Below are 131,367 nucleotides of genomic sequence, written 5' to 3'. Positions count from 1 at the left end.
TTTTATTAGTTCTTTTGCTAATTCAAATTTAGTGAAATCTCAAAAGACTGAATATTTCTCTCTCTTATAATAATAATAATGATGATAATAAAATAAGTATTATTATAGGCCTTCTTATACAAAGGCTGCAGTTTATAACGTGATGTGTCTTTCTGCTTCCTGCATCACGTGACACGGACGTGTTTACTATCATGACTCGCGCTCACCTGTACACTTTTGACTGCCGTTACTAGCATTAGAGGATCGACTCTAAAGCTGGGTAAGAGTTTAGAAAACAAATATTTGTTTTAAAGCAACATTAATGCATTATTTGAACGGCATAAATTAAACTGGGTCCTAAATGTTTAACTAACAATGTCAATCATAACACGAGGATGTGTGCTGCACACTCCCAAAAACTCCCATGACAAAATCACCATAGTAGCAGTTCTGACTCTCATACCCTTTGCAAGATAAAAATAAAATAAAAAACTTTGTGTTCTGCTTTCCCAATTTAATTTACGATATATCCCACTAATAATTCTGGAATTCTAATAAAACACTGGAATCTCTCATTTTATTTCTCCTCAAATCCTCACATCTTTTTCCAGGTTTGTTTATACACGGATTCTTTAAAATGTAGGATAATTGTCTCCCCTTTCCACTTCTAATCCCTTATCAGTGTCTACTGGAATGTTTGTAGCTAAAGCATGTAAATACAATATTTATTGTCTGTCAATAAACATTTTTGATTAAGGCAACATAGACTACAGACATGTTTTACTATAGTGACATTTAACAATTTGCTGCGGAAATAATCAAGCTTTTAGTGTTATCCATGATCTGTTGTAGTTGTTAATGCTTTTACACTTTAAAAAAAAGAGTGAGTAGAATAATGCCATTTTGTTTTGGTAATGCTTATGGCATTCAGGTTCAACAGAGCTCCCATTCGTTCATAACATTTTGGGCAGTATAGGAAAAAGGTGGGTACGCATCTATGGATATCTATAGGCCTATCTGCAATTGACTTCAGCAGAGGATTTTACTAAACTAACACAAGACAAAGCCACAAAGGCATTAGCTAACATGACATTAAAAGTTACCATAGTTTAAAGACACAAACTTAACCCACACATTCTCACCTGTGAAACGTTAGTCAATTTAAATCTTAGCAGTTTTTTTTTTTTTTTTTTTTTTTTTTGCAACCAGAGGCTGCTTTATCATATGACATCTTGGAAAACTGATTTGCTGAAATTGAATTCAGAAATTGATTTTTTTGACTGTTCCAAGATGGCGGACACATCAACTTGTCTGGGGAGGTGGAATATGGAGGAACTTAAAACTCTTGACAACTTTTTTTCTTCATATGCTAATGAATTTCTGATAGATTATTATTATTTTTTTTAATTAAATAAATAAAATTAACATCAAAATGTAATTTCTCCTGTCAGTCTCCCATCAGTGCTAAATTCTCTGGATACAGGGACAAAACAGTTTCATCAGGATTGAGCATCACTCATCAGGTAAGTTCACCTAATTTTTGATTCTTTACTGTGGTCAGAAATACACTGGCCAGAACTTGAGCAAATGCATCCATGACATCCATTGATTTTCTCCATATTCTTTGTCCCATTGTCACCCATGGTATAAATGTATACAGAGCTTTAGGATCTTGCATTAGCTTGAGATCTGTATTTGATTATGGTTGTGTAATGTATGGAGTTACTTCAATAGCCAGCTATCAGTAAAGCTGTTCCACATGGTCTAATCGATGATCATGTTACTGGAAGTTTAAAACTACAGTTAAAATTTAATCCAATGAGTTCGACTCCTTGAAACATGCACACACTCACACACAATCATGTTTTCAGCTTTTTAATCTCAAGGTTCACTCAACTGTGAGAGTATACCGAGTCTTGTCAACATGATTTTTGCACACACTTGTACCTCCATCGCCGATCTCTGAAAAAAGTAAAACGACACAAGAATCACATTAGAGAGCAGCAAACAGTCTGACATTACTCATTTTAAAAAACATCTCTTATTAATTAGAAGTAACATTATGAGTTAAGATGATATATTCATAAAATTAAACAATTGCCAACAATACCTACTCATGAACATTATGATGGTAGCTTCCAGCGCCCACCAGAACTTGACTGTCAGGACCATACCAATGGAACACAGAACCTGCAAAGACAATTTTAATGTCAGTCTCAGGTAATAGTAAGGTTCGGCTCACTTATGCAAGTTTATTTTAAACAGCCACTTTTATAACCATGTGAAATTTACTTAAAGTTTTTATTTGAATACATCTGAATTATATCAATAAATAATACATTTAAAAATAATTTTAATTGTGTGAATTGTAACTCAAACGACATTTAGAAATCTAGTCCTGTACCTGCAGCTGTACGGCTGTACGCACTACCTTGAGAGGGCACTAATTAATGCCGTTTTTATTTTTTAGATTAATTTTTAAATTGATTATTAAAATCTATCTCCGTACACTCATGACATATTAAGAGTGAGAGAGAATGAAAATAAATAAAGGTGTGCGCTTGTGTGTTGTAAAGTCAGATGTGTTTTTGTGCGTCCATGGGTGGGCGTGCGGGATATGGGTGAAAATAAATCTGATTGGCTAGTTTAGTTACGTCGTTTTTTTCCACACATGAAAAATAATGTTACAGATAGTTTATGTTTAAAAACGAGCTCAAAATGAGTAAAAACTCTCTAAAACAGCTAAATTCGACTGAAACATTTGAAAAAAAAAAAAAAAAAAAAAAAAAGCTTAAAACTATTGAGTAGATATGGAGAAATGAAGCCTATTAAATCTTTGAAGGTTTTCTCTAAATGTTTCGGGAAAGGTTAACATCAAGAGTGTCGAAAACAGCACCATCTTGTGGCAGGTAAAACGTACGGCACCCATAAACTTGAGTGCGCAATTCCGTTGTTTTATTCATTAAGCACAAACAAAAGCCTGACAACGCTAAATGTGTTCATTTCAATAATCATATTAAAGTTTGGCAATAGATGAAATGGATCAACAAAAACAATAATTAGGCCTCTAATACTACTACTACTACTAATGCATACTGAGTTGTCATACTGAGGCAAGTAAATTGTGCTATTATTTTATTGTAAATACTGTTTATATGATGGAACATATGATGATGTAGTATAAATTTAAAATGTTTAGTAAATAGAATTGAATTTCCATATGGTCTGGGTTCAAACATTCTGACACGCAAAGTGAAGTTTCACTTGACTGGAAAAAATACAAGGATTGTTTCTCTGAAAACAATACGCACATTTCGGGACAAAGCTGCTCAGAGACAACGTAAAAAACAAAACAAAACAAAAAAAAAAAAAAATCAAGAAGCATTAAGCACATCAGAGTGCAGTTACATGCATCAGATTGAAAGAGACAGTCGATCTCTCGATTTTTACAGCATTAGATCGTTCCACCCAGGTGAAAGTTTCATAAAAGGCAATCAATGTATGCTGACATTATAACGTTGCCTCGCCACGGCCAAACCATTCGAGATATCAAAATTCTGCTCGCAATTTTCAAGCCTTCGTTTGTATGTAGGCCTATTAGGCCTAGGCTAAAATACATTTACAATACTTACTAAAATATAATTAATATTATTTTATTGTTTTGTATTAGTTGTTTGAAGAGTAAAAAAAAAAAATGGTCGGTCTTAACGCAAATTTACAACCGGCAAGTCGGTCGGACTTAAAGCAAAAATAAAAATAAAAATTTGAGTCGGTCCTAAATTGACAGGGTCGGTCGGGTTAAGGCAAACAAGAATATTTTTAAGGATGGCCTTATTGGCAGTCAAAATTTCCAAATGCCTACTTATTGATAGGTGGTGACTTTAATGTCGTCTTAAATGAATCCCTTGATAGGTGGCCTCCTGGTCGCCCTACAAATTCAAACACCGCTTTGAAAGCATTTATGAATAGGTTTGAGCTTATCGATGTGTGGAGGGAAAAAAACATAAATGACAGAGTATACACTTGGAGCAATAAAAATTCTTCTAGGCTTTCACGAATTGACTTTTGGTTAGTCTCTAGGAATCTCAACAAAGATGCTATTTGTGTTGATATCTCTGCGACACCGTTGACTGATCATAAGGCTGTTTGCATTAAAATTTTGCTTTCTCCTGAAGCCAGATATAACAGAGGCTCGTCTTATTGGAAGATGAATAGCTCATTACTTAAACATAATGAGATCAAGTCAGAGCTGGAAAGACTTATTGGTCTTTATTGGAATAAAGCTAAACAAGAAAACGTATTTAGAACCAATTGGGAATTGCTAAAATTTGAAATAGGGAAATTTTTAAGAAAATTTAGTTCTAATTTGGCCAAATCAAAACGTGTAGAAGAAATGAAGGTTGTTAGTGAAATCTCATCTCTTACCAAAATTTTACCTGAAAATTTGACTGATAGTCAGAAAGCGTATTTAGTTGACTTACAAATTAAGTTAGATGATTTGTATAAATTAAGAGCGGATGGTGCTTTCATTAGGTCAAGGCAAAGGTGGCTAGAGTATGGAGAACAGATGTCGTCTTATTTTTTTAAACTTGAGAAAAATAGGGCGAAATACAATTCTATTTCTCAATTAAATATTGGTAGTTCTGTTTCAGAAAATCCTAAAGAAATTTCCCAATTTTGCTATAACTTTTATTCAAATTTGTATAAATTTAAATTTAATCAAGCTAATTTAGATTCTTTTTGTAGGCATCTTGGTTATGTCAATGCTATAAATCTAGATGAAAAAAAAAATTGTGATTTGCCTATTACTGTTGATGAGGTTAAGGAAGCAATTTCTCAATTAAAAAATAACAAGTCGCCTGGTAATGATGGAATAACGGCCGAATTTTATAAGTTTTACTCTGAACTTCTATCCCCTTTTCTTCTTGAAGTCTATACAGAAATCTAAAATTGCTCTGAGCTTACAGCTAGTATGAAGCAGGGTGTCATATGTTTAGTACCTAAACCTAAAAAGGATACTCTTTTTTTTTTTTTTTTTTTTTTTTTTTAGATAATTGGAGACCAATCAGCCTTCTTAATAATGATTATAAGCTATTTGCCCTAATTTTCTCAAGGCGTTTTAAGTTGATTTTGAGCTCCATTATTGATGAGAATCAGTCAGGTTTTATGAAAAAACGCCATATTTTTAATAATATTAGACTTGTCTTTGACCTCATTGATTACTCAGATTTTATTGAGGATGACAGTTTGATTCTTTTTTTAGACTTCTTCAAAGCCTTTGATACTATTGAGCATCCATTTATCTTTTTTTGTCTAGAGCGTTTTGGTTTTGGGCCCTATTTTTGTAACGCTATGAAAACTCTGTATACTGGGGGAAATAGCTCTGTGAAATTAGCACATGGTACAACACAAAGATTTTTTCTAGAAAGAGGGATTCGGCAAGGCTGTCCAGTCTCTGTGTATCTCTTTCTGATTGTTGCACAGGTCTTCTGTCATTTTATTAAAGATAGTCAGCTAGAAGGAATTCATATTGCTGGTAGAAGCATTTTAATTAGTCAACTTGTGGATGACAGCCTTATTTTAAAAAAAATTCTAGCCAGGTTCATCAGGCAATTAAAAATATTCAGTTTTCAAATGCTTCAGGTTTGTTTTTGAATATTAAAAAATGTGAAATATTAGCCTTGAAAAACTCCTCCATTGTATCTGTGGATGGTATCCCTGTTAAAGAAACTGTTAATTATTTAGGCGTAGTAGTCTCAAAAAATGAAAAAGATAGAGTTTCTCTGAATTATGATCCTGCCTGTAAAAAGATTAAAAGCAAATTTAATCTATGGTTGTTAAGAGACCTCTCCCTTAGAGGAAGAGTTCTTTTGTCGAAGGCAGAAGGAATTTCTAGACTAACCTATATTGCTTCATCTATACATTTAGACAATAAAACTATCAAAACTATTGATCATATTTTATTTAATTTTCTATGGAAGAATCGTGTACATTATATTCGCAAATCTGTTGTTATGAATTTTCTAGATTTCTCTACGTTAAATAATACCCTCAAAATTAATTGGTTAAAATTTTGTCTAAAACAACCTTCTTTATGGAATTTTATTCCAAATTTTATTTTTGACCATCTTGGGGGTCTTTCTTTTTTACTAATGTGTGATTACAAGATTGACAAGTTGCCTGTGAAACTATCTGCCTTTCATGCGCAAGCTTTGTTGGCTTGGAAATTGATCTACAAGCACAACTTCTCTCCACAACGTTACTTTGTTTGGAATAATCGTTGTATTTTGTATAAGCACAAAAGTGTTTTTTTAAAAAGTTGGTTTGATAAGGGTATTATTTTAGTTCGTCAGTTGTTTAACACTCAGGGATATCTTATGACATATGACGAGTTTCTTGTGCATTTCAATTTTCCTGTGACTCCCAAAGAATACTCCCTTGTATTCTCTGCAATCAGTTCTGGTATCATTTCTTTATGTAGAGATGTGTTGTCACCGGTTGATATGCCCGTAATTGACCCAACTGATACAGTATGTGGTTTCACAGTCCAAAAGCAAAAACAAATCTATTCGTTCTCTATTTCTAATGGAGGCTGTTACTAAGTCTTGTTCTACTGTTTATTGGACTAAATTTGTTCAGGACATTGATTGGGAAAGTGTTTGGTTATTACCTCATAAGTTTTTTATTACAAACAAGGTAAAAGAAATTTCTTTTAAGATAATACACAAATTCTACCCAAACATTTCCTTAGTAAGTTTAAGAAAGATATTGATGTTAACTGTTCATTTTGCTCTTTGCATTTAGAAACGGTGCCCCACATTTTTTGGAATTGTAGTCATGTGAAAAAACTTTGGTATGATGTATCTCTGTTTATTAAGAAAAAGGTACTCTTTACTTTTGTTTTGCATTTTGAAAGTGTAGTTTTTGGATTTATAAAGTATGATAGCAGGGTGAATAAGGAAGCTTTTGTAATTAATCTGTTAATTTTATTAGTCAAATTTCACATTCATAAGTGCAAGTTTTCTAACAAAAAGCCCCTTTTCTCAGTAGTTCTTAAAGAATTTGAAAAGTACTTGTCCACTATTCAGAATAGTAATAATGGAAAAGCTATAAAGACTGTTTATCTGTGTAATATCTTCAAACTTTTTGAATGATATAAAGGTCTTTTTTTTTTTTTTCTTGTTTTTTTTTTCTTTCCTTCCTGTATTGTGTTCTCTTTGCTACCCTGGCTCTAAAATATATGTTGTTGTATTTTGTTGTTTAAAGCAATAAAAAAAAAAAATCTCATACCACAAGAAAACAACAAATGGTGCTAATATACATACACGATGTGGTGTAATACTACTAAAAATATATAATTACAACCTTTATCTCCATATCAAAATTCCAGATGGCCAGACAATGATTCATCTTTTATAAATCATTAAAATATTAATATCTGTGACGCTGTGAGCACGGAGACTGTTGTGTAGACTGTAAGTATTTAAAATGTTTAACTTTTTTAAATGATTGATGTTTAATATGAATGAATAGCGCTCATAAACGGCCGTCCATGGCATTCTCAAGTGAAACGAGTCGAGGCTTGGACCCGGAAACGGCGTTCTTTACGTCACGACTTAACAAGCGGATAGCAGACACACGGTTGGAGGGGAGTGGTTTAAGCGTTTTCAACCCAAGCTGTCAAACTGACGTCATCAGGGAAGGAACGCCATACCAGACCGGAAGTAACTTTTCAGATTTTGATTAAAGATTACCACGACAAACTATTTTTTTTCTGTGTAACTTGCACGGATTAATTGTTCACCACTATGCACTAACAAAGTAAACAGGGTCAATTTTGATTTCATGCTGACACACTTTTTTATACTGTACAAAACATATTTTCTATCGCCCTACACCAACCTTACACCTAAACCTACCCATCACAGGAAACTGCACATTTTTACTTCCTCAAAAAAATAAACAAACAAACAAACAAACAAACAAAAAAACGATATGATTTATAAGCCTTTTGAAAAGTGGGGACATGGGGTAATGTCCTCATAAGTCACCCTCTCCTTGTAATATCTATGTCATACCCATGTCATTATACAAATTTGTGTCCTGATTTGTCACAAAAACACACAGACACACACCCATATGCACAGAAATTCATGTACATTTTTCTATTCAAACTTTCACTGATTATTATGCTGATACTATCATTTACTTTAAATATGCACAGTAGTAAATAAGAATGCAGAATAGTGCTATCAGAGTTGTGGACACCACTGCAAGTTTTTGTACCCACAGTCCTTTTCGGAAAAAAAAAAAGTAATGCTGTATTCATTGGTATGGTTCAAACACTAATAATTTTATGAATCGGAAATAATTTTCATTTATTCAGAACATGTGATACTCCATTTTATTGATAATTGCAGAAAAATGACTGATTTTACTTCAAGACACTTGTATACATTTACAGTGTTAGACATATCAACATTTTAATTATAAATTTGTAGATCCATAAAGACACTATCTTTCCATCTTGTGTTTATTTCAAATTTGAATTTTAGTGTATTTGCATTTGGAGGAATTTGTGAGTGTCTCAGCATTGCACTTTGATACAGTACATGTACTTCCAGCGCCGGTCTCTGAAAAACATTTAACAATGCTTCCTTTTAGTATTGGAAAATGCATGTTGACAAATCATCTTTTCACTGAAAACCTTATTGAGTCTATATTCAAATTAATCAAATATTCAAGAGAGGAAAAAACTGAAAATCTTGTTCTTCCTGGAAATATTATAAATCTGCTGCTTCTTTGAAACCATTCATCTTTATTGTGCAGCTGTCTAAAATACTTAATTCTGATTGGTCATTGGTCAATCATGGTGTTCTGCACTATATAATGACCACAGTCATTGGCCATGCCCATGTATTTATTTGGTAAACTGCCTCATAATATGCAGCTAGCCGGTCATTAATGTAAAATAAACTCTTTCAGGTATGCCTAGTTAAGGTTTATTCATTGATAATCACTATCGTCCCTCACTTACATAACATTAGACAATATTCGACATGTAGTATTATTTTGAGGATCTGTACTTACTCGTGTTTATTTTCATGGTAGCTTTCAGCACCCACCAGGTAGTTCTGGTTTGGTACGTTCCAGTGGAAATACTCATCAAACCAGTTCACATAAGTAGTCCAGTCACAGTTAGCAGTACAGTGGCCGTTACTTCTACAGCAGTAAAACTGCCACCTGTGTGGAAAAAAATGACATCAGTTTAGGTGAACTCGCGGAAAACATCAAAACCAGTCCAAAACCAGAGCTCACCGTCTGTCCTCATGCTTGTTGTTGTGGTTGCTGCTTATTCCTGCCATGATGTGGTGTGGTGGACACACAAAGGTGAATGGTTGGTCAAAATCATTGGCGTAAGGTGACAAGAAACAGTCTGAACCTGAATCAAAGGTGTCTTTACAACCAAACTCCCACAGCCTGTCCTCGTGATGATTATGATGTTCACTTTGGTTTCATTAGACAGGGAAACAGTGAGGGACAAATGAATTATAACTTGATTGTTCTGATTATAAATACATACTTAAGTATTGTATTTCATTATGAGAATATTACTTAAGTAATATTGAAATCTCATTCATTTCTAAACTTTCAGTTAAATTTTTTGCCTACTTTTCTGGGTTACAAGCTAGAAAAATTGTACATACATTATCTTTTATGGCATATAACATCCATGATTTTAGTGTAAACTGTGTTTGGCCAGAACTATATTCATTGATCTGTATTTTTTTGGACCATGGTGGCCCATGATATTTTGACTTTTAAATTAGTATCTATACCTTTTCCGAAGTACTGTCTGCTTTCTACTCACCTCTTTATGTAGGATATTGACTGTCCTGGAGGGCACTTAAAATCTAGAGGCTGATCATAGGCATTTTCCCAGCGTAACTCTGTAGAGTTTGATTCAAACTGAATATTTCACAACAAGCATATCTATTGATTTATAAAAAAACTGAACAAATTTTCTTAAAGTTTCTCACCTTGTCCATTGGCCAAAAGACCGATCAGCAGTAGAAATAAAGCAGCTCTCCTCATGGTTGTCAGGGTTATGTCTTGCTTTTTCTGTGTCTGTTTAATACAATTAGTTGGTTTTTACCATGTTTTCTGTTTCCTTGTTCCTGCTCTTGGTTTGTCTACTTGGTTACTGATTGATTACCTGATGTCGATTTCTTAAAATAGTTTGGTCGATTTAAGCTCTATGTTGTGTTCAGGTCAGTTTTCCATCATTGTTATGTTTTGCGTGGTTGATTCTGTTCCAGTTTTCTGTCTCTTATGGCTTATACAGTATGATTTGAGATGGTAAACCCTCATCTGGCTCATGTTTCCACCGCCCTTACAGTACCTGAAAGTAGCAATCAACGTCATTTTCCCGTGAAGAAGAAAGCGACACAAAAAACAACAAATGGAGCACATACAATAATTCTTGTTCTTGCTTCTCAGCATGTGGGTGTTTGTTTACTGCGGGCCAATATTGGGTTGCAATGGTATTGTTTCAACTGTATATTTAAAAAATTTAACCTCTTTTGTTGCCATTCCTCTTGTAGCAGGCACAAGTGATAATTCTCTGTCAACCAATCAATGTTCTGCTGCTAGGTACCCCAATGGAAGGGTCCCAAAAAAGTGGTACGGTACGGTTCGGCATTTTGGTACCATTCTTCTCCAACTTCTTACAATTGAAACAGAAATAATTGTGTACCATACTGTACCATACTGCTCAGTGGAAACAAGCCATTTGTTCATTGTTTAACACTGCTGCACTTAGATCCATTTCTCTCCATGTTTACTTTCAACCCACCTGTGACATAAACGTGGATATAGCGGCAGTCAGAATGCTCTTGCATGGGAACTAGAGGCACACACACAGCCTCTGGGGAGCTTTGGGTATGTGGAGTGGGAACTCCTCCACAATGGTTCCCCATTCACAATCTGCGAGAGCAAGAAGGAAAGCAGAGTGCCATCCCCAGCCACCAGCCCAGCGACAGCAAAGCCTGTGCCACGTCCCTCCGGCTCCTCCTCGGTTAGTCGTCCCTCTGCCTGCGCTACAGACTTCCGGGCCTTCAGCTGCACTTTGTAACGCCACCCCTTTGGGTGCAGTGGGCTCTTCCTTTCTTCCAGCTCCACCTTGGAATTCAGTCGCTCTGCCTTCATCTCAGTCCTACAGCACCCTGGCTCCACCTCAGATGCTCGTCCCTGTGGCTCCGCCCTGCCCTTCAGGAACTTCATCGTCGACTGGTACCTACAGTCCCTTGACTCCACCTGGTCTCCACTCCAGCCAGCTTTGTTTCATCCTGGCTTTCCCCTGGTCTCACCTGCCATCACTCTGCCATAGCTCCTCCTTCGACTCCACTGTGGGCCTGCTTCCTGGCCGTTCTGCTGGGGGCTCCACCCTGGCACCTCCTGCCTTCATCTCCGCCCTGGCCCTGCCTGACCTATGTTCCTGCTCTGCATCCCCTCCCGCCCTCCTCTTTGTACTGCTTATGTTTTAAGGCATGAAGACATGCTTTTTTTGGGTGTGTGTGTTTAGGCGGGGCGGGGGGTTGGTGGGTAGTAATGTCAGGGTTATGTCTTGTTTTATCTGGGTTTTTTTTTTTAACAATGAGTTGGTTTTATGTTTCCTTGTCCCTGCTCTTGGTTTGTTTCATTAGTTATTGATTGATTAGCTGACACCTGTTGTTGATTTCTTTGAATAGTTTGATCTATTTAAGCTCTGTGTTGCATTCAGTTCAGTTGTCTGTTATTGTTACATTGTGAGTGGTTGACCCACTCACTCTTAGAAAAACCCACCCAAATAGCATTGCCAAAATGAGATTGGTAATAGATTGACAGGTCTCCCTCACTGAACCAATTAGGGTCTGGTTAAGGGAAAAATATTGTTGATATTTTTGATTTATTCAGAACAGCTGATACTCCATTTTATTGATAATTGCAAAAAATGACTGATTTTACTTCAAGACACATGTATAGAGTTACAGTATTAGAACATTTTTATTCATAAATTTGTAGGTCCATAAAGACCTATTTTTCCATCTTGTGTTTATCAGATTTGAATTTTAGTGTATTTGCATTTGGAGGAATTGTGAGTGTCTCAGCATTGCACTTTCCCAATTTTTGGGTTACTTTTCAGATGATTTTATAGTCGTATATAACATTTACAATTAAAGCATTTACAATTTTACATTTTGTCAGGGTTTTATATTTTTAATTGAAAGTGTTGAATTAAAATTTGTGTAACTCACTTTATTTGCATTAGCATATGTATGAAATAGCTGTTTTTTTTATCTAAATAAGCTATGTATGCAGTTATGAAGTCATAGCATGCTAATTTGTACAAGATATATTCAAAACATTACATTTTTTTGCAATTTTTATTAGTTCTTTTGCTAATTCAAATTAAGTGAAATCTCAAAAGACTGAATATTTCTCTCTCTAATGATAATAATGATAATAAAATGAGTATTATTATAGGCCTTCTTAGTATTACACCATACAAAGGCTGCAGTTTATAACGTGATGCGTCTTCCTGCTTCCTGCATCACGTGACATGGACATGTTTACTATCATGACTCGCGCTCACCTGTACACTTTTGACTGCCGTTACTAGCATTAGAGGATCGACTCTAAAGCTGGGTAAGAGTTTAGAAAACAAATATTTGTTTTAGAGCGACATTAATACATTATTTGAATGGCATAAATTTAACTGGGCTCTAAATGTTTAACTAACAATGTCAACTGCACACTCCCAAAAACTCCCATGACAAAATCTTTTTCCTTTTTCTTTTTTTATATGAGTTAGCATAGTGGCAGTTCTGACTTTCTTACCCTTTGCAAGATAAAAATAATATAAAATAAAAAACACTTTTCGGTCTGCTTTCCCAATTTAATTTAGGCTACGATATATCCAACGATTACTTCTGGAATTCGAATAAAATCTGGAATCTGCAAATCCTCACGTCTTTTTCCAGGTTTGTTTATACACGGATGCTTTAAAATGTAGGATAATTGTCTCCCCTTTCCACTTCTAATCCCTTATCAGTGTTTACTGGAATGTTTGTAGCTAAAGCATGTAAATACAATATTTATTGTCTGTCACTGTTTCAGAAATGAACATTTTTGATTAAGGGAACATATAATCGGCTACAGACATGTTTTACTACACTGATATTTAACAATTTGCTGTTGAAATAATCAAGCTTTTAGTGTTATCCATGATCTGTTGTAGTTGTTAATGCTTTTACACTTTAAAAAAACAAAGAGTGAGTAGAATAATGCCATATCATTGTACCTGGTTTTTTGTTTTGTTTTTTGTTTTGGTAATGCTTATGGCGTTCAGGATTAACAAAGCTCCCATTCGTGCAAAATTTCAGATGATTTTACTAAACTAACACAAGACAAAGCCACAAAGGCGTTAGCTAACATGACATTAAAAGTTACCATAGTTTAAAAACCTGTAACAATGACTTAATACATATAACACAAACTTAACCCACACATTCTCCTGTGAAAGGTTGGTCAGTTTAAATCTTAGCAGTTTTTTACAACCAGAGGCTGCTTTATCATATGACATTTTGGAAAACTAAATTTCTGAATTCGGAACCCCCTTCTAGCATACTATTCTATGCAGTTCCGAATTCAGCAATTGATTTTTTCCCTCTTGACTGTTCCAAGATGGCGGACACGTCAACTTGTCTGGGGAAGTCGAATGTGGAGGAACTTAAAACTCTTGGCAACTTTTTTTCTCCATATGCTAATGAATTTCTGATAAGTTCACTCATCAGGTAAGTTCACCTAATTTTTGATTCTTTACTGTGGTCAGAAATACACTGGCCAGAACTTGAGCAAATGCATCCATGACATCCATGGATTTTCTCCATATTCTTTGTCCCATTGTCACCCATGGTATAAATGTATACAGAGCTTTAGGATCTTGCGTTAGCTTGAGATCTGTATTTGATTATGGTTGTGTAATGTATGGAGTTACTTCAATAGCCAGCTATCAGTAAAGCTGTTCCACATGGTCTAATCGATGATCATGTTACTGGAAGTTTAAAACTACAGTTAAAATTTAATCCAATGAGTTCGACCCCTTGAAACATGCACACACACACACACACACACACAAAATCATGTTTTCAGCTTTTTAATCTCAAGGTGCACTGAACTTTGAGAGTATACTGAATCTTGTCAACATGATTTTTGCACACAGTACTTGTACCTCCATCGCCGATCTCTGAAAAAAGTAAAACCACACAAGAATCACATTAGAGAGCAGCAAACAGTCTGACATGACTGATTTTAAAAAGCATCTCTTATTAATTAGAAGTAACATTATGAGTTAAGATGATATATTCATAAAATGAAACAATTGCCAACAATACTCACTCATAATAATCATTATGGTAGCTTCCAGCACCCACCAGAACTTGATGGTAAGGAACATACCAGTGGAAGGTCTCATCAAAGTCGTTCACGTATGAAGTCCACTGACAGTTTGAGCTGACCTCACACTTACTTTTACAGCAGTAAAACTGCCACCTGTGTGACAGCATGGTATTTGACATCAGCCTAGATGAACTCAAGTGAATGAAAGTTTAAACATGACAGTCAGTCAAACATGAGTTCTCACCGTCTGTCCTCATAGTAGTTTTGGTGGTAGCTGTGCATTCCAGAAATCACATAGTTTGCTGGACACTCGAATGTGAATTCTTTGTCAAAGTTATTGACGTAATGTGATAAGAAACATTCTGTGCTGATGGATGTGTCTTTACAGCCCAAATCCCACTGACGATCCTCATAATAATTGTGGTGCACGCTGTGTATATTGGGCAAGTTAGAAATAGAGTAAAACCATTTTTTATGTGTAATATATATATATATATATATAAAGATAATAATAACCCAATAAACCTATTTATGCTGTACTCACCTCTTTATGGATGATATAGACTGGCCTGGACGGCAATGATAACTTAAAGGCTCATCATATACATTAAGCCAGCCTGTGTGAAGTTGGAGCAACTTTTATTATATTTCAAATATTAAAGCTGCAGTCCGTGATTTTTGGCCCTCTAGCCGTTAATAAACAGAACTACATGCATCTTGCAGAAGAACGTTGTAATCGGAGCTGTGTTTCTCCGTGTAAGTCTATGGCTAGTCAGGCAATTACTATGTTACTCTCCAGTCCGAATATAAACTCTTATTATAAGTGTACCATAATGATTCAGGGTGAGAAAAAAACACAGTTTGGAAAATGGACTCATGTTGTACATTCTCATTATATATTTTTTGTACATTTTGAACATAAAATAAGTTACGGACAGCAGCTTTAAAATAACACAAATGCTGCTGATTTAGCAGCCCACAATCTCTAAACAATCATAAATGTGACGAAAAGGATTGGTATAACATTATGAATTACATTGCTAACACATAAAGTCACCCACCTTGTCCACTGGCCAGCAGTCCCGCCAGTAGCAGAAACAGAGCAACTCTTCTCATGGTGTTCAAGGATGCAAACCGCACGTTTACCTAATAGATGTTGTTGGACAAACAGTTTTAGATCAAAATCTCAATAATAGGTAGAATATTTGTAGTCTCAGTCATCAGTTTAGAAACAGGCACCTCAACCGCTGTGATGTATTGCAGCAGCAGAAGGAGATCTCGGTAGAATGACCAAGCAGACACAGATCAAGTGTGGTACAAAGTCAGGAAGAAGGGTCATATTTATAAACATAGGTCAAACAACAATCTCCAGGGTGGCTTTAGCATCCAATCATATGACTTAAGAATCAAACCTTACCATGTATGGCATTTCAAAAAATATAATAACAAATAAGAAATGTATGTGCGTAAATGTGTGTGTGTCTTCAACTTCTGGTTACGTGTGAGAGTGTCAGTGTGTTCTAGGACTACTACTTGATTTGTCGAGGTAGGTACATGATGTGCATAATAGAAAAATCCCAAGACACAAAGAAAGTCAAAAAGTGAAGCCCAAGAAATAAGAAATTATTTAACACAGTGGAGTGCTCGTTCTGTGGAGTGTTGCCAGGTTGGGTCGATGGGTCCTAGAAAAACCCACCCAAATATTCACTGCCAAAATAGTCAACCAAGGTTGATAAGGACTATTTTTATCTCTTTAAAACAGAATAACAAAATAAAATAATAAAAATCAATACATTTCCTAAGGAGAACAATACAACTGAAAATTGGACCAAAACATGGCAAATACAGAAGTAGCAAATATGACTAAAATATCCAAACAACTGTCAAAATGGCAGTCAATGAAATAATAAATTAAAAGAAGGCTTTAACAGATTGACAGGTCTCCCTCACCTGGCCATGATTTAACTAAACCAATTAGGGTCTGGTTAAGGAACAAAAATGTGTTGATGTCTGCACTACACGTTTACTCGACGTGCACACACATATGCACAGAAATTCATGTACATTTTTTCTATTCAAAGTTTCACTGATTATTATGCTGATACTATCATTTACTTTAAATATACACAGTAGTAAATAAGAATGCAGAATAGTGCTATCAGAGTTGTGGACCCAACTGCAAGTTTTTATACCCACAGTCCTTTTCAGAAAAAAAAAGTAGTCATGCTGTATTCATTGGTATGGTTCAAACACTAATAATTTTATGAATCGGAAATAATTTTCATTTATTCAGAACATCTGATACTCCATTTTATTGATAATTACAGAACAATGACTGATTTTACTTCAAGACACTTATATACATTTACAGTGTTAGACCTATCAACATTTTAATTCATAAATTTGTAGGTCCATAAAGACTCTATCTTTCCATCTTGTGTTTGAATTTTAGTGTATTTGCATTTGTGAGTGTCTCAGCATTGCACTTTAGTACAGTACATGTTCTTCCAGCGCCGGTCTCTGAAAAACATTTAACAATACATCCTGTTATGAGCCCAAAATGGGTCATATTTGTTGGTTGTTAGTTTTTTTCTTTTGTTGTTTTGCAGAATGGTGTCAGGGTGAGTGACGCCATTATTACTGAGGACTTAAATCTGTGTTGGAGCTGATGCCGGCAAATGTAAGCAGTTCCCTTCAGTGTGATGGCGCTCGCTCTCCCAACATTTTTAACGGGTGTCCCCAAATAAACTCCTGCAAATTAAGGTTGAGGTTCAGTATATGCTAGATCATGACATTGCACGGCCATCATTTTCTTGTTGGGCATCTCCCTGTCTGCTTGTAAATAAGTCTGATGGAACTTATTGGTTTTGCACCGACTATCGGAAAATAAAGTGACTAAACCAGACTCATTTCCACTTCCTCATATTGAGGTTTGTTGTGATCGAGTTGGGTCAGCGAAATTTGTGTAAATTCGATCTGCTTAAGGGCTATTGGCAGGATCCGCTGACCGAAAGAGCTCAAGAAATTTCTGCCTTATTTACATCTGAAGGGTTATTCTCTTATAACATTATGAGTTTTGGCCCCAGAAATGCGCCCACAACCTTTCAGCGACTTATGAATAGGGTTGTTTCTGGGTTGGAGGGAGTTGCAGTTTATTTAGATGATGTGGTGGTTTTTAGTGATTCATGGGAGCAGCACTTGAGTTGTATTGCAGACCTCTTTTCTCGTTTTAAAGAGGCTGGTCTTACAGTGAATCTGGCTAAATGTGAGTTGGATCAGGCCACCGTGACTTACTTAGGTAAGGTTGTTGGACAAGGCTGTGTGCGGTCAGTTTGGGCCAAGGTTGATGCCATTGACCAATTTCCTTCTCCTACTCCCAGGTGAAAAAAAAGACCACTTTTATAATGTACTTAGAGTGCTCTATTTTCACGCACTAATTTCGTATTTAATATACTAAAAATTCTTCTTTAGATCATCTTAAGAACATCTAAGTGTACTCAACTGTGCTTTTTTGAGACACCATGAAATATGAACTAAAATGTGCTTTTAATATACTATCTCTGTATTAAAGAAGATTTTTTTAGTATATTAAGTACAAAATTAGTGTGCGAAAATATAGCACTTTAAGTACATTATTGAAATGTACTTTTTTTTCACCTGGGACCCCAAGAGACAGAAGCTCAAGGGTGACAAGAATGACTGTCAGATTCTATTGAGCAAGACACAACAGAAGAGAGTGACAGTCAAAGTAGTGAGTCATCAGATAACAATCTTAGAGAAGTAGGGTTACATAATAAGAGGGCAGGAAAGCTTGAGCTCAGGAGGGTGTTACATCAGATAAAGAAAGATTAACCTGTAGTAAACATCAAAGGAGTAAAATACAAAAATCCAACCAGCAGAGAGAGAGGTTGATCATTAGAATGGAAGTGGGATCGAAAAATAACTGAAGGACACAGTCTAACGAATGGCCAAATGAAGTCAGCTAGTAGATCCCCATCAGTAAAAAGCATAGCTAAGGCAGAAGGATGGTCAAAGTCTGGAAAACAGGCTATATTCCAGGAAGGTTATTCCTATATGAGGAAGGCAGTTGGAGAAATGGATAAAATGTTAAGGCACTTAATAATAGAGAGTCACAGCGGGCATTACAGGATTCAGAATCCGAGGATAACTTAGACAGTGAGTCATATACAGATAGAAGAGACAATTGGGAGGAGGAGCCCAGAGTACAGGATAGGAGAGTCAGGATTAGAGCATCCACACCAATTCTAGTGCACAGAACAAATCCTAAATATCTCAAATTTAATTCCTCAAAAGAGCCAAATGAATAACAAGTAGACTACCAGGCAAAATTATTAGAATTAAATTTAACAGAAGTTGTTAAACAATTGGTAGGAAAAATAAAACAGGGTGGAGGCCATACCAGTTATGCAAACCGCATTATGAAAGCAGCGGAAGCTGCAAGACTTGATAAACACTTGTACTGGCCATGCAATTACAGCTGAGGCCTTAGAAAAGTCCAGACAACTCATAGGTACAGAGGATAAGTTTGATCAATTGAAAAAGGATTTGATAGAAGCCCAAAAAGATGGTGTGCCAATTTTGAGTATGTGGATTTTGATAGAAGCCGGCATCTCTCATGAAGATAAAATCAGATTGTTACGAGAATTTAATTACTTGTGCCAGTTTTTTTACATGACTTTTGAATGACAATGTTGGATCCAAGGTAAACCCAATGTACTTTCCCAATTCTGGAACAAGATCAAGTTTTACTCCGTTTATTAAGACATTTGATCAGTTTAGTTCAGGATTACATTTTGAGAAGTACATACAGACCGTTTTTGTGGTGTTTAACAAGAGGCATGAATCCTTGAGCCAGCTGTGCACAGACGACAAGGCAACTGTGAGATCGTCAGCCGTTTGCTGAAAGTTTTTGGCTTGAATGTAGATGACTGTGTCATCTGCATACATCTGTAAGAAGACATTTGGACAAGCGTTTGGTAGTTTATTAATAAAGAGGGAGAATAAAACCGGCCCAAGGATAGACCCCTGGGGGACACCAACATCACAGTCTAAGCACAAAGTTTTTACACCGTAGTAGTAACAGATGGTTACAGTGTGAAAATTTGTGCTAAAGCTCTGAAAGAAACTAATGTAAAAACAATAGTTAAAGCAGTTCCAGAATTAATGTCAGCTTGGGGAAGGCCTGAAAAAGTGAGAGTCGACAACAGAACTTATTTTGTCGGAGATGAATTAGGAAATTGGCTGGCAGAGAAACACATCGGATTACAGAAAGCGTTAAGATATATGCCACAAAGCAACAGGATAGCGGAAAGATCCATTGGTAAAATTAAGGAATGGATGAGAACAAATTGTAACAATACACTTTGGGACACTCAAATAGTAACATATTACCTTAACCTCACAAATATAAAAAGAGGAACAAAGAATGATAGACCGATCGAGCAACAACATGTGTGCAAGGTAGGAGACACTGTGTGGATAAAACTTAAGAATAAAGACAAGAACAAACCATTTAAAGTTTTAATCGTGAAAAAAGATAAAATAGTAAAAAATAATTGACCAGCACGCAGTAGAATTACAGAATATTGGAATTTGGTCTAAAAGGTCTTTGGTCAAAGGTGACTAAAACATTAAGAAAGCAAGACTTGCAAGATACAGAGGAACTGAAGCTAAAAAACATGATATCAATCAACAGTCAGTGAGGAGTGATAAGAGCGCAGACATGACTAAGCAGAACGAATTACATATTGACAAACACACAGCATGAAAAAATATGAAAAATAGGCAGTGCTGTCAGTTTAAAGTGTAACAGCTGTATATAGTCCAAAATATCCACATATTATGCAGTTTCCTCCAACAAACAGCCTATGGAAAAATTTAAGAGACCACTTAACATTGATTTCTGAACTTGGAGTGGTCTCTTAATTTTTTCCATAGCTGTATATGGTGGGACGGTCCATCTAAAGATAAACCTAGGTGTAAAAAGGATCTTAAGGGAAAGTCCTTAGAGGAACCAAAAATTAAGTGCAGTCAGTATAAGGAGCATCCGGGAGCAATAAAGGGAGCACTATGTGTTATATGCGAGGAATGCAGAATTAAGTATCCCAAACTAGAGGTAATAATGACTCAAAGAACAGGAAATCCGATGGATAACTGTGAGTGTGTATGGACAGGCTTGAAATGGATAAAATGCAAGGAATACAGAAGTGATATGGAAAAGGGAGAATTACTGGTGATAGGAAGACATAGGGTGTGGGCATGGCAAAAAGCTTGTGGTTTAGTAAGCAGTATTTGGAATGCAACAAGTGTGGGCCTAGATAATGACAATTATCTAAGACAGCTAAGCAACAGCAGTATTGATTATTAACAAGAGGTAAAAACAGATAACAAAGAATATCAAATCAACACAAGTAAGCATAACAACCTAAGAGACAGGAATTAAAAATAAACTAATTACAAACCTTCCAAATCCTGGGGGAATGTCATAAATATTTTTACAAAAAATAAATATACAATGTATGACACCCCTACAAATCTAAAAGACCCTTTTCCATGGATAAAATGGCATAGTAAGACAACCAGAACAGCAAAAGTGATTATCAGGCCTGGAATGTATTCTGGCCAAAACAAAACCTTACCAAATAAGTGTGAGCATGACAAAATACTGGGAGAAATACTCAGAGCAAAAGATACACAAATGTACAGGAGAAAGGTATAATTGGGAATTGCATAGTATATAGTGGAAAAAGGCCTTAGATGGTTATTTTCATTTATAAAAGATCAAAATTGCAAAACCATGACTAGATATGTGTTACAACAGAGACACCGGAAGCAGAGATAAAAGCAGTTGGGTTGTTTATTGAGACAATCAGCAGAGCAAACAGGTAAGTGACTGGTGAATATGAGGGTCTTGGAGGTGAAAGAGAGGTAATACTGTCCTTATTCTTTGTATTGCAGGTGATGGTGGAAGGAGACACTGGAGATGGGTGACTGGAACACTCACACACACAAGCAGGTAGGGACACGAGGAGTACTGGAGACAATGGAGACGATGGAGATGATGTAGACAGGTAAGTATCGTTTTGAGAGTCCTTGAGGTAGGTGAACAACGAGGTGTATCACGAACTAGACCGGACAATGTGTGTGTGTGAGTGTGGGGTTCTTATAGTGAGGCTGATGACTGTGGTGATGAGCTGCAGGTGGCGGTGATTAGAATTCCGGTGATTGAGTGCGCGGGTAAGGGAGTGAGGTGGAACCTGACGTGTCTGTGACAGTACCCCCCCTCCCACGGCCCGCTCCTGAGGGCCGAGGACCCCGACGTCGTGGTGGTCGTCCTCGAGGTCGTGGGGCAGGTCTGTCCGGGTGGTTGGTGTGGAAAGTCTGTAACAGAGTAGGATCAAGGATATCATTCTTAGGGACCCATGAGCGTTCTTCGGGACCGTAGCCTTCCCAATCCACCAGATATTCTAACAGACCACCACGGCGCCGGGAGTCCAGGATCTCTCGAACCTCGTAGGCAGTTCCATCGTCCAGGATGAGTGGAAGGGGGGGCTCGACGGCTGCCACGTCAGGTTCTGTGGAAGGAAGAACAGAAGGGTGGTGAGGTTTTAGGAGTGACACATGGAAGGTTGGATGAATTCTTTTATATTGTGCAGGAAGTTGTAACCGGTAGGTGACGGGGTTGATCTGTCGGAGGATGGTGAATGGGCCAATGAAGCAGGGACTCAGCTTCTTGCAGGGCAGGCGCATCCTGATGTCTCTGGTGGACAGCCAGACCTTCTGCCCCGGTTGGTAGTTAGGAGCGTGGGAGCGCCGAAGGTCGGCTGTCGGCTCTCTGCAGTTGGTGATGAGCTGAGTCCCATACCCTCTCGCTCTCCCGGAACCAGTAGTCGACCGCTGGCACGTTGGAGGGTTCCCCGTCCCAGGGGAACAGTGGGGGCTGGAAGCCGAGCACGCATTGAAAAGGTGTTAATCCTGTTGTAGTTTGACGGAGGGAGTTCTGGGCGTACTCGGCCCAGCCCAGGTACTGGTTCCAGGAGTCCTGGTGGCCATGACAGAAGGTACGCAGGAAGCGCCCAATCTCCTGGATCTTCCGTTCCGTCTGCCCGTTCGACTGAGGATGGTATCCAGACGATAGGCTGACGGTCACACCCAGGAGGGAGAAGAACGCCTTCCAGACTCGAGAGATGAATTGGGGTCCTCTATCAGAGACTATGTCTTCGGGGATTCCATAATGACGGAAGACATGGTTGAACATTAATTCTGCTGTGGCCATGGCAGTGGGTAGACCTTCCAGGGGGATCAGACGGCAGGCTTTGGAGAAACGGTCTACGACTACTAGAATACAGGTGTGACCATCAGATTCTGGGAGGTCGGTAATGAAGTCTACTCCCAGGTGTGACCAGGGTCTCTCAGGAACGGGCAGAGGATTGAGCTTGCCGGTTGGAAGATGGCGTGGGCTCTTGGAGATGGCGCACTCCCTGCAGCCCTGCACGTACCTTCTGACGTCGCTGGCCATGTTTGGCCACCAGAAGCGCTGTTTGAGTAGCGAGAGGGTCTCATTGACCCCCGGGTGACCAGTGCCAAGTGAAGAGTGTACGGAGTGCAGGAGTGGAGTGCGTCGTGTCCTGGTGATGTAACGCAAGCCTGGGGGACAACCCGGCGGAGTGCGTGAGGAGGCATTGGTGGAGGGTAAGGTCTCTTCCGACCATTCGATGGGGCTCATGAAGAGAGACTCGGGCAGGATAGTTTCAGGGTCATCGTTCTTCTCCTCGGGAGCGTGGAGACGTGAGAGAGCATCGGCCTTGAGGTTCTTTGATCCAGGGCGGTATGAGATGGTGAAATTAAATCTTGAGCCCGAGGTGTCGACAGAGGGCGCCGGAGATGAAGTTTCCTGCTGACCCTGAATCGAGGAGCGCCACCACTGGAACGGAAGCATTAGCAGCAGTAAGGTTTACGATAGTAGTGAGTGGTTTCATCTTTTGGATTGAAGGAATGATAGCACTCACCACAGGTCGAGGAGGACGGGTTGGGCATGTGGAGATGACATGCCCAGGGGATCCACAGTACAAGCAAAGATTCAGGGTCAGCCTTCTCCGCCTTTCTGCTGGAGACAAACGTGAGTTATCCACTTGCATGGGTTCGGTGGCTGGTTCTGGAGAGCTGACGGGTTCGGACCGACGGAGGAGGGTGGTGGTCAGTGGTTGGCCCTGGTGCTCAAGGAGACACGACTGCATACGAGAACCCACACGGATGGCGAGTTGGATGAATTGTTCGAGTCCCATGGAGTCCTCGTATGCAGCGAGATGCAACCGCACATTAGGCTCCAAACCTTGTCGAAAGGTGGTGATGAGGGCTTGTTCATTCCAGCCGCTGGTTGCGGCGAGCGTTCTGAACTGCAAGGCATAATCGTTAACAGTCTGGTTTCCTTGTTTTAAATTGTACAGTTTCTCACCAGTAGAAGAGTCAGCCAAAGGTCTTCCGAAGACTTCTCTGAAGTGGGAGACGAACGCTGGATAGGATTTAACGACTGAGCCTTTTTGAGTCCAGAGGGAATCCGCCCATTGAAGGGCCTTACCTTGCAGTTGGGAGATTATGAACGCTATCTTCGCCGTTTCGGTGGGATAGAGGTGCGGCTGCATCTCCAGGACCAACTCGCACTGAAGAAGGAATCCGCTGCAATCCTCCGCCGATCCTGAGTAGGGCGCTGGTTTGGCCATGGGACTGGCGGTGTAAACAGGTGAAGCAGCGGTGACAGTGGATGCGGAAGTGGCAGCGGTGAGGGGTCCTGGCGACGGTGACTGTAGTTGAGGGGTGAGTGCTCGTCGCAAAGCGTCCACGAGCTCTTGAAATGGGTCATGGTAGCTCATGCTGATGTATGGCTGTTAGGGTCCGGTCTTCTGTTACAACAGAGACACCGGAAGCAGAGATAAAAGCAGTTGGGTTGTTTGTTGAGACAATCAGCAGAGCAAACAGGTAAGTGACTGGTGAATATGAGGGTCTTGGAGGTGAAAGAGAGGTAATACTGTCCTTATTCTTTGTATTGCAGGTGATGGTGGAAGGAGACGCTGGAGATGGGTGACTGGAACACTCACACACACAAGCAGGTAGGGACACGAGGAGTACTGGAGACAATGGAGACGATGGAGATGATGTAGACAGGTAAGTATCGTTTTGAGAGTCCTTGAGGTAGGTGAACAACGAGGTGTATCACGAACGAGACCGGACAATGTGTGTGTGTGAGTGTGGGGTTCTTATAGTGAGGCTGATGACTGTGGTGATGAGCTGCAGGTGGCGGTGATTAGAATTCCGGTGATTGAGTGCGCGGGTAAGGGAGTGAGGTGGAACCTGACGTGTCTGTGACAATATGAAGGACAATTCATCAAAGGTCAAGGAGAATATCAAGTAACTCCTTGTCTATGTAATGAAACAAGTCAAAAATGGATTTGTGGAGATGATTATAGAGCCAGAGCAGGATTAACCTGGGATAAGGAAAAGGAAAGTAAACATTGGTTATCATTCTGGAGAAATACTGGTGGATTTACATGGCAAGGAATAAAATCACAAATTATGGAGAAAAATCCAGAATTATGGAAACAAATTTGAACAGAAAATGGTACAGAAACAGATCAGATGGTCTTGCAATTTAGATGGGAAATTCTTGGAAATATTGACGATAATGTTAATGAGGGACCTTTGGTTAAAACATCTGGAGGAAAAGACAGTCATTATGGTATGATGATACAATATGAAAATAGATGGTTGTATGAGTATTACCCGAAGCCTATAGTAAGGGTACGACATCCTAATATAACGGGAAGAATATTCTGGGTGATACCCACAGATATCCCAGAATATCATAATAGTAAAAATATTATGAAAGCTGAATACAGATTATCCTATGACCTGAATGGAGACTTAGATGACCAAACAGCAATGTACGCCCCCAGGAGTTTATAAAGAGTATTACATTATGAGGCAGATAGAGATCCCAGAGTTTATAAAGTTATGAATGTTGCATGGTCTACACAAAAATTGATTATAATATAAGAAAGAATTACCTTAATCAAGGGATTAATAGATTGTTAGCTAAAAGAATTACAACAACCTTACCAATATTTATGGGGAATATGTGGGATTTTAACAACCAAGAGGCAGGCAGATATATACCTTTAGCTCCATGGTACTGGCTTGTTGCCAGACGGCAATTTGCTGAAAAGAATGCAGGATTTAGACAATGGACTACTGAAGACTGGAAAGATTTAGGAGAAAGAATTATGCGAGGATGGATCTTAGATAGAAAAGCCTTAGAAAAAACAACAACTACAGTGATAGATGCAGGGCAAGGAGTGTGGATAACAGTAATGAGAGTGGTTAAATGGATTGTTGTTAATTGGTATGTACTAATTTTGGTAGGAATAATAATAGGAATGTTAATTGTAGGAGAATTAACAGTCGTTAATGGATTGCTTAAAAATTTTCATAAAGAGGTGTTTTGTTGCACATGTTGCAATATTCTAACCTGCAATAACCAGATCGATTACCAAGCAAAATTGCAAGAGTCTTTGCTGAAAAGAGGAAGTAGAAAACTGAATATAAAGATGCAAAGAGACATAGTTGGTACTAACCTTTTGAAGAGACTTTAAAGAATTCATCTTAAGCAGTTAAAAAATATGTCAGAAAACAACACCAATGAGACTATAAGGTCATGATCAAGGGAATAGATATCCCAAGTTTAGTTGGGATACTGGTAATGCAATTTTATTTAATAATTTGGTTAGGAATAATGATCAGAGATAATTTTAAAGTCAAAAGCACAATAGAAATTTTCTTAATACACATGATATAAATTGTACATAACAAATGAATTATGGGTGATATTATGCTGATTTTGATTTACCGAAGCAAAAAGCTACTGGTGATGTTTACTTACTTAGAGAAGCTTGTTTTGTTTGGTGAAGTATCAGTCTTGTATCATGTCTAGTGGGTTATTATTGGCCTAAAATGTGGTATTTATATGGCATTTTGACAGAAGAAATTGTATTAGGGAAGTTATCCAAATCACTAAAGAATGTACCAATGCCAAATTGAAGCAGTGGAAAATTATTACCATTATTAAATGGATATTAGGAGCTGTAATTTTAGGTGTTAATGCCATGTTGGGAATGCAAGGAAGTAGTGAAGGCAAATAAATGTTATTTAGAAATTATTACTGTGATATAAGAAAAATGAAAATGTCTGATTAATTAAATGTATTAAGAAATAACCTAGTACAAATATAATAAGGGTAATAGAAGTAGAATAGAATAGAAGTAGTGATTATTTGTAATAAAAGTGAGTTAACAAATACTGTATGAGGGCTTGAAGTAATAAAATCACAGTTTTTGTATATGCTTTGCCAGTAAGGTACTGTAAAGAACTTTTCAAAAATGTAAAATAAGATTGGGATATTTTATCTCATAGACAGAAGCATTGCTGGACATGGTGGAAGAGATGGAATCCCAGGAGTCCACCAGGCGGCCAAAGTCTTGCTATAGACCCAAATACTAATCACTGGACACTGTAAAAAGTTGGGAGAGGCCGTACCTTTATTTGTCCTCACATGGACAGATATCCAAAGGATATCCAAAGGGAGAGCACATAGGAGCATGCCAGCATGAAATAACCGATGCATTGCTATTGCGAAGAGAATTTGGTCAGTGCCTTACTGTGGTGAAGCAGAGTACAAGAATCTGGCCCGAAAGTGAAATTATAAGAGATACAGTTATAAGACAGGATGTGTTGAAACCTAAAAAAAGGAAAATTTAAAAGATCAAAGATTACATGAATGCTAAAAATAATGAGATTGAAACCAGGTTTATATAGAATTGATGAAGAACATTCAATGGAAAAGTAATGTCAGGGTTATGTCTTGTTTTATCTGTGTTTGTTTTACAATGAGTTGGTTTTATGTTTCCTTGTTCCTGCTCTTGGTTTGCTTCATTAGTTATTGATTGATTAGCTGACACCTGTTGTTGATTTCTTTGAATAGTTTGATCTATTTAAGCTCTGTGTTGCATTCAGTTCAGTTGTCTGTTATTGTTACATTGTGAGTGGTTGACCCGCTCACTCCTAGAAAAACCCACCCAAATAGCATTGCCAAAATGAGATTGGTAATAGATTGACAGGTCTCCCTCACTGAACCAATTATGGTCTGGTTAAGGGAAAAAATTGTTGATAATTTTGATTTATTCAGAACATCTGATACTCCATTTTATTGATAATTGCAACACTTTTTACTTCAAAACACTTGTATATATTTGCAGTGTTCGACCTATTAAAATTTTTATTCATAAATTCGTAGGTCAGTAAAGACACCATCTTTCCATCTTGTGTTTATTTCAGATTTGAATTTTAGTGTATTTGCATTTGGAATATTTTGTGAGTGTCTCAGCATTGCACTTTGGTACAGTACATGTACTTCCAGCGCCGGTCTCTGAAAAACATTTAACAATACATCTTTTTACTATTGGAAAATGCATGTTCACAAATCATATTTGCATCACCCTTTTCACTGAAAACCTTATAAAATCTATATTCAAATTAATCAAATATTCAAGAGAGGAAAACATTTTGTTCTTCCTGTAAATATTATAAATCTGCTGCTTGTTTGATACATTTCTGATTGGTCCATCATGGTGTTCTGCACTTTATAATGACCACAATCATTTCAGTTGACCATGCCCATGTATTTATTTGGTAAGCAGCCTCATAATGTGCTGCCACCCGGTCATTAATGTAATATAAACTGTTTCAGGTACTCCTTGTTAAAGGATTAGTTCACTTTCAAATGAAAATTACCCCAATCTATAGTCACCCTCAAGCCATCCTAGGTGTATCTTCTTTCTTATGAACACAATCGAAGATATATTAATAAATATCCTGACACATCTAAGCTTTATAATGGCAGTGAGTGGGATCAATGAGTATGAGCTGTAGTGATGTGTTTGTGTAAAAAAAAAAAAAAAATCCATATTTAACAAGTTATGAAGTAAAATATCTAGCTTCTGTCAGATTACCTTCCGTATTCTACTTACAAAGAAAGTGTAAAACTCACAAAAAGCTTACGCTATGTCCTACGCCTTCCCTGTTAAACTTATGGAAAAAGCTTAACTGATGCAACTCCATATATATATATATATATATATATATATATATATATATATATATATATATATATATATATATATATATATATATATATATATATATATATATGTATGTATAACATTCCTGATTGGTCAATCATGGTGTTCTGCACTATATAATGACCACAGTGTATATCTATGTATGTATGTGTATATATGATCCCTCTCACTACCATTAAGCTCGGATGAATCAGGATATTTATTAATATTTCTCCAGTTGTGTTCATCAGAAAGAAGAACGTCATATACACCACGGATGGCTTGAGGGTGAGTAAAGCTTGGGCTAATTTTCATTTGAAAGTGAACTAATCCTTTAAGGTTTATTCATTGATAATCACTATTGTCCCTCACTTACATAACATTAGACAATATTCAACATGTAGTATTATTTTGAGGATCTGTACTTACTCGTGTTTATTTTCATGGTAGCTTTCAGCACCCACCAGGTAGTTCTGGTTTGGTACGCTCCAGTGGAAATACTCATCAAACCAGTTCACATAAGTAGTCCAGTCACAGTTAGCAGTACAGTGGCCGTTACTTCTACAGCAGTAAAACTGCCACCTGTGTGGAAAAAAATGGTAATGACATCAGCTCAGGTGAATTTGCGAAAAATGTCAAAACCAGTCCAAAATCAAATCTCACCGTCTGTCCTCATGCTTGTTGTTGTGATAGCTGCTCATTCCTGCCATGAAGTGGTGTGGTGGACACACAAAGGTGAATGGTTGGTCAAAATCATTGGCGTAAGGTGACAAGTAACAGTCTGAACCCGAATCAAAGGTGTCTTTACAACCAAACTCCCACAGCCTGTCCTCGTGATGATTATGATGTTCACTTTGGTTTCATTAGGCAGGGAAACAGTGAGGGACAAATGAATTATAACTTGATTGTTGTGATTATAGATAAGTACATAAGTGTTGTATTTCATAATGAGAATATTACTATTAAAATGGAATACTGACTCTTATTCAGTTCCAAACCAAATATGATACTTTTAATGCTTTCCAACTTTTTCAGGGATTACAAGCTAAATAAATGAATCACAAATTATATTTTATTACCAATGTCATCCATGATTTTAGTGTAAACTGTGTTTGGACACAACTATATTCATTGACTATATGCATATTCATGCTTTCTACTCACCTCTTTATGTAGGATATTGACTGTCCTGGAGGGCACTTAAAATCTAGAGGCTGATCATAGCTGTTTTCCCAGCGTAATTCTGAAGAGTTTGATTCAGACTGAACACTTAACAACAAGCATATCTATTGATTTTAAAAACAGTTTTTCTTAATGTTTCTCACCTTGTCCATTGGCCAAGACACTGGTCAGCAGTAGAAATAAAGCAGCTCTCCTCATGGTGTTGTGGTGTGAAATTACAAGACAAACCTACTGCTTTTATAAAGACCTCGGGTGACCTCAGTGTGTTACTTAACACATGGGATCTAATCACGTTTGAACAGGTGGGACTGATTTTATCTTCTATATTTCAAGGTGATTTCTCAAAAACAGACCTGCTGTCCTTAAAAAAGCCAGTATAAAAATGCAGAAAGTACAAATAAGTCTTTAAAAAAAGTGATTACCATCTAACTGTGAGTTTTACAGATATACAGCACAAACCTCCCTGCAATTTCTACTCCAAAGATTATGCCAGGTCAAATTAAACTTATGTTATTGAAACTTTTGGAGCATCTTTCACATAGTTCTGCCAAAGCGACTTGCATAAGTTTTGTTTATTTTATCAGCCTGTCTTAGGGAATTGTATCATCTGTGAGAAAATGTGTACCTTACATTTGAGAGTAAACATAGATAACCAGAGCTGTACATTAAATATTACTATTTTAGTTTTGTGTTGGGTGCTTGATTTTGAAAACTAAACTTATGTTTCCTGTGGAAAGGCTAAGGGTTGTTGTTGTTGAGAGAAGATAAATACTTCACATTATCTATTGAAAATAATAAAAGAGCAACATTTTCAAATTAGTACACTCATAATAAATCATGAGACATTCATTAAGATTGTTTTATTCATTAAAAATAAGAAAAAATAAGAAATGTGGTGTTAAACATGCTAACCAATGTAAACTATTGCATTATTTAATAAATTAAATAAGAACTTATCGGTAAAGTAAAAATGTTGTCTACTGGCACACTGAAATTCACATTCATAGTGGCACATTCAAATGGTTTTTGGGCTGCTTTTGGTTGCAGGTAAAACAAGAATTTTGCATATTCAAATCATTTATAATTCACATAACATAACAATGTCATTGAGTCTTATAACTGAGTAACACTGTGACAAACTCACTTACATTTACTTACTTACAAAGTCAAGTCATATAGATTACATTCATTCCATTTTCTGTTCTCTCTCTTTGTCACACATTTATACATATCAGTGACATATGTGAGATACAGTATCTGTGATATCTTTCAGAGGGATGTTTCTTTGGAGTCTCTGATCTCTGTGACGGGTGGCTGGAAAGACAGGATCTCTGTAAAAGTGTGACCTGCAAAGTGAGAGACAGAAATGACATTGAATCAGAAGTAACAATCGAATTCTAATTCTGCTGCCTTCCAGCATCATTCATGTCTTTCACACCTCTCCCAGCTAAAAAATATGTTCTAGGAATGCTTTGCTAATGTTCCTGTTTAGTTATGAAAACATTATTTCTGAATGTTCTCTAAATGTTCAAAACATCCAGTTTTTAAATGTTTTAAAAAAAAATTTCTTGATTATGTGAATGTTAAAGGTTAATGTTAATTTATCATTTTGCAAGCATTATTGAAATGTTAATTTTGAATGTTAGAACCATTTTAACATTTTGAGACAATTATCCAACTAAAACTTAAGGAAAAAAAAAAAAACATTCCATGAATGATGTATAAATAACATTTTTTTGTTAACATTTTGATAACATTATTAAAGACCAGATAATTTTGAAAGAACATTCTATTAACGTTACTGGAAGAACCATGTCAGAACATTAGCTAAAGTTCTGAGAACATTCCTTGTTAGCTGGAATTATTCTTCCTTAACCTCAAGCACAGAAATTAAACCTAGCAATTCTCTTATTTTAGTTATTAACTGTCAAGACTTCATCTCATACGTTTCCATTGCTCCAGAGGCAGTTCTGTGTTGTCCATGGAGTGGTCATACGGCAGGGCCTCCGTCTCTTCCTCAGGCTCTCTAAACTCTGTAAACAGGGGGAGCTCAAGCGCCTCTGCAGCGCTCAGACGTTTGTCTGGATCCAGAACAAGCATCTGCTCCAGAATGCTCACCGCTGAAAAAGACACACATTAGACACAAATAACTCATATAAAAACCTTACAATTGACCCCATTACCATCCATAATTGCAAATTTAACATTTGCTCAAAATTGTAATATTGCATATCCCCTGTGTTCAAGAGAACAAAATCGTCATTGTGCAAAATATCTGTAATCAAAATGGAAGCTGCTGCAATTGGAGAAGCCACTGTGGCTTCCCCCCATAAATGTCTTGTGCCTGGAGGTGGATGCCAGGTGTTTAGAATCGTTGTAGTATGTCATTAAACATTTCAGAATTACCAAACAAACATTTGAGATGCTGTGCAATGAATTTGGTCCACTGCTTAGTCCAGTTGTTCAATCACATCCTTAGTTGAGGCAAAGTGAGTTTTTTGTTGTGCATTGAGGGATTTTGAGTTTGTGTTTTTTAAGCTATATCCCAAAATCTGCATAAAAATGGATAGATTGGGGTGTCCAATCCTGCCCCTGGAGGGCCTCTGTGTAGCTCCAACCGTAGTTAAACACACCTGAACCAGCTAAACAAGGTCTTACTATAGGCTAGAAAGTTCTAGGCAGGTGTGTTGAGGCAAGTTGGAGCTAAACTCTACAGGACAGTGACCCTCCAGGATCGAGTTTGGACACCATGGGATAGATGGAAACATAGCTAACATAGCAAAGGAAATAAATAGCTTACCCTCTGTGCTGGCTTTGAAGAAAATAGTGTTTAAGTCTTTCTTTGGTACTTTAGGTAGACCTCTGATGTAGTTTTTGGCCTGTATGCATAAAAAAAAACCATCAATTGTGCATTTCCGTGTCTAAATCTATGTAGTGTTTCTTTTTATATGTTAAACACTCACATCTTGGCTTTGTAGCTTCACTATGAAATCTGGCGCTGGTGTTCCTGTGATTTTCATGATCTCTCTTAGCTGGTCCAAGTCTACAAGTCTATGTCAAGGATTCAGTGAAAGAATAGAAGCAGTGCAATCCATTTTCTGCAGTTAAATCTGTGTAATCTCTATTGTAGATTGTAGTAAACCATTTGTGGCAAAAGCTAAGTCAGTTCAGTTGTTTGTAAATGCCATGATTGCTACTGTGATGCATGTAAATACACAGGCAAAGAACAACATACATTTATCAGTTTTCCATTAAATTTAATCATTCAGGTAAAAATCAAAACACTAAAACACGTGAAAGCAGAAACTGTTTAGGTTATATTATGAGGAAAAAGATACGGTCATTTCCTTTAAAAAGTGGCCTTCCAAGTAACATCTCTGCCATAATGCAGCCCACTGACCAGATATCAACTAAAACAGAAAAGGAGTGTTTGAATCAGTCAATAAAAGTCTGTAAATCAGTCAATCAAAAGTCAATGGGGCTGCATCCAAAATCGCATACTCTCTTGAATAGGTAGCCTACTTATTTTGAATCGGTAATTACTTCATGAATGCTAAAAAAGTATGTTCTAAATAGTATGAATGTGTGTAGTATGAATGTATTTTCATGTCATTATCATGTGACCAGCGTCAGTTATGTCACTCACTTTACTACCATTTAAAAATCCTCTCCTGTGGCCTCATGGGATAGTAAAGTGTCCATCGTATGCACACTTCAGAATCTCACCGGAAATAGTAAGTCATTTGGGTACTTTTTGTCTACTACTGTGAATTCGGACATACTTATTTTGTCACATACTGTTTTTCGCCTAATATATAGTAGAGAATTAGGACTATGTGTTTTCGGATGCAGCCCAAGACTCCACTGTGCTACATTGTGATGACATACAGCGACATCTGGTGGTTAGGGATATAATAGCTACATATATTTTGTCTCTAGTGGTAGTTCTGTATCTTACCTGTTTGTGAGTAATGCATCCAGTTGAGGATAACCTCTGGTGCTCTGTACCAACGAGTCACCACATAACCTGTCATTTCTGAATCTGCCTGACGTGCAAGTCCAAAGTCCAGGATCTGCATAAATTTTACAAATGTCAAGAATGTTGAGCAGACCAATATTTGTAATCTTATATTAAAATAATTATGAATCCTAAATAAAGAGTTGTTTTATATATATAAATATATAATCATAATAAATGATATAAATATATACTGAAACTTCAGCTTTTGAGAAAAAATGTATGTAGACATTCTTCATTTAAACAGCACCATAGACCGTGCTGGTTTAATACCTTCAGCTCACAGTCCTGGTTCACTGCCAGATTTCCTGGTTTGAGATCCTGAGGAACAACAACCAACACATTAACAACAAAGACAAGACTAATAATACATCTAAAAAGAAAGTAAAATACTCCTATTTATTATTATATATAGGCTAGTCTGTTTTTAAAGAAACGTCAATACACGCCTCCATAAATTTTCTCAGGGATGAGAAAAGGGAAGGGATGGACAGAGGATGAATGAAAGTCAGGGTTGAATGAAGTGGTCACCCAACCCCCTCTGTGCATCTTATTAAACTCTCAGAGGTCACATACCCTGTGAATGATCCCGGCTGAATGAATGTACTGTGGAAAAAGAGCAAGACAGAGAGATTTATAGATACCACAAAACTATAAAGAAGGACAGAGTGTGTATATCTGTGTCTAACCTTGAGACCCCTTAGTATCTGATAGACCAGAAACTGCACTCTGTCTTCAGATAGTCTTTCCATCTTCATCAGCTTTCCCAGATCAGTTCCCATAAACGGCATCACCAGGTAACTGAGGGAAAAGACATTAACTGCTGTTCCATTGTTGGTCTGTAGTAATGACTGAACTTTATAAGTACTTTTAATGAACATTTAATCTATGTTAGTTGTTATTGTTAATGTAAAACTCTAGTACATTTATAATGTCTGCTTTAAAACTTAAAGAATCGACTCACAAATCCTGAAATCTGTCCAACAAGATTTCTGAGGTAAAGACATCCAGCAGCCCAATAACCTGTCAAGTTGGTTAGAATTCGATATTAGGGAGCATGAACGACATTAACAGCGTGAATATATATCAGATTTCTCATAGAGATGGAGGCAAAACAGGTGTTATAAATAGTTAACGTACATTCTCATGTTTCATGTGCTTGAGGAGTCGTAGTTCTCTGTAAGCGCGTTTGGCGAATAGTTTGGACTGGAATGGCCGGTGGAGTTTCTTGATGGCCACACGCACTCCTGTCTTGCGATCAATGGCTGAACTTTGGATAGAGGGAGAGGAATAAGATCAATTCTTGACACATGTTCTTATAACACTTTGTAATAACCACTTATAAGATCACTGGGGTGTTAAAGTACAGTGAAATAGACTCCATCCGTAGACATATATTACATGTTCATGTTGATTGCATTTTTCTACGTCAACGTCTGGACCCTAAAAAGAGGTTGTGGATTGAGTGTTGTGTGCAACAGGTTCATTACTCAATCTGAAACTTGAGCAACTTGGACAACTGAAGAATCTATTAAAGCGGAAAGCCTTCTGAAGACCAGCACAATGTCTTTAATTCAGCAACTTCTGCTTGTTAAACGCAGACAATGGCATCAGCAGGGAGGCTTTGTTATGTGACCTCTTGTCTTGCAAAGGGAGAAAAGTTTACAGAGGTTTCACAGTTTCGTCCAGATAAGCAATGAGGCCAGGAAAATGAAGAAAACAGTTGGAATTGTATGATGTACCTAATTAAAAAAAACAATGCCTATCTATCAACGTTCATTGCAGAAATATCTTCCTTTCTACACTGTAAAAAACTCCTGTTGTTTCTACAGAAAAATACCGGCAGCTGTGGTTACCAGAACAATACTGTAAAAATGACATCAAACCGTAAACATACTTACGGAGTTACATGTGAATTTTACATTTTAAATATGTATATTTAACATTGGATTTCAGTACACTGTAAAAAAAAAAAAAAACAGTAAAATTTATGGTAAAATAACATATTTCATTAACTGATATAATGTTAATTTACCAACTTAATGAAGTACTAATATTTGTTTTGTATCTTTATAATACACTGACAGTCACCAAACACAGTGGTGATAAGAGTCACATGATGAATCGAAGTTCATCACAAGCAGATTTTCCACAAGCTGAAGAGGACAATACTAATATATAGAAGGCGCACAGTGTCATTCACACACACACTAAACACCATCATGGTAACATGCATGAAATTTTAAAAATGCAATAAACATTAATTTAACAACATTAGATGTAACATAAAACCCCAATGTACATAACTGATTAGAAAAAAATGAGAAAAACTAAGAAGAAACAGAGTTATTTCAGCGAAAATATATCAAATGTGAAGTGTCACGCAGGGAATTGTGGGAATGTCAATTTACGTTTTTTTACTGTAAATTTTACAATGAATTGTTATTTTTCACTTTCAAAAACTGTGAATTTAACGGTATTTTACCGTAAAATTACATTAAATGTACCGTTAGATCTATTACAGTTATTCACCGTATATAGTACGGAAACTTTCTGTAAACCAATTAACAGTTTTTCACCGCAGCATTTTTACAGTCTTTTACTGTTAAAATCACGGTAATTTTTTACAGTGTACTGAAGTTACTGCATTCTTTTAGCATGTAAAGTAATTTTAACAGCTGATAATTAAACAAAAACGCATCGATTTATGGGGGTTTGGGGGCTCTAAACAAAAGGTTGGGGGTCTTAAATGTACGTGTTTTCAGTAAACTTTCTGCAGCTACAACTTTACAAGTTAATCTTAGTTCACATAGACTAGAGGCGTTCGCCTGAGGTAACCACAGCAACAGTACGACGCTCGAACGCATTCATTTTAGATCAGTATCGCACGGTACATTGTAAATAAACAAACATGGTTATTTTGAATTTAATATATTTGTATAAATACTACTACCAATACCAATACTACCATAGTATGGAAATACTACAATCTTTAAGAAAGCTTTATTGCGCAAGACGATACTAAACTTTTTAAGTCAACCCCTGAAATTAATTGAGTAATTCTGACACTTTAAATAGCCTACTAACTTTATACTTACCAGACCGTTCCGTATGCTCCGGTTCCTATCTGAATAAGATCTCTGTATCTCTCCGGCACGTCCCAAACGGTTCTGTTTATGTCCTGGCGATAAAATCCTGCCCTGGTTCGCAGTGACATTCTCAGAGATTGTTGAAAGTATATCTTTCACATGTGAAACTGTCCTTTTTACGTTCTCATCATTTATCGAGAATTTTGATTAAGAAGCTCTTACAGAAAGAGCGCAAGCGGAGTACAACTTGGTAGAGCACCGGTAGATTTTGGGGGCGGTTCAAAGTTTCCACAATTACGCACTGGAGACGCGCTGAATCCTCTCTAGAACATCGTAAAACAGCTTTATCGGGATGTTATCACTAAACAGGTTTATGAATGAGGTTTAACTGACTCCCTTTAGTTTTAAAATACCTAACACCTTGATGGGTTTCGGGGAAAGTTATTTGTTTTATTAAGAGAGTGGGTGAGGGGACGTGGCTACATGCTGGTGGGACTGGCTGACTCACAAAGGGAGAAAGACCTAAACAGTCCCACTGAAACCGCTGAAGGCAGTTTTTAACTTTGTTTTAAAGGCATGCAGGAGACCAAGAGGAGGGTGGAGATATTAAGGGCAAAGTGCTAAGTCCACATAACCAGGACATCTGAACAACATCACAAAACTAACACTCGGTTTGTACTAAGTATTATATTTTATACTAATACACTGTGCTATATTGAAGGCAGGGCAGTTGTTGATAGTGGTCATTTGCAGAAAATGTAAATGTGAGAATCCACGCCCATATTACCATTCAACTTCAGATGATGGGAACTAGTTTCGTGACATCAAAGGTGCATTGTAGTCATTCAGGATATTCCAAAACATCTATTGAGAACAAATATTGAGAACAAATATTGAGAAATAACTGTGACGCTAACCTTGGTTTACCACTTCCTGAAATGCAGTTTCCTATTTTGAAAAAAAAAAAAAAAAAAGACATTCATTCTGTAAACATCTGTTGCTGTTCCTCAAATACTTTTCAAAAATTGTGTAATTCATTTTAGCATACAGAAAAAAAAAAAAAAATTTCAGAAGAATGAATTAAAATTGCTTACTCAAAAAAAATTACATAAGAGCTAGGACTGTTGACCAAGGTCACTTCATTTTCAAGCATTTTTGTCATTATTTTCATAAATAATTATATTTTTACATTCCTATATATATATATATATATATATATTATATTCAATTTGCATAAAATAAAAGCACTACAACAAATGTATACATGTTTTTTCCCTTTAGGAATTTTTTTGTTTTTTTGGTTGCATTATTTTCATGACAATCAAACACATTTTTCTCAGTTGATAATGTCACAATGCAAAAATAAATACATAAAATCCCATAGTGGTCCTAAAAGTAACTTTCTCTATGCAAATTGCATTACTTTCTTTTTAATTTTGGATGAAATACAACCCCTTGACAGTTCTATGATGGATTTTGTGAGATTGAACCAAACATATATGAATATTGACAACTGACTTGTACTATAGGGAAAAAATTGTTGTGGAAACCTATTATATATTACAATAAAGGACATTAAAGGGCCTACTGGCCATTTAAATAACTTAAAAAAAAAAAAGAGAAACAGTTTGAAACATTGTCCAGCATATGTTGATTTTTTTTTTTTTAAACAAAACTGAATCAGTGCAAACACACATGATGCTTTTGAGGTATATTATATTCAAATATCCTTGCAGATGCAAAATAAGTAAAGACAGATTATGTAACTGATTCAATTTTATGCAGACTTTTGTACATAGATGCATATATGAACTTTTTAAGACACACATCCCACTCCGTCCAACATTGTAAACATATTTATCTCCAGTGTGGCCTTCTCCTCATCTTGCTTGGTTTATTTTGGTCTTACACGAAAGACACCATACCCTGCTTTCACCTAGATGCCTCATATCAAATATAAAAACACTCAAAACACACAACTCTGCAAACACACACACACACACACACACACACACACACACACATACACACAACATGCACCTTGTAATACATGTTAAAATGTTAATACATTGTGTTTATATTCCAACAATACCAGTCATGTTTTGCTCTTAATAAAATGCGTGTATGAACACACACCACCATACAGGAAGGGCATCATGCCTTGGAAATACATTGTCATTGTCTCTGGTTGGACTGCAGTCTGTTCATATCCAACAATCCTGTAGTTTGTATATTTGAAAGACGGACAGTGACGAGGGTGGTATCTTCCTGGATTGTAGTTACGCTCAGTTTTATTGTTCAACTTGAAGACTTTCAGTTTTTTTGGGAGGGTCTTTGAAATTGTTTACTTCCTCGAAAACCAGCTCTGTGAAGGGGGAAAGAGAGAATGAATTCCATTGTCACTGTATCAGCTCCAAAATTTAAGTTGAAATATGTGACAAAAATATAAAAAAATAGTGTTGATTGTACATTACAAGGCAGGCAGATGATGTTTACATTGATCTTCTGAACAAACAAATAGCTTCAACATGGCGGTGTTTAGTGTAAAGATAATACGTTTACAACATGTAATGTAAGACTCCCTCTCACCCTTCCACTCCTCCAATGTGCGATCCTTGCTCTCATGGGTCTGATCATACGGAGGTGCCTCCGGTTCATCTTCAGGATCATGGTATTGGGAAAAGTACGGATGGCACAGTGCTTCACTGGCTGAGATCCTCCCATCACAGTCTAATACCAGCATTTTTTTCAACAGATCAACCGCTAAAGGGGTAAAATAATATGATTTTTTTTTTTGACAAATTACATTTTTTTTAAATATTCTTTGTTATACTTAATCGTAAAATTATGTGTTCGCCTCACCCATTGGATTTGCCCCCCTAAATATCTTCCCCAGGTCCTGCTGGGGCATGTGTGGAAGAGACTGGATGTACTTCTGAGCCTAGATGCATAATACCAAAAAAAAAAAAAATATATATTTTTTTTTTTTAAATGTAGCATTAATGCATTGATAGTATTTATAAATGAAACCAATATCCGAATGATTGGTCTCTTCTCACATGTTCGGAGGATATCTTCTTCAAAACGTCAGGGGTGGGAGTGCCTACCATCTCCATGATTCTCTTTAACTGATCAATATCTGAAGAAATGATGTTAAAGATTATATTGATCAGCATCATATCCTGATCTAGATCACCTAGATGTATTGTTATGAATGCTTAGGACTTTAAGGGTGTTTGGTTTGATTAAAACAAACTCTGGTGCAATTACTCTGTCAGTGTGATTTGAATAAGTGTGAACGCTGCCATCTGAACCCTGGCGCGCACCAAACAAAGGGGCTGAGACCGCTGAAAAGTTAGGTCTTGGTCTGGTTCAAAACGAACTCTGGTACGGTTCGACTGAAATATGAATGCAACATGGACCAAAGACATGTAAACGAACCAAACAGGACATGCTGTCACGAGATGTCAACAGTCTTCATCACAGTTGCAATGTTGCCCATCACAGTTTGGTACAGGCATCTCCTTGCAGCAAATCTTTGTTTGAGTGTGTGATGGAGGGATTCCTGTCGCTCTTTTGACTCCTTTACACATTTTATAAGCTCTTCATGAGTTGCCAATATACCATCATATGTACGCATATGCAGCGAGTGCATTTAGCCCAGCACACAGCATTGTTTTGGATGTTCTGTCGCAAAATTTACGTCACAAAAGCTGTTTTTTTCTGTTTTGTATCTTTAGGTTCGGTGTTAAAAATAACAGTGTGAAAATGTTCTTTTTGGTCTGGACCAAAAGAACCTAGAGAACTGAATGACAAGTGTGAACACACCCAGATTCTTCAGCCCAATTTGCAGCTGAAAGTCAAGTCTAGCATAGAGAATTGACCATCTGATGCATTAGTCTTTAGAACTGGATTTCTAGTTCCTTACAGTCAGCTGCTATAATTTAATTTGAACCACTTAGACTGCGCTTTCCTCACCTGCCTTACAGGAAGCAAGACTCACTCAAAAACCACACATAATCACACTAAGAGGAGGTTTAAGTGGCTCTCATGAACGAAGGATACAATCGTTGCCAGGAAACAAAACCTTCCCCTTCAGAAGTTCACCCATGATGCATCCAACAGACCAGATATCCACTGTAAAACAGATATGATCATATTTAATCAACCAGTTGTACAGAACATTATCTATCTATCTATCTATCTATCTATCTATCTATCTATCTATCTATCTATCTATCTATCTATCTATCTATCTATCTATCTATCTATCTATCTATCTATCTATCTATCTATCTATCTATCTATCTATCTATCTATCTATCTATCTATCTATCTATCTATCTATCTATCTATCTATCATTTTGTAAAGCACATGTACTTGAGATTGAAGTTTTTTTAGGTTAAGCCCATTTTACCTGTCTGGTTGTAATGCATCCAGTTGAGCATGATCTCAGGGGCTCTGTACCAGCGAGTCGCCACATAACCCGTCATTTCATCATCCGTCTGCCTGGCTAATCCAAAATCCAGGATCTGACAGTTTTGATAAAAACAAATTAAAACCAAAGAAATGCATTGTGGTAATGCGTGGAGCTTGTAGACTGAAAAGGCATCAAAAGGGGAGTTTTTCTCACCCTGAGTTCACAATCTTCATTCACCGCTACATTGCTTGGCTTTAAGTCCTGCAGACATGCATACAAATTATAATTGTGACTATTGCATTTTGTTAAAATACAAATTATGCAATTGCATATTGTTAAAACTACTAAAACCAACTATTTTATATTATACAATCACTATGGTGTCCTTTTTTGTAAAGACTCCAGCAGCCTGTAAAGTGGACGATAAAACAAAAACTGTGAAGGAGGAAAGGAAAAGCACTCACTCTGTGGATCAGGCCAGCTGAATGGATGTACTGTTTGTGAGGGAGGAAAAAAGTCAAGTTGTGAGAAGAGGTAGTAGGTTTATATTCAGTTTATATGTATGTTTGTGAAAAAGAAAAGAACAAAAAATGTGCTTACCTTAAGGCCCCGGAGAAGCTGATAGATGAGGAACTGCACATGTTCATCTGATAGTCTTTGAAATTTGACAATGTTGTTGAGATCTGCTCCCATCAGGTTGGTCACGAGATAGCTAGAGAGAGACAGAGATGGTCTTAGCTTATATCTGATCTAAGCTTTATAAATCATCACTCACTTGCAAATGCAGTTGTTTGATAACTGGTCAGCTGCAAGTGCAGATGGTTTTAATCAAATCAAACAGGCCATTTTAGCTCCACTGACATCTGATCGCTATTTGATGTGCTCTCAAATGCAGATATTATCACCGGGAAGACACTCACACCTCATTGAATTCTTCAAGAGAAGCTGCTGGGGTGAAAACATCCAGCAGTCCAATAACCTGGATGACAAAAGCATATAACATGAGTGAATCTCAGAATGTGGTTTGAACAGACCTAACAAACTCCATTCAGATGTTTCATGAAGTGCAGGAATGGATTTACGTGTTTTTGCATGGGTTTCGGGGGACTTACATTCTCATGCTTCATGTGTTTGAGCAGTCTTAGTTCTCTGTACGTTCTTCTGCTGTGGATGAGGGACTGGAAGGGCCTGGAGAGCTTCTTAACAGCCACTTTCTGACGGAGGCGCACATCATACGCTGAGCTAGAGAATGAAAGAGTTATGCAATTATTTGATCCGATTTAGAACTGATGTTTTTGCTGAGACAAATAATTGCCACGATAACAGGATTTTTGGTATGGCTGGTGTGTTCCTGTTAAATCTGACCTTTTATTTCAAATGGTGTCACTTCCTCGTAGCAGTGGACCATATTAAACTCGCTCTTTATGAAAGCACTCGTATGTTCTTTATTGAAGCACATGCTCTGGAGAAACATGTCGAACACGAGTGCAAGACTCTGAAGTAATTAAAAAGTACATAGTAAAAGTGGCATTTGTCTCACCTTTCAGAGGCTCTAGAGTCATATCAGTTGAGACTGATTAGACTGGCTAATTATTTTAACGTTTCAAAAGGGCAGCTGAGAAATTAGGTGAAACGGAAGCATAAGAAATTGAGTCAGCGAATAAAGTAATAATTCCTGCTGTAACTCAGTATTATGAATGTACTTTAGTGTATTAAATAAAATAAATCAAAACATCTGGCAGTTCTTTGGAACTTGGTTAATGATGGAATTCTTAGATATTCATTAATCAAGATGTGAGACGCAGTCCCGGAGTTTTATCTACAAATGAATCATTTTATTTTATTTTATTTTATTTTATTTTATTTTATTTTATTTTATTTTATTTTATTTTATTTTATTTTATTTTATTTTATTTTATTTTATTTTAAATTGTTTTATTTTATTTTATTTATTATTTGATTTTATTTAAGTTTGTGTTTTCATAATATAAGTGTGTGTTTACTGTATATATTTATTATGTAAATATAAGTGCACACACATACATGTATTTATTTAATGAATAAATGTTACATGTATACATGTATATTTATATATAATTTATATTTTTGGTAAGTATATACATGCATGGGTGTGTATTTATATATACATGATAAATATACACAGTACACACACATATATTATGTAAACACAAACTTATTTTGGATACGATTAGTCGTGATTAATTGTTTGACAGCACTTATTTTATTATTTTATTTTATAATTTATTTTTATTTTATTATTTTGGGCCAAGCAAAAGTAGTGAATCATCCATCTACAAATGAATCGTGCAATATATATGGTTTAATTTCATTTATTTTATGGCCACACTAAAGTCTCAGACTCTGTTAAAAACAAGAGCACCCAACCCCCATTTGGGACGCTCCCTTCCTTTGATTGTACCCCTCCACACACCAGGTCTGCCCAGCCCCCTTCCTTTAAAATAAATCAGCTCTGCTGTGAAGAAGTCAAATAATCACACAATAGAAAGAGGCTTAACGTGAACAATGCAAATTCACAGCTCATTTGAGTAAGAAAGTGTTCGTGGGAGTGTGTGTGAGCGAGAGATTCCTCGGGAATAAAATGACAGACATTTGAATAAGGATTGTTCATCCTTCTAGTTGTGCTTTAATCCTAACAGATCTGAATCTATATTCAAATTAAGATATTACAGGCCCATATCAGGCTTAATTTGAATTGGAATATCGTGACTAAATGACTATTGAATTGTTGGTTTTGCATGCTTTATTAAAGCACTGTGGGACAAGGCTTATTATTAATACAATGCATAACAATAGCTTAATCAAGCCTCTCATGTCAAATGATACACTGCAATGTCTCTATAATCATATCCCCAGGCTGTTAGAAATAGCTGAAGTCAACATGGGATCCAATCAGCAACATTTAAATCCTCTGTGTAAATCCATTGTTAGTGTTTTGCATCTTTTAATACAGATAATGAAATAATTAGGTCTCAGGTGGTCTCAGGATGTTGTGGGGCATCTGCGTCACTGACAATGAAATGAGCTGCATCGCATAATTTTTCAGAGCTGGCAAACCTCCCAAACAAATGAGAAGGAAAAACTGGTAATAGCTTCCAGGATGACATGTGATGGCCTCAAGGAGTGTTCTTTGCTTCTTCTTTTTTTTTTCAGATGCCTTTGGGTTTGTGATATTTGTTAGTTAGCTCCATTTAGCATTGTCAACCACAATGTCTTTCAGTACACTAATTTCAGCGGCCGCCTGAAGCAAACAGGCTGTAGTTTAAAAAATATAAAGCAAAACAGAGCAGGAAACAGTCATTTTGGATTAAGCGACTTGTTCATTGCAAGTTTAGTAGAGAAATCTGTTTGTATAGATCACTATTAAAGGGATAGTTCACCCAAAAATGAAAATTGTTATTTATTACTCACACTCATGTTGCTCCAAACCCGTAAGATCTTCAGAACACAAATGAAGATATTTTTGATGAAATCCGAGAGCTTTCTGTCCCTCAGTTGACAGCTACACAGTTGACACTTTGAAGCTTCAAAAAGTTCATAAAAAGATCATAAAACTAATCCATATGAATTGAGCGGATTAGTCCAAATTTTCTGAAGAGACTCGATCACTTATATGATTTAAAAAATTGAATTTAGGCTTTTATTCACATACACATTCATCAACATACACATTAGTTGTGGTAAACGGAAGCTCAAGCATGTGTGCTTGACTGGCGAGAACCAATGAGGTTCATTCTTGTGTTACGCATCACGTTTAAGCTTCTGAAAGAACCAATGAGATTCATTCTCATGTGACGCATTACATTTGAGTTTCCGCAAGAGCTTTGTTCTTGCACATCAAGCAGATTCGGTTTGCTGATCAATGTTTATATGTGAATAAAAGCCTAAATTCAAACTGTTCATCATATAAAGCGATCTTGTCTCTTCAGAAAATTTGGACTAAACCACTCAATTTATAAGGATTCGTTTTACGATCTCTTTATGAACTTTTTGAAGCATCAAAGTGTCAGTTGCGTAGCTGTCAATGGAGGGACAGAATGCTCTCAAATTTCATCAAAAAGATCTTCATTTGTGTTGCAAAGATGAACGAAAATCTTAGAGGTCTGGAACGGACCTTTTACCCTTTAATATGTAAAATATTCATGAAATTATGCCCTCATGAAATTAAGCCAGTGTAGATTTTCTTTCTGTGATAACTATCTTCATTATGAGTCTGATTTTGACTAAGTTGTCACAACAGTAGCTTGGAGATGTAATGCTGAGCGGAAACAGCAATGCCCCGATTACACAACAATTGTGAAACTTGGCTTGTCTTCAAAAAGTTGGGAAGAGGAAGAGAAACATGTTTACTTCCAAACATAATTTAGCATATTATCTGGATGAATATGTAACCTATTGTTGGTACTACAAAAATGACATGACTGACTATGACTATAAAGTACTGATTGACATATTTGCAAATTAGTATAGTGAAAATGGGAAGATACTGAAGCCAGAAGCTGCGTCACCATGGCAACCGTTTCAGTCAGTCACAGCACGAGGGAGGCTGGAGGGCTCTAATGTTGGAGTTGAGATGCTACAGAGTGCAGTGCAATGTAAATCTCTCAGTGTGAGTGCATTATGGCAGGATGAAATATCTGGAAGTTTTCCCATGCAGATGGACATCAGATGCTGATGGGGGTGTGGCACGGGTAAAACTGGAAGGTTTCGCTTTAAGACCAGAACCGAATGGGCCTAGCATGTTGTGTCTACTCGAGCAATATTGTCATACCAGATGGGCATGTTGGAAGGTTGAACATAGAATCTGAAGCCTTAGTATGTGCTCATTCTATATATAAATACAACTGATGTGACTCCCTGTGAACACCTGTGTTTGCTTTCACAACTGCCTTTTTGTTCTTGATGGACTGCCAGATATAAATCTGTTGGTTCTATATATATGTATATATATTAGGCTATACTTATCAACAAACACGCCACATCCAGTCAGACAGACATTACTGCTGCAGGAATGATTGACACATGTCAGTAAACAAAAGGAGCAGCAGCAGCCTGTATCACAATATAATCAAATATAAACAGCAATGTTAACAAATATAACTTCCAGTATGCCGTTTTGTTAAATATTTTCCTGGCAGTCGTTGATTATCATTGTGGAAAAAGTAAAATAAATGTTTTCCGGATGTTGTTTTGTCAGGCTTTATTCCTGCCTCACCCTCTCCTCTTCTTGGACGCTAAATTACGAATCTTACTATGACGAAGGCTTAGCTAATGAATATTAATTTGCACACGCTGACGTTGCTTGGTAACCTTCCTGGAGCGTCCAGCGTAATATTCATGAACCACGCCTTCAGTGAAGGATTCAGTAGCGGTCTGAAGGCGTTTCAGCCAATCATCGGTTGCGTCGTTAATATTCATAAGCCAAACCTTACTCATAGTAGTGTTTGTAAACTCGCCTGCTGGTGGACTCACCATACTGAGCCATATGCCCCCGATCCAACCGGTGTGAGATTCTGGTATCGTTCTGGCACCTCCCAGACAGTCTTGTTTAGTTCTTGCCGGTAGAATCCCGGTCTTGTCGACATATCTTCCTTTGGAAAAGACGCTCTTTATTACAAATCTGTCAGAAAAATATTAACGCATCCGCATGTGAGATATGCCTATGTGTGGAGGCAGCCGGCTTTAGTTCCTCTTCTTCTATTTGCCAGAAATGGGAGGAACCGTCTGTGATGTGTGCGCTTGTGTGTGTGTGTGTGTGTGTGTGTGTGAGAGAGAGAGAGATGGGGGATGGGACAGGCATTTTTCATGTTATAAAAAAATATTATAATTAGCCCAATATTATAATTATTATAATTAAACTATTCATGATAATAATACAAAAACAACAACTGCATATGCCTATCATGGCTAACCTGCTTCTACAAAAATATATTATCACTCTAATTTAAAAAAAAATAAAATAAACTTAAGAACATTATGCTATTCACATACAAAAAACAAACAAACTGCTCAAGATTTATTTTATAATAAAGGTTTATTAGCTGTCATCTCAATATAAACTCCCAAAGTTAGAATATTGAAAAACACTTTATTACAATTGCAATTATTTATAATGCAGATTAATTAAGACAGCAAAATACAGACATTTTGTAATGCAAATAATTTGTTACCAGTTGATAGTAATCAAAAATCTTTAAAGAAACATTTCAAAAACATTATTTAAATTAATTATTAGTTGTGAATTATGCATGACACTACAATCTGACTGCAATTAAAAACATTTAAATGGGAAATTAAGGAAAAAATGTCAATAAAAAACTTTGGCAAGAAATAATCACTTCAAGAATCTCAAAGAAACCTCAAACCATTGGCACACAGAACTAACATTTACTTTAATTAGTTCATTAGTCATACAGATCATCTCAGTATAAACTGACAAAACAAAGAAAGAAGATTCACATTTTCACATGGAATCTAAAATATATTTAGCATATAGGCAGCTTTCCATCAGCTATGCAGAAAGGCTGGTTTTAAAATCATTGCATGCATTATTAAAGATTAAAGAGCTAATATAAACTGATCATTTTGTAATGTAAATGCAAGTCTACACCACAGGGCTGCATATTACTGTAAATTGTTTAGAAACAAAACAAAATTTGTTTATCAAAACATCATGACTCAGTTTCTGTGATCATCACTAACCGACTCCAAACTAGGAAACAGCTCCGCCTAGTGTTTCATCCCTGATAAGACGTGACAAAAGAGAGTTATTTTAGTCTCCATTAATTCTTTAAGGCACTTGCAGAATTTAACCAGTATTGAGCATTCAGTTAAAGAATATGAATACTGTATGACCAAGATGACATCAATGAATGCAGTGAAAAAGCTGATAACATACTAACCTGACAAATGAAAGGAAGGGGCTCGTGGCAGCAAGCATCCACCCATCCAAACACGTTCTCTTTTTCCTTAAGAAGTTTTCCACAAAACCTGCTCCCTCTGTCCACTGGATACGTTTGATGCCATGATGCATAGTCCACATACGGCCCACCGGTCCACAGCCAGGGCGAACAAGTGAAGAGCATACTCCGTTCAAGTCCGATCCACACTCCATTGGGGATTTCTTTACCCTGCAGCATCTGTGTGATGTACGCTTGTGCCGTGGCATTTAAAATGTGCACCAAAGTCTGGTGGTGAGTTTTGCAGTATCCCAGTGCATCAATCCAGCTTTTTGACTCGTTGATGTAGGAAAAGTTATCTGAAATAGAAATTAATCTCTGTCATTTTATTATGACATTAGGATAAGGAAACATTAATATTTTATTATTTGCTAATTATTATTTAATATATTTTATATTTGAATATATTTGAACATGTTGTAAGATTTGTTAATTAAAAATCACTAGAAAATATTTTTAAAATGTTTGCACATTGCTCAAAAGAGGTACATTTTCACTTACAAGAGTTGTTTCCTAGAGAACTGGTGATGTCAGCAGCTGTAGACTTCTCTTCTGTTGTTGAGTTTGTTATTGCAGTTGTTGAAGATAAATTGGCATCTTTCAAAGACAATAATGGTGAACGTTACATTAGTTCAATGTATAAAAAAGAGCTAGTAATGTTGTGGATGTTGTCTGATTTTTATTCATGTTTTTGACTCACATTGACAGATGACTCCAGCATCTTTATAATGACTACAGTTCTGTACGTTCCATCCCGGTGAAATGCATCTCTTTAGAGTAAGCTCATTCCCATAACAATTTACATTATTCATCCATATTGGTCTGGAGCCATTCCCAAAATAAGCACCTCTTTTTGCCTCTGTGGCATTCCCACAGCCCATCTCTCTACACACCACTGCAGCATCTGACAGACCCCAGTCATCATCACACACTGTTCCCCATGTTCCATTATAGAGAACCTCCACTCGTCCAGAACAGGAGTCACTGCCATTCACCAACCTGACAGCTATTATCCACACAAATAATATAAATACACAAGTTATTTTTCTTCCACATATTATTTTTTTTTTTGCCTTCTTTTATTTGAAAAAAATCAATGACGTGGCATTTTGAAAAAAATAAAAATAAAATAAGACCATTTTAATTCATGATTTCTTATATATAGCTCTCCAGAGTCATTCCCCTAAAAAAATAAAATATTACATTTGTACTTAAATTATGAATGTTTTAAACTCACAGTTGCAGATGACTCCAGCATCTTCATAATGTCCACAGTTATGTCTTCCCCATCCAGGTGTCCTACAGTTCTTTAGTGAGGACTCAGTGCCAAGACAATTTACATCATCCATCCATATCTGTCGTGATCCTTGTCCAAAATAAGCGCCACTCTTTGCCTCTTTCACATTCCCACAGCCCATCTCTCTACACACCACTGCAGCATCTGACAGATCCCAGTCATCATCACACACTGTTCCCCATTTTCCATTATAGAGAACCTCCACTCGTCCAGAACAAGAGTCTCTGCCATTCACCAACCTGACAGCTGTTATCCACACAAATATTAAAAAGAACTTTTAAATATTTAACTTCTAAAATATTATTCACACAAATATATTTTAATATATTCCCATATATTTGTGTACCTTCTTTTATTTGAAAAAAGATAAATGACAAATGGCAGTTAGAAAACAACAAGACCTTCTTTAATCCGTGATTTCTTATATATTGCTCTCTAGGGTTATTCCTTAAAAATGAAAATGTACAATATTATATTTGTACTTTACTTATGATTGGTTTTGACTCACAGTTGCAGATGACTCCAGCGTCTTTATCATGTCCACAGTTACGTATTCCCCATCCTCTTGTACTACAGTTCTTTAGTGAGGACTCATTCCCAGCACACTGAATATCATCCATCCATATCTGTCCTGATCCTTGTCCAAAATAAGCAACACTCTTTGTCTCTATCACATTCCCGCAGCCCATTTCTCTACACACCACTGCAGCATCTGACAGATCCCAGCCATCATCACACACTGTTCCCCATGTTCCATTATGGAGAACCTCCACTCGTCCAGAACAGGAGTCACTGCCATTCACCAACCTGACAGATACTATCCACACAAATATTAAAAAGAACTTTTAAATATTTAACTTCTAAAATATTATTCACACAAATATATTTTAATATATTCCCAGATATTTGTGTACCTTGTTTTATTTGAAAAAGATCAATGATGTATGGCATTTTGAAAAAACGAGACCTTTTTTAATTCAATATTTCTTCTATTTAGCTCTGTAGGGTAATTCCTTTAAAAAAAGAAAATGTACAATATTAAATTATTCAGTTATGAATGTTTTTAACTCACATTGGCAGATGACTCCAGCATCTTCATAATGGCTACAGTTGTGTATTCCCCATCCTCTTGTCCTACAGTTCTTTAGTGAGGACTCAGTGCCAGCACAATTTACATCATCCATCCATATCTGTCCTGATTCTTGTCCAAAATAAGCTTTACTCTTTGCCTCTATCACATTCCCACATCCCATCTCTCTACACACCACTGCAGCATCTGACAGATCCCAGTCATCATCACACACTGTTCCCCATGTTCCATTATAGAGAACCTCCACTCGTCCAGAACACGAGTTGTCTCCATTCACCAACCTGACAGCTGTTATCCACACAAATAATATAAAAACAACTAATTTTTTTTCTCCCAACTATTTGTGTATCATCTTTTATTTGGAAACAGAGCAATACATGGCATTTTGAAAAAAAAAAAGAAAAAAGAAAAAAAAAGACATTTAATTCATGATTTATTATATCTGTATGCTCTTAATCATTCCTTGAAAAAGAAAATGTACACTATATAAATTTGTATTTCAATTATGAATGTTTCTGACTCACAGTTGCAGATGACTCCAGCATCTTTATGATGGCTACAGTCATGTATTCCCCATCCTCTTGTCCTACAGTTCTTTAGTGAGGAGTCAGTGCCAATGCAGTTTACATCATCCATCCATATCTGTCCTGATCCTTGTCCAAAATAAGCTTTACTCTTTGCCTCTATCACATTCCCACAGCCCATCTCTCTACACACCACTGCAGCATCTGACAGATCCCAGCCATCATCACACACTGTTCCCCATATTCCATTATAGAGAACCTCCACTCTTCCAGAACAGGAGTCACCGCCATTCACCAACTTTATAGCTATTATCCACACAAATAATATAAAAACAAGTAATTTTTTTTTTCCTCCCAACTATTTGTGTATCATCTTTTATTTGGAAAAAGAGCAATACATGGCATTTTGAAAAAAAAAAAGAAAAAAAAAAGACATTTAATTCATGATTTATTATATCTGTATGCTTTTAATCATTCCTTGAAAAAGAAAATGTACAATATATAAATTTGTATTTCCATTATGAATGTTTCTGACTCACAGTTGCAGATGACTCCAGCATCTTCATAATGTCCACAGTTATGTCTTCCCCATCCAGGTGTCCAACAGTTCTTTAGTGAGGACTCAGTGCCAACACAATTTACATCATCCATCCATATCTGTCCTGATCCTTGTCCAAAATAAGCTTTACTCTTTGCCTCTATCACATTTCCACAGCCCATCTCTCTACACACCACTGCAGCATCTGACAGATCCCAGCCATCATCACACACTGTTCCCCATATTCCATTATAGAGAACCTCCACTCGTCCAGAACAAGAGTTGTCTCCATTCACCAGTCTGATTTCATATGTACTAGTGGCAGTTTTATAACCTATACATGCTATAGAGTCAAAGATCCAAATAATTTTTTCAATAGGTTATTAAATAATTAAAACAACTAGAATTAGTTTTGAGAAATATAAGCTTTCACTGTGCTGAAAATGTTCCAGTGACCAAGATTTGTTTCAGTGTGTATCATGAGTTATCTTACCCAGAAGCAGAAAGATTTGCATGAACCACAGCATAGCGGCTAGAAATATAATTGATATGATTTATTATACATTTTGAATCTTCACACAAAACATTAATTGCTGTCTTTTCTGCTTTCTCAATTAATAAGAATATCAATCTACTGCATTTAACATTTAATTTAATAATACACATTTTAAACTGTATAAGCAACTGAATGCAAATTATGACCATAATGGGTGTGGTTCATTCAAACACTCTAAATGCATATAAACATGTAATATGTAATATCTATTATGATTTTAGGTTATACTTTAGATATTCTAACTGTCAGTAACTTTGCAACTACATGTCAACTAGCATTCTTTAGAATATTAGTAGACTGCCTGCTTAATATCTGCTAATAACTAATGGTCCTTTAACAGACATTCTACTGACTATAAGTAACTTTGCAACTACTAGGCTATATGTCAACTTATTCTACTAACCCTAACCTAACAGTCTGCTAACAGTCTGTTATTACTGTACCGAAAGTTAGTTGACATGTAGTTGCAAAGTTATACTTTATATTTAGAATGTCTAAAGTGGATTATCGAAATAAATAAAGTGTAACCTGATTTTATCCTGTTTGAATAATTGGAAATGAAGTTGAATATGAGAAAACATAATGTAAAATACACAAATGAAAATGTTATAGTAGTGAAATCTATAGCTTAAACACTGGAAATGTAATTCAAGTGCAATGTACATATATCTCTTTTTATTTCAGATTTATGTGATAAACAGTGAATGTTATAGACATATAATGTTATCAATGTCATTTTGAATAATTGCTGTATAAGGTATATCCTAAATATTATGAGACAATTGTCTAATTGTATAATTGAGTGTTTCTAATTGTATTTAGTAATATTGTCATTGAATATACATTACAGTGCACTCTGCATAATGTCCAAAGTAGACACATTTTAACAATAACCTCTCTAATCTATTATCAATATGAGCATAGCTAGCTATATGAAATATATCACAAAATAAAAAAAACAAGTAATTATATTTGCAAACATATAAAATATGATGTTATTAATACCTGATAAATGTCTCTCTTCTTCACCTTGGATTGAGTCGGTCTTTTTGAAAACTTCTGTGAAAATGTGGAGATGTTTTGTTGACTGCTTTAAAAAATATATTTGTTAAACAAAATTCTACCTCTAAATTCACACGTGGTTTGCCACATAATGCCAAGTTACAGTGGTTTGCATGATGCATGCCCTGTTTTGTTTAGAAGATAAGATCAAACACTGAGCCTCTGTCTATGGATGTTTTTTTTTTTTTTTTTTTTTTTTACTTTCGAAAGTCATTATCATACTAGCAGTAGATGAAATTACTAAAAATGCTCAAACAAAACTGCATAATGCTCAAACAACTGCATAATGCTGCATTTTTAACACCATGTTTGTGACCAAAATCAACAAGTCAAAACTTTTGCTTCTATTTTTACAAATAAAGTGATACTGCTGATTACTTGCTTAAAGGTTTTTATCCTTTTGATGCCATAGTTTTATTTCATCACACAATGAAGTATAGGGGAGAGCAGGATCATTGAAAGACTTCTTAGCATTTGCTCATTCATCCAGAAAATGTTTTGCTGAAAGCTTTGAAATGTCAGTTGTATTTAAGATTATCAAAACAGGTAACACTTCATTTTAGGGTCTTTTAACTAGTTGCTTAGCATGCATTTTACTAGAATATTAGCTGTTTATTAGTAATTAATAAGCACATGTTAGTGCCTTATTCTGCATGACCTTATTCTACATTCTTAATTCTACCCAATAAACTTAACAACTACCTTACTAACTATTAATAAGCAGTAAATTAGGAGTTTATTGAGGGAAAAGTCGTAGTTAATAGTGAATACATGTTCCCTATACTAAATTGTTACCTAAAAACACATAGCAAACAGAACAAGTTAATGTTGAACATTTATCTTACAATTAATTATTAACAAAGAGACAATTGAAATGCATACCACTTTACAGATTAAATTCTAATATTATATTTTTTTTACTGAATTAAATATCCACTCCAGCAAACAAATTAATTATTTTATTATAATTAATTGTACTCATTTTAACAAATAGCAAACATATTACAATTCACAAATCAAAAGTAGATGAGCAGAGATGTAAATGAACGCATTAGACAAAATCATCAAGAGACATTCTTATTTCAGAATAAATCAATCACTTAGCATATAAGCCTGTTAGCCTATAAAAATAATGGTTGTGACTCATGTCAGATTTACTTTTAGTTAAACATAGTATTTTACAAGTTAGGATTTAGGTATCAATATATATAAAAATATAAGCTTTCACTGTGCTGAAAATGTTCCAGTGACCAAGATTTGTTTCAGTGTGTCATGAGTTATCTTACCCAGAAGCAGAAAGATTTGCATGAACCACAGCATAGCGGCTAGAAAAATAATAGATAGGGATGCATCCCTACTCGTAGTTTTTCATTTAGTGTTCATTTTGTATTTGTGTGTTCTGTATATGTGCATATTTTATGTATGTTTTGAGTTTACATGGTTGCGAAGGTTTTAAATATAGGTTTTAATTGTGTACTGTTTGCAAATTTATAGGTTTTGAATTTAATATTTACTGTACACTTTTGTGTTTAAATAGTGTTCATTTTGAATTTTGTTTTCTGTATACTTATTTTATTTATGTTTTGAGTTTACTCTTGTGTAGGTTTTGAATGTGTACTGTTTGTACAAATCTGCATAGGTTTTGAATTGATTTACACTTATGTGTTTTGATGTACACTTATATTTACATTAAATGGCTCCACAATATTTCATTTGTAATTTAAAATATATTTGTTAGAACATATTATTTTATACAAATAAACAATCTAGAAAACAAAGTGTACTTGTACTCGTAAAAATACCCCTGATACCAAAGACCAATACCTCACGTGACGTAACTGACAGAATTTTCCATGCACAGAGACACTGCAGCAGCAGAAACAATGTCAGCCTCGGAGGTGTGGAAAATGACAACACACACATTGCGTGCTGCATGCTTTCAATCACAATTCGTTATCGATTAGTGAAGGAGGATATGTATTATTTGTGAATTCACCCACTGCCCCCAGTGCCTATATGCAGGAACTACATAACACAAGTTTAGTTAATTTGTATCTCTATAGTAGGCTATTTGTTGTATTGTTTGTAATTTGTTTGTAAATTTCTTTTTGTATAACAACAATTATATATATTGGTAATTATGCCCTAAGGTTAACGGACACTGTGAAATTTTTGTTCTCTAAGTTTGTGACAAGCACATAAAATTATTACTTTTTCATTAGAGTACTAATAAAGAAGCTGCCCTACATTCATTAGTCTCACTGTGTTGTGCTTGGAAAACTGCAACATCAAAAAAAAAGAAAAAAAAAAAAAAAAAGAGAGAGATTAATAAATGTATAGGCATCGGTATTGGTGAGTACTAGAAAAAAAGTATCGGTTCTCGTACTCGGTCCTTAAAAATGGTATCGGTGCATCCCTAATAGTAGATATATTTAAACGTAGTATTTTACAATTTAGGATTAATGTATTAATGTATATAAAAGCACACATCAATCCACATTTAAATAGATATATATCAGTAAACAGTATGAGCTGCAAATATTTAGGATTGTTTATTTTGCGAAATCTGTAAAAATATGCTTTTTATTTCTTAAACACGATGCTGTAGTCTTCAGTGTTGTTGGACTCCACAAAGACATCTGAAGCAGTTTCTGTACTGCTGCCTGACCTGGACAAGAATGAGATGAGAGCAGCTGAGTGAGTTCATGAGATCAGTTTAACCAGTTAAACATGTTTAGATGAAAAGTAGAAAAGAACAATTAATCACCTAGTTCACTTTAATATAAATCACAAGAAATAAGAAATATGCTTATGACATGAATGAACTCATGAACCAAAATGGAATTTGTTTATAATAAACAGGTAAGAAAATGTGTTTTAAAGGAGTCATATGATGCTTTTTAAAAGTTCCTTATTTTGTTTATTGGGTGTAGAATAGGTTAAAGTAATAGTTCACCTAAAAGTGAAAATTATCCCACAATTTACTCACCCTTAACCCTTAGGTGTATATGACTTTCCAACATGATCTCACAGCTCAAGTTTCCAAATTTGTATAAATTCGTACGAATGACGTACCCCTAACCCCGTCCCTAAACCTACCAGTCACTGGGGTTAAGACAAATCATACCACCCTCGTAAAATACTTACAAATTGGTTGTGAGATAGCGTTGGACTTTTTTTTTTGCCAAACAAAATCAGAGTTATAATAAATAATATCATGGCTCTTCCCAACTTTGTAATGGCATTAGTGCATCCATCCATCATAAAACTAATCCATACAACCCCAGTGGGTTAGTAAATGCCTCCATGAAGTGAAGTGATGGGTTTTGTAAGAATAATATCCATATTTAAAACTTTAGATTAGGGTCCAATTCTCACTATTAATTAACTCTTAACTATGACTTTTGCCTCAATAAACTTCTACTTACTTATAGTAGTAAGGTAGTTGTTAAGTTTAGGTATGGGTAGGATTAAGAGATGTAGAATATGTTCATGCAGAATAAGGCATTAATATGTTCTTTATAAGTACTAATAAACAGCCAAAATCCTATTAATATGTATGCTAATAAGCAACTAGTTAATAGTGAGAATTGGACCATAAACTGAAGTGTTACTAAAACTGTATAAACTATAATCATCAGTGGCTTCCAGCAACAGCTGCACATGTTCATGAGAGAGTCTAGTTCCAGTGAAAGGGTGACCTCTGACCCGATGTAAGACGTAGCTCCTCTTCTCTTATATCGAAATCTGACATTTTTTCTTTAAAACTTCTCAGTTTAGACTTACTAATTTGTTTTTATTTTGCTCTATTCTCTGCGCTTCTGCATTTCTCAATTCTAAGCTTATGTTATGCCTACGTCATACATCCTACATTTGGAAAAAGAATAGCCTGCCTTTAATGTAAAATAAAGATGGCAATCCTTAGTTGTTATATTGCCGACCCCGTTTTGACTTAAAGTAAATAGAGCAAATGGAATCGATTCCAGGAGTTGATACCTTCGACTCCTATGGTGGGAGTCGGGAATCTGAGTCGACCCCAAAAAACCTGGAATTGAACACCCCTAATTGCAACTCCTCTATTTATTCCCAGTCTGTCTGAAACATGCTGATGTCTACAATGCCCCTCTTTCTGAAAAGCTCAGTATGCTCCTTTTGGCCAGCAGACCCAATGCATTTTGATTGGCCAAATGCCTCAAACGCGTGTCGGAAACGTAATGCCCCTTACCATAATTGCAAGCTTCAGAGGCTTTAAGCAATTGTAAACACACAGTTAATAATGTCTGTTTTACTGTATCAGTTCGAGCCCCGAGTCGGATTCTGAAAATGTGTTTGATCAAGCCAACTTTGCAAGCATGACTTGAGCAGAACATTTCACAGTGGTAAGTGGTCTTTGTATGTAGTCAGCGTTGTACTCTCTTAGTTTCAGGAAGCGTTACTCTGTAAAACGTGCTGTATACAAGGAAACATATGGGTTGTACTGCTAAGGAACAACTTTATAAATAAATCTTAATCACTGATTTCTAATTTCATCCATTTTCGGAAGGCCAAACATAGTGGTATACTGTACTGTTTTGGAGAAAGACACTGATCAGTGGTTTTCCTATTGAGCAGGATGATAAAAAGAACTCATTACTGAGGACAAGCCTGGCCTAAAAGTTTGAAGTAGTTTTAAATGCTTGAAGTTTGATCCGTCTGTCTCACTGCATAGCATTAATCCTTTCAAAGGATTTGAATATTCATCACAGGAAGGAAATGGAAGAGCGGTAGCAACTCTAATAGTCTTTTATATTCAGTTTTGACATGGAATATGATGGTAAATTGAGTAATATCTGACCTCATTATTGAGGACACAATAGATCAGGAAGATGAAGGTTCCCTGCTGGGAGTTCAAGATCAGGAAGATGATCTCCAGCACCTTACTGCCATTAGTGAAGAAGCCCAGAATCCAGGAGCAACCAAGAACCATAAACTGAGCCAGTGTTTTAAATACCATAATCCTGCAGAGAAAGAAAGAGAGTTTATGTGTCTCTATTGACCAGTTTGGAGCAGAAGTCATAGTTATATCACTTGTAGCTGCGTACGCACAGTGGTGGCAGAAAAATAACGATAACAAGTAGAGGAAAATCGGAAAAATCCACAGAATAAGAGAAAAAGGTTTTGTTGTGCCTTTGAACGTCAGAATTGGAATGCAAAAAATAGTCTTCATTTTTATAGAATACCGTCGTTGAAGATGTCCTTTGAAGCAAAACACAGACGTTTATGTTGCAAGTCACAGACTGAACTGATGAAACCTGCGATGATTAGTCTACTATTAAAGCATGAATTTAATGTAAACAGCAAGTCTTCATAATATTCACATAAGCAAGTCATAGGGGACACACATAGCAGTTACAGATTGAAATAATATTTAAGCCTATAACATTTTACATAGATCATTTTTAAACTTAGCCTATAACATCTTTATCTTACAAGACTTTTTTTCTTGCATTTGCATGTTTATATCTCCCAGTTCTCGCAATTGTGAGTTTATATCTCAATTCTGAAGGGGGAAAAAAAGTCTGTTCTTTTAAACTTAGATTTGGAAGAATAAAAGTCAGAATTGTGAGATATAAACTCGAAATGAACTTTTTTATTCTTTTATTCCGTGGCTTCCACAGACTGCTACTTGCAGAACTGTTATTTTCTGCCACCAGGTAGGCACCACCCACAAAAAACATTGCCGTTTGCAAACACAAAATAGGTCTATTGACTATATATGTATATTTTCTATGGAGTGTTCAAATCTGAACGTTTGATACTTGGTTTGTTTCATCTGTGAAATTTCAGCGTTCAGATTTTTGAGAGTTGAGCTCAGACTGATGATGATGCTGATGAAGAGAATCATGTTCAACTGAAAAGTAGAAAACAAATAATTAATCATCTTGTTTTCTCTTTACTACAAATTAAATCATAAGAAATAAAAAAATGTGCTTACTGCAAGTATGACAGTAACAGGACCCAGAAAACTCCAGATAAAACCTTTATCCATTTTAATCCAGCAGCTGTTTAAAGGAAAACACAATATAATAACTGAATGAATTTAGGTGCTGACTATTGAAATTTTAAAGATTTTAATCTCATCCATGATGCTGATACAGTATAAATGTATTTTTATCAGAGATGTCACAAAAGCACAGAACTACTTTATTTCCTTTCAAAACAAATCAACTTAAAAACAACAACAACAACTCACTGTTCGCTGCCGTAGCCATCAGGAACCAGCCAGCCAGACACGCCCACCACAACCAGAGCAACCGCATATCCAATCACACACAGGAATCCACTGTTAAGCACCTTCCTCTTTTCAGAGCTGATCCGTGATAGGTTCGTCACACAGATGAAGAGCAGCACAGCTTCAATGAACATCCACACAAAGCCGGAGAGAAAGAGGAAGTGCACAACACCGGATATCACGGCACACAACACCTGGAGACAGTGAGAGAGGGTTATGATGATTCTCAGTGAGGGTGTGCTGAGCTGTAGGGCTCCTTCATCATTCTCACCTGATGACGGCGTATGAGGCTCAGAAACTGTTGTGTGAGCAGGAACAGAAGGTGAGCCAACAGCAAACTCATGCAGAGGTTGACTCGAGCCACATTATTCACTCCAGGACTCCACTGACAAAGGGCAAAGGACAACAGGGCCAAACTGAAGAACACCAGCCCCACGATCACACACACCAGATTCACCAACTCCAACAGTGAGTTGCTCTGAGAAAACATGTCAGAGGATATGTGTGCCAAATCTGTGCTGCTCTTGAATGGTCACTATAAATGTTGACCATCTACTCTAGATTTCATTTGAATTTGGCTAGTGCATTCAATGTTTCAATCTTTTGAGGAGTTTTATTTATTCACTTTTGTACCTCTGATGGGAGTGGGATTGATGGGGTTTGCATGATGAGAGCGAATGTTGACAGATGAACACAGGAACACACGGTGAAGCTGCTGTTGGTCTTTAAAACAGAACATCCATCTACAACCCACTCACTGACATTCCAGTACACACAGGACAGAGAACCGTTGGGGTCGAGCTCCTGAAAAAAGAAGAAAGAACATGCAGAAAATATTATAACACTGAATATTAGATGTTGTTGGAGTTGGACAAAAGCACATTTCAGTCTCTCACTCTGATGTGTTTGAGGGTGAAGTTGACTGGTTTGGTGAGTTCAGTGTTGTTGGTTTTGGGAAGAGTAGCTGAGATCACAGTGGACATCATGGTTTTATCCGTGCCATTCGGTGTGTTGAATAAGTTTGGCTTCAGTAGATTCTCCATTGTGTTGTAGCTCATGAATGCCACAGAAGCTGATCCTGTGTGAAAGAAACAAAAGCATACATGCAATAATATGTTAAAACATGAACTATCAAAAAAATAAGTAAATGTGGTTTAGTGGCGATGGTATGACCCTTTTAATGATTTGTTTTTAATTTAATCAAATTAAAACATTTCAAATACTTCCAACGTTGTTCTTGGCGATCCCAATGAGATCGATGTCCACGGAAGAATTTGTTGTTTCAAGTCGAGGGATTTTATTTAAGGTGACATTTGGTCCAACCATGAAGACTTGTCCCTCTGATTAAAAACAAACAAGCAGTTATTTTCTATGTATATTTATTTGCAATATTTTTTTTTTTTTATAAAATTTCAATAAAATCAATTTGCACATGACAAATAAATAAAATGAATATTCACTATTTTCAGGTCTTCATGATGTAGCTTGACTAAAATGTCCTTAAAATTAAACACTGTAATTGATTATTACCGTAAAATTGATTATTACTATACACTTTCTATTTTTATCATTTGAGAGTTTGGTAAATGTTTGGTAAATTGTGAATGTTGATTGCACTATGCTCGAGACAGCAAATATTCACAAAACACATCGTGGTCACCAAACCATGAACTACTTATTGTAAATGAACACGTGTTTAATGCTGTAATTTCTTTTTTAAAGGTTTTTCAGGATTAGGGTTTTTTCAGGACATGTCTACCAAATGACAGATGAATTTGCACCAAAATACTGAACTTTGACATCAAAAACAAAAGATACAGCTAGTGATTTCTGTTCTCAGTTAAAACATTTGTTGCTCATACTCAATTATATAGTTACTGTAGCTGGATTTATCATTGTTGTTGTCTGCCATCTGTGATCCACCTCTACTCCCTGCTCTATTTACTGAAGTCCCTGACATCATATATAATCTCAGTTTCATCATCAATGATAACGGTTTCTCCACTCACCTACAGCAGCAAGAATAAAACTGTCACTGTCATTTTTGTCTGTCGACTTCACCAATGTAGATATGAGTTTCTTGCTGGCTTTTAACATGTGGTTTCCATAGGAGGCTAGTTCAGTTGTGTTGGCTGATGATGATGATGATGATGATGATGATGATGATGTCTCTAAAATCTTCTCTGAAGCGTTGAAGGCCAGAGTCAAAATGCTGGTCATTGTCTAATTTATTGATCAGATAAATAGTTATATGTAGTTAAGAGAGTCAGTAAGACAAAACTGCTATATCAATCAACCAACTCAGATTTGATTATTTTATCATTTTTCTCTTGAAGACTTACAGACACAGAAAGCTCTTGAGCTGTAATGTTCTCTATCTGATCAAGAAGTTTTTGAAAGGACTCTCCTGAGGTCTGACTCTGAAATCACAATTATCACAGCTTTAAGCAGTAAGACATACTGTGATTTTAATTATGTTTTGCAACATTAATAGCAAACAAAATGTAGTTTGTGCACTGAACCAACAAGAATAAATAGAAAAATCATTATTCATATTCATATTTCAAATATATCTACAATGCAGAAATGTCTCAGTTACAAAGGTAACCCTCGTTCCCTGAAGGAGGGAACGGAGACGTACGTCGGACAGACTGACGAATAGGAATTTCGCTAGAGAGTTGAGTATAACTAAACGAGCCAATGCACATTGGCATGCAATCATATGCGTCAGCTGCTCTCCTCGCAGCGCGGGTATATAATGAGCAGCAGGTGTGTTGCATCTTCAGGTTTCGCTGAGGAGCCGAACCAAGCAGGTGGCTGCATCAGCGGGGTACAGCGACTGTGGCGACGGGACGTACATCTCCGTTCCCTTCTTCAGGGAACGAGGGTTACCTTTGTAACCGAGACTTTCCCATTCAGTCGGTCACGTTCAACGTACATCAGACAGACCGAAGAATAGGAATCCCTAAAAAAGCGCCACAGGAGCTGCCTCCTTCCAGCGCTCTGTAGTAAGCCACCTGACCCCCTTGCCTGAGGACGGTGGGACAAGGCTAACACAGAGAGTGTCGATCACTGCTGTTCCCCAAAACCCATTCAGTGAGACTATTTGATAACACTGGGAAAGCGTACCCTTTTGTGGAAAAGGAACGCTGCAGAAAACACATCCTTCCCCGAAGGAGTTATGTGGAAAAGAACAGATGGACTAACCCTAGGGCTGTGCTACATATGGAAGAACTGGGGTGACTCCAACTCGATGAGGGATGGGTTCTCCTAGAGGGAAAGACACGGGCATCATTTAGGAGCAACCATGGAACCAGCCATATGGGATCCCCGTAGGGTCACACATATGGAACCCAGCCTAAATCCGGTTCTCAAGGATGCAGTGGAGTATAGGCCTGGCACCAGATGCTCTGCCATGTGGGCTGCCGAAGGGAGATCGGAGGACTCAACAGGGTCTGCCTTGTAGGGACTCTCTAGAGAAATAATCACATATAAGCACAGCAAGCCAACACAAAGCCGGGGCCTCTCCGTGCCTCTGACCTGAGGTGAGAACACGGGAGGAGACCGGCTCGACACGAAGGCTATAGAATCTAGTGAACGTGTTAGGTGTCGTCCAGCCTGCAGCTCTACAAATGACTGTCAGCGAGGCGCCACGAGCCAGCGCTCAGGAGGATGCGACACCTCTCGTGGAGTGCGCATGCAACCTGAGCGGGCAGGGCACGCTCTGAGCTTGGTAAGCCAGGGCGATGGCATCCACTATCCAGTGGGCCATCCTCTGCTTGGAGACAGCCTTTCCCTTCTGCTGGCCTCCGTAACAGACAAAGAGCTAGTCTGAGGTCCTGAACGCCGGTGCCAAAGTATGCCCCGTCTCTGAGAAAGTAGGTCCTTCCTCAGAGGAATGGGCCAGGGAGGGGCTGTCGTGAGGAGTGAGGGGCACAACTAACAGCTGGAAACGTGTTTGCTCAATTAAAAAAGGCAAAACAAAGAAAATCAGAAAATAAAGAAGAGAGATCGGCCCCGCTGCTGTGCTGTCAGCCTGCACCAAACGAAGAGCAGTTTCCAAAAGAGCTGACTAATTTTCTTTTCACACTCGCTCGTAGACACCACCATGTAGTTCAGCTTCGAAGCGAAAAGCTGAAGATGCACCTTATATACCCGTGCTGCGAGGAGAGCAGCTGATGCATATGATTCCATGCCAATGTGCATTGTCTCATTTAGTTACACTCGAAGTAGATTGGCCTATTCTACTTCCTATTGGCCTATAGTAGATTCCTATTCGTCAGTCTGTCTGACGTACGTCGAACATGACTGACTGAATGGGAACTCAACTTACATCGCATCCTTCTAGCAGCATATTTAAACCTGCAATGACAGAAATCAGCATGAAGACAATAATAAAACAGAACTGCAAATGAAAATTCAGCAGGGTCAGACAAAACAGTCTCGAGATCAGCAACATATGGCATTCGAAAGAACAAGACTTTCTTTAATTCATGGTTTCTTATATCTAGCTCTCAGGGGTCATTCCTTTAAAAAAGAAAATGTGCAATATTACTTTTGTGCTTCAGTTATGAATGTTTTAAACTCACAGTTGCAGATGACTCCAGCATCTTTATGATGTCTACAGTTATGTATTCCCCATCCAACTGTCCCACAGTTCTTTAGTGAGGACTCATTCCCAGCACAATTTACATCATCCATCCATATCTGTCCTGATCCTTGTCCAAAATAAGCGCCACTCTTTGCCTCTTTCACATTTCCACAGCCCATCTCTCTACACACCACTGCAGCATCTGACAGACCCCAGCCATCATCACACACTGTTCCCCATGTTCCATTATAGAGAACCTCCACTCGTCCAGAACAGGAGTGACTGCCATTCACCAACCTGACAGCTATTATCCAGATAAATAATAAAAAGACACAAGTAAGATGTTTTTTTCCCCCACATATTTGTTTGCCTTCTTTCATTTGAAAAAGAGCAATGGCATATGGCATAAGAAAGAACAAGACCTTCTTTAATTCATTTAATTCAAGATTTCTTCTGTTTAGCTCTCTTGGATCATTCCTTAAAAAAGAAAATGTACAATATTCAATTATTCAATTATAAATATTTTTGACTCACAGTTGCAGATCACTCCAGCATCTTCATGATGTCCACAGTCATGTATTCCCCATCCAGGTGTCCTACAGTTCTTAAGTGAGGTCTCAGTGCCAATGCAGTTTACATTATCCATCCATATCTGTCCTGATCCTTGTCCAAAATAAGCAACACTCTTTGCCTCTATCACATTCCCACAGCCCATCTCTCTACACACCACTGCAGCATCTGACAGATCCCAGTAATCATCACACACTGTTCCCCATATTCCATTATAGAGAACCTCCACTCGTCCAGAACAGGAGTTACTGCCATTCACCAGTCTGACAGCTATTATCCACACAAAATGAAAAACAAAAATTTTTATTCTTTTTAATTTATTATACAACATTACATAAATTCTTTGAATATTTTGACCCACATTGGCAGATGACTCCAGCATCTTGTTGATGGCTACAGCTGTGTACTCCCCATCCATCTGATGAACAGTTATTCAGTGTAGATTCATTCCCAACACATTGAACATCATCCATCCATATTGGCCCCAGTCCTTGTCCAAAATAAGTACCTCTTTTTGCCTCAATCACATTCCCACAGCCCAGTTCTCTACACACCACTGCAGCATCTGACAGATCCCAGCCATCATCACACACTGTTCCCCATGTTCCATTATAGAGAACCTCCACTCGTCCAGAACAGGAATGACTGCCGTTTACCAACCTGACAGCTATTGTCCACACAAATAATATAATTACACAAGTAACTTGTTTTTTTTTTCTCTTCCACATATTTGTGTATCTTCTTTTATTTGAAAAAGATATGTGACATATGGCATTTGAAAGAACAAGACCTTCTTTAATTCATGATTTCTTATATCTAGCTCTCATAGTGCCATTCCTTTACAAAATAAAATGTACAATATTAAATTTGTGCTTCAATTATGAATATTTTAAACTCACAGTTGCAGATGACTCCAGCATCTTTATGATGTCCACAGTTATGTCTTCCCCATCCAGGTGTCTTACAGTTCTTTAGTGAGGACTCAGTGCCAAGACAATTTACATCATCCATCCATATCTGTCCTGATCCTTGTCCAAAATAAGCAGAACTTGTTGCCTCTATCACATTCTTACATCCCATCTCTCTACACACCACTGCAGCATCTGACAGATCCCAGTCATCATCACACACTGTTCCCCATATTCCATTATAGAGAACCTCCACTCTTCCAGAACATGAGTCACCGCCATTCACCAACTTTATAGCTATAATCCACACAAATAATATAAAGATATAAGTAAGTTGTTTTTTCTCCCACATATTTGTTTGCCTTCTTTCATTTGAAAAAAAAAAAAAAGCAATGACACATGGCATATGAAAGAACAAGACCTTCTTTAATTAATGATTTCTTCTATTTAGCTCTCTTGGGTCATTCCTTAAAAAGAAAATGTACAATATTCAATTATTCAAATATGAATGTTTTGAACTCACAGTTGCAGATGACTCCAGCATCTTCATAATGTCCACAGTTATGTCTTCCCCATCCAGGTGTCCAACAGTTCTTTAGTGAGGACTCAGTGCCAGCACAATTTACATCATCCATCCATATCTGTCCTGATCCTTGTCCAAAATAAGCTTTACTCTTTGCCTCTATCACATTCCCACAGCCCATCTCTCTACACACCACTGCAGCATCTGTCAGATCCCAGTAATCATCACACACTGTTCCCCATGTTCCATTATAGAGAACCTCCACTCTTCCAGAACAGGAGTTGTCTCCATTCACCAACCTGACAGCTGTTAGCCACACAATATGAAAAACTATAAATCTATTCTATTTAATTTATTATACAACATTATTAAAATTCTTTGAATATTTTGACTCACATTGGCAGATGACTCCAGCATCTTGTTGATGGCTACAGTTGTGTACTCCCCATCCATTTGATGAACAGTTACTCAGTGTAGATTCAATCCCAGCACATTGAACATCATCCATCCATATCTGTCCTGATCCTTGTCCAAAATAAGCAGCACTTTTTGCCTCTATAGCATTCCCACAGTCCATCTCTCTACACACCACTGCAGCATCTGACAGATCCCAGCCATCATCACACACTGTTCCCCATGTTCCATTATAGTGAACCTCCACTCGTCCAGAACAGGAGTGACCGCCATTTACCAACCTCACAGCTATTATCCACACAAGTATAAATACAGTAAGTAAGTAAGTTGTTTTTTTGTTGTTGTTGTTTTTTGTTTTTTGGCATTTGAAAGAACAAGACCTTCTTTAATTCATGATTTCTTATATCTAGCTCTCATAGGGTCATTCGTTTACAAAATAAAATGTACAATATTAAATTTGTGCTTCAATTATGAATGTTTTGAACTCACAGTTGCAGATGACTCCAGCATCTTTATAATGTCCACAGTTATGTATTCCCCATCCAGGTGTCTTACAGTTCTTTAGTGAGGACTCACTCCCAGCACAATTTACATCATCCATCCATATCTGTCCTGATCCTTGTCCAAAATAAGCAGAACTCGTTGCCTCTATCACATTCTTACAGCCCATCTCTCTACACACCACTGCAGCATCTGACAGATCCCAGTCATCATCACACACTGTTCCCCATATTCCATTATAGTGAACCTCCACTCGTCCAGAACAGGAGTCACTGCCATTCACCAACTTTATAGCTATAATCCACACAAATAATATAAAGCTATAAGTAAGTTGTTTTTCCCCCCACATATTTGTTTGCCTTCTTTTATTTGAAAAAGAGCAACGACATATGGCATTCGAAACAACAAGACCTTCTTTAAGTCAAGATTTCTTCTATTTAGCTCTCTTGGGACATTCATTTAAAAAAGAAAATGTACAATATGAAATTATTCAATTAAATGTTTTTGACTCACAGTTGCAGATGACTCCAGCGTCTTCATAATGTCTACAGTTATGTATTCCCCATCCAGGAGTCCTACAGTTCTTTAGTGAGGACTCAGTGCCAGCACAATTTACATCATCCATCCATATCTGTCCTGATCCTTGTCCAAAATAAGCGCCACTCTTTGCCTCTTTCACATTCCCACAGCCCATCTCTCTACACACCACTGCAGCATCTGACAGACCCCAGCCATCATCACACACTGTTCCCCATATTCCATTATAGAGAACTTCCACTCTTCCAGAACAGGAGTGACCACCATTTACCAACCTGACAGCTATTAACCACACAAATAATATAAAGATATAAGTATTTTTTTTTTTTACCCACATATTTGTTTGCCTTCTTGTATTTGAAACAGATGAGTGATATACTGTATATGGCATTCGAAACAACAAGACTTTTTCTATTTAGCTCTGTAGGGTCATTCCTTAAAAAAAAAAAAAAAAAATTGTACAATATTAAATTATTCAATTAAATGTTTTTGACTCACAATTGCAGATCGCTCCAGCATCTTCAGAATGTCTACAGTTATGTATTCCCCATCCTCTTGTCCTACAGTTCTTTAGTGAGGTCTCAGTGCCAGCACAGTTTACATCGTCCATCCATATCTGTCCTGATCCTTGTCCAAAATAAGCTTTACTCTTTGCCTCTATCACATTCCCACAGCCCATCTCTCTACACACCACTGCAGCATCTGACAGACCCCAGCCATCATCACACAATGTTCCCCATATTCCATTATAGAGAACCTCCACTCGTCCAGAACAGGAGTCACTGCCATTCACCAACCTGACAGCTATTATCCACACAAAATGAAAAACTATAAATAGATTCTTTTTAATTTATTGTACAACATTATTTAAATTCTTTGAATATTTTGACTCACATTGGCAGATGACTCCAGCATCTTTTTGATGGCTACAGTTGTGTAGTCTATTTGATGAACAGTTTTTCAGTGTTGACTCTTTCCCTGCACATTTTAAATTATCCATCCATATTGGCCCTGATCCTTGTCCAAAATAAGCACCTCTTTTTGCCTCTTTCACCTTCCCACAGCCCATCTCTCTACACACCACTGCAGCATCTGACAGACCCCAGCCATCATCACACACTGTTCCCCATGTTCCATTATAGAGAACCTCCACTCGTCCAGAACAGGAGTCACCGCCATTCACCAACTTGACAGCTGTTATCCACACAAATAATATAAAGACACAAGTTTTTTTTTTCTCCCAGATATTTGTGCTCCTTCCTTTATTTGAAAAACCACAATGACATACGGTATTTGGACGAACAAGACCTTCTTTAATTCATGATTTCTTATATCTATCACTCTGACCATTCTTTATAAAAGAAAATGTACAATGTTAAATTTGTAGTTCATTTATGAATGTTTTTAACTCACAGTTGCAGATGACTCCAGCATCTTCAAGATGGCTACAGTTATGTATTCCCCATCCAGGTGTCCAACAGTTCTTTAGTGAAGACTCAGTGCCAGTGCAGTTTACATCATCCATCCATATCTGTCCTGATCCTTGTCCAAAATAAGCTTTACTCTTTGTCTCTATCACATTCCCACAGTCCATCTCTCTACACACCACTGCAGCATCTGACAGATCCCAGTAATCATCACACACTGTTCCCCATATTCCATTATAGAGAACCTCCACTCGTCCAGAACACCAGTCACCATTCACCAATCTGATTTCAGTGCCAATGACAGTTGTGCAGCCTGTGCATGTTAGAGAGTTACAGATGCACATACATTTTTCTATGAGCACTTATTTCAGAAGATATTGGTCATCAGACAAAAGAATGTACAGAGACTAAGTTTTGTGTCAGTATGTTGGTCTCCTTACCCAGAAGCAGTAAGAGTTGCACGGACCACAACATTTTGGCTGTAAATATATTTCATATGATATTAGATTTGAAATATCCCTAGGTTTACTGTCTCTAGAATTTTTATTCAAAACATTTTCATATGGCTTCCACTCTTATTTATAAGGAGAAGTACATACATATGAAAGCAAATTAGTGTAATGTGGTTTGTAAATATCAAATATCAGCAATAAAAAAATAAAGCATGAAAGAATTTGAATGTTTAAGCATCTTCTTGTACTTTAAATAGTTATAATGTATATCACACAAATGCAGTGTTTACATTTTTTGGTTACACTTTATTTTAAGGTGCCCTTGTTACAGTGTAATTACACATTTACAATGGGTACTGATGGGCAGTAATCATGTAAAATTTCTCTTAAACATCACAAGTGTGGACTGTCGGTGAACATGTAAGACAAAAATGAATTGTAGTTATTTAATATTATTATTAATAAAATAATATTTGAAACATACTCCATCACATGAATGCAAAAGTACATAAAAAAACACTGATGATATATATGTATGTGCTAATGCTTTTATAGAAATACCTGGTAAGATGGTCGTCTGTGACTGCTTCTTCCTCTAGGATTGAGTTAGTCTGTTTAAAAGTGGACGTGTGACAGTTATAACGACTGCTTTCCTCTTGTTCACAGCCACTCTACAACACCTGCTGTGTGGACATCCAAATTTATTCATAAAAATGTAAATGTACACCTATACATTTTTGTCCACCCAGTAAATAACATTGGGATCCACATTTGATTAACAAAGCATCTAGGAATTCACACAATACCTGTGCATAATCAAATTAATATTTAAACCTGAAAATATGCAAACTACCCAGTCAAGGAAAATTATATCTGCTAATATAAAGTATAAATAGCATCTAATTACTATTTACAGTTATTATATAGAACTGCTCTTTATTGTAAATAGAATATAGCATCTATCGCTAAGAAAATATGTTATTTCCATTAAGTGTAAATAGCTGCTGCCTTATTTTTCTTATCCCATTGCCAGATAATTTGCAAAATAAGAAAAATGGACATTAATTATTTATGTATGTATGTATGTATGTATTTATTTATTTATTTGCCTATGGGATACCATGAAAATAAATGAATATTAATTAAATAACTTACCGTTCTGCTAGTTTTCACCTCTGATATTATAACAGTGATTAGAATTAAACTTGTATTGACTCGGAAGTATGCAGACATCTTTTTGTTTGGGGCTGTTGCCTTGGTGAATCGTAATATCAGAGCTGCATTGATAATGGCTTTTCATAGTCATTGTGTATGCACTTAACACAGAGTCAGCATACACAGAGTAGATTGAACTAACTCAATTCAGCTGTTCTGAAACCAACAACTCAGAGTTCAATTTTTAACTTTTTAGTTGGTTGAATGTCCTTATTGAAACGGGCCCCAGGGTGTCCATGGAAATACAAACAAATCTAGTGTACTAGCATTCGTGACTTCTGACATTTTGTTTCCATGTGCTTTGCATGTGCTTTGTAAAGGAAAATTTTTTTGACTGACAGATCTCTTCTACGCAGTTTTTTAAAAAGCTCTAATATATAAATAGCTCTAAAGCAAATTACAAAGCAGAACATTCCCATAATACCCAAATAATTGAGTGGAATCGCATTGAAATCAAATCACGACATGAAAAAATATGTTGAATGTTGTTCTTACATCAAACAGTGTTTCTGCAATGTATGGCAGATGAGAAATTCACTCATAGTTTTATGGCTAATTGAGCATTTAATAGGATTGCATTCTCAATGGCTCTGAATATGGACTGTTGCACAGTAAGAGCTTTTTTTCTGATGTGGATCATTGTCTAAAGCAGGGCCGGGCAAACTCGGTCCTTGAGGGCCACTGTTCCTGCAGAGTTTTGCTCCAACCCTAATCAAACACACCTGAACCGGCTAATCAAGGTCTTCAGGATTACACACAGGTGAGTTTTATCAGGGTTGCAGCTAAACTCTGCAGGACAGTGGCCCTCCAGGACCGAGTTTGCCCATCCCTGGTCTAAAGGCATCTGAAGGAAGGAGCCAAGAAGGCACATACAAATTCCACATACAAATAAAATCACCTGAAAACCTCCTTAAATTGATCTCACACTATATCAGAGACGAAGACACTTCTGGAAGGACTTACATATTCACAGGTTAAAGAAATCTAATAATAAATCTGTTACTGTTACGTAGCCAGGAAACTCACAAAGACTAAGAATACTACTAGAAAACAGACTTTACTAATCAATACTCAGGAATAAATATGTAAACATTAATGAGAACTGACAAACACTAAAGGAGGACTGAAGGTGTATAAGCATGAACAAACAAAGGGAGCTAACAAGTTGATTAACACACAGGTGAATTAAATAATTAAATGGACTGAGGAAAACTAGGACACAGGACAGAACCAGGGCAGGGCAGAGTTGAAGACGGGAGGACCCATGGTGTAGCCAACTTGATGGAATGCACCCTGGGGATGACCGACGATGATGCAGCAACCGAAGATGGAGACACTGGTGAAGCTGTCAGGCTGAAGGGCCCATGCGACACTGATGATGACTACTGGAGACCAAGGTGGAGCCACAGCAATGAGCGTCCAAGGTGGAGCCGGATAACTAGAGGACAGAAGCTGAGCTGGTGGGGCAGAGGAAAGAGGTGGAGCCAGGGGAAGGGGGAGCCAGACGGAGCCGAAGGCGTAAGTAGGTCCACGGCTGAACAAGGTGGAGCCAGAGGGACAAGGAAGTCTGGGGAAGCCATATGGCCAGTGGTTTCTGGAGTGGGGCTGGTGATAATATCATCCTCCACAGGGCCGATTGTGAATGGCAAGTTGTTATTCACTAGCACCCACTCAACGAATGCAGCAAAATCTTCCCTTGGACCGTCCGCTGGAAGGCGTGCCTTTGACCGCTCCCTCAAGCTGGTAATGTAGAAGACAGAGCGAGCGGCCAGGATAGCGCGTGAGGCACGCCATTTGGATGAAATCCCATGTGTGTTCCTCAAGCGGATGGTCTCCCTTCTCCAAGCAGAGGAGCTGGACAGCTGGTAGGTCATTGGGGGAAAAAAAAACAAAAGGGAAAAATAAGAGGCAGCTGTTCTTCTGTTACGTAGCCAGAAAACTCATGAAGACGAAGAATACTACTAGAAAACTTTAATGATCAATACTCAGGAAACAGGAATAAACACTAAAGGAGAAATTAAGGCTTATAATCATGAACAAACAAAGGGAGTTAACAAGTTGATTAACTCACAGGTGAATGAAAAAACTAAATAGGTCCTAGGAAAACTAGGACACAGGACAGAACCAAAAGGAGTGAAGACTCCGTTTTTGTCCTCGATTTCAGGCAAGGGAGGTACGCCACTGTCACCTCTTTGGAAGAAAGAGAAACAGGTGAGTGGTAGAGTTTCAACTCAGAAATGTGAAAAACTGGGTATACGAAACCGATCTGGGAGTTTGAGTTGGAGGGTTATTGGATTGATCTCCTTGATGATTTCAAAGGGGCCACTGTATGTGGGACTCAGCTTTTTACAGGATAGACGCAACCTGATGTTCTTGGTTGACAGACATACCTTCTGACCAGGGCGAAGACTGGCAGCAGATGTTCTGCAGGTATCATGATGTTTCTGCTCACGAATGGAGCTCTGTAGATGATGATGGGCTGAGTCCCAGACCCTCTCACTCTCCTGGAACCAGTGATTAACAGATGGCACATCTGATGGTTACCCAGACCATGGAAACATGGGTGGCTGGTACCCAAGCACGCACTGGAATGGAGTGAGGCCTGTAGCTTGTTGGTGGAGTGAATTTTGTGTGTTCTCTGCCCATGCTAGGAACTGGCTCCAGGAGTTCTGGTGGTTATGGCAGAAGGTTCGGAGGAAGCGACCAATCTCCTGTATCTTCTGTTCCATCTGCCCATTAGTCTGAGGATAGTAACCTGAAGACAGACTTACGGTCACATCAAGGATCTTCGTGAAGGCTTTCCATACTTTGGAGATGAACTGGGAGGCCCTATCAGATATAATGTCCTCAGGTATTCTGAAGTATCTGAATACATGGTTGTTACATGGAAGTTCAGTGGTTTCCATAGCTGTGGGTAAACCCTTGAGGGGTAGAAGACGACAGATGTTGGCAAGTGTTACCTTGTGAAGCTGGGAGATCTGTGATCCACAGATCCAGGCAGAGGAAGGAGTTTACCGGAAGGCAGATGTCGTGGTGTTTTGGAGATGGTGCAGTTCGTACATCCACTCATGAACCTTCTGATGTCCCATGCCATATTGGGCCACCAGAATCTGTCTTTTAGCAGTGAGAGGGTTTGATTGGCTGCTGGGTGCTGGGCACTTTGAATGAGGTGGATTCTCTGAGCCCTTGACACATACTGTCGTCCAGGTGGGCAACCCGGCGGAGGATTTTCCGAGGCACTGGCTCGGACATTCTCAGCACACCACTGGATGGAACTGACAAACAGACGATAGTCAATGATGGATTCTGGCTGTTCAGAAGTTTCCTCGAGGGAGTGAAGATGTGATACCATTCTTGGTACTAGGGTGATAGGCTATCTTGAAGTCAAACCTGATAAAGAATAAGGCTCAAACCTGGCATGGATTGAAACATTTGGGATCTCTGAGATACTGAAGGTTTTTGTTATTTGTCAAGACGGTGAACTGATGACGAGCCCTCTCAAGCCAGTGCCTCCAATCTTCCAATGCTAGTTTAATGGCAAGATGTTCCCGATTGCCGATATCATAATTCTTCTCTACCAGGTTGAACTTGCAAGAGAAGTATGCACATTGATGGAGTCTAGGAGGCATTCCCTGCTGCTCGGAAAGCACCACTTCTACACCAGTGGTGGAGGCATCCATCTCTACAATGAACGGTAGATTGGGATCTGGATGGGTGAGAAGTGGTGCAGAGCTGAAGGCTTGCTTGAGGATGTTATAGGCAGAGTCGGCTTCAGGAGGCCAGGAAAGGGACTTAGACTTACCATGGAGAAGGGATGTGAGTGGAATGACGATGGAGCTGTAGAAGAGAATGAAGCAGTGATAGAAGTTAGCTAAACCAAGGAAACTTTGAAGTTCTTCCACAGTTTTGGGAATGGGCCAGTCGCAGATAGCTTCCACCTTCCTCATCCATGGCGATACAATAATTGACAATGTAACTGAAGAACTGGATCTCAGACTGATGGAATTGGCACTTCTCAGCTTTAAGGAAGAGGTTGAATTCACAAAGTCATAGGAGGACCTCCGCAACATGTCGGCGATGTTCGCTTAGGCTCTGGGAGTAGGTCAAGATCTACTCGATGTAGACCAGGACAGATCGATGGAGAAACTTCCAGGGCACCTCATGCATGAAGTCCTGGAATACAGAGGGGATGTTGACCAGGCTATACAGCATAACGGAATATTCAAAGTGGTCAGGAGGAGTCACAAAGGCTGTCTCCCACCCGGCCCTCTCACGTGTCCGGATGAGATTATGTATATATTATATTAATATTAAAAATAAAAGATCACTTTAATTTCAAATTCATCTTAGCCAAATTATGCTATTTACATAAAAAAAGCAAACTGCTATTTCGAAATAATGGTTTATTAGATTTTTATTTCAATATAAACTCACAAAGTTTGAAGATTGAAAAACACTTTATTACAGTTGCATGAAAATATTTGTAATGCAGATTTATTAAAACAGCAAATGCATACATTTTGTAATGCAAATAATGTTACCAGTTGATATTAGCCTACTATCCAAACAACTTTAGAGAAACATTTCCAAAACATTATTTAAATGAATTGCTAGTTATGAATTATGCATGACATTCAAATCTGACTGCAATTAAAAACATTTAAATTCTAAATTAAGGGGAAAAAAACATGAACAAAAAAACCCTTTTGAAATAAATAAGCATAAGAATCTCAAAGAAACCTCAAACCATAGGCACACAGAACTAACATTTACTTTAATTAGTTCATTATTCATACAGATCATCTCCGTATAAACTATGACAAAACAAAGAAAGAAGATTCACATTTTCACATGGAATCTAAAATATATTTAGCATATAGGCAGCTTTCCATCAGCTATGCAGAAAGGCTGGTTTTAAAATCTTTATTAATGCATACAATGATTTAAGAGCTAATAACAGAGAAATTGATAATTTTGTAATGTAAATGTAAGTCTACACCACAGGGCTGCGTAGTACTGTAAATTGTTTAGAAACAAAACAAAATTTGTTTATCAAAACATCATGACTCAGTTTCTGTGATCATCACTAACCGACTCCAAATGGCTCCACCTAGTGTTTCATCCCTGATAAGACGTGACAAAAGAGAGTTATTTTAGTCTCCATTAATTCTTTAAGGCACTTGCAGAATTTAACCAGTATTGAGCATTCAGTTAAAGAATATGAATACTGTATGACCAAGATGACATCAATGAATGCAGTGAAAAAGCTGATAACATACTAACCTGACAAAAGAAAGGAAGGTGCTCATGGCAGCAAGCATCCACCCATCCAAACACGTTATTTTCATCCTTAAGAAGTTTTCCACAAAACCTGCTCCCTCTGTCCACTGGATACGTTTGATGCCATGATGCATAGTCCACATACGGCCCACCGGTCCACAGCCAGGGCGAACAAGTGAAGAGCATACTCCGTTCAAGTCCGATCCACACTCCATTGGGGATTTCTTTACCCTGCAGCATCTGTGTGATGTACGCGTGTGCCGTGGCATTTAAAATGTGCACCAAAGTCTGGTGGTGAGTTTTGCAGTATCCCAGTGCATCAATCCAGCTTTTTGACTCGTTGATGTAGGAAAAGTTATCTGAAATAGCAATGAATCTCTGTTATTTTATTATGACATTAGGATAAGGAAACATTAATATTTTATTATTTGCTAATTATTTAATATATTTATTTCTATAGTGACTGCTTAGTTTAACAAATATGGTAACACATACAATTTGTTTAAAAATCGCTGGAAAATGTTTTGAAAGGTTTGCACATTACACGTACAAGAGTTGTTTCCTAGAGAGCTGGTGGTGGCAGCACCAGTTGTAGACTTCACTTCTGTTGTTGTGCTTGTTATTGCAGTTGTTGAAGTTAAATTTTCATCTTTCAAAGACAATAATGATGAATGAGTTCAATGTTTAAACAAGGACCAGTAATGTTGTGCATGGTATAGTGTAAAGCCGGGTTCAGACTACACAATAGTTTTGTCCGTTAGGTCTGTTATTAATATTTTATTCTTTGCTAATTATTTAATAGATTTAAATATATCACGTCTCAAATATGGTAAAACACGTTGCAAGATTTGTTTAAAAATAGCTGGAAAATATTTGCACATTGCTCAAAAGAGGTAAATTTTCACATACAAGAGTTGTTTCCTGGAGAGCTGGTGGTTGCAGCAGCAGTTGTAGACTTCACTTCTGTTGTTGGGCTTGTTATTGCAGTTGTTGAAGTTAAATTTTCATCTTTCAAAGACAATAATGATGAATTTTACATTAGTTCAATGTTTAAACAAGGACCAGTAATGTTGTGGATTACTGTTATACTAAAATATTGTGTAGTCTGAACCCAGATTTACACTATACCTAGTGTAAATCTGGGTTCAGACTACACAATAGTTTTGTCTGTTAGGTAAAGTCCTCTAAAAGGGACATGAAAATCTGTTATTTTATTATGATAAGGAAATATTCATATTTTATTCTTTGCTAATTATTTAATATATTTAAATATATCATGTCTCAAATATGGTAAAACATGTTGCAAGATTTGTTTAAAAATCACTGGACGATGTTTTGAAATGTTTGCACATTGTTCAAAAAAGGTAAATTTTCACGTACAAGAGTTGTTTCCTAGAGAGCTGGTGGTGGCAGCAGCAGTTGTAGACTTCACTTCTGTTGTTGGGATTGTATTTGCAGTTGTTGAAGTAAAATTTTCATCTTTCAAAGACAATAATGATGAATGAGTTCAATGTTTAAACAAGGACCAGTAATGTTGTGCATGGTATAGTGTAAAGCCGGGTTCAGACTACACAATAGTTTTGTCTGTTAGGTCTGTTATTAATATTTTATTCTTTGCTAATTATTTAATATATGTCTTTCTATAGTAACTGCTTAGTTTAACACGTCTCAAATATGGTAAAACATGTACGATTTGTTTAAAAATTGCTGGAAAATGTTTTGAAAGGTTTGCACATTTTAAGTTAAAATACCTAGTAGTATACCTAGTGTAAATCTGGGTTCAGACTACACAATAGTTTTGTCTGTTAGGTAAAGTCATCTAAAAGGGACATGAAACTTAATCTGTTATTTTATTATGATAAGGAAATATTCATATTTTATTCTTTGCTAATTATTTAATATATTTAAATAAATCATGTCTCAAATATGGTAAAACATGTTGCACGATTTGTTTAAAAACCACTGGACGATGTTTTGAAAGGTTTGCACATTGTTCGAAAGAGGTAAATTTACACGTACAAGAGTTGTTTCCTGGAGAGCTGGTGGTGGCAGCAGCAGTTGTAGACTTCACTTCTGTTGTTGGGCTTGTTATTGCAGTTGTTGAAGTTAAATTTTCATCTTTCAAAGACAATAATGATGACTTTTACATTAGTTCAATGTTTAAACAAGGACCAGTAATGTTGTGGATTACTGGTATACTAAAATATTGTGTAGTCTGAACCCAGATTTACACTATACCTAGTGTAAATCTGGGTTCAGACTACACAATAGTTTTGTCTGTTAGGTAAAGTCATCTAAAAGGGACATGAAAACGTCTCGGGTTACGTCTGTAACCCTGGTTCCCTGAATAATGGAACGAGATGATGCGTAGTCGCTTTGGGAACGCCTCTGCGTGATTACGTCTTGAAGCACTCGTGAAATCAAACCAATAGTGTAGCGGGACGTCAGAGCGGGTGACGTCACGGACCAGGAAACTATGAAGCACCCCTGAGAACAAAGAACGCCAGCTTCTGATATGGATGAAGCAGACGCTCACAGGCGTGCAGGGAGTATGGCTAAGCTACGCAGCGTCTCGTTCCCTTATTCAGGGAACCAGGGTTACAGACGTAACCCGAGACGTTCCCTTTCATGGGAACATCGACGCTGCGTAGTCGCTTTGGGAACGCTATCCCAACTAGGCCATAAGACCAAATGCCTGTTGTGTTATTATTTCAGGATGACAGGACTGAGGACCCTGGAGTGGAGCCCAAATCGAGGTTATAAAACCTGACAAAGGTATGCTGGGAAGACCACCCAGCAGCATCACATATGTCTTGGAGGGGAACCCCCAACATCAAAGCCTTTGAGGCAGCCATGCCCCTGGTAGAATGCGCCCGGACAGCTAAAGGAGAGGGCTGTCCGGCCGATTTGTAAGCAAGAGAGATGGCCTCGACACCCACTTACTCATTCTCTGCTTAGACGCAGGACTTCCCTTATTAGGAGAACTGTAACACACAAACAGTTGTTCAGTCTTTCGCCACAGGGCAGCTCTGTGGACATACGCGTCTAAAGCCCTCACCGGGCAGAGCAGATTCAGTTTCTCCTGATCCGGATTTGTAAAAGGTGGAGGACAGAAGGCCTGCAGCACAATAGGCCCTGGGACATTAGTAGGGACCTTAGGAACATATCCAGGTCTAGGATGTAGAAAGGCTTTGACCATACCAGGTGCAAAGTCCAAACATGAAGGTGCAACCGATAGTGCTTGTAAGTCCCCGATTCTTTTGAGGGATGTTATGGCCAGAAGAAATAAGGTTTTGAGGGTAAGGATCTTCTCAGATGCTTCCTCTAGAGGTTCAAAGGGAGCCGCAGCTAACCCTTCCAACACAATGGCTAAGTCCCAGGAAGGCATTTTTGTGCGTACAACAGGCCTCAGCCTCTGGGTGCCACGGAGAAAACGTACAACTAAAGGGTTTTTACCAACAGAAAGACCTTCTATTTTAGAGTGATAAGCGAAAATAGCGGCAATATAAACCTTCAATGTAGAAGGAGTTAAACCCTCAGAGAACTTCTCTTGGAGAAATTATAGTACTTGACTGATAGAAGAGTGGACCGGATCCACCTGAGAGTGGCTACACCAAGTAGCAAACAGTTTCCACTTATACACGTACAGTTTTCTCGTGGTTGGAGCTCTGGAGTGGAGAATGGTCTCTACAACCTCAGTTGAGAGACCAGATTCTATGAGCTCTGCCCCCTCAGGGGCCAGGCCCACAGTTTCCATATTTCTGGGTGCGGGTGAACTATTGCGCCACCCAACTGAGACAAGAGGTCTTGTCTGACAGGAATCTCCATGGGGGAGTCTTCTAAGAGGGATACTAGATCCGTGAACCATACTCGGGCCGGCCAGAACGGGGCTACCAATATTAGATGGACCCCGTCCCGGCGAACCCTCTCCAGAGCTCCGGGGAGCAGAGCGATCGGGGGAAATGCATACAGACGCAGCCTCGGCCACGTCTGTACCATAGCATCCAACCCCAGAGGGGCTGGATGGGTCAGAGAAAACCACAACGGGCAGTGAGACGTCTCTTTCGAGGCAAATAAGTCGACTTGTGCACGACCGAACTTTTTCCAAATCGGTTCCACCGCTTCGGGATGGAGCCTCCATTCCCCGGGCCTTGGCCCCTGCCTCGACAGGATATCTGCTCCCACATTTTGATGTCCCGGGATATAAGTTGCTCTCAGCGAGAGAAGCTTGCCCTGGGACCACAGGAGGATCTGATGAGCTAACTTGCACAATTGGCGAGACCTCAGACCCCCCTGATGGTTGATATAAGAGACCACCGACATGTTGTCTGAGTGAACTAACACGTGATGGCCCCTGAGGTCTGGGAGGAAGTATTTGAGTGCTCGAAATACCGCCATCATCTCCAGCTGATTTATATGCCGAGATCGATGATGGTCCTCCCAAAGACCCTGAGCTGAGCGACCACTCATGATCGCTCCCCACCCTGTGAGAGAAGCATCCGTCGTTAGCATTTTGCGACGACAAGGAGCTCCTAGCACAAGACCTTGGGATAGAAACCAGGGCTTTTTCCACACCGCCAGGGCACGATGGCATCGCCGCGTGTCCTTGACTGTGCGAAAAGGGTTTCCCCTTGGAGAAAACCCCCTGGTTCTGAGCCACCACTGTAGGGGTCTCATGTGCAGCAGGCCAAATGGTATCACGTTGGACGCCGCTGCCATCAGACCCAACATTCTCTGAATTTGCTTCACAGTGAGTGACTGGCCTAATTTCACCCCTTTCACGGTTGAGAGAATGGAATTCACCCAAGCAGGGGACAAATGTGCCTGCATCGAAGTGGAATCCCAAACTACCCCTAGGTAATTGGTAGTCTGAGCCGGTAAAAGCACACTTTTCTTGGCATTGAGTCTCAACCCTAACTTCTTCATGTGGGACAGAACTACATCTCGATGTAGAACTGCCTGTTGCTCTGATTGAGCTAGAATCAACCAATCGTCGATATAATCCAGCACGCGGATGCCCTGGAGTCTCAGAGGAGCCAGTGCTGCATCCATGCACTTTGTGAAGGTGCGGGTGAAAGAGATAGGCCAAATGGAAGAACCTTGTATTGGTAAGCTTCGCCCCCGAAAGCAAACTTGAGGAACTTCCAATGTGAAGGATGGATTGATACATGAAAGTACGCGTCTTTCAGATCTATTGTCACAAACCAGTCCTCGGACCTGATCTGTGTAGTGATCTGTTTGAGTGTTAGCATCTTGAACTTGAGCCTTTGCACTGAACGATTTAACATGCGTAAATCTAGAATAGGACGCAACCCTCCATCCTTCTTCGGAACTATGAAGTATCGGCTGTAAAACCCTGACTGTATGCTGGCAGGAGGAACCTTCTCTATAGCCCCCTTTTGCAAAAGTGTCATCACTTCCTGTTCCATGACCAGAGACTGCTGGGGGTCCACTACTGTATTGAGGACCCCGCTGAACCAGGGCGGGCGAAACCCAAATTGTATTTTGTACCCCTTTTCTATCATTTGCAGCACCCACTGAGAAATATTGGGAAGACTTTTCCATTCTTCTAAATATTCTACTAAGGGAACCAGTTTCTCGAGACTGGTCTCTGGTGTTTTTTGAGCACTTGGCTCGACGCTCTGAAGCGGCGCACCGGCAGGGAACAGTCGAATCAGGTGCTGACCGACCCTCCTCAGAGGATCGGGGGGGGGCTACTGTGCCCCGCCACACATGAGGTGGCGGGGTTAACACTCTGAGGTCTAAAAACGCGCCGGCGCGTTTTGCAGTTTTTTTTTCACATTGCAGCAAAACAGACTTCAAATACTCCGTCATTTTTTGTCATAGAGACATAAGTAATATATCAATTGAAACTATAGAATGTCTTCTTTTATTTATATACACTCAAAGTAAAAACAAAATGTTGTGCTTTTTGTAAAATAAAGAAAACTAACATGATGCGTGATCTCTCCTCTCCCTCTGAACGAAATCCAATCTGATAATTCTCAGAAAATGAACTGTAACTTAGTGAATACTAATCACAGAAAAATTAAACTTATGTCTAAAAAACGTTAAGATGTCAGGTTTTAAATCATGTAAGTCAAATCGAAAACAAACCTTCTGTGTTTATGTAATCTGTATGAAAAGAGAGCCATGTCAGAAGACTGTGATTCAGCTCATTATCCGCTAATGCGGCCACGCCCACGGAGCCAGCGCTATTCAGACGCAAATTTAGAGGCAATACATGCATTCATCATCTCAATCGTGTATTTATTGTCTTGAAAAGTGTTTATCTGGATGTAAAAGTCATGGTTAGCGATCTCTAGAAGACATACAGTTAGTTCCTGTTTACGTTTCTTCTATGGATGAATTTTAGATGAGTTTTTGTTTCTTTAGTGCCCTCCTGCTGCTGTATGAATTGGAAACTCCATTCATGGAATAGCCTCTTCTTCTTTTAGATGAATTTGTGGACTAAAAATGCACAGAGCGCCCTCCGACTTCAAGGATGAATTGAAAACACCAGCGCTCATAGTAATGACAGTGAATATTAAATAAAAATAACTCCTCTGTATAGAAAATTGACATAAGCATATGAGAATCCAATATTTCTCCAAATGTGCATGCTTTTAAACTAAAAGCCTATATTCAGACTCTTTGCATCACAGAAATACATTATATTTTAAAGTATAATATAAAACCATTACTTTATATTGTAATAATATTTTTCTGTATGTTTCATATATCATAATGAGCTTGAGACATCACAGAAGGTTTTTTTTCACAGCCTACCTGACTGAAATGCCTCATTAATATGCAAGTCATTTCAGCTCATTACTATCCAATTCTTTTGTCTTCTCAGGTGAGAATGGCCCATTTTCAGTGGTGATTCACGCCTCCTCGCATACTGTGTTTCTTGGCAAAAAGTGTCTTACAAAAACTAAATGAATATATTGTTTTATATGAAGGAGTAGGCAGCATAATTTTTACATAATTCTGAAGCAAAAATTCTAGTCTACAACCTCCAATACCCAAAAGTCTTGTGAACACAGATTTACTATACTTTATTTGGCCTTATTTCAGTGACTTAAGTTTTTTGTTTTTTCAATAACCACGCATAAATGTTATTCCTTCAAAAACACAAACATGTACATACATGTTCCTCACATATTATTGTAGCCTAGTTTGTGCTGAATACAGTGTAATGACACTTTTTCCATTAATATGTCTATGAAGAACTGAAAAAAGCACAAATGTCAGAGCATGTCAAAACTTCTCCAGGCCCCAAATCAGCCTCAGACTCCAGAGGGTTAACAGAATGGCCCCCTGAGGGCACCGAAGATGGGTCAACTTTATAGATTTTAATTTTTCTGGACCCTCTCCGGAGGAGGCTGCCCTCAGAAGTCCTGGACCCCTCGTGTAAGGACTTTTTCGCAGCCTTCCTGGCGATAATAACAGCCCGCAGATCTGATTTACCGCGGGAAGGCTTCACTTGTGCTGTCTTACCTGGTCCCCAAGATCTTTTCGGGGGAGCACGGGTGGCAACACTTTGTTTTTGCTGCGCTCTATGCGCAGATGAGGAGCTTGTAGACGCCTGAGGCTGCTCCCGCTCAGCAGCCCCAGCAGCGGTATGAGCCCTGCCCACCAACGCTGATGTTGTACGCAGGGGTCTGGTGGGCAAAGTCGGGGATTTTAACGACGATGCTGATTCAGGCGAGAGATAGCTCGCGAGCGTCTCTTCGACCTGAGGCATCGCCGTATAACACTGATGTTAATGTACAGAGACGTTGTAGGGTTATAAACACGGAAATGTGCCGGACTCTGCCACGATCTCGACACCTCGGTGTGGAGATCTGGAAAGAATGGCAATCCCCGGGGCTGAGGTTGAGCTCGGGCAGGGAGAAAGCGCTCATCTAGTTTGCTTTTAACTCGGGCTTCAGATCTTTCCTCTGGCCATTCGATCTTTAGTTTAGCCACTGCCCGAGTCAAGACCTCTAACAGCTCCTCATATGCTGGAGATGCGGGTGGCGGGCCCTCATCTCCAGCACCGGCGCTCGCTACATCCATTTCCTCGGAGACAGATAAGCGAAGCTCCGGTGCCTCCACTCTGGGGGAAGAAACCGCTACGCGTGCTTCCGCGGCCAGAGAAGAGGCAGCAGATCTGGCAGGTGAGGGTCGAGATAGGGCAGGACCCGTCTCTAACCCCTCCACCAGATCCATTTGTGAACCCCAGCAACGAAGTCTACGCTGTGCCTCGGCAGCAGCGGTACCCGAGCCCTGGGGAACACTCGCCGCGGCATCCTCTTTTTTATCAAAGAACGCGCGGCGTGATCGGAGTACACGGAGCGTTAGCTTTTCACAATCCACGCAGACAGCTCCCTCGAGAGCTGCCTGTGCATGCTCCACTCCCATACAAGCAACACACATATCATGTGTATCCCCGCCCGTGATGAAACGAGGGCAGGGAGGAGCACATTTAGGAAACTGCTGCTTGTCTTTCTCCGCCATAATCGTGTCTTTGCAATATATAATACTAATATATATATATATATATATATATATATGCTTGGTGACTAAAACACTCTTGTCCTCGGATGAAGAGATATTTTGTTTGCTGCAGACAATGACAGACAACACCAAATAAGACACACAACACAGAGCGCTTTACTGAAGACGCAGAAGCTGGCATTCTTTGTTCTCAGGGGTGCTTTATAGTTTCCTGGTCCATGACGTCACCCGCTCTGACGTCCCGCTACACTATTGGTTTGATTTCACGAGTGCTTCAAGACGTAATCACGCAGAGGCGTTCCCAAAGCGACTACGCAGCGTCGATGTTCCCATGAAAGGGAATCTGTTATTTTATTATGATAAGGAAATATTCATATTTTATTCTTTGCTAATTATTTAATATATTTAAATGAATCATGTCTCAAATATCGTAAAACATGTTGCAAGATTTGTTTAAAAACCACTGGACGATGTTTTGAAAGGTTTGCACATTGTTCAAAAAAAGTTAATTTTCACGTACAAGAGTTGTTTCCTGGAGAGCTGGTGGTGGCAGCAGCAGTTGTAGAAATTGCTGGAAAATGTTTTGAAAGGTTTGCACATTTTAAGTTAAAATACCTAGTGTATACCTAGAGTAAATCTGGGTTCAGACTACACAATAGTTCCCTTTCGAAAGGGAACTCCACTCTGTGCTGACTGCGCTATGGGGAACATCCTCCGTGACCCGTGCTCGAAATGCCAAAAATCACCACACTCCAATCCTATTGGCCGGCGACAGCCTATCACGTCAAACGGCGCGAACCGTGACGTATAAAGGGAGCGCCTGGGGAAACAGCCGACATCCTCTTGTCTTTTCGCGACTGCTTTTGCTCGTGCCATTTTCACTCTGCCAAAAGAAATTAAGTCTGCTAAATCGTTCAGGAAGTGTGCTGATCCTTGTGCCAGGTTTCTGACACCGAGGACACACAGAACTTGTGCGTTTTCTGTCTGGGTGAGGAGCATGCACGGTCAGTACTCGAGGGTGCTGCCTGTGCTAACTGTGAGCGTTTTTCTATGAAAACACTCCGTTCTCGTTTGGCCCTCTTCTCGAGGGGAGAGGTGCCACCACCACTGCCTGGTGGTTCTGGCCCCGCTCGTGCTGATCATGGGACTCGCAGGTGGAGCTCGCTGAAGAATTTGAGAGGGGTGTCAATCCTTCTCAAGCTGAAGCGACTGACGAGGACGCGCTTCTGGCGGATGACGTCGATGTTTTATTTTTAACATTCTCGGGCTCAGGAGCGAGTGCTCTCTTGGTTTTTTCTCTCTACCCATGGCCCAACAACTCCGTCGAGGGCCCTGCCATCCAAAGCGTTGAAGGTGACGTCACGTTTGAATGGCAGGCCTTATGCTGCAGGTCAGGCTGGTGCGGTGTTGCACACAATGACAGTGCTTCTGGCGTACCAGGCTGATCTGCTTACGGATCTTGATCAGGGAAGCGAAGACGCGCTCCGCGGCGTTTAGATCCTGCATCCCGCTCAGATCCAGCTCTGGGCCCAGACAGCCGGGAGATCCCGGGCCGTCTCGAGCCGAGGCTCAGAGGCAGGCCCAGAGGGAAAGTGTCGCCGCTCGTGCGCCTCCTCCTCCTCGGAATAAGTCGCAGAGATGGCGAGATGCTAGAAGGAAGAATCAAGATTTGAGGGAGGTGATCGAGGAGCGGCGCCAGCAGCGCCGGTAATCGATCTCCGCTCTCGCGAGGGCTTTTTCTCGCCCTCGCTCTTCCTTCGCCTCCCGGTAGCGTTTTTGACATCTATATGCAGTCGGGCTGATGTTGTGGGCCTATGATGGATGTATTCCTGACGGCCCGCCGTCTGGCTTGATAGTGAAAGTGCTTTTGGGCTTATGGGACTTTGGACTATGGACTTAGCTTCCTGTGCATATAGTTGTCATCTGTTCATGTTTTTTTTTTAAGGGGTTATTTGGGCAAATGACTGTATGTTAGGCTGACTGTTACAGGCAGGCCCTTTATGGCCGCTTTGTTGTTTAGCGTTGGTGTAGTTTCTCGGCTGATAATGTGTATAGCTAGAACTAGCTTTCGCTATTGTCAGTTATGTGTTGGCCGGTTTTTCGGCCACCTAATGCTGTCGCTCGCGCTGCTTTCTCCGTGTTTTGGGAATTTGTAGCCCGAGTGTAGCGTGGTCTACATACAGTCCTTAGCTAGCGGCTAGGCTAGAACTAGGTTAAGTGTATGTTTGTTTACATCCCCCTGTTATACTATCCCCCTGCGGTTGTATAGTTCCTAGTTCTGGCCTCCTTCTGAGGAGGTTGCTGGCCGTTTTTTGCCCATATTTCCCCTTCATATGTTTATGCAGGCGTGTTATGTGAGCGTGCTTGTGCTGCCACAGGTTACACCTGTTTTCTATGATAGCAGGCTTTATCCAGCCTCTATATATGAATACGGTGTTGTTGTACTCCCCGGTTAGGGTTTGTGTTTCACTGAGTGCATCACCTGTTGGATCGCACACTTAGGGTGAGTGTAGGGAATTTTGTTTACCAGACTTCTCCCGGTCGTTTGCACCACAGCATCTGGGGTTCATTGCTGTTTGATTGTTGGCTATTTGCCTTTTAGCCTCTCTGTATGCAGCTTGTTTTGATACAGCGCTGTTGGTCTACGATGCTGGTTACGCTCACGCTGTTTAGCATTTTAACATTGCCTGCTGGAATGTGTATGCCTAGGCTCAGGTTGTGTAGCTAGTTCCCTTAAAATTATAATTTTAGGTTATACTGGCCCTTCCTTGTAGCTAGGGCCTGTCATGACCACGGGCTGGTGCCACATGGTTCTTTAAGTAGCAGGCCTTTCCAGGCCTCTCTTATAGCTTCCTGTTGGCCCAGCTATGCTGGTCGTGTACAGGCATCATTCCATGATGAGTCATACGTTACTCTGTTGTTGCCAGATGTTTATGGAAGTCGTTGGCCCCGTTGAGGCCTCCTTTCATGTCTTACCTAGCATGTTGGCACAGCTTGTATGGGTTTCTGTATGTCTCATCCCCCTTTGGGTGTTTTATAAACGCACTAGCTATCGCCGCGCGCTTTTAAGGTTACAGGCCACTTTTAGGCCTTCCTTTGCTAGCCTGTCGGAGTTTAGCTTGGTACTCCTCTCGCTGAGAGTAAAAAAAAAAAAAACGTTTTTACTGAGTAAATTGTGTGTTTATTCCTTTTAGCTCTAGTCGAGCTAAAATATTTTCTGTCTATCTGACAGGTTCTATTTTTGCTCCTAGAACTTTAGTGGCCGCTGGCTGATGTCGCGTGTGACAGGTAGGCCGTAAAGGCCTCCTGTGGAGCATGCTGACCTTTTGACATCAAAAAGGGATGGTTTCGCCGGCTGGCCGGGTCTCAGGTTGACTATGACCTCCTGTGTAGTCGGTCTGTTTAGCTTGAACCCTGATAACACTGCCACGAGCTGATGCCACGTGCCTGCTGGGATTATCGGCCCACGGGGCCTTTCCTTAGCGCATGATGGCGTATGTTGTACTCCTCTTGCTTAAAGAGTAGAAGGTACTTCACCGAGTGCACTGCTCGTTGGTTTGTGTTGGACGGGCTGTCTCGTGGGCACTTGCAGCTGTTATGTCTTGGTGCTTGCTCCACCTTGATATGCAATAGGGTGTGGCCCTACAGGCCATCCTGGGCTACCGCCGTCTTCTTTCAGTTCTAGTTCTCTGGTGAACTCTGGTTATGTTGTAGGCCCTTTTCCCGGCCTCCATGACTATGTACCCGCCTTACAGTCTGTCTGTTAGGTTGAGCTTTGTACTTCCCCTCGGGGTTAACTGTGTAATTGTGCTTAGCTCCCTAAGCTGGTATGGCTGTAGACTTCTATGAAGTCTCCCGTTAGACTGGCCCCCAGGCTGGTTTGTGCTCCCCTGGGTCAGGGGTCTTAAGCGCACAGCCTCCTCAGCACCTTGTTAACGGCTGAGTAAATCCTTGGATGAGTGGTTGTACTCCCCTCATACGAGGGTCCAGAGCGTTTAGCTGAGTTCCACTCTCCAGGATGCCCATCTCTGTGTGTGGGTTTGAGTTGCTTACTGCCTTTTCGCAGTCGCTCTTTCCTGCTCTCCTCTCTGGAGTTTGCGCTTGGAGATTCTGTATATCAGACAAGGTTGGCTAGGCCAGATTTAGCTTCGCTGGATCTGGCTAGGCCTCCTTGGTGGCAGCGGGATGGATTTTTCCCCCCGAGTGACTGGCCGAGGTTCCTTTTGGTTCCTTGGCCACATTCCCTTAAAGGGACCACCCCCTCTCGGGCTGTTGGTTCCAGATGTTCGAGCAGCCTTGGTAGGTTTTTTTCGGAAGGCCTCTTTTAGGCTCAGCTTGGGCTGTTGGCCGTAGGGAATGCTGTCACTGACAGCCTTGGAGTTCTGCCCCCGGTTTTTCCCTGGAACTGCCAGATGTGTGTCCAGACATTTGGACTGGCATTCTCCTCTAGCATGGCGGCGTGGGTATATCATTCCCCATAGCGCAGTCAGCGCAGAGTGGAGTTCCCTTTCGAAAGGGAACGTCTCAGGTTACGTATGTAACCATGGTTCCCTGAGAACAGGGAACGAGACTCTGCACTTTCATGCCATGCTGCGGGATGCCTGCTACAGTCTCTCAAAGACAAGAAGATGTCGGCTTTTTCCCAGGCGCTCCCTTTATACGTCAAGGTTCGCGCCGTTTGACGTGATAGGCTGTCGCCGGCCAATAGGATTGGAGTGTGGTGATTTTTGGCATTTCGAGCATGGGTCATAAAGGACGTTTCCCATAGCGCAGTCAGCGCAGAGTCTCGTTCCCTGTTCTCAGGGAACCATGGTTACATACGTAACCTGAGACGTTTTGTCTGTTAGGTAAAGTCATCTAAAAGTGACATCTATTAATCTGTTATTTTATTATGATAAGGAAATATTCATATTTTATTCTTTGCTAATTATTTAATATATTTAAATAAATCATGTCTCAAAATATGGTAAAACATGTTGCACGATTTGTTTAAAAAACACTGGACGATGTTTTGAAAGGTTTGCACATTGTTCAAAAGAGGTAAATTTTCACGTACAAGAGTTGTTTCCTAGAGAGCTGGTTGTGGCAGCAGCAGTTGTAGACTTCACTTCTGTTGTTGGGCTTGTATTTGCAGTTGTTGAAGTTAAATTTCCATCTTACAAAGACAATAATGATGAATGTTACATGAGTTCAGTGTTTAAACAAAGACTAGTAATGTTGTGGATGGTTCAGACAACGTACTCGGTTACTAACGTAACCTCGGTTCCCTGAGATACGGAACGAGTACTGCGTATGGGGAAAGGTCTCCCTTTTTCCCCGCTGCTGAAGCCTTTTTCAATAACGCAGTGTAACTGCACCGTCATTGGTTCACTCATAGACAAGTTGTTGAACCAATGGCGGCGCGGCATAGCTGCGCGGCCTATGGCGACAAAGCGCGCGAATATTCCCGCCGAAATGGGCGGGGTATAGGGCTATATAAGCAGGCGTTTCGCCATAGGATTTCAGTGTCAATCGACTGAAGCGACGACCCTGAGCCGCAGCCTCGTGGCACGGCAAGTGACGCAGTACTCGTTCCGTATCTCAGGGAACCGAGGTTACGTTAGTAACCGAGTACGTCCCTTTCGATACTTCACTCGTACTGCGTATGGGGAACGAATTCAACCACGCCGTGCCACGGCTGGGAACGATATAGCTTGCATTTGGCCACCCAGAGGGGGCAAAAAGGACAAGCGGAGGCAAAGCCTAACCGAACCCATGGTTACACTGAAGGAAGATACTTCCTATGGTGGCGTGGAAGCGGGACCTGTTGGAAGCCGCTAATCACACCGACAGGACCCGAGCTTGTAAGGTCGGGACATCGAGGTGATAGAACCTGACAAAGGTGGACGGCGAAGACCAGCCGGCCGCCTCACAGATGTCTTGGATGGAAACTCCGTTGGACCAAGCCCACGAGGAAGCCATTCCTCTAGTGGAGTGGGCCCTGACTCCTATGGGGCAATTAGTGCCCAGTGAGGAGTAGCACAGGTTAATAGCATCCACTATCCAACGGGAAATGCGTTGTTTCGAGACCGGAGACCCTTTGGTGCGGCCGCCAAAACAAACAAAGAGCTGATCTGACTGTCTGAAAGACTGTGATCGGTCTATGTAGGTCCTCAATGCCCTGACTGGGCAGAGTAGCTGCAGCTCTGGTTCGTCCGCCGAGGGAGGAAGAGCAGAGAGCGAGATGACCTGAGCTCTAAACGGAGTTGAGAGCACTTTAGGGACGTAGCCATGCCTAGGTTTCAGAACGACCTTAGAGTCACCAGGCCCGGGTCGAGGCACGCAGGGTTCACGGAGAGGGCCTGCAAATCGCCAACACGCTTTACCGATGCTAGTGCTAGTAGCAGAGCGGTTTTTAGCGTTAGGGGCCTGAGGTCGGCTGAACCCATTGGTTCAAATGGGGCTCCTTTCAAGGCCCTGAGGACCAACGAGAGGTCCCAGGAGGGAATAGTGAGAGGGCGAGGAGGATTCAAACGCCTAGCACCTCTCAAAAACGGATCACGAGCCCGTTTCGTCCCACCGATTGGCCAGCAATAGGAGCGTGGAACGCTGCAATGGCTGCTACGTAAACCTTAAGCGTGGAAGGGGAGCGCCCCATTTCCAAGCGTTCTTGGAGGAAAGACAGTATGGAAGATACGTCACTCTCCACAGGGTCTATGTTGCGTGTTGAACACCAATCAACAAAGACTGACCACTTCCTGGTCGTAGAGGCGCCTCGTAGATGGGGCTCTAGCCTGAGAAATGGTATTTAGGACGTCCTCGGGGAGGCTAGTCGGCTCCCATCGAGGGACCAGAGGTGCAGAGCCCAGAGCTGCGGCTGTGGGTGCCAGATTGTTCTGTTTGCCTGAGAGAGGAGGTCCCGTCTCAGGGGAATCGGCCACGGGGCTCTTAGAGAGAGCCTGAATAGCTCTGAGGACCAAACCTGGTTCCTCCAGAGCGGGGCCACCAGAAGGACTCTGTGCTGGTCTTCTCTGATACGCCTGATGACCTGGGGAATCAGTGCGATCGGAGGGAAAGCATAAAGGAGCGTGCTGGGCCATGTGTGGGCCAGAGCATCTACTTCCTTCGAGAAAAATGTTGGGCAATGAGAGTTGTCTTCTGAGGCGAAGAGGTCTACCTCTGCCTTCCCGAAGAACTCCCAGATCGTGAGGACCACTTGGGGGTAGAGCATCCACTCGTCGGAGGGGGATGTTGCTCCGTGACAACATGTCCGCACCCAGATTGTTCCTGCCAGGAACATGAGTCGCTCTGAGCGACTGAAGCCTCGGAAGAGCCCATTCCAGCAGACGTTTCGCCAGAGCGCATAAGCGGCTGGACGAAAGACCGCCTTGGTGGTTCAGGCATGACACCACCGTCATACTGTCTGACCGAACTAGAACATGACGTCCCGTCAAGTAAGCCTGAAAGAACTGAAGGGCTTTCATCACTGCTAGCATCTCTAGACAGTTGATGTGTAAATGGCTTTCCTCGTGGCTCCACGAGCCGAAGGCCGGTCTGCCCTCGCACACAGCGCCCCAGCCCAAGTTGGAGGCGTCTGTTGAGAGCACCGTCCTCCGTGAGACCGCCTGTAAAGGGACTCCGCGTTGGAACCATACTGGATCCATCCAAGGTTTCAGGGCTAGAAGACAGGCCCGATTGACCTTGAGACATAGGCGGCCGTGCCGCCATGCGCTGGGAGGAACCCGGAACTTCAACCAGTACTGAAGAGGCCGCATCCGAAGAAGGCCTAGCTGCAGCACCGGGGAGGCGGAAGCCATCAGCCCTAGCAGCCTCTGGAAAAACTTCAGAGGGAGATAGGCTTTGTTCGTGACAGATGCCGTGAGCTGCTGAATTGCCAGGGCGCGCTCTGGCGAGACTACTGCCGTCATACGGACCGAGTCGAAAACTGCTCCCAGAAACGAGATTCGTTGAGTGGGGCATAGCGAGCTCTTGGCTAAGTTGACCCTGAGACCCAGGCATTGTAGATGGCTGAGGAGCACGGATCTGTGGCGTTCCAGCTCGTCTCGCGAACGGGCTAAGATGAGCCAGTCGTCGAGATAATTCAGAACCCGGATTCCCATCTGTCTCAGAGGGGAAAGCGCCCGCGTCCATGCACTTGGTGAAAGTGCGGGGAGCCAGAGACAGCCCGAAGGGCAGGACCGTATATTGGTATGCCACCCCTTCGTATGCGAATCTCAAGAATCGTCTGTGACGGGGGCTATCTGGATGTGAAAATACGCATCCTTCAGGTCCAGCGAGCAGAACCAGTCCTCGGGGCAAATGTGCGCGAGGATCTGCTTCAGCGTCAGCATTTTGAACTTCCGTCTCGTGAGGGAGTGATTCAAAAGCCTGAGGTCTAGGATGGGTCTGAGACCGCCATCCTTTTTGGGGACCAGAAAGTAGCGGCTGTAAAAGCCTGTCTCGCTCTCTGACGGAGGAACCATTTCCACAGCTCCTTTTTCCAGCAACGACGTGACTTCGGCCCGGAGGACATGAGCGTCGTCCGGATTGACCGATGTTTGAAGCACCCCGGCGAAGCGGGGGGGCCGTCGTGCAAACTGGAGCGAGTAGCCCTGGTTTACGATCCCCATGACCCATTCTGACACATCGGGGATGGCCTGCCAGGCCTCGGCCCGAGTGGCTAGGGGTTGAATAATGTTGGGTGACAGACCGCCGTTGAGAGGGTCGTACACCGCGAGGGGTGGAAGAGGAAATTTGCTCTTTTGTGATGAGGTAAAATTTGTCCGCCGTGAAAACGGCGTTTGGAGTGGGCGCAACAGGTGTGGGCCCAGCTGTCACTTGGAGTATGTTTCCCACGCCCGGAAATAAACGAGGCGGAGGGGAAATTACCCCGTGGGAGCTTTTGGGGTGGTCCGGTCGTAACGGGACGGTCCCCCATCCTCTTCCTGTCCGACGAATCAGGACGACTTCGGAGGCACCGGGTCCAGCACAATCCTGGGCCGGGGTCCCTGGCGCCTCGGGAAGGGAGGGCGCTTCGCAGAGCGCGAGCGCTGGCGATGCTCCTGGGGCGGCGCTGCCTGTGTTGCAGGTGGGGCTGGTTTGTTCTGCTGAGCCGGCGCAGTCCTGGGGCGGCTAGACGCAGAAGCGGAGCTGGAGCGCTTAGGCAAGAAATGCCTCATAGCCTGAGACGATTTCTGCGCGGCAGTAAAGCGCTCAGTGAAGCCATCCACTGCAGGCCCGAAGAGACCAGAAGGCGAGACCGGGGCGTCTAAGAAGGCCGTCTTGTCTAGGTCTTTGATCTCCGTTAGGGTTGAGCCACAGGTGGCGCTCCAACACGACCAGGCTGGCCATGGAACGACCGATGGCCTGGGCCGTAGCCTTCGTAGCTCGCAGGGCAAGATCCGTGGCGCTGCGGAGATCTTTGAAGGCTGGCGCGTCGATTCCAGACTCATCCAGAGAGCGGAGGAGTTTGGCCTGGAATGCTTGAAATATGGCCATGGTGTGGAGCGCAGAGGCAGCTTGGCCCGCCGAGGTGTAAGCCCGTCCAGCCAGAGTAGAGGTGGTCCGACAGGGCTTGGAAGGAAGGGCCCTCTTCGTCTTCCAACCCACAGCCGCGGGAGGACAGAGGTGAGCAGCCACCGCTTCATCTAGGGGTGGCAAGCGCTCGTATCCCTTCTCCTCGGCGCCGTCGACGGCGGTGAGGGCGGAGCGGTGCGTAGTGGAGGCGGGCAGAGTAAGGAGCGCGCCACGGCACTTCGTCAGCTCTTCGTGGACCTCAGGAAAGAAGGGCGCTGAACGCTGGCGAGGTGCTTGGCGGCGGCCTGGCAGAAACCATTCGTCCAGGCGGCTGCGAGACGGCTCCTCTGGAGGGGCCCACTCGAGGTCCAGCTCTTCAACGGCTCTAGACAGGATGCGGAAGAGCTCGGCATCCATGCCCTGGCCATGCTCGATGGGTTCCAAGGGAGGCGGTGGAGCGGGGTCTTCCGGCTCGCCAGCCCATCCTTCCGCTTCGGAAGCCGCAAGAGACATGGAGTCGTCTTGTTCGTCGTCTGTTCCCCCGAATGAGACGAGGTCACTCGCTTCTGCGGAGGGACGCTGCTCAGGGCGAGAGAACAGAACTGGAGAGAGTTCCCTGGGAGGAGAGGGCGAGGCACGCGGGGGCTGGGCCGGCGTGAGCTCGCTCAACTCCTGGCGCTGAGTCGCTCTACCCCGCTGTCTTTTCCTCGCCGGACCGCGGGAGGAAGGAGACGGGAGGGCGCGGCGGCGAGATCGCCCTCAGTGAAGAAGGCGACCCGCGAGCGCAGGGAAGCGAGACTCGCGCACTCGCAGTGCGGGCATGAGTCTCCAGCGAGCGCGCCGTCTGCGTGGGGCTTGCCCAGGCAAGCGACACTCGCTGTGTCCATCGTCGTCGTGCAGGGGCCCTGCAAGTACCACATGAGTGGCGGGGCATCGTGAGACGCCGCTGCCGTGAAAACGGCAATTGGGTGGCTCTTTTAGAGCGGCGAGGGCCGCGGAAGCTCTTAAAGCGGTGAAAACCGCTGGAAATCGCTCTTTAGAGCGGCGTTTAAGCCGCGGATGAAGCTCTCAGGCGGCGCGCCGGATGGCGGCAGGGGACGCACAGGAAGCGGCCGGAAGCGGGAAGCGGGAGGCGGCGGCTCGGCGACGGCGCTAGAAGCTGCAGTCCGCGAGGGCGCCGGCGCTTTCTTCCACCGGCGAGTCCAGGCGAGTCCGCTGCGGGAGCCTCTTCAGACGGCGGCGAGAGCAGAAGGCGGCGAGCTTCTTCGGCTTCAGGCGGAGATCAGCGAAGAGAAGTAGATGTCGTCGCTGAAGGAGAAAACACTGAAATCCTATGGCGAAACGCCTGCTTATATAGCCCTATACCCCGCCCATTTCGGCGGGAATATTCGCGCGCTTTGTCGCCATAGGCCGCGCAGCTATGCCGCGCCGCCATTGGTTCAACAACTTGTCTATGAGTGAACCAATGACGGTGCAGTTACACTGCGTTATTGAAAAAGGCTTCAGCAGCGGGGAAAAAGGGAGACCTTTCCCCATACGCAGTACGAGTGAAGTATCGAAAGGGAACATAATATTTTTGTCTCTAAAGTCATCTAAAAGGGACTTGAATCTTAACCTGTTATTTTATTATAACATTATGATAAGGAAATATTCATATTTTATTCTTTGCTAATTATTTAATAGATTTAAATATAACACGTTGCAAGATTTGTTTAAAAATAGCTGGAAAATATTTGCACATTGCTCAAAAGAGGTACATTTTCACGTACAAGAGTTGTTTCCTGGAGATCTGGTGGTGGCAGCAGCAGTTGTAGACTTCACTTCTGTTGTTGGGCTTGTATTTGCAGTTGTTGAAGTTAAATTTTCATCTTTCAAAGACAATAATGATGAATGAGTTCAATGTTTAAACAAGGACCAGTAATGTTGTGCATGGTATAGTGTAAAGCCGGGTTCAGACTACACAATAGTTTTGTCCGTTAGGTCTGTTATTAATATTTTATTCTTTGCTAATGTCTTTCTATAGTAACTGCTTAGTTTAACACGTCTCAAATATGGTAAAACACGTATGATTTGTTTAAAAATTGCTGGAAAATGTTTTGAAAGGTTTGCACATTTTAAGTTAAAATACATAGTGTATACCTAGTGTAAATCTGGGTTTAGACTACACAATAGTTTTGTCTGTTAGGTAAAGTCATCTAAAAGGGACATGAAACTTAATCTGTTATTTTATTATGCTAAGGAAATATTCATATTTTATTCTTTGCTAATTATTTAATATATTTAAATAAATCATGTCTCAAATATGGTAAAACATGTTGCACGATTTGTTTAAAAACCACTGGACGATGATTTGAAAGGTTTGCACATTGTTCAAAAAAGGTACATTTTCACGTACAAGAGTTGTTTCCTGGAGAGCTGGTGGTGGCAGCAGCAGTTGTAGACTTCACTTCGGTTGTTGGGCTTGTATTTGCAGTTGTTGAAGTTAAATTTTCATCTTTCAAAGACAATAATGATGAATGAGTTCAATGTTTAAACAAGGACCAGTAATGTTGTGCATGGTATAGTGTAAAGCCGGGTTCAGACTACACAATAGTTTTGATAGTCACTGTGTCAGATTATGCGATTTTAACTCTTAAATGTCAGACAACATGTTGCTTCCCAACCAATCATCCCTTGCCATCTTTAATGATGTGTGTGATGTCATTAAGAAGGCGTAAATAGACTTGACTTGACTAGACTTGATGGCCACCGAAACGGTGTGTTAGCTTAATGCTAATTCCAGTATTCACTTGCTGAACTTGCTGAAGTGCCTCTGCTATCGTTCGCCAGCATTTAACTTTTTTCACTAATAGTAGTCTCTTGAGTAACCATCATAAAGGCTGGAGTATTGTTGTCATAGCTCTCATTGCATAATTCCACCTAGCAGCACCAATACAGTCGTTTCTCTCTTTCTCTCTCTCTCTCTCTCTCTCTCTCTCTCTCATTTCTACATGTGTGAAAGCTGTGTATGAGAGAGCTTCTGTGCTCCTATTGGTCACAGATGTGACGGAACCTGACGTAGATGACAGAAAAAACAAAAAACAAAAACATGATAGTCTTTCTGTCGGGACGTTGTGAACCGTTGCGTCGGTTGTCGTCCACTATGACACAATATACGAGATGTAACAATTAATTCTTGAGTCCCGACAACCATTATCGTTTATGAATCACCACAGCACACTACTTCAAATGGATCGTGCCAAAATCAGGCTGATATTGTGTAGTCTAAACCCACCATTTTTATTCACGTTTTTGACTCACATTGGCAGATGACACCAGCATCTTGATAATGACTACAGTTCTGTACTTCCCATCCACATGATCTACATCTCTTTAGAGTAAGCTCATTCCCATAACAATTTACATTATTCATCCATATCGGTCCGAAGCCGTTCCCAAAAAAGGCACGTCTTTTTGCCTCTATAGCATTCCCACAGCCCATCTCTCTACACACCACTGCAGCATCTGACAGATCCCAGCCATCATCACACACTGTTCCCCATGTTCCATTATGGAGAACCTCCACTCTTCCAGAACAAGAGCTGGAACCATTCTGCAATCGAATTTTGGCTAACAAACAAGCGAAACAGAGTTGACTAAAGGCCCATTCACACCAAGGACAATTCTGAAAATCCACACCACAACTATAATGATAATGGCACAGATAAACTATTGTTGTTGGAATCACCAACTTTCAGTGCCTTTTTTTTATTTTTATTTTTTTATTCATGTGGGCTCGTAATCTTTAATCAAAATAACTTCTCTCTCTTCCAGCAACATCTCTTCTCTGACGTTTTTACTAGTGCAGGGCAGGACAACCAGTCACTCACATGAGATTGACCAATAGCAAACCATAACCATATAATCAATTCCCCATGGAGAAAATCAAGTCATTTCTTCTTGTTTGAGAAGCCGTTTCACTTTGATATACTTCACAATAGGGAAGAAATCCCAACTTCCGTATTGCAACTTCTGTTTTTTGCTGAATTTTGGTATTTAAAGCTTCAAGTGACATAACTGCAGTGCTTATACAGAACGTTATCATCCACTGGTGTGGACGCTAATATAGTTATCATTATAGTTATCGTTCTTGGTGTGAATGCACTTTAATAATAAAGACGTGATTTTGTTTTTATTCATTTTTTTGCATATCAGTAATATCAAATATTATGTTAAGAAATGCAGCAGTATTATTAAAAGAATTATATTAGGCTGAAGACACATTAAAACAGTATTATTCACTTACCTCCACAGATAACACCGGCATCTTTTTCATGGCTGCAGTTCTGTCGAGCTCTTCCACTTAATACACAGTTCTTCAGTGTAGACTCTGATCCATTACAGCTGACGTTATTCATCCATATTGGCCCTGATCCTTGTCCAAAATAAGCACCTCTTTTTGCCTCTATCACATCCCCACAGCCCATCTCTCTACACACCACTGCAGCATCTGACAGATCCCAGCCATCATCACACACTGTTCCCCACATTCCATTGTGGCGAACCTCTACTCTTCCAGAACAGGAGTGACTGCCATTGCTCAATAAGACAGGAGCTGAAGCCACAGCAAAACAAAAAAATGTCTTTTTATGTCTTTAAAGATGGGTTGATTAGACAAATTCATATTCAAATTATTGTTTAAAGCTTTATGACTCACGTTGACAGATGACTCCAGCACCTTTAGAGTTACCGAAGGAGGCAATCTCATTTGTTCTGCAGCTTTTTAAAGTAGATTCACTCCCAATACATTGTACATTATTCTTCCACATTGGCCCTGATCCCTGGGCAAAATAAGCATGACTTGCATCTACAACACTCCCGCAGCCCAGTTCTCTACACACCACTACAGCATCTGACAGATCCCAGCCATCATCACACACTGTTCCCCATGTTCCATTATAGAGAACCTCCACTTGTCCAGAACAGGAGTTGTCTCCATTCACCAACCTGACAGATACTATCCACACAAATAATATAAATATACAAGTATGTTTATTTGTGTGTATGTTTGAAAAAGAAAAATGACAGTGTTTGGAAGAACAAGACGGGTTCTGTTTAGCTCTCTTGGGTCATTTCTTAAAGGGGGGGTCTAATGCTATTTCATGCATTCTGACTTATTTATACTGTTAAAGAGTTGCATTCTCATGCTAAACATGGCCAAAGTTTCAAAACTCTAGTTTTATGTATGACGGAGTATTTCTGTGCCAAATACACTTTCCAGATTTGGATAAGTTTTTTTTTTTTTTTTTTTTTTTGTGTATATCCCTGTATCACGTCATAAAGGGCAGTATTCCTTGTATGGGCACTTCCCCCTGATAAGCGTGCGCACACATCACACAGAGCGAGAGAAAGAGCACGCCCATCAACGTGCTTCGTTCGGGTTATGGAAGCCAAGAAATTTTTTCAACAATGTCACCAAAGAAATGCGTTTTTGTTTGTGAGGGTTTTGGTTCTTTTTCAGCTTCACAAAGAACCCAGCCTAAGGGAACAGTGGATGCAGTTTGTTTTTCCAGGGCAGAAATGCAGTTGTGCATGTATGTTTGTTTGTTCCTGGAATTTCAGTGACGAATGTTTTGTAAACAAGTCCCAGTTCAACGCTGGATTTCCAGATCAGTTGAGACTTGAGTCCCAGCGATAGATCCCGGTCATGAGTCAGGTGGCGAGTAAAACTGCATCAAATGTCTGTTGGTGGCAATCAACACTTTTCGGAAAGAGTTGGTACAGTGTATCTATCTTTGATAACTATGATAAAACTAAAGACTTTTCGGCGATATGAAGGATGGAATACTACTAGATTAATGTGAGATTGGCGGAAACTCTGAGTTATGCACCCTTTAAAAAGGAAAAAAGTACAATATTAAAACGACACTTAACTTCAGTGCCTGTTTTTGACTCACCATTGCAGATGACTCCAGCATCATTGGAATGTTTGCAGTTGTGTACTCCTCTTCCATTTGACTGACAGCTCAGAAGAGTGGACTCATTCCCTTTACACTTTACATCATCCATCCATATTGGCCCTGATCCTTGTCCAAAATAAGTACCTCTTTTTGCCTCTATCACATTCCCACAGCCCATCTCTCTACACACCACTGCAGCATCTGACAGATCCCAGTCATCATCACACACTGTTCCCCATGATCCATTATAGAGAACCTCCACTCGTCCAGAACAAGAGTTGTCACCCATCACCAATTTAACAGCTATTATTCACACAAATAAGCAAATAAAACAAAACGTTTTTTTTTTTCCTTAAAGTCATTATTATTATAATTATTACATATTTTAATTGTAAGAATATTTAATCTCACATTTGCAGATGACTCCAGCATCTTGTTGATGGCTACAGTTGTGTACTCCCCATCCATTTGATGAACAGTTTTTCAGTGTGGATTCATTCCAAGCACAATTTACATCATCCATCCATATCTGTCCTGATCCTTGTCCAAAATAAGCACCTCTTTTTGCCTCTATCACATTCCCACAGTCCATCTCTCTACACACCACTGCAGCATCTGACAGATCCCAGCCATCATCACACACTGTTCCCCATGTTCCATTATAGAGAACCTCCACTCGTCCAGAACAGGAGTTACTGCCATTCACCAACCTGACAGCTGTTATCCACACAAATATTAAAAATACATTTTAAATATTTCTTTTATAAAATATTATTCACACAAATATATTTTTATATATTCCCATATATTTGTGTACCTTCTTTTATTTGAAAAAAGATAAATGACAAATGGCAGTTAGAAAACAACAAGACCTTCTTTAATCCGTGATTTCTTATATATTGCTCTCTAGGGTTATTCCTTAAAAATGAAAATGTACAATATTATATTTGTACTTTACTTATGATTGGTTTTGACTCACAGTTGCAGATGACTCCAGCGTCTTTATCATGTCCACAGTTACGTATTCCCCATCCTCTTGTACTACAGTTCTTTAGTGAGGACTCATTCCCAGCACACTGAATATCATCCATCCATATCTGTCCTGATCCTTGTCCAAAATAAGCAGCACTCTTTGCCTCTTTCACATTCCCACAGCCCATCTCTCTACACACCACTGCAGCATCTGACAGATCCCAGCCATCATCACACACTGTTCCCCATGATCCATTATAGAGAACCTCCACTCGTCCAGAACAGGAGTCACTGCCATTCACAAGTCTGATTTCATCTGTACTAGTGGCAGTTGTATAACCTATACATGTTATAGTATATGAGTTCCAAATAATTTTTTCAATAGGTTATTAAATAATTAAAACAACTAGAATTAGTTTTGAGAAATATAAGCTTTCTCTGTGCTGAAAATGTTCCAGTGACCAAGATTTGTTTCAGTGTGTATCATGAGTTCTCTTACCCAGAAGCAGAAATATTTGCATGAACCACAGCATAGCGGCTAGAAACATAATAGATATGATATGAAATGACATGATATGTTATTCATGTTCAATCCTCACATATAACTTTGTCTTATTTTCTACACTGCTTTCTCAATTAATAATTATATCAATATACTGTATATAGCATTTTAATACACTTTCTACACTAGACAAGCAACTGAATGCAAATTATGACCATAATGTGTGGTTCATTAATACAGTTAATACTTTATTTTCCACTTTATTTTCCACTTTAGACAGTAGGGGTGAAGTCAGGTTGATTGGGACACATTTTGCCATTGAGATGACTGGGAAAATGTGTCCCAATCAACCTGAATTCTGTCTACTACCAGTCAGAGTATTTACAGACTTTCTGCTTAATATCTGCTAACACTTAATTTTGATAGTCCCTCAACAGACATCATACTGACTATAAGTAACTTTGCAAATACATGTCAGCTTATTCTACTAACCCTAAAATAACAGTCTACTACTGTCTACTAATAACGAGAGTTAGTTGACATGTAGTTGCAAGGTTACTTTATAGTTAGAATGTCTAAAGTGGATCATTGAAATAAAGCATAACCTGATTTTATCATGTATCAATATTGTGAAATGATAAAGTTAAATATCAGAAGGCATTACATAAAATACAAAAATGAAATTGTTATAGTAGTAAAATCTATGGCTTAGACACTGGAAATATAATTCAAGTGAAATGTCTCTTTTTATTGGGAATCATTTCCTGCTTCTCAAATGTATGTGATAAGCAGTACATGTTACAGACCTGGATCATTTTAAATAATTGCTGTATAAGGTATCCTAAATATTTATTATGAGACATTGTTTAATTGTATAATTGAATGCTTCTAATTGTACAGTATTTAGTCATATTGTAATTGAATATACATTACAATACACTCTGCATATTGTCCAAAGTACACACATTTTAACAATAACCCCTTATCAATACAAGCATAGCTAGCTATATGAAATATATCACAAAATAAAAACAAGTAATTTGCAAACAAATAAAATATGGTTATTAATACCTGTTATTCTTCTTCGTCTTCGATCGACTCTGCCTTTGCGCTGTAGACATATAGACATGATTTTCTTGCCAACTACTTTAAAAACGAATACATTTGTTAATCAAATTTTTTCCACTGAATTCACGTGTAGTTTGCCACATAATGTCAAGTTACAGCGGTTTGTTTCATGGCCTATTTTGCTTACCAGTATAAGATTACATCAAACTTGTGTCTCTGTCTATAAAAGCCTTTTACTATGGAAAGTCATTATTATATAAAAAGGAGGTGTGTCACAAAGCGACCCCTGGAGATCTTCCTTGGATAGCGTGAGGGTTCGTTTGTGACTAGAAAAATAATGGCTCTATGCACAACAGGGTTAACAAGTGCTAATTTGAGTCTGGCCTCCCCTTTTATAGGCCAGACTCCGCCCCTTCTACAGACCTACCATTTCTTAGATAAATAAAAATAATCAATATATTCCCTTAAAGGCCCACTGAAGAGCGTTGGAACCATAGTAAAACCATAGGGTAAAGCCCATAGACACTTGTTCAAGATTCATGGGTTCACTTTATCATCGGCCTCTACCGGTGAACTACAAACGTTTCGAAACAGTGATGACATAATGAAGCCTTGTTTACTGAAATCAAAGTTTGATACACGCTCCGAATCACTGATTTTAAACAAAAGATTCATAAAGCTTTGGAGCTTCATGAAGCAGTGTTTCGAAATCAGCCATCACTAGACAACACGCATGTGTTATGTAGTATGTATGATCGAGATATGACTGCAGCAGGGAAATGTAGTGTTGTGAAACTGTTCATGGGCTATCGGGGATGCGTGTGTTCCCGCTCCGCCGACAACCAAACGAAGGGGAAGGGAAATCAGCGTGGTGAGTGCACTCTAAAAAATGCTGGATTGTTTTAACCCAAATTTGGGTCAAATATGGACAAACCCAACTGTTGGGTTAAAAAATGCATTTAAAAATTTAACCCAATGGTTGGGTTTGTCCATTTTTGACCCAAACTTGGGTTGAAACAACGCAGAATTTTTTAGAGTGTATGTATGTATGAGCACTGTGCCCAGTGGGAATATCTACTTTATCACAAGGTCAATCTGTTCAGTTCTATAGTAAAATTACCCCAGCAAAGCATTGTTTGTGCCTTATAGGGTGTTGTTCAAAGTAAAAAATTATTTCCTTGATTACAGTCTTTTTTTCTGAATGAATCAGCATTTTTGAATGACTCGCTCATAAAGACAGTCCCTTGCTGTATCCTACTGGCAAAAAAAATATAACCTGCAATGATAAATCACTATCACACAGACGAGGTACACCAATATTATAAAATAAAATATTATTTATTGAACAACAATAGCCATTATAAACTTTGTATTTCACAAATATAATTTAATAAGTTGTAAACTGTATTTTTGGATAGCTTATATCTGTAATCTGAGTGGGAAAACAAAACAAAAACAAATCCTTAAAATATAAGCAAACAAGTCATTAGATTGCAATGTAATTATATCTTTTCATTAAAATATTAGAATCCCAAGCCATCAGACTTGAAAATTAGTGTAGATCTACGAGAGCTCCGGAGTAATTGTAAAGATTTATACATCTTTAAATTTATGAATGAACTTATAGTAAGAGTCCTGACCTGGTCAGAGCCTTAATTACTCCACCAAACAACACACAAATCACACATCAGCACATGATCACACATCAGCACATGCTACAGTGTGTTTGATTTAAAGATATTGAGCTTATATATAGTGATCCTCAGCCGACACAACAGACTGCTAATATATCATCATTATTAGGAAACCTCCTTGAATTAAAATTTATACATATTTTAATTTACTTTTAGACATATCCAGTTCCTTGTCTGTAGATATTCAGGATCAGTCTACAAAACACCATATTGGTAACTTCCTGTTCAGGTTTCTGTTTTAACCTAAGGACTTCAAGCTGGAAACTGATCATTAGGTTCTTCTTTAGCTCATGGCTGACCAACTCATCCATCTGTCAGCCTCAAACCTTGATAATACACCATGATTGATTGATAATAAAAAGCAATTCAAATAGTGAAGCAATGGTTGAATCACTGCCATCCCACATGAAAATATAATTTGCCATATACTAATATACTATATATAATATAATATTTAATATGCAAATATTTAAGATTGTTTATTTTGTGCAATATGTATATATATATAAAAAAACACTATCCTAAACACGATGCTGTAGTCTTCAGTGTTGTTTGAGTCCACAGCAAAGACATCTGAAGCAGTTTCTGTACTGCTGCCTGACCTGGACAAGAATGAGATCAGAGCAGCTGAGTGAGTTCATGAGATCAGTTTAACCAGTTAAACATGTTTAAATGAAAAGTAGAAAAGAACAATTAATCACCTAGTTCACTTTAATATAAATCATGAGAAAGATATAAGAAATATGCTTATTACTAGTATGACATGAATGAACTCATGAACCAAAATTAAATTTGTTTATAATAAATGAGTAAGAAAATGTGTTTTAAAGGAGTCATATGATGCTATTTTAAAAGTTCAAATATCATGGCTCTTCCCACTTTGTAATGGCATTGAATAGAGTTTTTGAAGCTCCAAAAAGCGCATCCATCCATCATAAAACTAATCCATACGACTCCAGGGGGTTAGTAAATGCCTTCATGAAGTGAAGCGATGGGTTTTGTAAGAAAAATGTCTGTATTTAAAACTTTATAAACTACATTTCAGAAAAAGTATGTGAACCACTTGTGAAACTTGTGACAATCTGTGAAAATGTGAATAATTTTAACAAAATAAGAGATCATACAAATTGCATGTTATTTTTTATTTAGTACTGTCCTGAGTAAGATATTTTACATAAAAGATGTTTACATATAGTCCACAAGACAAAAAAATTATTAAAAATGACCCAGTTCAAATGTATATGATCCATTGATTCTCAATTCTGTGTGTCGTTACTAGATAATCAGCGACTGTTTGTTTGTTTTGTGATGGTTGTTTGTGAGTCCCTTGTTTGTTCTGAGCAGTTAAACTGAGCTCTGTTCTTCAGAAAAATCCTCCAGCTCCTGCAGATTCTTCAGTTTTCCAGCATCTTTTGCATATTTGCACCCTTTCCAGCAGTGATTGAATGATTTTGAGATCCGTCTTTTCACACTGAGGCAAATTGAGGGACTCAAACAAAACTATTAAAAAAAGGTTCAAACATTCACTGATTGTGTTTCCTTCTGGAGCATCTTCATTTACTTATTCACAGATTTTGCAAGTGGTTCACATACTTTTTCTTGCAACTGTATAATCATCACTGGCTTCCGGCAAGGGCCGTAAGCAAGTTCCAGTGGAGTCTCTGACTTGACATCAGAGCTCCTCTTCTCTTATATTGAAACCCCCCCCTTTTTTTTTTAAAACTTCTCATTTTAGACTACTAATTAGTGACTGTCATTTTTGTTTTACTCTTTTCTCTGCACTTCTGCATTTGTCAATTCTCACCTAAGCTTACGTTATGTCAAAGTCATATGTCCTACGTCGGGGGAAAAAATAACCTACCTTTAATGTGTAATAATAATGGCAATCCTGTGTTCTTATATTGCCATCCCTGTTTTGACTTAAAATAAATGGAGCAAATGGAGTCGATTCTGGGAGTTGACTCTGAAAAACCTGAGCTTTGTAACTTCGCAGATCAGATATGTGCACAAACGGATACATTACACAGTACGATATTAAAAAGCATCTTATGATCCCTTTAAGAGAATAGATTTGCATTTTCAGTAGTAAATACTGATGCTTTATTTTTCTTCCATATACTGTTTTGGAGACAGAGTGAAATGGTTTTCTTGTAGAGCAGTAGCAACTGTAATAGTCTTTCATATTCAGTTTTGACATGGAAAATTGAGTGACGGAATGACGGTAAATTGAGTGATGTCTAACCTCATTATTGAGGACACAATAGATCAGGAAGATGAAGGTTCCTTGCTGGGAGTTCAAGATCAGGAAGACGATCTCCAGCTCCATACTGCCATTCGTGAAGAAACCCAGAATCCAGGAGCAACCAAGAACCACAAACTGAGCCAGTGTTTTAAATGTCATAGTCCTGTCAAGAAAGAAAGACTTAATGTGTCTTTATTGACTAAATAGTATATGTATATTTTCTATGGAGTGTTCAAATCTGAACGTTTGATACTTGGTTTGTTTCATCTGGGAAATTTCCGCATTTAGATTTTTAAGAGTTGAGCTCAGACTGATGATGATGCTGATGAAGAGAATCATGTTCAACTGAAAAGTAGAAAACAAATAATTAATCACCTTGTTTTCTCTTCAACAAAAAATAAAATCATAAGAAATAAAAAATGTGCTTACTGCAAGTATGATGCTAACAGGACCCAGAAAACTCCAGATAAAACCCTTATCCCTTTTAATCCAGCAGCTGTTTTGAGGAAAACACAATATAATAACGGAGTGAAGTTGATTATTGAAATATTAATGATTTTAATCATTAATCGATGATTTAAGACGTTGGTACAGTGTATATAAAAATGTATTTTTATCAGATAGCAGAAATGTCACAAAAGCACCGAGCTGCGTTATCTTTCGAAACAAATCAACTTAAAAACAAAAACAACAAAAAACTCACTGTTCGCTGCCGTAGCCATCAGGAACCAGCCCAACAGACACGCCCACCACAACCAGAGCAACTGTGTATCCAATCACACACAGGAATCCACTGCTAAGCACCTCCCTCTTTTTAGAGCTGATCCGTGATAGGTTCGTCACACAGATGTAGAGCAGCACAGCTTCAATGAACATCCACACAAAGCCGGAGAGAAAGAGGAAGTGCACAACACCGGATATCACAGCACACAACACCTGGAGACAGTGAGAGAGGGTTATGATGATTCTCAGTGAGGGTGTGCTGAGCTGTAGGGCTCCTTCATCATTCTCACCTGATGACGGCGTATGAGGCTCAGAAACTGTTGTGTGAGCAGGAACAGAAGGTGAGCCAACAGCAAACTCATGCAGAGGTTGACTCGAGCCACATTATTCACTCCAGGACTCCACTGACAAAAGGCAAAGGACAACAGGGCCAAACTGAAGAACACCAGCCCCACAATCACACACACCAGATTCAACCAGTCCAACAGTGAGTCGCTCTGAGAAAACATGTCAGAGGATATGTGTGCCAAATCTGTGCTGCTCTTGAATGGTCACTATAAATGTTGACCATCTGCTCTAGATTTAATTTGAATTCGGCTAGTGCATTCAATGTTTCAATCTTTTGAGGAGTTTTATTTATTCACTTTTGTACCTCTGATGGGAGTGGGATTGATGGGGTTTGCATGATGAGAGCGAATGTTGACAGATGAACACAGGAACACACGGTGAAGCTGCTGTTGGTCTTTAAAACAGAACATCCATCTACAACCCACTCACTGACATTCCAGTACACACAGGACAGAGAACCGCTGGGGTCGAGCTCCTGAAAAAAGAAGAAAGAACATGCAGAAAATATTATAACACTGAATATTAGATGTTGTTGGAGTTGGACAAAAGCACATTTCAGTCTCTCACTCTGATGTGTTTGAGGGTGAAGTTGACTGGTTTGGTGAGTTCAGTGTTGTTGGTTTTGGGAAGAGTAGCTGAGATCACAGTGGAGATCATGGTTTTATTTGTGTCATTTGGTGTGTTGAATAAGTTTGGCTTCAGTAGATTCTCCATTGTGTTGTAGCTCATGAATGCCACAGAAGCTGATCCTGTGTGACAGAAACAAAAGCTTACATACAATACTGTTAAAAACAAGAAATATCAATCAATCAATAAATAAATGTGGTTAAGTGGTGATGGCATGACATCTCTTTAAATTTAATCAAATGATTTCAAATACTTTCAATGTTATTCTTGGCGATCCCAATGAGATCGATGTCCACAGAAGAATTTGTCGTGTCAAGTCGAGGGATTTTATGTAAGGTGACATTTCGTCCAACCATGAAGACTTGTCCCTCTGATTAAAAATAAAGCAGTAGTTATGTGCTATGTTAATTTATTTAATTATATTTATCTTTTTTTTATTATGAAAATACAATTTTGCACAAATGACAAATATATAAAATGAATATTCACTATAGGTGGGTCTCTTCAACTGTGATGTAGTTTGAATGAAAAAATCAAACACTTATTGACTATTACCATGAACTGCCTTTCTGAAATCTGACTTTCTATTTTTATCATTTGAGAGTTTAGTAAATGTTTGGTAAATTGTGAATGTTGATTGTTCTATTCTCAAGGCAGCAAATATTCTTAAAATATTCTTGTTTAATATTGCAATTTATTTTTTCAGGGATTTTCAGGATTAGGATTTTCAGGACATTTCTACCAAATGATGAATTTGCACCAAAATACTGACCTCAGAATAATGAAACAAATCAGAAACAAAAGATACAGCCAGTGTTTTCTTTTCTCAGTTAAAAAATGTGTTGCTCATACTCAATTATATAGTTACTGTAGCTGGATTTATCATTGTTGCTGTCTGTCACCTGTGATCCTACCTGCTCTATATACTGCGAAGTCCCTGACATCATATATAATCTCAGATTCATCATCATTGATAACGGTTTCTCCACTCACCTACAGCAGCAAGAGTAAAACTGACACTGTCATTTGTGTCTGTCGGCTTCACCAATGTAGATATGAGTATCTCGCTGGCTTTTAACATGCGGTTTCCGTAGGAGATTAGTTCAGTTGTGTTGGCTGATGATGATGATGATGTCGCTAAAATCTTCTCTGAAGCGTTGAAGGCCATAGTCAAAATGCTGGTCACATCCTAATTTATTGATCAATGAATACAGTTACTATAAATGTCAAGAAAGTGACATAACTATATCAATAAACCGATACAGATTTGATTATTTTATCCTTTTTCTCTTTCTCTTACAGTCACAGAAAGCACTTGAGCTGTAATGTTCTCTATCTGATCAAGAAGATTTTGAAAGCATCCTCTTGAGGTCTGACTCTGAAATCACAATTGAGCAAATGATTTTAATCATGTTTTAAAACATTAGCAGCAAGCAAAATGTAGTTTGTGCACAGAACCATCAAGAATAAATATATATATACAGAAACTCAACTTACATCACATCCTTTCTGCAGCGTTATATTTAAACCTGCAGTGATAGAAATCAGCATGAAAACAATAATAAAACAGAACTGCAATGAAAATTCGGCAGGGTCAGACAAAACTATAGAAAATAATCAATATCAAAAAGTCCTCATTTCCATTTTTACCGTGTTTTATTAATTTTGAACATTCTGTTATGAACACAGTATGTGAGTGAAAGTTTTCAAAAAATTGTCACTTCAATAGGAAACAGCCTTAAAGCAACTACAAGTCTGCAATAATTCACAGTGTTAAAGGAGTTATGTAAACCTTTCAAGATTAAACATGATTCAAGGCCCCGATATACTCATGACTAAGTTCTTTTTCATTTTTAGAACTAAAAGGAAGTAGGAAATACTTTTGCAGTGATATAATGTTAAAGAACGCCCCGATACTATCTACACTGCTGAGAGTATTGTTTGGATGAATATGTAAATGTGTGCTGCTGTGTGCTTTCCTCTCAATAACAAAATAAAAGCACACAACAAAAATGACAGGGTTGAGAAAGCAACATTAAAGAAATCATTTGCTCGTGCAATGTGGTTATGTTCACCGGCATCATGATGACAGTTTTAAAATTAATTATGATTAGTTTGATTATAAAGCATATTTGAGACTATAGACTATATATCTGGCTGTGAAACAGTAGTTTGAATGAATCCTTTTTCTTTGCATTGAACAACAAATTAACAAATACATTGACATTACACTTACAGTACATAATTGCTCTTTTGGCATTGTCTTGAACATTGCATAAGCATTTGTTTCATGTCATAGAAGGGAAAAAAGGCTATAGGGAGCACGCATAAATGGCATATCCTTTTGATTTTCTGAGCAGAAATGCAATTAATACATGACTATTCCTACACACAGCATCTTTAAACACAGTATAGATTAGTAGCATCAGAATGAAAAAGATTTTTGAAATATTGTAAAAGCAATGCGGTCAGGAGTGTGGTTGGCAGTGGAGGAGCCAGAGGGATCAGAATACATTACTAGCTGAAGTTGTCTCTGGTCTGACTGTTGTATAGGTGCTGCTGATGTCAGTAACAGCTGAAAAAAAGATTGATGAATAATAATGAATCAACAAAGAGACAAATAATACTAAAGAATGCAAAGGGCACATGTAAATATATTTAAATGTTAAATAATGGTCACTGTGCCTGACCAAGCCTAAACATAGAAATTGCTTAGTCAGTAAATACAGTATACAATACAATTACAATAAACAGTACAGTACAATAAACCCGTCCACCGGCTCATTTTTTAACATGACGTGCCACAACTGTTTAAGGCTGTCGACACAACGGACACATTAAAGTAAACCTTACAAAGTGGTACATTTATTTTTTATGAACAGGTGCATTGCAGTGCCCATTGAAAATAACATCACAATGCCCCGTTCGCTTTGATTGTTCAAGACCCATTTAATCTCTGAAGGTCTAAATGCAGCAAAATTTGGCTTGCAGTCTTGTACCCAAAGCTGAATGTCTTTTCCCATGTAACACGTCAGCTATGGTCCCACCCTCTAGCATAGTCTTTTACAGTAGTCATACTCAAAAACTCTCGCTATAGGTAGAGCTGGACGGCTCTCTGTGTTTAGATGGTGCCTGGGGGACCCAATGTTTACACTTTTGGAGGAGATAAACACACAAATGACATACTAATAGTAGTAAATCAACAATAAACTGGGTTAGAAGAATGTATTTTAACAAAAAAATCAGTAACACTTTACAATAAGGTTCATTTGTTAACATTAGTTAACAACATTAGTTAACATGAACTAATAATTAACTGCAATTCTATAGCATTTACTAATCTTTGTTAATTTTAATTTCAGCATTTACTAATGCATTATTAAAATCAAGAGTTGTATTTGTTAATATTAGTTAACACACTGTGAACTGACATGAACGTACAATGAACAACAAATTAACAAATACAGTAACAAATGTATTGCCCACGGTTAGTTCATGTTAGATAATACATTATCTATGCTAACAAATGAAACCTTATTGTAAAGTGTTATCAAAAAATCTTAAATACTTGACATTTAAATTCTTTGAATATTTTGTCTTACATTGGCAGATGACTCCAGTATCTTCTTGATGGCTACAGTCATGTATTCCCCATCCACGTGTCCAACAGTTCTTTAGTGAGGACTCAGTACCAGTGCATTGAACATCATCCATCCATATCTGTCCTGATCCTTGTCCAAAATAAGCTTTACTCTTTGTCTCTATCACATTCCCACAGTCCATCTCTCTACACACCACTGCAGCATCTGACAGATCCCAGTCATCATCACACACTGTTCCCCATGTTCCATTATAGAGAACCTCCACTCGTCCAGAACAGGAGTGACTGCCATTCACCAACCTGACAGATACTATCCACACAAATAATATAAATACACAAGTAAGTTGCTGTTTTTTTTTCTCACCCATATTTGTGTACCTTCTCTTATTAGAAAAAGAGCAATGACATATGGCATTTGAATGAACAATACCTTCTTTAATTCATAATTTCTTACTGTATATCTATCTCCCTATGACCATTCCTTAAAAAAGAAAAATTAACAATATATAAATTTGTATTTCCATTATGAATATTTTAAACTCACAGTTGCAGATGACTCCAGCATCTTCAGAATGTCCACAGTTATGTATTCCCCATCCAGGAGTCCTACAGTTCTTTAGTGAGGACTCGGTGCCAATGCAATTTACATCATCCATCCATATCTTTCCTGATCCTTGTCCAAAATAAGCAGAACTCTTTGCCTCTATCACATTCCCACATCCCATCTCTCTACACACCACTGCAGCATCTGACAGATCCCAGCCATCATCACACACTGTTCCCCATGTTCCATTATAGAGAACCTCCACTCGTCCAGAACACCAGTCACCATTCACCAATCTGATGTCAGTTCCAATAGTGACAGTTGTGCAGCCTGTGCATGTTAGAGAGTTACAGATGCAGATACATTTTTCTATGAGCTCTTAATTCAGAAATTATTATTGGTCATCAGACAGAAGAATATATGAGGTTATGTTTTGTGTCAGTATGTTGGTCTCCTTACCCAGAAGCAGAAAGAGTTGCACAGACCACAACATATTCGCTGTAAATAAATTTCATATTAGATAACCATAATGTGGTTCTTAAATATCAGCAAAAATGAATAAAAGCATAAAGGAATTGGAACATTTAATCATCTTCTACGGTACCTTAAATAATAATAATGTATCACACAAATGCAGTGTTTACAGTTAAATGTACTGGCTACCCTTCATTTGAAAGTGCCCTTATTACAGTGTAATTATACATTTAAGTACTGAGTAATATTAATTGACAACATGTACTTAACATAGGGTTAAGAGTAGGGTTGGGCTTAGGGTTAATTGGAATTATGCATAATTTGCTGTTACCATTATGCTTACCATAGTAAGCACATTTAATGTGTAAAAAAGACACTGTAAATTAAAGTAAAATGTAAAATGACTCATTTAAAATGACTCTAAAACATCCCAAGTGTGGACTGTCAGTGTAAATGTAAGACAAAAATATTATTAAAAAATAATATTTGAAACAGCCCATTACATAAATGCAAAAGTACATAAAAAAACACACACTGATGATATATATATATATATATATATATATATATATATATATATATATATATATATATATATATATATATATATATATGGATATATATGGATATGCTAATGATTTTGTGGTAATACCTGGTTAGACGGTCGTCTGCTTGAAAGGTGAGACGTGTGACAGTTAAACCGACTGCTTTCCTCTTGTTAACAGCCACTCTATAGCCTGAACACCTGCTGGTTCTGCCATATGTGAATTTCCACCTATGTGTGCATTTTTTTGTCCATCCATAAAAATAACTTTGGGATCCACATTTGATTAACAAAACATCTTGTACCTGTGCATAGTCAATACATAGTCACACAGTACCTGTGCATAATCAAATTACTATTTAAACCTGAAAAATATGCAAACTCCCCAAGAAAAACTCTGATGCATTTGTTTATAGGGATATAACATAAACTTAGTAAGTAACAGACTCTCTGACACTTGCTTTGTGAACATGTTTTTAACCAAGCATATATAGAGTATTTAGTAAAGGAACTGTTTTTATTGCATCTGATGGGTAAACTTATTCCATTTCAATACTTCATCTTGTACATGTGAACTTTGCTCGTATGAGGGTGTAACGAGGAAGACTCAGAGAGATCCATGTGCAACAATCGTGGTCGTACAGGCAGGGGTCAGGCAACAGCAGAGACAGTATCCCAGGCAAGACGTAATCAGAGTCAGGGACAGGCAGACAATCAGGGCAGGCGGCAGGCAAGACAGAGTAAACCAGTAAGCAGGCAGTAATCACACAAGGCAGGCAGCGGGCAGAGGCAGAGTAAACAAGGCAGTAGTGATGGCCGATTTCAAAACACTGCTTCATGAAGCTCCGAAGCTTCATGAATCTTTTTGTTTCGAATCAGTGATTCGGAGCGTGTATCAAACTGCCAAAGTCACGTGATTTTAGTAAACGAGGCTTCATCACGTCATCACTGTTTCGAAACAGTTCGAAATTTCAATGGTTCACCAACAGAGGGCGATGATAAAGTGAGCCCATGAATCATGCAGATTCACTGAGAACTATTGAACAAGTGTCTAGGGCTTTACCCTATGGTTTTACCTGATCTCCGATCAGTTTTATACAGTTGTACATGTTTTAATTATACATTAGAATAATTAAAATGAATAATGGTAGCTATTAATCTCTTATTGGCCTGTTTAGCTTGAGCCATGGAACAGAGAAACAAGCCTTTAAAATTGATAAAAGAACACAAATTATACAGACACTCTATATTTAATCTTATTAGATGATTAGTTAATTCCATTTAATTGATTTACTTTAAATAAAACTTTTGCAATACATTTGTTAAAGTGTATTTTTAATGCATGTTTAGCCTGAGTTTTGTTGCATTTGCACTGCTCTGACCACTAGGGGTCACCGTGGAGACGGGTGTCAGATTGTTTCGAAGCCTCGAATCATTAAGGCACATTTGATTCAACTGCTTCAGTGTTTCATGAAGCCTCGATCTGCCCATCACTACAAGGCAGTCCAAGGTCATACACAAGAGACAATAAACAGGGGTAAACGCTCAGAAATTTTAGCCGTGGCAAAACAAGACTTCGCAAAGCATTGTGGGTCAGAGGGTCTTTTATAGTCCAGGGTGATTTGGAACAGGTGGTGGTGTAATCAGTCCAGGGATGGAGTATGGGAAATGTAGTCCGGGAATGGTTAATACTCAGGTGACGGCGCCCTCAGGTGGTGATCGGAGGGAGCCACAGAGGTCGTATTCTTGACAGAGGGGTTGATCAGGTTGTCCATGGAAATACAAACAAATGTAGACTTCTAGTGTTTGTAATTTTTGACATTTCGTTTTCATGTGCTTTGCATGTCTTTTCACGGGAGTTTACATGAAACTGGTCCAAAAAAAAAAAAAAAAAAAAAAAAACAAACAACAAACCAACAAAAAAGAAAATGTAAAGGAAGTTCCATGAAACTGGCCCACCAAAAATATATCATCAAGATATTTGAATACTGACAGATCTCCTTTACACAGAGCAGAGCATTTCCATAATTCCCAAATATTTGTGTGGATTGATTTGCATTGAAACCAAATTGTGGCATGAAAACACACATTGAATGTTGTTCTTACATCAAACAGTGTTTCTGCAATGTATTGCCAATGAGAAATTCACTCTTGGTTTCAAGACTAATTGAGCATTTAGGTTGCATTCTCAATGACTCTGAATATGGACTGTTGCAGAGAGCTTTCTTTGTGATGTTGATCATTGTCTTGTAAAGGCATCTGAAGGGAGGAGACAAGAAGGCAGCTTCTACATTCAAATAAAATCACCTGGAAACTTGATCTCACACCATCACAGAGACGAAGACGCTCCCGGAAGGACTAACATATTAACAGGTTAAAGACATCTTATAATGAAGCCTTTTTATTAGATAGTGTAATTATAGTTGATTTTATGTGTCTCAAATGCTTATCAAAACACTTTCCTTTACTCAATCTTTTTTGTTGATTGTGTAATTTGTAGATACTGAATTTTTCAACTGGCTTGAAATTGAACTCTGCTAGGTAAGATTGTAGACCAAAGCACAATGAAACAGTTTTCTAGTTGCAAAAAAATAAATGTGATGATGATGCTTGTGTTATAATCTGATTCTGCAAACTCTTTTTTTGTTGTTGTTGCAGAAACTATATTTAAACAATAGAACAGACCTTGAAGTTGACTTTTTCTTATTTATTAGGCAAAACAGTGACATTGATAATTTTGGTAACACTTTAGTTTAGGGTACAGTTCTCACTATAGTTGCTTATTAGCATGCATATTAGGATATTGGCTGTTTATTGGTACTTATAAAGCACATATTAATGCCTTCTTCTGCATGATCATATTCTACATCCCTTAATCCTACCCAATATACATAAACTTAACAACTACCACTAACTATTAATAAGCAATTAGGAGTTTGAGGCAAAAGTCATAGTTAATAGTAAGAACTGGAAGCTGAACTAAAGTGTGACCATAATTTTCTATTTCTTTCAGGCACAATGTTCCACTTCTTGTGGCTCATTCTTGTGTTGGGTATGAAGAAACATGCAGACATAAACACACTGATCTCTCTATTTCTGTATCATAAAGTAACAATGTAAAAAAATAGTTTTTTGAAGTTGTCAACGAAAGTACTATTTTATTCTTTCGACTTCAAAATGTCACATTTAATTCATTGTGAAATTTAGCAATGTCTGAGTGAATTGCTTCTACACCACAATTTTTAGTGTACTTTTGAAAGATTTAATTTGTTGTTAAGAATTATGTTATGGGTTTGTGTGACACTTTATTACTAATACAGATTTCGGAAATGGACCTCCAGTCGAAGCTTTTCTGAGGTTGGTGAATGGCAGTGACTCATGTTCTGGAAGAGTGGAGGTTCTCTATAATGGAATATGGGGAACAGTGTGTGATGATTACTGGGATCTGTCAGATGCTGCAGTGGTGTGTAGAGAGATGGGATGTGGGAATGTGATAGAGGCAAAAAGAGGTGCTTATTTTGGAAAAGGATCAGGACAGATATGGATGGATGATGTTAATTGTGTTGGCACTGAGTCCTCACTAAAGAACTGTAGGACACCTGGTTGGGGAATACATAACTGTGGACATTCTGAAGATGCTGGAGTCATCTGTGAAGGTGGATTAAAGCTATGTAAATATTGCATTTACTGAGTAAAGATTCTGATCCCTTTAATCTTTTTTTTTTTTTTATGTTAGCCTTTATTAGGTTGGTAAACGGCAGTGACTCCTGTTCTGGACGAGTGGAGGTTCTCTATAATGGATCATGGGGAACAGTGTGTGATGATGACTGGGATCTGTCAGATGCTGCAGTGGTGTGTAGAGAGATGGACTGTGGGAATGTGATCGATGCAAATAGTGCTGCTTATTTTGGACCAGGTTTAGGACCAGTATGGATGAACGCTGCACAATGTACTGGGAGTGAGGCTTCATTGGTGAACTGTACATCAGCAAAATGGGGTATACAGAGCTGTGAACATTTAAAAGATGCTGGAGTCACTTGTAACAGTGAGTTAAAAAACTGCCTGACACATTTTGCAAATTGCTTTGAAGGCAGAGTTCAGAGAAAAATGTCATTACTTATTGTTTACTTTTGTCATTCTAAAAGAATATCCTGTTGTTTTTTATGTTTCGCATAAATTAGTCTTTTTTTTTCTCAAAAGCAGTTCAAGATAAAAATTGCATTTAAAAAGAGGTTTTGTCTGTTTTACCTTTAAAATATTAAATGGCTGCAATTTGTAAGGGTTTATGTGTAAAACCACTCTTTCAACAGATGTGAAGCTGGTGAATGGTTTCAGTGCATGTGAAGGCAGTGTTCAGATTCGGTATCGTGGGCAATGGGGCGCAGTGTGTCACACTGGTTGGGATCTAGAAGATGCTACAGTGTTGTGTCAAGAGCTGGACTGTGGAGAAATTGCAGAGCCAAAGGCGTATTTGGCTCCCTCAGTCGGGCAGATTTGGATGGATAATGTGGCCTGTACAGGAAATGAGCGAACTGTGCAGGATTGTCCTTTTACTGGTTGGGGTGTGAGCAGTTGTTTGAATAACCTTCATGCGGGAGTTTTTTGCCAAAGTAAGATCGTCTTACAAGTCAGCTTCTCAAATGATGTATAACTTAAAGTCACCATGAAGTCAAAATGAACAATTCACATTTTTTACAGAATGTCGCAGAATTAATTATGATTTATCAGTGCACATCGTTGTTTTTTTTTAAATTTGCATGCCCTTGTAATCTTTAATAAAAAATATCTTCCCCTCCTCTTATCTGATAATGTGTTTATTGGCGTGAGGGCAACCTGTCACTCACATGAGATCAACTAATAGCAAACCAGAACCATCCAATCAATTCCCATTTGACAAAATCAAGTCCCGCCCTATAGTTTTTCTTGTTCGTAGAAGCTACGATATACGTCATAATCAGGAAGAAAAAACTATTGCAACTTCAGTTTCTCACAGACTTTATGTATTACGTAATCAAATGTTCTCTGGTGTTTTCCAGCAAATGCAACAAAAATATGCCGTTACGACAAACCGTTTTCATCCTTTAAAGCCCCTGTCAATGTTTTGCTTCACAGAAACTGTGAGACGAGTTTTGGTGAGGATTGTGGTGAAGGCCAAGACTGGAGTCAATGTCAATGACCCAGATATCAAGAAGAATCTTTTGGACATGGTGAGGTTCATTATGTGCTTAATAAGTGTGATGTGTAGCTTGAGTGTTTTCTTATTAAGCTTTCACTGAATTTCACAGATAAGGAAGGTGGTACAAAGCACAGGGAAGTATAGTGTGAACTGGAGAACACAGCCTGATAAGCAGGTGTTTCACAAACAGAGAACAGCCTCAGGTTTGTAAACTAAATGGTTTTGTACTCTCTGTATGTAAATATTATGTAATATTATAATTTAATATTTTAATCATAAAACTGTTATGTTCACAGGTCTTTTTTGAATGAGAGAGAGGAAAGAAAACACAGACTCTAACCCTAATTATAATGGAGTAATGCTATTTTCTTTTCACACTTAATTATTAATAATTATAATCGAAAGTAATCTAAAAAAAAATGTGGTAGGGCTCAAATAACACTAACTAAGTGGAGCGCTAGTCAATCAAATCAGACCTTCCCACAGAATTTGCCTGAGGGAGAAGTGCCTTATTGATGCCGGAAACACTTTACAATAAGGTTTCATTTGTTAACATTAGTTAAGTACATTAGATACATGGACTAAGAATGAACAATTCTTATACAGGATGTATTATTAATGTTAATTTTAACTATTACTAATACATTATTAAAATCAAAAGTTGTATTTGTTATCATTAGTTAATGCACTGTGAACTAACATGAACAAACAATGGACAGTTCGTCCCCTTGGAATTATAAGATTCTATCTGACATTTTTATCAAAATTGAATTATTCACAAATTCATATTGTGACAACTTATTTACATTATGTTGTGTATATTTTGGTACTTTTTTTTAGAAAATAAAAAGGTTCTATCTAAGTCACATTCAAACTTGGTTCTATAAGGTTCTATCTGCGTGAGCCAATCAACACTTCGAATGCACAAACAAGGACCAATCAGGATCAGCGTTCTTTGTCATGTCACCGCGATAGCGGAAGAGAGTGCACAAAAATGCTTAAAGGTGCTCTAAGTGATCCTGGGTGGAGTAACTTCCTGTTGACGTTCAAAGTGTTGTCAAACAAAACAGAGGCTAGCTAGACCCTCCCTCCTCCTCCTCCTCCCCCTCCCCTCCCCTCCGTGCTTCCTGAAACAGTCATGAACGCGCATTTAAAATCATTCTTGTCGGTTATTGGCTGGAGCATGTTTATTATGTTTCGTGGTCCAGGCTGCACCAGTTTGTTTTTGTTGCCGTTTTCGGAGCTTGTGGCGACTACAGAGACCGCATTTTTTTTTTTACAGTGTGTTCAGGGGACAGGCAGCTAGTGGATAGTGAGGAGATGTTTGCTGTAAGTGACAAAAAATGTTTTGGCCTAAAAACGTGTGACATCACTTAGAGCACCTTTAATCGGTGAAGAGAAGACTAAATAATTTCACACAACACGGTGTTTATTAGAAACCTCATGATTGACTATTTTATTTATGATCTTGTCAATGACAGCAGCCCAAATTCCAGGGAATTACAGTCTTTTTGTGTGTTTTGCTGTATCTGTTGCTGAGGAGTTATTTTCAGCGTTAGTTAAGAGGATAGGTTCAGATTTTGTTGTCTATTTGCTTATTTCCAGTCACGTCTTTGTCATATGAGGGAAAGTTATGTATATATTAGGTTATGTTTTAACCTTGATCCATCCTGTGTACTTGAATTGAGATGTATGGTTATAAATCTCTGCCCTATGGAATACTGGATTAAAGTGTATACTAGATTAAGTGAGATGAAATGTTAAATTTTACTTTGTTGGTAAAAACTGAGTTGTTGCATAGTTGAAGGAATTTAAATATTTTAAATGTATAATATTTTTAATTATAAATAGTCAGTGAAACATTTTTCAATGTTTATTAAACTTTGTTAAACAACTCTGCTGAAGCATTGTTTGTTTTCTTGCAGTCTTAAAATGTCTTCTTTTAATTGATGGGATCTTGATTACAACAATAAATGTTAGCATGTTATTTCAGCCATACTGATGTCTAGAGAGAAAGCCATTTTACCTGTTCCACTTTCTGTGGAATAAAGTCCTGCTCAGATGTATTACAGTAGCTGCTTTCTGTCTATACAAAGGGAAAATTAAACTTCTGCAATAATCTGTTAAATTACCCATCATATACCTAAATTTAACATCTGCCCTGGACAAAATATTTAGCACTGCCTTTTATGCTTAACCTGAACAAAAAAAAATATTAATTTAGAATATGAAATAAATTAGAATGAATTAGAAGGTTCTATCTGCATTTGACCCGTTCCAAAAATCCCCATTTACAAATTTGAGAGGATTTTGATATTGTACATTTAAAATACATTTAGGCTCCCTGTCATTTTCATGTTTGAAAGAAACTTGTTCCCCATATAGTTTTTGCTATATAGAAAGCAAAAACTTTGAAGCTCGGTATCTCAAAACTGCTCAGAACGCAGATAGAACCTTATAATTCCAAGGGGACGAGTTGTATTTTTATTAGCAAATATTAACAAATGAGACCTTATTGTAAAGTGTTATAGAGATTCCTTATATCTACAGCACTTTTAAACACTATAATTATGTATATTGTATACATGGAAATTAATGTACTGGTGCTTCCTATAGTGTCAGGAAGAGAGAAAGACCAAAGTTAAATAATGTAGACAAGAATTGTATTTCAAAAAAAAAAAAAAAAAAAAAAAAATTAATTTATGTGACACTTGATTAATCGGCTTTAAATTTATGTAACACCAAATGAATACATATTTATCTTAAATAGTAGAATATTTAAATATATTAGGAGGTTATGTTGTATTAATATATATTTTGCATCAGAAAGCTAATAAACATTTAACGTGTAAAGAAAATCAGTTTTACAGTTTTATTTTCCTTTCATCTCCAACCAATGATGAATGCCTTCAAACTGACAAACCTTAACTGACTTTAATCTGCTGCAACCTAAACAATGATGTTCTTTATGCTATGCTTTATTTTGTTGTGAAATGTATTAACCCTTTTTTAGTATACAAACACTTAAAATTTTTTCATCATCTGGATGATTCTGCTGTTCTCTTGAATTTGTCATGAAAGGTAATTTGGCTTCTGTGGAAAAACAGAAACAAAAGCATTTAACTATTTGAATAGAGCCCTGAAATGCACGTTACATCATTAAAAGCCCATTCAGAAGGAGTTTACAAACCTTTCAGGGATCAAATAATTTCTGTTCCTGAAACACTTGCCCATTCGGTTGAGCTCTCCACTTGACTGAGAAATTTCCATTCTTTTCAACCTCTTTTTTAATCTGTGCAATTCAGATGAAAGAGATCACAGACACTCAGTGGCAATAACAGAAAAGTGAAAAAAAAGATAATTGAATTAGGAACATTCATTACTTTGTCCAGTAGTTTTGTCAAGTGTGAAGGTTCGTTGGGGTTGATTGAGTCAGCATTCACCTTAATCCTGAGCACATTTCTAATCTCTGTAAAGGAGATAGCAAACCTTAATATGGTGATAAAATCTGATAAATCAAAAAAGATAACTTTTCAAGCATTTTGTTTTATATTTGTTGTTTTCCCCTATGATGATGCTGTATTGTTTTAGTTTATCATTTAATGTTTAACAGAGAAATACATTTTCTTGCTTAATATTTGCAAATGCATGGACATGGACACACCTCTGCAGATGATTCCTGCATCATATGCATGAATGCATTGATGGTTTCCCCATCCATCAAATTGGCAGTTCCTGAGGTTTGACTCATCTCCACTGCATCTTAGGGAATCCATCCATATCGGCCCCTCACCGGTCCCAAAATGGGCATTTGTCAATGGCTCTGCATTTCCACCACAGCCCAGCTCTCTACAGAGTACTAAACCATCTGCGATATCCCAGCTGTTGTGGCACACTGTCCCCCAGCGGCCATCATGAAACACCTGCACTGTGCCCTGACAGGTGTTGTTCGTGTTAACCAGCTTCACCTCTAGAAAGAAGTCAGAAGAGTTCCTGTTGTGTCTACGTATAATAGAGGTGTAAAAATGCATGATATGTCCATCTGACAATTATAATTCAATGTATTTGTAAAAGAATTCAATACGTTTTTTTCCCACTACACTTTATTTTGATGTCTAAATGGGGCCATCAAAATAAAGTGTAACCATTTTTGCTTATGGACTTTTTACTGACAGGGTCTGTAGATATCCGTTAGCATTCCCAGGCTTTTTTTTAGGCTAACATCAAAGTTGTATGTTATGAATTGTTCCAAAATAATCCATTTCCTTCAAGATCCAGTCGCAATTGCGATTTTCAAACAGCTGTCAAAGTAAATATTTAGACCCCTAATTAAAGTGATAAAATATTTTCACAGACTGTGATGATGCGTTTCCAGTTATTACCATTGTAAAATGCTTTTATATTTTCATTTTTTTTTAAATGTAACATACATTTATAACACTATACTTTGTGTTTAATTACTTTAGCATTAAATTACACACTGTAAAAAATGACCGTGATTTTAACAGTAAAAGACTGTAAAAATGCTGCGGTGAAAAACTGTCAATTGGTTTACAGAAAGTTTCCGTACTATATACGGTGAATAACTGTAATAGATCTAACGGTACATTTAATGTAATTTTACGGTAAAATACCGTTGAATTCACAGTTTTTGGAAGTGAAAAATAACAATTCATTGTAAAATTTACAGTGAAAAAACGTAAATTGACATTCCCACAATTCCCTGCGTGACACTTCACATTTGATATATTTTCGTTGAAATAACTCTGTTTCTTCTTAGTTTTTCTAATTTTTTTTCTAATCAGTTATGTACATTAGGGTTTTATGTTACATCTAATATTGTTACATTAATGTTTATTGCATTTTTAAAACTTCATGCATGTTACCATGATGATGTTTAGTGTGTGTGTGAATGACACTGTGTGCACCTTCTGTATATTAGTATTGTCCTCCTCAGCTTGTTGAAAAGCTGCTTGTGATGAACTTTGATTCATCATGTGACTCTTATCACCACTGTGTTTGGTGACTGTCAGTGTATTATAAAGGTACAAAACAGATATTAGTACTTCATTAGGTTGGTAAATTAACATTATATCAGTTAATGAAATACGTTATTTTACCGTAAATTTAACAGATTTTTTTTTACATTGCTACTGTATTTTTTACAGTAAAGTTCTGGCAACCGCAGCTGCCGGTTTTTTACCGTAAATTTTACTGGGATTTTTTTTACAGTGCATAAAACTAGTTAATGCTGCTGTGTGAGAGTTTCTAATAGGGACCAACATCTCGATTTGTTGCTATTGGGGCAAATTGGAATGCAAAAATTATATTGTAGATTCTGTTCACCACTATAAAAGTTTATCCAACTATGATGACACTTGAGAACCCCAGAAAAGTCAATAGGGCCCTTTAATGGGTATATATTTTGGTAACATATACATGCAAAAAGTTCTATTTTACCTCGGCAGATGACACCTGCATCTTTTGCGTGCACACAGTTGTGTTCTCCCCATCCGTTTGATCTGCAGTTCTTCACTGAGGTCTCAGTGCCTGTACATTTAACATCATCCATCCATATTGGTCCCATACCACTTCCAAAATAGCCGTCTGTTTTTATCTCTACCGGAGTTCCACACCCCAGCTCTCTGCAGACAACTTCAGCATCAGCCATATCCCAGCTGTCTCCACAAACAGTTCCCCACTGATTGTCTCTAAGAACCTCAACCCTTCCAGAACAACTGCTGCCTCCATTTACCAATCTCACTTCTGAGAGACAGAGTAAGTACATATCTCAGACAACATGCATAGAATAACTGTACACTGTTTACATATTACTTTTATACATTTCATGTCACAGCTGGTTGTCACGACAACCACAAAATATGCAAAAGGTCCATAACATTAGAAATGTCAATAAGCTTTTTAGTAGTCAAAACTTTAAAGTTTTGAGTCTATTCAGAAATTGACTTTCAGAAATAGACCTATGTTCAGAAAAGAGTGAAAAGAGTGACAACTAACCCTAAAATGTGCAAGTTTCAACATGGTCCAATTCTTACAACAAAATTAGATGTTTTCAGGGCAGTGCAACATAAGTGTGTAAATAATCACATTTGTTCATTTCAGACCTCTTCTTGTTTGAATTTACCTCCGCAGATGACTCCTGCATCCTGAGAATGTGTACAGAGGCTGTCTACCAAGCCAGAGAATTGACACTCCTCCAGTGAGGACTCACTCCCGGTACACAGTAAATTATCCATCAATATGTTACCTGAACCGATCCCGAAATAAGCTCCAGTGTATGTCCCTGTAAGTGGACCACAGCCGAGCTCTCGACACAGCACAAGACCGTCCAGTAGATCCCAATTGTTGTCACATACTGTGCCCCAATCTCCACTATAACGAATCTGTACTGTGCCAGAACAAATGTTTGTGCCATTTACCAGTTTGGCCTCTGAAAAGAGAATAATTCAGATTAATTCACGTTACAGTTGACGTGCAATCTTCACATAATCATTTGTTGTTCACACTTACCTCTGCAGATCACTCCTGCATCATTGTTGTGTGGAAACAGTTTACTCTTGGTCCCTGAAATGCAGCTTTTCAGAGACATTTCAGTCCCAGAACATGCGGTATCATACACCCATATACTACCTGAACCCTTATTAAAAAAAGATCCACCCACGACACTCAGTGCACTCCCGCAATTGACCTGTTTGCAGATCACATCTCCACCCAACAGATTCCAACCATCATCGCAAACCGTTCCCCATCCATAACCTTCATAGAGGACCTCCACCCTCCCGGAGCAAGAGTTATCTCCATCTATAAGCCTAATCTCTAAAGAAGAGAAAGGAGGACGTTTGTGAGTAAAATGCTCTACCAGCATGAGCTTACAGTTGCTATGTTTACATGCACTCAAATAATCTGTTAGTCACAGATAGAAAAGCCTTCATGTAAACACCTCAATTGATCCAGCTGAGCTCGATCCGAATTACATTTCAATTGGATTGAAAGGGGTGGTGTTGACCTGAAAATCTTAGCATGTGAACACTTGAATACAACTATCTTCTCAATAGGTTTCAAAAACAATTTGAGTTCATGTTTACCAGTCTTTTATAATGAGATCTCTGTTTATGTCTTATGAATGTGCATATGTTTGCTTACGTGTTACGAGCTGCTCAGTGGAGGAATGCCATTAAGGCAAAAAAACGACTATTATACTGATGGTAGCTCCAGTGACATATTACTGCGCATGCACTGAAGTTTTCTTCTGAATACCCGAATACACATGTAAACAAAAAGTTAATCTTAATGTAGTCTCAGGCTCAGATGTCAAGATGATGGGCCGCTGACTGAACGTCTGATGCTTAAAGGGTTAGATCACCCCAAAATTACCCCATAATTTACTCACCCTCAAGCTATCCGAGCTTCCGGTGCAACAGCCATATGCATTCGACTTGCATCCAAAAGGCATTATCTTCCGTGATGTAGTACACAATGCCATGATGTTCTATGCTACGGCATGACGTACTACGCAATGTTATAACGCATAGTGCGTCTTGTCATCGTTTACTACATCGTGGAAGTTGACGCTTTTTGGATGTAAGTCGAATGCATATGGTTGTTGCACTGGACGCTCAGTATTTTACTTTATAAAGTTTTGAATAAGGATTTTGTCTAAGACAAATGCATCAGTTTGCTTCAGAAGGCTGCGTGGAGTACATTTTATGATCGATAGATGCACTTTTTTGGACTTCAAAAACTCATCCTACAATCACTCCCATTATAAAGCTTGGATGAGCCAGGTATTTTTACTATAACTCTGATTGTGTTTAGCTGAAGGAAGAAAGTCATATGTCTTGAGGGTGAGTAAATTATGGGGTTATTTTCATTTTTGGGAGAACTATCCCTTTAAGGCACACAAAATTGGAAATGGGAGATGTGCGTGTTGCATTCTTTAATGGTCTGCCTGAAAACAAACCCGCCAAGTCTAATGGGAATGCAAAGTTTAGTGTTCATATAAGCAAGAATCTGAAATCGGACTGGATTCATTTAGGCCACATTCATGCAGGAATAAACTATGGTTGTCATTTCTGTATTTGAGTCCTTAATACAGTTACATTCACACACATTTCGGTATTTACAGGAGAGTGACAACCGCATTCTATAACTGTACTCGCACCTGTACATTTTCAGGACTCACAACCACGGTTACTGAAGATTTGACAGATTAACTCACAGCTTGAGTAGACTCTTGTCATATTTCAGTATTTGAGATGCTACTGTATAGTTGCTGTATGAACGGGATATTTCGAGACTTACAACCTTTAGGTAAATCTGTTTATCAATCCCAAAAAGTGTGAACGTAGTCTTGGATTGATGAAAATCAGTGCATGTAAACATATAGTGTATTTCTTTACTTTCATTTTAGACTCAAGTGGGAATATTCACCTGAACAGGTGACTCCAGCATCATCCGCATGTGTACAGGTACTCAATCCCCAACCGCTAAACACACAATTTTTCAATGAAGTCTCACGGCCCTTGCAGCTGATGCCATCCATCCATATTTTACCCGATCCCTGCTTGAAATAAGCGTTGTAGTATAAAGCCACTGGACTTCCACAGCCACCTTCTATGCATGCCACCAATGCGTCCATGAAATCCCAGGTGGTGTCACAGACCGTTCCCCACTCTCTGTTGTGGAAAATTTCCACTCTCCCTGAACACATGTCACTGCCATCTTGAAACCTTATGATGGCTATGAAACAATGAAACAATATGTAAGTTCTTTCACTCTTAAAAATAAATGTTCTTTGTAGGCATTGATGGTTCCATGACTTTTAACATCCATGGAACCTTTCCAATGCATAAAATGTTCTTTAATATGGAATAAGGTTCTTTAAATTAATAAAATATTCTTCACACAAAAGATTCTGTAGGAAACCCAAAATAGTTCTCATTTTGCATCTCTAGAAATCTCTCTTTTGGAACCTTTTTATTTAAGAGTGTTGGAATAATATATGATTTAGATAACAATGTGAATGTAACCTACAGCCACAGACAACTCCAACGTCTTTCGTGTGGTCACATGCTTCGGTGTGGTTATCCCATTCACAGTTGAGCACCGAGCTCTCATTCCCGAAACAGTTCAGGTCATCCGTCAGTAATGGTCCCGAACCCTCGCCAAACAAAGCACCACGCTTTATGGATATGAGAGAACTGCAACCTGCTTCTATGCAGATCATTTCGCCTTCGATTTCATCCAGCCCTTCATCACAAACGGTGCCCCAGTCATCATTGTAAATCTCGACCCTTCCAGAACATTCATTAACACCATTCACCAACCTCACCATAGCGTTATTGGTTGTACTGACAGCTGCATTTTCTACACAGTCTGTTTGAAAAAATACAAAAAGTTGAGGGGAGTCACAATACACAGAGTGTATAATTGTTAAATAGAAGGATTTGTTTGTGTATATGTGTGTCTCACCCAGAAGCAGAATGAAGCTAAGAAAGTACAGCATAGTGACTGAAAAGAGACAAAAGTTATTGTACCGATAAGCAGCAATAACTGAAAATGTAACTGAAACAACTTCAGCAACAGTACTTTGATAATTGATTTAATGCTCTACAGAGTTTTAAGTGTCTGAATATTTGTGCAACTCTTGGATTGAATGAAAATGGGATGTTTATGGTTGATCATTTCAGGGGAATTTTTTAGACAATAATTAAAATGACATAATGAATAAAAAAGCTCTTACAACTAGTATAGGCCAAATATGATACCCTATAGTTAGTATATTTAATTTAATTTAATTATTAAACTATATTATTAAATAAATGCTAAATTATAAAAATGATATTAAATGAGTCCTCACAATATATGCCCTTTCATGTTAAAAAAGAGACTCAAAATCATGAGGTTATTTTTAAATAGTATGTCATGGTGTCATTCAAACAGACAGAATAAAGCTTGAAAAGTTTATGATCAGACATTAATGAACAAAAAATCACTACAAATAAACAAAAAAAGTAATAAGATGTGCAAACCTTTGGATGTCACTCGTCTGGTGCTCCGCTGCGCAGTCCTCAGAGGATGAGTGAATGTCTGTTTCTAGAGTTGTAAGAAACCTTTGTACAGAAAGCAGCATTAACCCCCTCGAGCCCCTCCCTCTCTCTGACTGACCCCAGGTGTTATTCACAGACTACAGTATAACAAACAGATATGCTAAAAATAACATGCCACACTGCCATAAAGGAACAAATCTCCATGTTGCCAGTGGACGACTCGGATGAAAGCATGTTAACTTAACTATGTGAACGTTTTTATTGTGTGTGTGTGTGTGTGTGGAAAAGTAATTTTGATTGTACATATTACAAACTACTGAAAACAAATGAACCTGTGCTTTAAGCAATGCCTGATATAACAGAGCAAAGAACAGGGAATTTAAAAAATGCATTGTTTTATATCATTGGTTCTGATCATTTCTTGCCACTTGTCTCATGAGCAGGACAACCACATTTGGCAATCAAATCTTGATTTAACTATTCAAATAGGCCAAGAGGTGCAATGAATAGCTTGCAAACTTGCTCCTTGGTGTTAAAAGAATATGCAAATGAGAATCTTAAAAGAAGAAGAAGAAAGAAAAAAAAACTCTTGGAGGAGGCTGGAAACATACGTGTGAAAGCATCTGCTAAAGATATTGGTTCCCAACAGTGATTAAATGAAAATTTAATCACCCTAAAATGAAAATTCTGTCTTTAATTACTCACCCTCATGTCGTTCCAAAACTGTAAGACCTTCGTTGATCTTGGGAACACAAATTAAGATATTTTTCATAAAACCCGATGGCTCAGTGAAGCCAGCAAGACAATTGACACTTTCAATACACATAAAGCTATAAGATGTATTTTAAACATATGACTACAGTGGTTCAACCTTAATGTTATGAAGTGACGAGAATACTTTTTGTGCGCCAAAAAAACTAAATAACGACTTTATTCAACAATATCTAGTGATGGGTGATTTCAAAACACTGCTTCATGAAGCTTCGAAGCTTTACAAATCTTTTGTTTCGAATCAGTGGTTCGGAGCGCGTATCAAACTGCCAAAGTCACGCCCCCCAGTGGTGAAACATTGAAATTTCAAAACACTTATGATGTAACGAAGCCTCGATTACTGAAATCACATGACTTGTGAAATCACAGTTTGAGGGAACACAGGGGAAGGCAAAACATTTGCGAGAGAGACTGACTTATTTTTCCTTCTGTCTCATATTTTGTTCCCTTAGAGGCTCCATATCAATGCCTGAGAAAGGTAAATTTTTTGAGCTATAAACTTTTGTGAGGGAATGGGAAGTTTCTCAGCGAATGCAAATGTTAAAGTTTCTTGGGGAAACGCAAACATTTTTTTTTGCAAACATAAAGTTTCTCTGTAAAGTTTCTTGTGGGAACACAAAGGTTTTGCGAGCGAACGCAAAGTTTCTTAAGGGAACGCAAGTTTTTCGAGAGAATGTGAAAGTTTTGAAATAGGCATATATTGTTTCTCTCATCTATTATTTTTTCCAGAAACCATGTCCTTTTAGGGGTTTCAAATGACCTGATGACCTGCTCCTCACACACACTGATATCTGCTAATCTGTGGTTTTACTCTATACTGTAGATTTCCTCAACAACTACCAAAAAAAGTTTACATCTTTTTAAAGATTTGAATGTCTTTATGTACCATTTCTGCCTTGTTCTTTAAATGCCTCATAACACTTGTATAGTTTTTAAGGCAAACCAATGCAAATCTCTGCCTGACACATACATTTGTCTTGGTTTTGCTTTTTCTTGCAATGTACATAAAGCACTGATGAATGGCAAATGGGAGAAGAGTAAGACTGCTTGTAACAACTGCAGTCATAAACATTAAAATTCAGCTCACAGAGGTTTGCATACTGCATGGGTGCCATAAGTAATGTCTGTATGATGCCAGACACACATCTAAAAAGGTACATATTATTAAAAATGCAATAGTTTGATGTACTTTGATCTACATTTGAAAAGATTAACAAATAACTTTCCACTGTGTTCAATTTAAAAAAGTCAGAATTTCTAACTTCCTACTAAGAAAGTGGTCCCACTTTAAATCCGCTTGATGTTGGAGTTCTTTAGCAGAAATTTCCAAATGCGGTTTTGCTGAGATATGCAGGTTTATGACACACAAACAGGGTGGCACCCAGAAATACATAGTTTATCATAAAGTTTTATGTGAATAAAATACATTATTGAGTGAAAGTTCCTGCATTACATAAGAAAAGCGTAAGACGCGTTAAGCAGACTTCTGTTTATTGCACACCTGTGCTACATCTAAACATATGCTAGCATTGTCATTTTGTTTCTTTTTACATAATTTTCCAAACATCCGATGATGTCGTCAAGTAGGAATATCCCACATCCGAACAGTGTGATGATCTGGCAAAGTTAAGTAGGCCTACTGAAATAACTGTGTTCAACTCCCTAAAAGCAAGATGAAGATATGACAGTGTAATACATGCAACTCACCACAGGAGGGCGACAGGTAGCGTTCTTTTGCTTCACGTGTGTATTCATTTTTTAGTTGACTTATTTTAACAAATCATGACATAGATCGCAACAATGCACAATAATTATAGTCTATACAAAGACTAAAAAGTAATAATAAAGTACATGTAATTTACTCTGTTTCCAGATCTAAGAAATTATTTTTAACAAACAAAACACGTTTTTGCTTCTGCATGTTAATCTATAATTTGATGTTTCAGTAACAGTCATATGTCACTTTGTGTTTAAGATGTGAAACTCTGATATATTTTCATATGT

The 131,367-nt window shown here is 38.7% G+C and overlaps 9 protein-coding genes and 1 long non-coding RNA gene across 14 annotated transcripts; all 10 read right to left on the bottom strand.

The window, feature by feature from the left end:
- Nucleotides 1-8,350: 8,350 nt before the first annotated feature.
- LOC137023832 (hemagglutinin/amebocyte aggregation factor-like) lies at nt 8,351-10,179 on the bottom strand. Its single transcript, XM_067390917.1, has 5 exons — nt 10,020-10,179; nt 9,851-9,929; nt 9,298-9,486; nt 9,070-9,222; nt 8,351-8,612 (listed from the first exon to the last, which is right to left on the bottom strand). The coding sequence occupies exons 1-5, from the start codon at nt 10,072-10,074 to the stop codon at nt 8,567-8,569; spliced, it is 522 nt and encodes a 173-aa protein (XP_067247018.1). The 5' UTR covers nt 10,075-10,179; the 3' UTR covers nt 8,351-8,566.
- A 3,981-nt stretch (nt 10,180-14,160) lies between these two features.
- Nucleotides 14,161-15,721, bottom strand: LOC137023831 (hemagglutinin/amebocyte aggregation factor-like). The gene is made up of 6 exons (XM_067390916.1): nt 15,658-15,721; nt 15,480-15,564; nt 14,963-15,035; nt 14,663-14,848; nt 14,419-14,571; nt 14,161-14,266 (listed from the first exon to the last, which is right to left on the bottom strand). The coding sequence occupies exons 2-6, from the start codon at nt 15,532-15,534 to the stop codon at nt 14,221-14,223; spliced, it is 513 nt and encodes a 170-aa protein (XP_067247017.1). The 5' UTR covers nt 15,535-15,564; nt 15,658-15,721; the 3' UTR covers nt 14,161-14,220.
- A 12,078-nt stretch (nt 15,722-27,799) lies between these two features.
- Nucleotides 27,800-30,048, bottom strand: LOC137024300 (hemagglutinin/amebocyte aggregation factor-like). The gene is made up of 5 exons (XM_067391668.1): nt 29,930-30,048; nt 29,769-29,847; nt 29,268-29,456; nt 29,034-29,186; nt 27,800-27,913 (listed from the first exon to the last, which is right to left on the bottom strand). The coding sequence occupies exons 1-5, from the start codon at nt 29,982-29,984 to the stop codon at nt 27,868-27,870; spliced, it is 522 nt and encodes a 173-aa protein (XP_067247769.1). The 5' UTR covers nt 29,985-30,048; the 3' UTR covers nt 27,800-27,867.
- A 585-nt stretch (nt 30,049-30,633) lies between these two features.
- On the bottom strand, nt 30,634-37,041 carry mapk12b (mitogen-activated protein kinase 12b). Of its 2 annotated transcripts, none has more exons than XM_067391667.1 (12): nt 36,903-37,041; nt 34,945-35,074; nt 34,769-34,827; nt 34,494-34,605; nt 34,381-34,410; nt 34,078-34,125; nt 33,745-33,859; nt 33,125-33,196; nt 32,750-32,829; nt 32,587-32,665; nt 31,733-31,906; nt 30,634-31,132 (listed from the first exon to the last, which is right to left on the bottom strand). In XM_067391667.1, the coding sequence occupies exons 1-12, from the start codon at nt 37,019-37,021 to the stop codon at nt 31,056-31,058; spliced, it is 1,095 nt and encodes a 364-aa protein (XP_067247768.1). In that variant the 5' UTR covers nt 37,022-37,041; the 3' UTR covers nt 30,634-31,055. The 2 variants fall into 2 exon arrangements, with proteins under 2 accessions (XP_067247768.1, XP_067247767.1); XM_067391666.1 differs by having other exon boundaries at nt 30,635-31,132; nt 34,945-35,069; nt 36,903-37,026.
- Nucleotides 37,042-38,125: 1,084 nt separating this feature from the next.
- mapk11 (mitogen-activated protein kinase 11) lies at nt 38,126-46,982 on the bottom strand. Of its 4 annotated transcripts, none has more exons than XM_067391661.1 (12): nt 46,810-46,982; nt 42,427-42,556; nt 42,235-42,293; nt 41,915-42,026; nt 41,779-41,808; nt 41,528-41,575; nt 41,312-41,426; nt 40,959-41,030; nt 39,953-40,032; nt 39,756-39,834; nt 39,483-39,656; nt 38,130-39,258 (listed from the first exon to the last, which is right to left on the bottom strand). In XM_067391661.1, the coding sequence occupies exons 1-12, from the start codon at nt 46,836-46,838 to the stop codon at nt 39,185-39,187; spliced, it is 1,002 nt and encodes a 333-aa protein (XP_067247762.1). In that variant the 5' UTR covers nt 46,839-46,982; the 3' UTR covers nt 38,130-39,184. The 4 variants fall into 4 exon arrangements, with proteins under 4 accessions (XP_067247764.1, XP_067247762.1, XP_067247766.1 ...); XM_067391665.1 differs by having other exon boundaries at nt 38,133-39,258; nt 46,826-46,961; XM_067391662.1 differs by lacking the exon at nt 46,810-46,982 and adding an exon at nt 44,765-45,285 and having other exon boundaries at nt 38,133-39,258.
- Nucleotides 46,983-48,090: 1,108 nt separating this feature from the next.
- LOC137024453 (deleted in malignant brain tumors 1 protein-like) lies at nt 48,091-114,203 on the bottom strand. Its single transcript, XM_067392006.1, is given in 28 exon segments — nt 48,091-48,096; nt 48,256-48,611; nt 49,160-49,318; nt 49,550-49,855; nt 50,118-50,426; nt 50,682-50,987; nt 51,224-51,529; nt 51,763-52,061; nt 64,236-64,545; nt 64,776-65,081; nt 65,173-65,478; nt 65,711-66,016; nt 66,243-66,548; nt 66,639-66,944; nt 67,146-67,451; nt 67,671-68,099; nt 68,157-68,498; nt 68,589-68,888; nt 69,108-69,412; nt 97,371-97,677; nt 98,354-98,700; nt 98,761-99,064; nt 100,005-100,310; nt 100,419-100,724; nt 100,987-101,285; nt 111,752-112,094; nt 112,329-112,658; nt 113,915-114,203. Coding segments are annotated over 28 exon segments (8,400 nt in total).
- Nucleotides 55,916-62,510, bottom strand: LOC137024245 (adhesion G protein-coupled receptor E3-like). Its single transcript, XM_067391565.1, has 12 exons — nt 62,457-62,510; nt 61,993-62,070; nt 61,660-61,873; nt 60,874-60,990; nt 60,547-60,728; nt 60,284-60,454; nt 59,922-60,128; nt 59,612-59,844; nt 59,354-59,420; nt 59,178-59,269; nt 58,214-58,376; nt 55,916-56,047 (listed from the first exon to the last, which is right to left on the bottom strand). The coding sequence occupies exons 1-12, from the start codon at nt 62,508-62,510 to the stop codon at nt 55,991-55,993; spliced, it is 1,635 nt and encodes a 544-aa protein (XP_067247666.1). The 3' UTR covers nt 55,916-55,990.
- On the bottom strand, nt 104,470-111,240 carry LOC137023813 (putative adhesion G protein-coupled receptor E4P). The gene is made up of 14 exons (XM_067390900.1): nt 111,183-111,240; nt 110,702-110,758; nt 109,681-109,712; nt 109,484-109,561; nt 109,177-109,372; nt 108,437-108,553; nt 108,124-108,305; nt 107,861-108,031; nt 107,499-107,705; nt 107,189-107,421; nt 106,915-106,981; nt 106,739-106,830; nt 106,486-106,648; nt 104,470-104,845 (listed from the first exon to the last, which is right to left on the bottom strand). Exons 1-14 carry the CDS (start codon nt 111,238-111,240, stop codon nt 104,786-104,788), a joined length of 1,713 nt encoding a protein of 570 aa, XP_067247001.1. The 3' UTR covers nt 104,470-104,785.
- A 7,307-nt stretch (nt 114,204-121,510) lies between the features above and the next one.
- si:dkey-14d8.21 (CD5 antigen-like) lies at nt 121,511-125,132 on the bottom strand. The gene is made up of 7 exons (XM_067391994.1): nt 125,054-125,132; nt 124,668-124,973; nt 123,983-124,288; nt 122,187-122,492; nt 121,906-121,991; nt 121,713-121,814; nt 121,511-121,615 (listed from the first exon to the last, which is right to left on the bottom strand). The coding sequence occupies exons 1-6, from the start codon at nt 125,130-125,132 to the stop codon at nt 121,716-121,718; spliced, it is 1,182 nt and encodes a 393-aa protein (XP_067248095.1). The 3' UTR covers nt 121,511-121,615; nt 121,713-121,715.
- A 2,697-nt stretch (nt 125,133-127,829) lies between these two features.
- Nucleotides 127,830-128,672, bottom strand: LOC137024301 (uncharacterized). Its single transcript, XR_010895673.1, has 3 exons — nt 128,575-128,672; nt 128,015-128,053; nt 127,830-127,918 (listed from the first exon to the last, which is right to left on the bottom strand). It is a non-coding gene; the product is annotated as an uncharacterized lncRNA (long non-coding RNA).
- Nucleotides 128,673-131,367: the final 2,695 nt, after the last annotated feature.

The sequence above is a fragment of the Chanodichthys erythropterus genome, chromosome 8, assembly GCF_024489055.1.
Source record: "Chanodichthys erythropterus isolate Z2021 chromosome 8, ASM2448905v1, whole genome shotgun sequence".
Lineage (NCBI taxonomy): Eukaryota > Metazoa > Chordata > Actinopteri > Cypriniformes > Xenocyprididae > Chanodichthys > Chanodichthys erythropterus.
The sequence above is the reverse complement of the archived record's forward strand: the minus strand, read 5'-3'. Positions and strand labels throughout refer to the sequence as shown.

Bases quoted from the DNA above. Each gene is read 5' to 3' on its own strand.
- LOC137023831 (XM_067390916.1), bottom strand. From the start codon at position 15,534: ATGAGAAGAGTTGCTCTGTTTCTGCTACTGGCGGGACTGCTGGCCAGT. The intron at 15,036-15,479 runs GTGGGTGACTTT...AACTTCACACAG, and splicing joins ACTGCTGGCCAGTGGACAAG to GCTGGCTTAATGTATATGAT. The intron at 14,267-14,418 runs GTGAGTATTGTT...TACTTTTTTCAG, and splicing joins TACCATAATGATTATTATGA to AGATCGGCGATGGAGGTACA.
- LOC137023813 (XM_067390900.1), bottom strand. From the start codon at position 111,240: ATGCTAGAGGGTGGGACCATAGCTGACGTGTTACATGGGAAAAGACAT. The intron at 109,713-110,701 runs GTAATGTATTCT...CTATCACTGCAG, and splicing joins ACCAGAGACAACTTCAGCTA to GTTTAAATATAACGCTGCAG. The intron at 104,846-106,485 runs GTTAGACATCAC...ATTCTTGTCCAG, and splicing joins ATTGTGTCCTCAATAATGAG to GTCAGGCAGCAGTACAGAAA.
- mapk11 (XM_067391665.1), bottom strand. From the start codon at position 46,938: ATGTCGACAAGACCGGGATTCTACCGGCAAGAACTAAACAAGACTGTC. The intron at 41,427-41,527 runs GTGAGAAAAACT...CAAAACTGTCAG, and splicing joins ATGAAGATTGTGAACTCAGG to ATCCTGGATTTTGGATTAGC. The intron at 40,033-40,958 runs GTATCCTTCGTT...TCATTTCTTCAG, and splicing joins TTTGTTTCCTGGCAACGATT to ATATTGATCAGTTAAAGAGA.
- LOC137023832 (XM_067390917.1), bottom strand. From the start codon at position 10,074: ATGAGGAGAGCTGCTTTATTTCTACTGCTGATCGGTCTTTTGGCCAAT. The intron at 9,223-9,297 runs GTGAGCTCTGGT...TTTTCCACACAG, and splicing joins AACAAGCATGAGGACAGACG to GTGGCAGTTTTACTGCTGTA. The intron at 8,613-9,069 runs GTAAGTACAGAT...AATGTTTTTCAG, and splicing joins TACCATGAAAATAAACACGA to AGACCGGCGCTGGAAGTACA.
- mapk12b (XM_067391667.1), bottom strand. From the start codon at position 37,021: ATGTCACTGCGAACCAGGGCAGGATTTTATCGCCAGGACATAAACAGA. The intron at 33,197-33,744 runs GTAAGATACAGA...TTTCTGTTTTAG, and splicing joins GATGCATTACTCACAAACAG to TTGATATCTGGTCAGTGGGC. The intron at 32,666-32,749 runs GTGAGTGTTTAA...TTATGCATACAG, and splicing joins TGAAGCTACAAAGCCAAGAT to GCCAAAAACTACATCAGAGG.
- si:dkey-14d8.21 (XM_067391994.1), bottom strand. From the start codon at position 125,132: ATGTCTCTGAAAAGCTGCATTTCAGGGACCAAGAGTAAACTGTTTCCA. The intron at 124,289-124,667 runs GTAAATTCAAAC...TCTGTCTCTCAG, and splicing joins TGCAGGAGTCATCTGCGGAG to AAGTGAGATTGGTAAATGGA. The intron at 122,493-123,982 runs GTAAAATAGAAC...ACTTCTTTCTAG, and splicing joins TGCAGGTGTCATCTGCCGAG to AGGTGAAGCTGGTTAACACG.
- LOC137024300 (XM_067391668.1), bottom strand. From the start codon at position 29,984: ATGAGGAGAGCTGCTTTATTTCTACTGCTGACCAGTGTCTTGGCCAAT. The intron at 29,457-29,768 runs GTGAGTAGAAAG...ATGAAACCAAAG, and splicing joins TCAATATCCTACATAAAGAG to TGAACATCATAATCATCACG. The intron at 27,914-29,033 runs GTAAGTACAGAT...AATGTTTTTCAG, and splicing joins TACCATGAAAATAAACACGA to AGACCGGCGCTGGAAGTACA.
- LOC137024245 (XM_067391565.1), bottom strand. From the start codon at position 62,510: ATGTACGTCCCGTCGCCACAGTCGCTGTACCCCGCTGATGCAGCCACC. The intron at 61,874-61,992 runs GTAAGTCTTCAA...TCAATAAATTAG, and splicing joins CTCAAGAGCTTTCTGTGTCT to ACAATGACCAGCATTTTGAC. The intron at 59,270-59,353 runs GTAAGCACATTT...TCTACTTTTCAG, and splicing joins CTGTTACTGTCATACTTGCA to TTGAACATGATTCTCTTCAT.